The sequence below is a fragment of the Nomascus leucogenys genome, chromosome 19 (assembly GCF_006542625.1).
Source record: "Nomascus leucogenys isolate Asia chromosome 19, Asia_NLE_v1, whole genome shotgun sequence".
In the NCBI taxonomy this organism is placed as follows: domain Eukaryota; kingdom Metazoa; phylum Chordata; class Mammalia; order Primates; family Hylobatidae; genus Nomascus; species Nomascus leucogenys.
This window is the reverse complement of record NC_044399.1, coordinates 71,312,343-71,453,490: the sequence shown is the minus strand read 5'-3', so window position 1 is coordinate 71,453,490 and position 141,148 is coordinate 71,312,343. Positions and strand designations below refer to the sequence as shown.

Here is a 141,148-nt window from a genome sequence, read left to right as displayed (position 1 = left end):
TTTTTTGAGACGGAGTCTTGCTTCCTCACCCAGGCTGTAGTGCAATGGACAATCTCCACTCACTGCAACCTCCGCCTCCCGGGTTCAAGCAATTCTCCTGCCTCAGCCTCCTCAGTAGCTGGAATTACAGGCACGTGCCACCACCGCTGGCTAATTTTTGTGTTTTTAGTAGAGACAGGGATTCACCATATGGTCAGGCTGGTCTCGATTTCCTGACCTCAAGTAATCTGCCCACCTCAGCCTCTACAGTGCTGGGATTACAGGCGTGAGCCACTGCGCCCAGCAGGTTACTTCCTAAGGCAAAGGAATTTTGCAGCTGTGATTCCATGAAGGGCCTTGAGGTGGGAGGGTGAGCCTGGATTACCCGGCAGGTGGAGGCAATGTAAGCACAAGGGTGCTTATAAGAGAGAGACAGGAGGGTCAGGGACCCACAGAAGCCTCATAATGATGGAAGTAGAGGGATGCAGAGTGGAAGATGCTCCATTGCTGCCTTTGAAGGGGTCACAAGGCAAGGAATACAGACAGCCTCTAAAAGTTGAAACAGGCAGGAAAGAAAATGGACTCTCTCCTCCAGCCTCCAGAAAGAACACAGCCCTGCCAACCCGTTTTAGAATCCCTGACCTCTAGAACTATAAGAGAATACGTGTGTGTTGTTTTAAGCCATTAGGTCTGTGGTAATTTGCTGCAGCCACCATGGGAAACTATTACCCCTGCACAATACCCGAGGAAGGGGGTGTCCCTCGGGCCACTCAGCCCCTTACTGCCGACCCAAAGGACTCCCTGGGCTCAGGGTGTCTGTCAACTCGTTGTCTGTCAACTCCAGAGGTCAGTATGGTGGCTCCTACCTGGGAGCAGATGCCTTGGTTTGGTTAACTAGTAATGATTCCTGAGGACGTGCCAGGCCAAAGGGGGCTGCAAAACCCACACAAGCTCATCTCGTGCTGACCCTTCCAACTGCTCCCAAACAAAGGCTATTGGCATGCCCCAGGTTGCTGCCTGATACAAGTTTCACATTCTCTCGTTTTAAAAAAAAAAAAAAAAAATGCATCATACCCACATATGAAGCATCCGGTGAAGGAGGCAGCACAGTGTAGAAAAAAAAGAAAGAAAAGAAATGAAAGCCCAGACCAGACTCCTGAAAACTTGATGCTAATCCTGGAGCTACTGCCCCTCTCCAAGCCTCAGTTTCCTCATCTGTAAAAGGGGTTGGGACTGAGTTGCCTCCAAGACCTAGTTTGCTGGCAGCCTCATTCCCTAGTTCTAAATGCCTCCTTCCCTGTCACCAGCTTGCCTGACCTGGTGACCTGCAGTGGTCAGGGATGGTCAGGGCTGGTGGAGAACCGCCACATCCGGAGCCCAAAGCGGCCATCTCCTGCCCTGGGGACCCATCTGCTTGTTCTCTTCTGCCCCCTGCTGGCAACTTGAAAACAAAGCCTTCCGGCTGGATCTTGGGGAAAGAAGCCCTTGGAAGAGAGGCCCTGCAACCTATTGCAACTGCCCGCCCAGACCTGGCCAGCCACGACCTTCCTTTAGGCTGGTTTTCAGGGAGCAGAAGGAAGCCCATGCAGCAACCAGAGCCCTGGTTGGGAGGCTGCCTGCATCTCTTCCCATGTCTGCCTCCCGCCTCCTCTGCACTAGGAAGATGGGGTGTGGGATGCAGCAGTTTCTGAACAGTGGTTCTACTGGCCCAGCCTCTGCGTTTGGAAGATCGTAACAATAGGACAAGGGTCCCTGTGCACCCTCTCTCCAGGGCATCTCCCACCACATGCTATGGACTTCCTGGTCCCTATCCCCTTTTTCCTGTTTTCAGACATCCAGAGGCATCAGAAGGGGAGCTGTCCACACAGGATGAGCCAGACAGGACCAAGCCTGAGCATAGGCTGCATTTGGGCCTCCGTCCTGCCAGGCAGCCCACAGGCCATGTTCTCACCACAAATGGGGGGGGGGGTGGCCCTCGCTGCTCGTTGTCCCCAAGAGAAAGGGTAACTGATAGGATAGCTACATTCAGACCATGGACAGGGCAAAGGAGACTAGGAAGTCTGTGAGCCACAGTCCCTGGCCCCCAAATAATGCCCCTTGCCAGGTCCCTCATCTGTTTCTGAGCCACACGCGACTCTGGCTGCCCAGACAACATCCAGGCCTTTCCCTGCAGGCAATGCTGCCAGGAGGCAGCAGTGAAGGTCCCCTTGGCTCTCTGGCCCCAGCCTCCTTCCCTGTTCCACTTTCTGCAGCTCGAGGGACTCGCTTTGGCCTTAGGACACTCCTGCCTTGCTCCCTCTGCAGGCCATAACATCCCCTTCCTCTGACCTCTTCTAAAATCTCCTCTCTCACGTGGTTCCTTCATACCATGGCCCACTGGACCACTGAGCCTAATCATCCAAAAATTGAAACCCCTTTTCTTCAAGGGTGGGAAGGCTTACACATCAAACCTTCTAGTACTGCAAGAAAAAAGGAAGAAGAGGCCAGGCACGGTGGCTCACGCCTGTAATCCCAACACTTTGGGAGGCCGAGGTGGGCAGATCATCAGAGGTCAGGAGTTTGAGAGCAGCTGGCCAACATGGTGAAACCCCGTCTCTACTAAAAATACGAAAAATTAGCCAGGCACGGTGGCACACACCTGCAATCCCAGCTACTCAGGAGGCTGAGGCACGAGAATTGCTTGAACCTGGGAGGTGGAGGTTGGAGGTTGCAGTGAGCCGAGATCATGCCACTGCACTCCAGCCTGGGCAACAGAGTGAGACTCCATCTCAAAAAAAAAAAAAAAATGAAAAAGAAAAAAGAAGAGGAGAAGAAGAGAAGAAAAACATAAAACACTGCCATGTTAAAATGTACATTATCACTCCAGATGCCAGAAATACCCTCATTCTGGTGTCCCAGGGGTCCCGAAATTGGAACCACAGAGAAAGCAATGCAGTGGAAGCATTACACAGGGCCCTGCAGGGAAACACACCTACACGGCCACAGTCATGCAAATGCTGTTTATTGATTTTCAGATTGTAGAGTCAACCTATGGACAAAGCACAGAAAATTTAGTTTTGCTTACAGAACAGAAGGTAGATGTTAACAACAGGGATGATGGAAAAGTAAAGTACATCAGAACTTTAGGGATACAGTTAGCGCTGGGGGAACCCCTGCTGGGTGGAGGCAAGCTTTGGGGCAGAAGAGAAGCCCAGGAAGGCCTTGGCAGTTCACTACGTGGCCCAGGGCTGGATACTCCGTCGCCCGCCTGCCCCACCCCACACACCTGGGTGGTGCTAGAGGATGTCGCTGGTGTGATAGTCCCTCCTCGTACCCGTCCTTTAGGGAGGATGAAGAGGAGGGAGAGAGTTGGAAGGGGAAGGTCCCAATGCTGCCATGCTCATCAGACACAGAAGGAGGTCACCAGACTGAGGTAGGTGGTGGGGCTTGGACACCGGACTAACTTGAAGATGAGCTAAAACAGGGGCGAGTGGAAGCAGCTTTCCCTAAGACATGCCCCCCAGGGTGCCATGTCAGTTTACCATTGCCATGGCAACACCCTGGCATACTGCCCTGTTCCGTGGCAAAGACCCCAGGACCCAGAAGTTACTACCCCTTCCCTAGAAATCTTTGTATATGCAGCTTCTTAATCTACATGTAATTAAAAGTGGGTATAAATCTGACTGCAGAACTGCCCTGAGCTGCTGCTCCCTGCCTATGGGGTAGCCCTGCTCTGCAGGGCAGTCACAGAGCTGCAACACTGCAGCTTCAATACAGCCGTTTTGGTTTTGTTTTTGCTTGTTTCTTTTGTTTTTTGTTGTTGTTGTTTTGTTTTGCTTTGTTTTGTTTTTTGAGATGAAGTTTTACTCCTGTTGACCAGGCTGGAGTGCAATGACGCGATCTCGGCTCACTGCAACCTCCGCCTCCCAGGTTCAATCAATTCTCCTGCCTCAGCCTCCCAAGTAGCTGGGATTATAGGCTCCTGCCACCACGCCCAGCTAGTTTTTTTGTATTTTTAGTAGAGATGAGGTTTCACCATGTTGACCAGGCTGGTCTGGAACTCCCGACCTCGGGTGATCCACCCGCCTCGGCCTCCCAAAGTGCTGGGATTATAGGCGTGAGCCACTGTACCTGGCCACAGCTGTTTTCTTCTACCCTACCACTGGCGCTTGCCTTTGAAATCGTTCCTGGGGGAGGCCAAGAACCCTCTCGGGCTAAGCTCCAGTTTCAGGGCTTGCCAACCCTACATCAAGACCCACTAAAGTCAGTGGAATTCTGGAGAGTTCTAAGTGTCCTGCATAAAGTTACAAAAATCACCAAGAGATGACCCCCAAATGTAACTATCCAAAATGGGGAGACAGGGAAGGGTATCAGGGATGAGAAAGGATCAGAGCATCAAATCCTCATTTGTCATTGACATGGGGTAAAATTGAGAAACTGATTTAAACAGATTACTTGGAAATAGAGGAAACTACCAGAAGAATTTAAAACAGGGTCAATTAAAACCACTGCACGAAAGGAATGAGAGGGGTAGGGGAAAAAACTACTTTTATTCATAAGCTCTTCTGTACCCTTGGGATTTTTTTTTTTTTTTTTTTTTTTTACCATGGGTATGTCTGACTTTGATTTCAAAAATTAATTTTAAGTTTTAAAAAGTGACACCACGATCCCGGTCAATCGAACCGGAAGTGACCAAGCCACTTCCTCCCTGCCTGGGTGGTTGTGGGTCTCAGGGGGGTCAGTGCTGCGGTGAGTGCCCTGAGGACGGGGGTGGCTCTGTGGGTGTCTCTGCAGGTGGCCCTGCGGGCAGCTCTGCAGGTGGTGCTGTGGGTGGCTCTGCAGGTGGCTCTGGGGATGACTGTGCAGGTGGCTCTGCGGGTGGCTCTGCGGGAGGCTGCAAAGCACCCTGGCTCAGCATGTTTCGGCAGCGCAGCCGCTCCTCCTCCTGCTTCTCCGCCATGCGGTTCTCCAGCAGCCTCAGCTCCCTGCGCACCGCCTTCTGCATGGACGGCTCCAGTTCCAGCACTTTCTGGAGGTCCGCCTTGGCCTCGGCCTCGTTCCACACCTCCGCATGAGCCCGGGCACGCACGTAGTAGGCCTTCACGATGCCTGTGGGGAGCAAGGAGCATCCAGCTACAGCTCCCTTCCCAGCCTCAGAGGCAGCCCCCGCCCAGCTGGGACTCACCAGCCTCCAAGACCCTTAGCCCCGCCATGATCCTTAACCTCTCTGTATCCCCCATCCCTCGTTTTTTCAACTGTGAGATGGAGATGATGATCATAATAGCAATACCTCCTCCTCTCCTTTTCAAGGCCCTGTGACTAATTTTATATTCATCACTTTGTTTTATTTTTCTCATAGACGCTACCTAAATTAGATAACCTTCAGGCCCTTTCCCTGCACCTCCCCCATGTGGTGATTATGAGGATTATGAGGATTAAATGAGATAATAAACACAGACGACGTGTGCCTGATGCATGAGCCAGGGGCTGGATGTTGTTACTGTGAGCACTATTCGAGCATTAAGTCAATACTAGTACTGACGGTACCATATCTTTGCAACACCAGTACTAGTATCGACATCATAATATTTTTCTCTATATTGATTGCCCCTCTTTTTTTAAAAGCCTGTTTACCGTTCCACTGAAATCACAAGCTTGGTGAGCTTCCTGGGTAAGTGATCAAACACACATTAAAATAAAGGGCCTCCCCCCCGCCAAGCACTGCCCATCCATCACCCACGATTCAGTTACGCCCTCGGGGAAACCCGGCTGGGTGGAGACAAGGTTTGGTGCCCTGGTGGGGTGGAAAGAAAAGTCCAGGAAGGCTATGGCAGGTGTCTCCGTGGCCCTGGGCTGGGCGCCCCCTCACTGCCCGCCCCTGCAGCCCCGCGCACCTGGGTGCTGCCGGAGAATGTCACTGGTGTGCTGCAGCACCTCATAGTACTCCTCCTTCTTCAGTAGGCACTGGCAGTAGTTGAGGATCAGAGTGTTGATCATCTTCTCCAGCTTCAGCCATTGCACTTCCCACGGCTTCTCCTGCCCAGGGAGAAGGTCAGCCATGACCTCAGGCAGCTGCCTGACCCCCGCCCCACCCTGGCTGGCGCTGGCCAGGTCCCCCAGAGTCAGCCCCACTTCCCAGCCCCAGCCAGCAGCCTCTGACCTTGGTCTGCAGGTTCCTTAGGCAGATGATGGCCTCCTGGTACTTGGAAGAGGCCTCCTCGTAGCGGCCTAGCTTAAAGAGCCGATTTCCCTCTCCATGGAGGACGGGCACCGCCTTCATTTTCTCATGATTGCTCAGGTTCCAGGTCTCCCTCTGGTAATCACTCGGGGCATCAACCTGGCCCCAGAGCTGCAGGTCAGTGAGGCAGGGACCCCAGGGGCCTGTACCCCATCAGGGACCCAAAAAACGGGACCCTGTGGCACATCTCCCTGAAGTCACGCTTGCTGGTCAAGTGCATACAGACAAGGGAAAGAAGGAACAACGCCAAAAACCCTGCCCTAAATCAATGTCTTCGTGCAAACTAGGAAAAGGTGCCCATTCATCAAGACGCTTCACTTCTAATATTCAGAAAATTGTCACGAATACTCATTTTGTTAGAACAATACACTATTGCCATCTGCTGGAAACTTGTCATTATGGAAATACCAATATACAATGTCTATAATGAGCACCTTGGAGGAGATGCCGGTGCATGTTGTGCAGTGCACAGACCACACAACTGTGACAGCAAGCCTGTAACGGCCCTTGGTGGACACAGTTCTTATTTTATTTTTATTCACCCACATAGCTCTCAGGCTGAGCCTCAGTCTTGGCCATAAGCTGAGTCCTGACCTGACCTTGACCCTGGCCCTAACCCTCTCTCACCAATCCACAAACACACGCTGTCAATCACTCTGGGGCTCTGGGTGGGAGGATGTGGGGAGTTCCATGCAGCCTCTGCCGCCACTAGAGAACCAAGTCTGAAACCACAAACCACAGGAACCAAGGTGGAGGTTATAATCTCCAACTCTTGAAAATGAAAGTGGAAGTGGATAAAATGCCTCCACAATAAAAATGAATCACATTTTTAAAAATTGGTTCCAAGTGTACTTTAATTCTTTTTTTTTTTTTTGAGATGGAGTCTCACTCTGTCACCAGGTTAAAATGCACTGACATGATCTCGGCTCACTGCAACCTCCACTTCCCAGGTTCAAGCAATTCTCATGCCTCAAATTCCCGAGTAGCTGGGAATACAGGCATGCACCACCACACCCGGTTAATTTTTCTGTTTTTAGTAGAGACAGGGTTTTACCATGTTGGCCAGGCTGGTCTCGAACTCCTGACCTCAGGTGATCCAACCCCCTCGGCCTCCCAAAGTGCTGGGATTATAGGCGTGAGCCACCACACCCAGCACCAAATGGACTTTTCTTGTGGAAAAATCAGAGGACTTTTTTTCAAATTCGTATTCTCCCATGGCTTATGAACCCTTTCTTGTTATCTAAAGAGAAACAGGGCACTGTCCAGTGGCCAGTGGGGTGCGGGTGCCCGTGATGCCCGCTGTCCCTCTCCAGTGCTGGCACAGCCCTCCAGCCCTGCCTACCCTGAGCCCCACCTGCAGCAGCTCGATCACAAAGATCAGAGGCTGAGGCTCCTTCTGCAGCTCGTCCAGGTCCTCGTAGCCCAGCGTGTGGTAGGCGAACATGTTGGCCAGCCCGCATGTGTGCACGTGCCACTCCGTGGGGTCCTTGCCCTGGGCCATCTGCCGCAGGCTCCGGGCCAGGATGGGGTAGACCCCCGTGTGCTGTGGGGAGAAACGGATGGATGGTATCTGGGCTACCTGCTCAGAGCTAGGTGGGCCATAAAACGCCTCCACTTGGAGCCCCTCCTGGCAGGAATCCTGCTCCCTCACTATGCCACTAATACTAACTGTGGTTAACCGTGTGCCAGGCAAAGCACTTCACACTGTTATGAGCCCCTTTGATCCTTACGACAATTCAAGGGAGGCACTATTATCCCCATTTTACGGATGGGGAAACTACAGCCCAGAGAGGCAAAGCAAGTTGCTTAAGGTCACACAGCTAGGAAATGACACAGCCAGGATTCAAACCTGGCTCCAGAGGCCATATGCTCTCAGCCTCCAGCTGCCTCTTCTGGCCCTTGTGGTCCACTGTAACACCTCTCTGCCCCAAGAAAACCCTGAGCTCTGCAAAGCCTATGACTCGCAGGAAGGGCAATGTGGGGCAGTGGGAGGAGCAGGACTCCAGGGTCCTAGAGAGTCCTGGCAGTGCCGCAGGTTAGCAGTGAGCCCAGGTCTCTGCACTTCTCTGAACCTCAGTTCCCTGGGTTGCTCCTGTCCGGTATTAGGGCTGCTGTAGGGATTAAATGAGACGGTGCAGATATAGGTCTGGCTCATCACAGCTTCAGCCAGCACAGGAGCTGAGTTTGCCACCCTTGGGATGAAGGAGGGCTGGGAAAATCAGCCGTGCAGCCTCAGCGAGGCCTGCTGTATGTATGCTGGGCCTCAATTTCCCCAACTAAGCTCCCTGAGAACCCATCTTCTTGGACCTGCTTCTGAGATGACCCAGCACTGGCCCCACATGCAACATGTGAAGTGAAGGGGCTGAAACTCTGTGCAGCAGTTCAGCTCTGCCTCCAGGTCACCAGCACAGAGACAGAGGTCACCCCGCCCGGCCCACCGGCTGGGATTAGCCCGAAATGCCTTCTGCCTCTTTATGGAAGAGATGAGCAGATGGCTGTTGAGCCTGTTAGGATTAGAGCTGGACCAAGGGAGGGAGAGGCCCCAGAACCAGCTTGCTGCAGGGAGGGGCCATCTCTGGCCCTGACTCAGCAGCCCCCAGCTCAGCACCCCGTGGCTCCCAGCAAGCTGAGCATGCTTTTGTGGCCCCAGAGCACACTGCCCTCACTTATTTATGTCTTGGCACTGGCTGCCCTGCATTACAACTGTTTAGCTGTCTGCTCCTCCTGCAGAATTCAAGTTCCCTAAGGGCTAGGGGCTTTGCTTGTTTCATTCTTAACACACAGCACAGGCCAAATCAGGTGCCCAGTGAATGTTTTCTAACTAGATAGGTAGGTAGGTAGGTAGGTAGGTAGGTAGGTAGGTAGATGATAGATAGATTAGATAGATAGATAGATAGATAGATAGATAGATAGATAATAGATACACGAATGATAGGAGATAGAAGATGATGGATGCATGCATAGTGATGGAAGACTGGATTATTAATGAAGATCGGTTGAAGGGAAGAATGGATGAATTGATGCCTGAGCAGGTGGGTGTATGGATAAGAGGTGGATGTGCAGGTGGAGAACTAACTCTAGAAGGGGTGTGTGTGTGTGTGCACGCTCATGCATGCGCACGTGCACACAATCACGGCAGCCATGGGCTGGGGTGAGGAGATCTGGGGGGCATGGAGATTGGGAAAACCCATAGTTACTACGGGAGCAGTGGCTCACGCCTGTAATCCCAGCACTTTGGGAGGTCAAGGCCGGTGGATCACCTGAGGTCAGGAGTTCGAGACCAGCCTGGCCAACATGGTGAAACCCCATCTCTACTAAAAATACAAAAATTGGCCAGGTATGGTGGCGAGCACCTGTAATTCCAGCTACTCAGGAGGCTGAGGCAGGAGAATCGCTTGAACCCAGGAAGCAGAGGTTGCAGCGAGCCAATCCCACACCATTGCACTCCAGCCTGGGCAACAAGAGCAAAAGTCCGTCTCAAAAAAAAAAAACAGTTACCAGCCTGTGATATGGGCAGTGCACTCATGTGACTATCAACATGGAAAAAGGAACACAGACTCCACAGGAAACAAAGAGCCATGCCCACATTATGGGAATGACAACAGCTTGTGGTTTTGCAAGCAACAAATCAATCAACTCATCAAGAATTTATTGACAGCCTTCTATGCACTCAGCTGTCATGTGTTAGCAAACATGTATCCTATGCAGAGGGGGCTCTTAGTGGCAGCCAAGCCTTGCCTCACATATGGCATGAATTAAAGTACAGGAGCCCCTCACTCTAAGCAAAGTCAATAGATATATTTTTAAACTAACCAAAATCACAAAGAAGCCAATTTTTTGAAGGCTTGACTTGATAAAAAATAAAACAGATTTTAAGATAAAAACATCAGAATGAAGAAAAACACAGGGACTGCTACAAAGGAAAGATGTTCAACAAATATTCGCTACATGAATGAATAAATGGATAACATGTTGAGTGGGATCACCTACTGGCAGAGGATGGCGCTGCAGCCCAGCTCTATTAGACATTGCGAGAAATGTGTGCAGGATTAAGAGGGAACCAGGCATCTCACCCAGATCTTTTCCCTTAACTTGTCTGAGCCATTGCAACTTATTTTCCCTTTTGGAGTCTTAAGTTTCCCATCTTAAGTGATTGGTGGGTTAATCTCAAATTTTTTCTAGGCTGGACATGGTGGCTCATGCCTGTAATCCCAACATTTTGGGAGGCCGAGGTGGGCAGATCACTTGAGGTCAAGAGTTCGAGACCAGCTTGGTCCAACATGATGAAACCCCATCTCTACTAAAAATACTGAAAAAAAAAAATAGCCAGGTATGGTGGCGGGCACCTGTAATCCCCATCTACTCAGGAGGCTGGAGCGGGAGAATCATTTGAACCTGGGAGGCAGAGGTTCCAGCGAGCCAAGTTCATGCCACTACACTCCAGCCTGGGTGACAGAGTGAAACTCCGTCTCAGAAAAAAAAAAAAATTCTAGCTCAAAATAATAGCTCTCATTTTTAACTGCCCTGTGTTACGATTCATCCTCATATGTTATATCATGCAATCTCCAAAACAACCCCTTAACTTAGAGTTTTGCTTATTTATAAATGAAGGAATAAAGTAGCAGACAGAAGACGGGACTTCCCCAGGTCACACAACTAATGAAAGACAGAACAGAGTTCAAATTGTCCCCCAAATGCTCATTTAAAAGGTCAGTGGCCTCTGATGAAATAATGAGTCTGGGTATCTGCCACCAATGGTGAAAGTCTAGGGGGAGCTTTGGAATGGATGGATCAGGCTGTCAACACCTAAACCCACCAATCACTCTTAACACCACTGTAAGAGAGACAACCAAATGTGATGGACGTCTCCCAAAGGGAAGTATATGGTACATCCATGGCAGACTTTCGAAAAAGAGAGAGAGAGAAGAATCTGAATCTTATCAGGTCCTCTAGACCCCACTTTCAATTTATCAAAAATGTGGGGAATAGAGGACCATGTTAGACAATTCCATGGCAAAGCAACCAGGAAAATCAGAATATGGGACGTTTACAGGATAAATGACCCAGTTCCTTCAACACTTCCACGTCAAGGAAGAAAAGAAGGAGGCCAGGCGCCGTGGCTCACGCCTGTAATCCCAGCACTTTAGGAGGCAGAGGCAGGCGGATCACAAGGTCAAGAGATCAAGACCATTCTGGTCAACATGGGGAAACCCGGTCTCTACTAAAATACAAAAAATTACCCAGGCGTGGTGGCAGGCACCTGTAGTCTTGGGAGACGGAGGCAGGAGAATCACTTGAACCTGGGAGGCTGAGATTGCAGTGAGCCAAGATCGTGCTGGTGCACTCCAGCTTGGCAACAGAGCAAGACTCCGTCTCAAAAAAAAAAAAAAAGAAGAAAGAAAGAAAAGAAGGAAGTAGACCTATAGATAAAAAGGGACTTGAGAGACACATCAACAAAGCGCTATGCAGGGACTTTGTTCAGTTGTTGATTTAAACAAACCAAACTCATTCATTTATAAAGAATAAAAGGAGTCAATCAAAGAAAATTTAACGGTGACTGGATATTAGATGGCTTTAAGGAATTACTGGAGTTTTTATGAAAGATTTCATAATGATACAATGGTAAAGTCTTTTTAATATCCTCTTTTTTTTTTTTTTTTTTTTTTTAGATAGGGTCTCACTCTGTCGCCAAACTGGAGTTCAGTGGCATGATCTCAGCTCACTGCAACCTCTGCCTCCCGGGTTCAAGTGATTCTTCTGCCTCAGCCTCCTGAGTAGCTGGGATTACAGGCACGTGCCACCACGCCTGGCTAATTTTTGTATTTTTAGTAGAGACAGGGTTTCATCATGTTGGCCAGGCTGGTCTCAAACTCCTGACCTCGTGATCTGCCCGCCTCAGTCTCCCAAAGTGCTGGGATATCCTCATATTTTAGAGATACAAATTTTAGTATTTACAGATGAAATGATATGGTGTCTGGCATTTGGTTTAACCATGCAGGACAAGGAAGGGAAGTGGGTGGGTTGGGAGATGAAGCAAGACCAGCTGCAGGTTGATGGTGGCTGGCACTGGGTAAATTCATTATTCTTTCTGTTGACTTTTGTATATGTTTGAAAGTTCCCATAAGAAATGTTGCCTAAAGGTCAGTGAGTTTTGCCATAAGGCAAGGAAGCTAACTTATACGAGTAATTTACGGAGTGCCATAAATTGGAGGGCAAACTTGCAGTGTGAGGAGGAGCGCAAAAAAGTGACCAATGCTGCTGTAATCATGCTGTATAAAATCTCCAGGTCTAATCATGCTGTATAAAAAGCAAGGACTTAGCCGGGCAAGATGGCTCATGCCTATAATGCCAGCACTCTGGGAGGCCGAGACAGGAGGATTGCTTAACCCCAGGAGTTTAGGACCAGCCTGGCCAACATGGCGAAACTCTGTCTCTACAAAAAATACAAAAATGAGGTGTGGTGGTGCGCCTGTAGTCCCAACTACTTGGAAGGCTGAAGTGGGAGGATCACCTGAGCCCTGGAAGTTGAGGCTGCAGTGAGCCATAATTATGCTACTGCACTCCAGCCTGGGTGACAGAGCGAGACCCTATCTCTCTCTCTCTCTGTCTCTCTCTCACACACACACACACACACACACACACACACAAATGTAAAGACTGTGAAGTGGGCCAGCTCACTCCTGCTGGGCATAGCCCTGCTCCCCACCAGCCAGCCACAGCATGGGTCACCCCTTCCAGCCCTTGTTCCCTCCATCTTCACATGCACAGCGGTGGGGAATAAGGTTGCAGGACTGGCTTTGCAAAGCTTCGCTTGAGTCCCAGCTTTCCCGAAACACAGCAGCCCCGCAAAGCGGATGGGTGAGCCCGGCAGAGACTAGTCCCAGGGGACGGGCGCACAGGGCCTACTTACGATGGTGTCGCACCAGAACTCGGCCACCTCGTGCACCCGCATGGAGGTGAGCAGGATCTCCCAGACCTCGAGCTTGAACATGTTTCCGATGATGATGTGCATGGGCTGGCCCACCTGCCGGCTGTCGTCAATGACCGTCCGCTCCTCATCACATTTCATGGTGCGGAAATGAAAGATCACCTGGTGACCGAGACGGTGCACTCTGCTCTAGACACACCTCTGAAGGCCCGGCAGAAGCCACCCCCTTGTCACCGACTCTCAGGGCTGTCCCCAGGGTCAGCTCACTCAGTTCACCCCATCAGATGCCTCAGACCCCTGGAGCACCTCCACCCTGCCTGCACCCCCCAAGGAGGAGGGACCGACCCCTCCCTACAGACCCCATTCCACTCCCCACAGCCCTGTGTGTCCAGAAATCCTTCCTCAAATAAGCCCGAGTTCTTTTTTTTTTTTTTGAGACAGAGTCTCCCTCTGTTGCCCAGGCTGGAGTGCAGTGGTGTGATCTCAGCTCACTGCAACCTCCACCTCCCGGGCTCAAGTGATTCTCCTGCCTCAGTCTCCCGAGTATCTGAACTAGAATTACAGGCGCCCACCACCACATCTGGCTAATTTTTGTATTTTCGGTAGAGACGGCGTTTCACATGTTGGTCAGGCTGGTCTCAAACTCCTGACCTCCTGATCTGCCCATCTTGGCCTCCCAGAGTGCTGGGATTACAGGCGTGAGCCACCTTGCCTGGCCAAAGCCCGAGTTCTGTAGTCACAGACGCACCCTTCAGTCCAGGGAAGCCCAACAGACATTTGGGGACAAATACCAAGATCCCTGGGACCCCCTTTCTTCTCACTCAACATTTAGGGCTCCAGAAAATTCCCAAAAGCCCTTCCCCTCAGCCCATGCTAAAGCTGAATCTGCAAAGTACCAAAAACGCCCCGTGAATGGGTAGACGCTGGGAGCTCCCCGGAGGCCCAGGGCTGGGGCTGCCTGGCTGTTTTTTGGCAAAGCTGAAAGCTGTTTACAGTGCCTTGGGGCACACCTGGAATATGGAAGGCTGCTGTGGGGGACCCTGTCTGCTCCGGAGGGGCCCCACTCACTCGGGATCCGGTGATGAAGTTTGGGAGCTCGCCCGTGCCCCCGTGCAGAATGGTTTTCTTGACCCCTTCCACGTTCAGGAGCAGAGCGGCATCCATGGCTGCAGGAGAAAGGGCGGTGTCCAGCACAGGCGGAGATAATCCCACCTCCGGGGAAGACACTTAGGAGGCTGAGACTCTGGGATTTGCCCAGCCAGGAGGAGTGGGGGGAAGGGCAGACGGTGGGGGCGGTGCCCCAGGCGCCCCGGCTTCTCATCAGAGCCACTCCGGACGGGCCTGTGGTCCGCAGGCAGCCTCGCCTCCTGTCCCATCCACCGCTCCTTCCAGTGATTCTGGGCCCCTGCCCGACCCATGCCAGGGTTGTGCTAGACTTGGCTTTTGTTCCACTCCAAGAAGGAAAAAGGTCCGCTGAGCTTTCTTAAAGACAGGGGGTCAGGCGCGGGGGCTCACCCTGTAATCCCAGCACTTTGGGAGGCCGAGGCGGGCGGATCACGAGGTCAAGAACTCGAGACCATCCCAGCCAACATGGTAAAACCCCGTCTCTACTAAAAATACAAAAATTAGCCGGGGGTGGTGGCGGGCGCCTGTAGTTCCAGCTACTCGGGAGGCTGAAGCAAGAGAATCACTTGAACCAGGGAGGCGGAGGTTGCAGTGAGCCAAGATAGCGCCACTGCACTCCAGCCTGGCGATGTGGAGAGAGGCCTGGAGGCCACTGAAGGGGAAAAGGAGGGGAGGCATGGGCTGGGCCCAGACTCTAAGCCCCTGAGGACCCCAGGCCAGCCGGGGTGGCAGCTGCCCTTTGCCATCCAGCCACCTTCCTACTTTCCCTGTTCCCCCTCCCCTCCCCAGAATCTGCCTTCAGGAGGCCCTGCGATGGTGGCCCAAGGGAAGAGGGGAAAGTTTTCTGGCTTGGGATGGAAGGAAGACGGAGAACGAAAGGCGGGGTGGGTTTGGGTAAAGTTGAGGCGCCCTCCGCAGCCCCGCTCCTGCCTCCCCTGCAAGGTCTGGCTGGGGGAAGGGTGGGTATCCCCTCCCCTTTGGAGGGCCTTAGCCCTGTGCTCTGGGAACCAGGCAGAGTTTATTCAGGGCATCAGGGACGCCCAGAAGGGCTGGGAAACATGAATGCGAAGACCTGGTGTTTGGCACCACCGTGTGGCCAGTTCAAGCTCCTACACCTCTGCACCCTGAAGGCACTGGACTCAGCTCCCCAAAACCATTATCTTCCTGACACCAGGCTCACTGGTTGCAGGGGGAAGGGGTGCAGTACTCTGCTACAGGGAGAGATAAAAACACTGGACTAAGGAGGCTGAGGTAGGTGGATCACCTGAGGTCAGGAGTTTTGTATTTTTAGTAGAGTCTCTACTAAAAATACAAAAATTACCCAGGCATGGTGGCTGGTGCCTGTAATCCCAGCTACTCAGGAGGTTGAGGCAGGAGCCTTGCTTGAACCCAGGAGGCGGAGGCTGCAGTGAGCCGGGATCGCACCACTGCACTCCAGCCTGGGCAACAGAGCGAGACTCTGTCTCAAAAAAAAAAAAAAAAAAAAAAAAAAAAAAAAAAAAAAAAAAAAGCTAAACTGGGCTGGGTGCGTTGGCTCATGGCTGTAATCCTAGGACTTTGGGAGCCAAGGCAGGTGGATCACCTGAGATCAGGAGTTAGAGACCAGCCTGGCCAACATGATGAATCCCCATCTCTACTAAAATTACAAAACTTAATCGGGTGTGGTGGTGGGTGCCTGTAATCCCAGCTACTCAGGAGGCTGAGGCAGGAGAATCGCTTGTACCCAGGAGATGAAGGTTGCTGTGCACCAAGATCGTGCCGCTGCACTCCAGCCTGGGGTATAGAGTGAGACTGTGTCTCAAAAAAAGAAGAAGGAGGAGGAGGAAGAGGAGGAGGAGGAGGAGGACGAGGAGGAAGAAAGAAGAAGAGGAAGAAGAGAAAGAGGAAGAGGAGAAAAGGGAAGAGGGAAGAAAGAAGAAGAAGAAGACTGGACTGAGCCAGATACAGCTGAGTTCAAAGGGCTGACCCTTTCCTATTTACTGACCTTGTGGCCTTGGATGTCTCTCATTTTCTCTAATTGCATTTTCCCAACTGAAATGGGAAGATTGACCTCTCCTGCCTCCCTCTCAGGGGAAGTTGGGAGGGCTGCAGCAGTGAATGGCATCCTGAAATCCAGCACCCCTGAAAGTCTTCCTTCCCGTGAGGAGCCATTGGCATAGAGGAGACCAAACCTGGGCCAACTGGTCAGGGCCAGGGAATCCTGGCCAGATCTCCAAGGGTCCAGTCTCCATCCCTGGAAGGCAGAAGGCTGCAGAAAACCTTCCCCTCCTCTCTTCCATCCTTTCTCCAGCCACACGGCAACCTAGAGAGGTCTGCATGCATAGGTAAAATGGATACTTAGTAAAACTAATACAGGAGTTATTAAGAAATAATTTTTAGGCAGATAGTAAGGGTAAAAGTTCTTGGTGGAAATTTTCCTGCAATAAAAAACAAGCCCCCAAACCATCTCTTTTCTAACAGAAAAAGCTGCTTAAAGGGCCAGGCTGGCAAACCTTGATATGCAAATGCCGGCCATTAGAAACTGGGTTCACTCATATGGCGATTCCTGCTGTCTTTTCCCTGTCACCAGGTGTACCGAGTGTCATGGCCACCTCCAGATAACACTTTGTGTTCAGAACATCATAGTGACCCGTATTTGCATATTAAAGGACTACGGTGGGAGGGCCAGGTGTTTTATGGGGTTTGTAAATGACACACCTGGTAAAACCAATCCCCTGGGCCCTACGGAAATCAGACACCACCTCCTCAGCCTCCTCATATAAGCAGCCACTTCCCATCACCCCCATCCTGAACGGGGGTTTTCTCTTCGTTCAAATCCCCCCTCCCTCTGTCTCTGTATAGGGGAGCTATTCTCTTCTTCCTTCCTTCTTTCTTGCCTGTTAAACTTTTCGCTCCTTAAAACCACTCCACGTGTGTCCATGTCGTTAATCCTATTGGTGCAAGACCAAGAACCCTGGAGTTCCTCCAGTCATCAGAGCCGTATCAAAACTACAAAGGAAAATAAAAGTGTTTATCATAAAAGTCTAAGGAGAGAGGGAGAACACACTTGTCACTTGCAGGTGGCAAGTGTGTGCTTCTGGGATGCTGGCAATGCTCACCCTTGACCTAGGTGATGGTTACACGGGTGTTGCCTCTATAAGTACTGTAAGTCCTCACTTAATGTCCTTTTAGGTTCTTGGAAACTGCAGTCTGAAATGAAAGGACATACATCAGGTCCTCAAATAACATCCTTTCAATCAATGTCATAATTTCATTATAATGTTGATGAGAAAAAAAGGTGGTTTCCTTATATGTCATTTCATTTAAAGTCAGTTTTCTTTTTTTTTTTTTTTTTGAGATGGAACTTTGCTCTTGTCGCTGGCCCAGGCTGGAGTGCAATGGCGCGATCTTGACTCACTGCAACCTCCGCCTCCTGGGTTCAAGAGATTCTCCTGCCTCAGCCTCCCGAGTAGCTGGGATTACAGGTGCCTGCCATTTTGCCCAGCTATTTTTTTTTTTTTTAGTGGATACGGGGTTTCATCACGTTGGCCAGGCTGGTCTTGAACTCCTGACCTCAGGTGATCCACCCACCTTGGTCTCCCAAAGTGCTGGAATTACAGGTGTGAGCCACCATGCCCGGCCTAAAGTCAGTTTTCAAACACCTATTGACAGCATTAAGTAAGGACTCACTGTATTCATGACACTAGATTTTACGTCTTAGGCAGTTTTCTATCAGTGTTATAATTTACAATGAAAAAGATCCAATCGTGTCTCTTCTCGCACTTCTTAAAACTGTCCCACTGTTTCCGTTGCTTCCCTTTGTAGATGGTCAACACACACATTGCAGAGACGTTTAAACAGTAGAACTGATAAATGTAGCCTGTGGTTGATTGGGGGATGTGGGGACGAGAAGAAAAGGGGATATTGAAGCTGATGCCAGGGGAGTTGGTTTCCCTGCTGAAAAGAATGAGGATTCACTCCTGGTCTGTGCCTGGGGTTGGGCCACAGGCTACAGACTGATGCCCCAGAAACCCTTTGCCCCCTGTCTTAGTTCATTTTCTGTCATTATAACTGAACACCATGGAATGCATAATTAATTTTTTTTAAAAAAGACATTTATTTAGCTCATGGTTCTGAGGGTGGGAAATCCAAGAGCATGGTGCTGGCATCTGGTGAGGGCCTTCTTGCTACATCATAACATGGTGGAAGGCATCACATGGTGAGAGGACAAGAGCATGCACATCAGCTCAGGTCTCAGTTCCTCTTCTTGTAAAGCCTCCAATCCTATCACAGGGTCCTACCCTGATAATGTTATCTAATCCTAATTGCCCTCCAAAGGCCCCACCCATAAATATCATCAACATACGAATTTGAGGATTCGGTTTCCAACAAATGAAATTTGGGGGACACATTAAAACCATAGCTGCTCCCAAACCAGTCTCCTCATGGACTTTATTAAAATGCCACTAATAACCTACTGCCCTCTTCAAATTCAGCAAAGAGTTGCCACCACCTTCAGGAGAAAATTTAAGCTCCTTCTCTGGCCTACAGACCCTGTCTCTTGCCACCCCATCCCCTACCCTCAGCCCCTGATCTCAGCCCGACCCTTTTTTTGCAGGCTTTCCCCAGTCCTAACACTTGGCAATGCTCCAGACTCCCAACCATTGGCCCACTAGCTCCTCACTTCAAACACCACACATTCAGGGAAGACTACCCTGACCTCCAGCTCCTGTCAATCTCCCCATCCCCCTTATACCTTGTCACTTCTCCTTAGCACTGCACATTCATGCTATTTTGCCCAATTGTAATTGTTTACAATGATGTGTTTAATGTCTATGTCTTCCATCAGATTGACAGTTTCAGGACGTCAAGAAAACTAGTGGAATGTTTGCTCTTGGACAAACAGCCCCTGGAGAGCAGGGTTGGAGCTCCTCGTTTGTCCCCCTCTCCAACGGAGGCAAGGGTGATGCTGGATTCCCTCCCCCTTCAAAAGCCTCTGCTTGGAAAAAGTGACTGGTTTTTCCTCCTTACCAAGAAAAGACGCCGATGTACCGACCTCTGGACTAGGAGACTGCTTCCCCTGAGTACAGCCTCCTTCCCTCCCTCCAGCCACCACTCCACGCAAGGCAAAAGGGAAAGGCTTCTCATTCAGAAGAAAATGTTTCTTCCCCCTTTACTTGTTGCCATGGAGACTGTTCTTCATTAACCTGGCCTGCCAGTTACCATTCTGAGTGAGGGAAGAGGGTGGAAAGCTCCAAGCAGGGAGGGCCTCTTTATGCATGCATGCATTCATTGTTTCACCCCTGATCTTAACAAGGTTGTGTAATCAAAGGGTAAGAATTCAGGCTTTGAAGTCAGTCACTGGATTTAAGCTCCAGTTGACATTCCACACAATCTTGGACCAGATATTCCACCTGTCTGCATCTCACTTTTGTCATCTGTAATGGAAATAAAAAACGTACCTACTTCATAGAATTGCTTGAGGATTAAAAAAGAATAAAGAAAGTAAATGCCCTTAGCAGAGCATCTGACACATGGTGAGGGCTCAAAAAATATAAGCTATTATTACGGATGCCTGTGACATGACAGGCACTGGGGCCTATTGTGATAAGACATTCCAGTTTGAGAGACTTTGCTTGTTTCTAAATGTTTCACCTTCATGGAGTCTTTCCCACACTTTCAACTTAGTTTTCATAGAAACAACAACTCTTTCTTTTCCCCGTTGGATTTCATTGGTAAAAGACATCAATTAAATTCCTTAATTACAGTAACAAATGCAACTGTTGTAAACAGGTTTGAAAACAACCATTTCTGACTCTTGATAAACAACTTCACTATGAACAAAGTGGACAGGCAAACTAGAGCAATATTTTGCAAACCACAACCCATACCCAATTAGTGACTCTTGTAAAATGAATATAGTGGGTTGTAACCATCAAGGTTTTTTTTTAATGAAATAAAAAATAAAATCTCAGAGTGCATCACACATAGTCAAGTATTGTTTCATGAAACTTTTGTTTCAGTTCACATGTGTGTGTGTGCTGGGTATCTTACGGTGAATGCTGGTTCCTTAAGCATGGTGTTCCCTGAGCCAAGAAGATCACACACACACACACACACACACACACACACACACACTCATTCGTTGCCTGGTTAACTCATTATCTAGGTCTCAGCTTTAAATAACATAAGTTTTGCATAGTTCTTTGATTAATTGATTATTGGTTATTTGAGCCTTTCCTGTCTATGTCTCCCCACACACTAGATTTGAGCTCCATGACAGTAAGGAATGTATCTGCTTGGTTGACTTTTGTGGCCCATTTTTTAGCACAGTGCTTAATGGATCACAGGCAAGAGGGAATATGGGGGAGGAGAAGGAGGGTTGAGGAGACCAGGGTGACTTCAGCTAGGGTATGTTGATCTAAGATGCCTGCAGCATTCAAGAGGAGATGAGACCCAGGAGGTAGTCGGCTATACATGTCAGATGAGAGGCTCAAGCTGGGGATGGAGGTGTTAGGGGCTGAGGAAGGCAGTGTGGTGTGGTGGTTAGGCACAGGGACCCTAGCCCTAGATTGATGAAGTTTGAACCCTTGGCCCTGGTGTAGACTAACTGAGTGAAATTTGGGCCCAACCAAATTCTCTATTCTCAGCTTCCTCATCAAGTGTAGGTACAATGAAATGTCAGTCCATTTTCTGTTGCTATATCCGAATACCACAGACTGCATAATTTATAAAGAAAAGACACTTACTCAGCTCATGGTCTGGAGGATGGGAAGTTCAAGAGCATAGCACTGGCATCTGGTCAGCAACTGGTAAGGGCCTTCTTGCTGTGTTGTAACATGGCAGAAGACATCGCATGGTGAGAGGGCAAAAGCGTGCTGTCAGCTCAGGTCTCTCTTCCCCTTCTTTTAAAGCCACCAGTACCATCATGGGGGCCCCACCCTGTTTGATCTTATCTAATGCTAATTACCTCCCAAAGGCCTCACCTCACCAACATACTGGACGTTGGGAATGGTAGGTGGAAGGAAGGAATAGGAGAGATTTGTTAAAAGACACAAAGTTACAGCTAAATAGGAGTAATAAGCTTAGTATTCTATAGCACTGTGGGATGACTAGAGTGAACAATAATATATAGTTTCAAGTAACTAGAAGGAAGATATTGATTGTTACCAACACAGAGAAACGATAATGTTTGAGATGATGAATATGCCAATTACCCAGATCTGGTCACTCTACATTTTATGTATCAAAACATCACTCTATGCCCCATAACTGTTTAATTATTACTTGTCAGTTTTTAAAAAATTTTTAAAGAAAATTACAAAGTAGCTCATACTTACAAAATAATATATGTACAGGTATGTGTATACACACACATATACGTATAAAATTACATACATATATGGTTTAAAGAATAATAAAGACTAGGCAAGGTGGCTCACGCTTGTAATCCCAGCACTCTGGGAGGTCACGGCAGGAGGACTGCTTGAGCCCAGGAGGTTGAGACTGCAGTGAGCTATGATTGTACCACTGCACCTCAGCCTGGACAACAGAGCAAGATCCTGTCTAAAAGAAAAAAAATAAAAAAGAAGAAAGTAAACATCATGTGGCCACCACCCAGCCTACAAAATGGAACATTACCTTTGAAGTCCTTTGAGCCCTTTCCTGATTACATCCTCTTCTCCTGCCACCCTTCCAAAAATGAAGACTTATTTTATTTTGGTGTTTACAATTCCTTTGCTTTCCATAATAGCTTTGTCCACAAATGTATGTGCATATTCCTAAACCATATTGTTTAGTTTTTTTGCGTTTGAACTTATATGGTGTCATACTTTATGTTTATCTGCATATTGCTTTTTTTTAATCTAACATTATATTTCTGAGATTGACTTAAGTTACGCCATCTGGTTACAATTCGCTTATTTTTCAGTGCTGTATAATATTGTATAATTTGAATAAATAACAATTTCTATGTCTTAAAAAGTGCCACCGATAGCCAGGAACAGTGGCTCATGCCTGTAATCCCAGCAGTTTGGGAGGCTGAGGCAGGTGGATTGCCTAAGGTCAGGAGTTCGAGACCAGCCTGGCTAACATAGTGAAACCCCATCTCTACTAAAAATACAAAAAATTAGGTGGGCATGGTGGCGGATGCCTGCAATCCCAGCTATGTGGGAGGCTGAGGCAGGAGGATCACTTGAACCCAGGAGGCAGAGGTTGCAGTGAGCCGAGATCACGCCATTGCACTCCAGCCTGGGCAACAAGAGTAAAATTCTGTCTCAAAAACAAAAAAATGCCACCGATATATGAATTTGGGCATTACATTTCCAACATGTGAAATTTGAGGGACACATTCAAACCATAGCAGAGGATCAAATAAGTTAATAAACTGCATCACCAGTACCTGTGAATACTAAGTGCCATATACACGTTAATTATTATCATCATCCTTTCGTTGGAAATCACTGAGGCCAAAGGAGTGGGTGAGACCATCCAGAAACGGAGAGGGCTGAAGACAGAGTCTCAAGAAGCCATCATCTCAGGCTCTTGTGCGGAGAAGTAACAAAGAAACCAACCGGGGGAGTGGGCAGCACTGCTCTGAGGTTACCGAAAGGAGAAGGATGAGCTGGAGAGGGCTTTATAATGGCTGATTTTGTTTGGATGCTAAGGAGAAGAGAGGCAGGCATTCTGCTGGAGAGAGGGAGGGATGCGTGGGGCAAGGCGGGGGCGGGGAGCCCGTGTAGACGGGAGGAGGGCAGACGGGTACTCTGGTCTATCCCCGCTTCCAGGACGCGTTTTCTCGGGGGGGCGGAGCGTGGATGGCGAGTATGGGGAACTCAGAGAGGGACATTGTCTTGTCACAGGGAGGGTCAGAAGGGAAATTTGAAATAAAACGTCTCTGGGAACCCAGGGCTCCGCACTGCCAGTCCCTGGCTCCTTCTGACAAAACCACTGAGCAAGAAGGAAAAGCCAGACCCCTTGGCAGGATGGGCGGTCCCTGCCCGCTGCCGGGGCTGGGGCCTGGGGCCTGAGCCAGGAGGCCTAGGTCCCAGGACCTCCTCCTCCAACCCATGGGTCAGAGCAGCCTGAACCCTGTGCGCGCTCCAGGGAGGGGACCCGGCGTGCGATGCGCGGGGGCTGGGCTAGCAAGGGCGGTGGCGCGAGCGGGACGCAGGATACAAAGCCTGGAGCCACGAGGCTGGCGGCCGGGCGGGGGCCGGAGCGATGAATGGGCACGGCCGTGCCAATCCGAGCGCAGCATTTGCAGCCGCGAGAGAGGGAGCCAATTGGATCCCCGGGGCGGTGGCGGGGGCGGGGGGGGGGGAACGGAACCAATCAGCTGTGAGGACGGGGCCGGGGGCGGAGCCGCGCAGAGTTTCAAATCGGCTGCGGTGGGATAGGAGCAGCTGTGCTCGGGGTGTGATCGGCCTTAGTTGTGTCGGGTGAGTGCGGGCGGAGCACAGCAAGTTTCGCTCTTGTTGCCCAGGCTGGAGTGCAATAGCGCGATCTCGACTCAAAACAATTTTTTTGTTCAGAGGGGAGGGCATCAGGTTCTGCTCAGAGGGGAGGGCATCAGATTCGGACACGCACGGCCTGTGGGGGCGTCTGAGTACCACAAGAAGTCGGATCGAAATCGGGGCGTCTGGTGGGAAGGCCGGCGTCTGGGCGGGGGCGCGTTTGGTCTGGGCGAGCTGGTGAAGGAGATGGTGATCGTGTCCTGGGCCCAGCGCTGAAGCTCGGCTACGGCGTGTCTTGACCCCGCCTCCCCTCCTCGCCTGAGCCAGACAGAGGAAGGAGGTTGGGATGAAAAGACAGCTGTTTTGGAAACTTGAAGGGCGGGACATCAGAAATGCTGCTGACCCGAGGCCCCTCTTCCAGGAAGCATCCTCCTTCCTGCACCCACATTTACCAACTTGCCCGCTCCCTGTCCGCCCCCGCCACCCCGCTGCATCCCGTCTCTTCCCCTGTGTCCAGGGTCTCTGTGGGGCCTGGGAATGGGTATGGGGAATGCCTTGCTGACCTGCCTTTTGCCCTCCTCCCCAGGGTCTAGTGGACAGAGAAGACTCTTGGCCAGGCAGATGGCTTCTCGGTGGCAGAGCATGGGGACCTCCGTGCGCCGGAGATCTCTCCAGCACCAGGAGCAGCTGGAGGACAGCAAGGAGCTGCAGCCTGTGGTCAGCCATCAGGAGACCTCTGCAGGGGCCCTGGGGTCCCTGTGCAGACAGTTCCAAAGGAGGCTGCCCCTGAGAGCCGTCAACCTCAACCTCCGCGCAGGGCCCTCCTGGAAACGCCTGGAAACCCCAGAGCCAGGTCAGCAGGGCCTCCAGGCTGCAGCTCGCTCAGCTAAGAGTGCTTTGGGTGCTGTGTCCCAGGTAATACTGACAATACTAATTATCTTTTTTATGGAGTGTTTCCTTGGTGCCAGACAGTTCCTGCCCTCAAAGAGCCTCAAGAATAGACTCCATGAAGACAGGGACTTTGGTTAGTTCACTGCTGTTTCCCCAGCAGCCCAAATAGTTCCTGGCACGTATAGGTGCTCAATAAATAGTTGAATGAGTGAATGAAAGCATGTCTTGGAGGAAACAGATGCTCACAATACCAGGTGATAAGAGCTGTACGTGACAGGAAATTGCAAAGCAAGTGGCCAATAGTGAGGGCTCACCAAATGCAAGCTTAGTTGGTGAAGGCTTCCTAGAGGAGGTGATTCCAGAGTTCACCCAGGGAAGCAAAGGACAAGGGGTATTTAGGGTGGGGGAAATAGTGCAAGTCCAGGCCTAGAGCTGAGGGAAGGCAAGGTGTACTGCCCACTCAGCCGCGTACCCCTGAGGAGAGCCAGAATTGTAGTCTGGGTCTGAACAGAGGACAGAGAGCAAGGTAGGGCAGGATGAAAGGATATGAAGGAGCTTAGACTCTCCCAGGAATGATCAGGAGTCCGGAGGACTCTAAACAGGGGAAAGTGTGGTCTAATTAGCATATTAGAATTTGCCCTTTAGCTACTTGATGGAGAAGGGAATAGAAGCAGAGATGCTCCTGAAGGATCTGGACTTGCAGGGGCTAAGGGTCTGGACTTACAGGGGCTAAACTTCAGGAGCTGCCGAGAAGGTCAGTTAGAGGGGATTTGCTGTCAAATGAGAGGTGCTGGCAGGAAGACGTCCTTATATTGGATGTAACTGTCCATGGACCCTTCAAGGGATGTATCTTTAAACCCAGAGCTGGAGGTGCAGACGTGTCACTTAGAAAGGACAGAAGCCATTAGGATGAACAGACGTCCAGGGAGAGGATTGGGGGCTGCAGAGGTTTCTCCTCAGTGTCTCATTGGGAATTCTGAAGATGAGAGAATTCTCCAGAAAGAGGGTGGCTCTTTCTGGACCCTCTGCAGAGAGCTCTCTGAGCCAAATGTTAGTCCTTACTTGGAAGCACTTTTTGATTGTTTTCACCACCCTCAGGGATCAGAGAAACGAAATGAATTTCTCCAAGGTCACATAACTCATCAGATTTAACTTGGGCTTCGCTCCAAACTCTGGGCTCTGGCTTGCCAAGGCAAAGACAGTCTAGCTGATGAAGAAGAGCCTTCACAGCCGTCACCCAGCTGGTGTGAAAGGCCCAAGAGTTGGGGCTTGGTCCTATGGGCAACAAGAAGCCATAGAAGAGTTTTGAGCAGTTGAGTGTCACGGTCAGAACTGCCCTTTAGAAGGATCACTATGGACCACTGTGGAGGGTGGATAGAGTGAGTGAGACCCGAGGCAGGAAGAGGTGCTCTCCTGGTATGCAGGGGGTGCTGGGCAGGGTGGCCTGTTCTTCCTGGGCCCTCTCCTTCAGTCCTGGGGTCAACCTCTGTCTGGAAAGACAGTTTGGACTTAGACAAACAGGCTCCAGGCACCAGAGGGGTCCTCCTGCTGCTGACTGCTGCTGTCATATCCAAGAGCTCTGAGCTGGGTCCCTGCCGTGGATTCATTCCATGAGGAGTCATTCCCATCCTTCACCCTGGAGACTAACAATAGCCTGTATTTACAGGACACTTGGTGAGTCTACGGGTTGCTGGTATGCTCTGGAGACCAGGGTAGCCTACCCTTGGGTTTGTTGTTGTTTGTTTTCGAGACAGGGTCTCACTCTGTCACCCAGGCTGGAGTGCAGTGGCACAATCTTGGCTCACTGCAACCTCTGCCTCCTGGGTTCAAGAGATTCTCAGGCCTCAGCCACCTGAGTAGCTGGGACTACAGGCACCCGCCACCGCGCCCAGCTGATTTTTTTTTTGCATTTTTAGTAGAGATTGGGTTACACCATGTTGGCCTGGCTGGTCTCAAACTCCTGATCTCAGGTGATCTGCCTGCCTCAGCCTCCCAAAGTACTGGGATTATAGGCGTGAACCACCGCGCCTGGCCTAACTTTTGGTTTTGTCTGTGCTAACCTTTCCATTTGCCTGTTCCAGAGAATCCAGGAGTCCTGCCAAAGTGGCACCAAGTGGCTGGTGGAGACCCAGGTGAAGGCCAGGAGGCGGAAGAGAGGAGCACAGAAGGGCAGGGGATCCCCAACTCACAGCCTGAGCCAGAAGAGCACCCGGCTGTCTGGAGCCGCCCTTGCCCACTCAGCCGCAGACCCCTGGGAGAAGGAGCATCACTGCCTCTCTACCTGGATGGGCTCATGTGCTCACCCATTACGGCGATCAAGGCGGGAGGCTGCCTTCCGGAGCCCCTACTCCTCAACAGAGCCCCTCTGCTCTCCCAGGCAAGTGGGATAGTGCCTCACTCCGGGGCTGGTGGCCTTTTAGCCTGGGCACAATCCCTGCTCTCTGACCTCCCAGACATCAACTGGGCCCCAGGGGCTTCTTGGCATCTCCTGTGGCTACCTGGAGCCAGGGGCACCCTCAGCAGCGTCATGTTGTGTTATTATTATTCTTACTGTTAAATGTGTGTCCTGCTTTAGCAGATATCCAGTACATGTATTTGTTCATTAGAAAATGAGAAAACAGGCTGGGAGCGGTGGCTCACGCCTGTAATCCCAGCACTTTGGGAGGCCGAGGCGGATGGATCACCTGAGGTCAGGAGTTGGAGACCAGCCTGGCCAACATGGTGAAACCTCATCTCTACTAAAAACACAAAATTGGCTGGGCGTGGTGGTACATGCCTGTAATTCCAGCTCCTTGGGAGGTTGAGGCAGGAGAATCGCTTGAACTCAGGAGGTAGAGGTTGCAGTAAGCCGAGATCACTCCACTGCACTCCAGCCTGGGCCACAGAGCCAGACTGTGTCTCAAAAAAAAAAAAAAAAAAAAAAAGAGAGAGAGAAAACAAAACAACAAGTAGATTCCTAAGGATTGTATTTGAACTTTCCAGCTGAGTTCTGGGGGGAAACGGAGTGTGTTCGTTAAGGCCGTATAGTAGCTTTGGGCTGTTGAATTTTTCCCCAGATTTCTTTGAGGGCTAGCATCTTCTTTGGTCTCATAGGAACTTTGAGCTGTAATTAAGGCAGGCTCTGTTTGTCCCATTTGACAGGGAAGGAAACGGAGGTCCAGAGGGGTTTGGTGGTTAGCCTGAGGGTCATCCTGTAGGAAATAGAGGAGTAAAGGCTGGGGTCCAGATCATCTGGATGTTCTGCCCCATCAATCAAGCTGGCCTGCCCAGCAGAACCTTCTAGTTCTCAGACAGGCCCAGAAAGTGGCCTGGCTCAGGATAGGGGGTTAAGCTCATCCCAATCCACAGTCCCTGGCAGCTTCCTTGTCCCATCTCGGAGCTCTCAGGGAAGGCTGCCTAGCCGCTGCCCCCGTGTCGTGGCAGGTGGTCACCAGGATGCGTGTAAGTGACCAGGTGGCTCTTTGGAAACCTGCAAGCTAAAATAAGGCTTGTGTACACTTCAAAAATACTCTCCACATCTGTGTTCTGACCCGGTTCCGCGCCCGGAGCTAGGAGCGGACCTGAGAAAATCCTTCAGGACCTTCGTTTCTCCGTCTGTAAAGGAAGAGCTGAGCTTAGCTCTGACACAGTCACACTCACCCAAGCCTCCTAGTGAGCCCAGAAGCAAGTTTTGAAGCCACCTGGAGAGCCGAGGCTCAGTTTCCAAGCGGGGAAGCTGCAAAATCACTTGCCCATGGCCTCGGCCTCGTGGATCTAGATCTTCTCTGTTTGTCGCTCTGAGGTTACTTCCTGGAGTGAGGGTCTGGAGTGAAGCCCAGCCCGCCAGGGTCATCTGGGCCCACAGACCAGACCCCGGTACTGGCTTGCAAGGGGCTCCTGTCAGGAGTTTCCAACTAGTCCTTGGTGTGGCTTTTTCTTTCATTCAGCGAGTCTGACAGTGACCTAGAGCCTGTGGGGGCAGGAATTCAGCATCTCCAGAAGCTGTCCCAAGAGCTAGATGAAGCCATTATGGCAGAAGAGAGGTGAGTTGGCATCCCATGCTTCAAAGTGAAGGGGCCAGGAGGGCCCCCCTAGCCATCTTTGTAGGCAGGCGCTGGTTCTGCTCTGACCTGCTGTGTGACTCTGGCCAGTCTCTGCCCCTCTCTGGGCCTCAGTCTCCCTCATCTCAAACATGAGAAAGGACAAAAACCTGGACTGGGGTGATGGTAAAGGATATAGCCTGAATGTGCGTGGTCTTCTGGGCCTTGGGCCCCCACGTTTGTCCGTCACTTGGAACCTCACATGTGGCTGGTTCCTGAAAAGCCTGCCCTTCCTCCAGAGCTCTCCGTGGCTCCTCTATGCCCTGCCTGCCTATGGAATTGGGAAAAGCGACCTGACTGCTATGGAGTTCCTGGTCTGTGTGCTCATGACCCCATCCTGGGGGCAGGGCCTCGGTCGTGGATCTCCCCTAACTTGGGGCTGTTTCCCCATTCCACTTGTATAATGGCTATGACGGGCTCTAAGGCTGGGCCCTGCCAGCTCTGTGTGTTGAGGGCCATATTCCTACCATATTTCCGGGTCTGATCTTGTGTAGCTCAGGCTGGGAGGGCCTTCTCAGAGCCCATCACACCCAGTGGCACCAATCCCTCCCCTTCTCTCTAGTGGTGACATCGTCTCTCTCATTCATGACTGAGGAAGTGCCTGCAGGTAATGCCCACCTCCCAAGCGTCTTTCTCACTGTCCTCCTCCACCACCTCATGCATGAGCAAGTTAAAGAAAAAGCCCACAGAGCTGATGGGCACAGCAGAGTAGGTAGTACCTGCTTGCTGCTTGGAGCCAGAGCTGCTAACCTCACTGACCCCATCATTAACTGCATGCTGGGGGCCCCAAGTAGCTACAGACACCTTCCAGCACCCCCTGCCCCACAGTGAGCAGGGAAAGGCATCCCTACTTCTCCTACCTTGAGCACAGTGACAAAGGCAGCTCTGTCTTGCAGGAAACAAGCCCTGTCTGACCGCCAAGACTTCATACTCAAGGATGTCTATGCTTCCCCGTGAGCTTCCTGGAAAAAAACCCCAGGAGTCGTTAGTACCCCTGGGCCACTGCTAACAAGCACCTAACGAGGGGCCCAGAGCCCCCTGCTCCGGCCACATCTGGACCCATCAGTGACTGCCTACCATAGCCTGAGAGTGTCTTGGGGAGACCTTGCAGAGGTGGAGAATTGTTCCTTCTGCTTTTCCAGGGGACTCTAGTTTAGAAACTCATCCTGCACTTGACCTTGAGCCTTCTACTTGCCTCATCTATAACAGGAAGTGCTAGCATCAGATACTTGAGAGCTCTTAGCTGTGGAACCAGGTGCCTGGTTTTTGGGGAGTCATCCACAGAGTCACTCACCCACTGTGTTTCTGGTGCCAAGGCTTTTGGGGGCCCCACTCTCATCCCTGCTTTCCCTACCAGGGACTCGGAGGAAGGCATAGGAGATATTTCCAGGCTTACGACCCTGGGCTCACGGGTACCTATTTATATGCTCAATGCAGAGCACTGTGGATGTGCCGGGAGGGGTAGCCCTGTTCAAGATCAATTTCTGCCCTTTGTAAATTATTTAAGAAACCTGCTTTGTCATTTTATTAGAAAGAAACAAGCGCGTGACTTTCCTAGGTAACACTGCTTTCTCATAATAAAGACTATTTGCATTTGACATCTGTTCCCTTTCGCCGGCAACCTCCAACCTCCCCCGCCCTCCCACACCACTCTGGGCTACAGATTTGTAATTTGGGGTTTGGGGTCTGGCCCTCATCCACCTCTGCTCCGAGCCGGTCTGCCCCCACCCCACCCCCGGGAGAACATGTATAAAGGGGAAGAAGGTTTCTCAACTTAGTTCAGACCAACACACATTGTAAAGGCAAATCAGGTTTTTATTTAAGTGACAACATTTGAGAGCTAAAAACCAGCTCACATCAAAATCAAGACCCAGTTGTAAAAATCTTTTAACTCCATAATGCTGTTTTTGTCTTGTTAGAAATCTGATATCTTACAATAGCGTTTCTAACGGATTTTGTACAAGGCAGCCATAAGGAATATAATCAACCTTTTTCACCACAGAACCATCTGTCACAGATAATACTGAAAGTTACACACTTAGGAACAGTCAGACCACAGACAAGGTCAGACTGGCTGCCACCACCAAGTAAACAACTAGAAAAGGACAGCGGGGTCCAAGGGTGGGGGTCCCTGTGCAGGAGTCGCCCTCCTCTGGCCTGCCCCTCCTTGGGTCACCTGCTTCTCCTTTGCCCCAAAGAGGGTGGAGTCAAATGCAGATTTTCCTCCCAACTGCCTGTTAGTGTCTCAACAGGGAGAGCAGAGCCCAGGTCAGGCCTCAGTGCTTGGACTTAACCCTAACTATGATTTTTAAGAAGGTTCCCCCAAGCCCGGAAGGAAAGGAAGGAGGGAAGGTTTCTTTTGGCTGAGCCAAAAGACAATAGGTTTCCAGGGCACTTGACACCCAAACCCCCCCGCCAGATGGGATTCGGTGGGAAAGTTGGTTGTTTAAGGCGGGGTCAGGGCACCCCTCCCGGGGCTGCCCCTGGGCTAGGGGGAGAGTGAGGATGCAGAGGACCCACGCGCCTCATGAAAGACTCCAGGGCACAGGTATGGGTCCCAAAGGGGTAAAAATACAGTTTAAAAACCGTGAGATCCAGCCTCGCCTCTTCTAGAGAGCCCACCGCCAGAAATCTCTGAATATACTGTTTGCTGTAGCCCGGCACCCAGACAAGAGGGCCGTTCATCCCAGGGCATGAAAGGAGTCTGCTTTTTTAAAAAAGAAATATTTTATGGAGCCCAAGGGAGCCGTTGAGATCTTTAGGAAAAAACCCATGATGCTGGAAGAGCAGGTCCTGGGCTAAGGATGCACCCTGAACCCCAACAGGGCAAATGATGAAGGAAGGTGGCAGGCAGGCCCTCGGCTACGACAGCCGCCGGATCAGGAAGAACAAACATGCCACGCAAGAAACAAGGAGCTTTGGTCAGGCGGGAAGATCTGTTTCCAGCTGCTGGAGAGCAGGCATACCAGAAGCTAGAAGGATTCTCTAGAAAACAGCTGGATTGGGGGTCACAGAACTACTCAAGGAGAGGCAGCGGCACCCCCTCCAGAGAACAACACAACTTGGTTCTTTCTCCAACTTAACTGGACAGACAAAACTGAACAAACCACTAGTATAGAAAGTGCATATGCATCACACAGTTGCCGTGAAAGCAGTACTGAAACATACATTGTCTCGCCACTAAACAGAACCGCATATACACACATTCACACACACCAACTGCAGCTCCAGTTGTTGCGTTCACAATATCTCACTGTACACCATCAGCATCTCGTGTGTCCATCGTCAGCCAAAGCCCCGATCCTCCTACCTGATTGCTGCTTGGAACCAGAGCCGCTTCCAAAAGGAAGGGGTGGTGGCCCTCCTGCTGGGTCCTGTGTCCCAGTTCTGACCCCAGAGCCACAGAACCCTGGTCACACTGACTTCAAATTCCCCAGGGATCCTGTCTCATGCGCACTCTCTTTCTGTCTTCCTTTCTCCCTCTCTCTCTCTTCCTTTCTTTCTCCCTTTCTCTCTCTCTCTCTCCCTGTCTTCCTCTCTCTGTGTCTTCCTTTCTCTCTGTCTCTCTCTCTTTCTCTCTCCCTCTCCCTCTCTCGCCTAGCCTGGGGTTCTCAGGGAAGAGGGAATCTAATTGGGAGCAAAGTACCTCATACTAATTATTTTATCATTTTAGCGTAACCAGTGCCTTCCACAAAAAGGAGATGGTAGAGTTTTCAAGAATCAGACTAAGTCTGCCCAAGTTTAAATCAGGATATTTGGGGGAAGGATTACGGTTGGAGTGGCTATGCCATATGAGCTGGTGCCTTTGGAAAGCCAAGAACTGTGAAATGTTAAAGGGGGGATGGGCACCTGTGAACCGCCAGGAGACAGGACCATAGAGGAGGCTGAGGCTGAGGCTGAGCCTGATCCGCACTCCTCCCCATAGATTCGCCAGCAGCCCTGGGCTTGAGTGCAGGATGCGGCACTGGAAGTAGAGCAGAAGAGCCGGCAGACTGAAGACACATTTCTAGTGGAGAGAGCAGGGATGGGGGCTAGGAGCCCAGACCCCTCCAGCCCCAGGAGGGCACCCAATTTGCCAGGCAATTCACAACGGTGGTGCTAGCCGCCCCCACCAGCAGCGTCATTGGCTGCATGGGAGACGCGAGAGGTAGACATTGAGCAGAAGCGACACTGAGCTGACACAGGTGCCTGCTGTGTATACAGACGTCTGGGCCCTGGGGCAGCCTGGCTGAAATTGCTGGGACCGGCCTTGATGGCAGCCCATGGGGGCTCAGTGGCCACGTGGACAGCCCTACACAGCAGGTGTGGGCCTGGGCCAGGGAGTCGGGGTTTTCCAGGATGCAGGAAAGCAGTGCCCAGGCCAAGGTTCAGCAGCAGGAGGGCCTGGGCAGGCTTTAGAGGCCCCAGAAGGGCCAAGTCCTGCCAGCCTCAGGGGACCACCCAGGAGGAGGTCATGGGCACAAACTGAGCAGCAGGGGAAAGGGAAGAGAATACAACAGTTGGAGCCAAATTTCCAGGAACCCCTAGAACCCTGGAATCTCAGCTCTATGCCTCCAGGAGCCAAAAAGGATAAAAGGGTCCTGGCAGAGCTGGGGTTATGGGGAGCCAGATCAGTAACCTTTTGGCAGGAGATGGAGGTGGGTTGTCCCTGGGACACCCAGTTTGAGCATCAGTGCAAGGCAAACCAGCTGCGCCTCTCCGTGGAGTAGGGATCCCTTCCCAGCCCACCCAGAGAGGCTCCTTTAAGAGCCCCTCCTTTCCAGCCCACCCAGACCCCCTCTCCCAGGCTGTGTGAAAAGTATGGGTCACAGGACACTCGGAGGGACCCTTAGGCCTGAAAAGCCTCAATAGGCCAAACTGCAGGACATCTTGGGAGTCAAAGACTCACACCAATCTCAGCTAGGGGGACCCCTCCAATAACAGAAGGAAGACGGGGCCCAGAGAGGGCAAGCAACCAGCTCAGGGGCTCACAGCCAGCCCAGCTGAGCCAGAGCCCAAGGCTGCAGCCTCCCAAGGGAGAGCATGAGGCAGGGCTCCGGGAAGAGGAACCCCTTGCCTCCAGGGCCACAGGGAAATGGTGAGGACACTGAGGACAACAGGGGTTGGGGACAATGGACAGCTGCAGGACAGACCGTCAGCACCAGACCCCACCCCCTGAGGGCTGTGGACAGAGACGGCGTAACATGAGCCCGGGGATGTGCTCTCACTCCCAGAAAGAGGCCATCTTGCCATAAGAGCGCCAACCCCAAAATGGTGACCCAGGACCACAGGGAGGGCTGGCACAAATGCCACTCACACCTCCACAAGACAGCCCAGAGGCTGTGCCTGACAGCGGCGCTTGGTCCCGAGGCTGGGGCTGCCCCCTTGAGGGCCTGCCTAGCTCGCTGTGAAGCCTGGGGATGCAGAAGGGTAGTCGACTTTGCCCAAACGCTTCAGCTCCGGGCAAGCCTGCCCCCAGGATGACACAGACATGAACCCTGACTTGGGCTTGCGGTCGCAGGCACGTGGGAGGCAGCAGCGGCTGCACCGAGACCCCCGGATCTCACCCCGTCGCAGCTCAGGGAGCCCCCCGGGGTCGGGCAGGATCCCTCCCCGCTCTGGTCGGACACTGCTGGACAAACACGGGAGGGAAAAAGCAGGAAAACGCCTGTGTCGGGGAGAGGGCAGCCCCCTCCCGTCCCCGCAGGCAGCCTGACTGGGCCCCCCCCACGCTCCCTGCTGTGAGCACAGCCCAGCCCTCATTGCACCGACTCGAACTTGGGGGGCCCACGCGCCCAGCTGAGCGCGGGCAGCGGCCGCTCGTGGTCCTTGTCGGACTCGGGCTGGCTCTGGGCCCGCTCGGGCTTGGGGTTGGCGGCGGGCGGGTCGGGCTGCTGCACGGACATGGTTCTGCGCAGGTGGTTGCGCTTCCGCAGGAACTCTGGCTGCGCGTGCAGCCCGAAGCTGCCCTTGCGCAGGATCATGCGAGAGTTGTTCTTCTTTGGGCGTGAGCGGTGGCTGGTCTCCAGCGCGGCCAGGTGTGCAGCGTAGCCCTCGCTCAAGAACTGCGGAGGGCAAGGCAGGGCAAGGCAGGGCAGGGCAGGGCAGGGCAGGGCAGGGCAGGGCAGGGCGGGGCAGGGCGGGGCAGGGGAAAGAGGGGAGGGGAGGGGGAAGAGAGGAGGTGGAAGAGGGGAGGGGGAAGAGGGGAAGGAAGGGGAGGGGGAAGAGGGGAAGGGAGAGGAGGGGAGGGGAGAGGAGGGAGGGGGGAAGAGGGGATGGGAGGCGGAAGAGGGGAGGAGAGGAGAGGGAGAAGGGAGTGGGGAGAAGGGAAGGGAGAGGAGGGGAGGGGAAGGGACACGCATCAGGCGGAGGGGCGGGGCAGGCCCCTGATCCAGATCCTATCCCCATCATTTCCCGGGACCACTCTACGGAGGCCCCTCCAGCTTCTCCAAGGAACCCTGGGGAAGTCGGGAGCCCTTTACTGTTCCAGGGTCCCCATCCTGCTCTGGACAACCATGCATCTCTACCTGTATCCACGGGGCACACCAGAGTTCTCTGGATTTTCTTTCCTATTTTATTTTATTTTAAATAATTTATTTATTTATTCGAGACAGGTTCTCGCTGTGTCGCCCAGGCTGGAGTGCAGTAGCCCAGTCTCAGCTCGCTGCAGTCTCAACTTCGCCAGCTCAAGCAATACTCCAGCCTCAGCCTCCCGAGTAACTGGGACCACAGGTACATGCTACCACGCCCAGCTCATTTTTTAAATTTTTTTGTAGAAACAGCGTCTTGCTATGTTGCCAGGGCTGGCCTTGAACCCTGGGCTCAAGCAATCCTGCATATCAAAGCACCAGGATTACAGGCATGAGCCAGGGTGCTTGGCCTCTGGATTTTTGAGGGTGGGGAAGCGCCCATCCTTGTCACTTGGCTCGCTAGAATCCTGCAAAGTCCCCCCCGTCAGGCGGCCTCTCCATGCCTCTTGTCATTTTTCTGAGCCCTGCAGCTGCCCTCCTTGCCAGTCCTTCCGGCTGTGTCCAGAGCCTTGCTACTCAATATGTGGTCCATGGAGTCTGGCAGCATCAACACCACCCGGCACCTTGTTAGGCAGAACTTCAGGCCCTCTCCCCGCCCCTAGGCCTGTGGAATCAGAATACACATGTCAACAAGATCTCCAGGTGATGCTTGTGCACTTCAGAGTTTGAGAAGCGGGGCCTCTGAGTTCCCAACTCGGAGACGCCACCATCTCCTGACCCTCTACCCGCGGGTCACTCTCAGGCACTGCACACTTGACATGCCCCAGAGGGAGGTCAACTCCTTCCCTTCCACCTGCTGCACGATTCCAATAGTGGCATCTCCTACATGGTCACCCAAGCCACAGACCAAGCAGCTGTCCTCCACCTTCCCTTTCTCTCATCCTGCACATGTGATCTGGGCATTACCAAACCCAATCCATCCCCTACCAAAAAATGCCTCTCAGACCCTCCACTTTCTCTTCAACGTCCTCTCGGCTTTTCTTTCCTTCGTCTGAACCACCTTCCACCTGCAGCCTGAGGGAGCTTCCTGAATCACACACCTGCTCATCCCACACCCTCACAGAGTCCCCACACAGGCCATCTTGGCTGCACTGACCGTTCTAGCCCCGCCCACCCACCTCCGGCTCACGTCCCACGCAGCCAAGCTGAGTCACTGACAGTTCCCAGAATATACATGTTCTGTGTCACCTCCTGACCTTGGCTTTTGCTGCTGCCTCTGTCACAAATACTGTTCTCAATCTCAGGCCCTTCCTGGACCATTCCTTCAAATTCCAGAAACCTAACCTTGCCCTAGAGTCTGGGTGAGCAGTCCCTCTCTAGGGCCCCACAATTCCCTGTGCTCCCCGTCATACATCATGGCACTTGCTACACTCCACTGTCACCAACTGCAAATGTGTCCATCTCGCCACTACACCGAAGTTCATTGCATCTGACTCCACTTGGGATTCCACCCCTGCACCCAACACAGGCCCTGGCCCAAGGCAGGCACCCCGAAGTGTTTGTTGAATAAATGAATGAGCAAATGGGGGAATGAACAAATGAATGAATGAATGAAGTGCTTACTCCCTCTATCCCTTTCCCTGACCTCCCTCACAACTCCCCGCCTCCAGACCCGCCTCCACCCACCTGGCACTGGGTTTGGTACTTCTTGGTGGGCCGGCCCACAATGAAGATCTGGGAGGCAGGCAGGCCCAGCACGCTGTAGACAGAGATGTCCTTCGTGGAGCCATAGGCCGCACTGATTTTGATGAAGCACTGAAACACAGGGAAGGCATAGGGGGAGAGTGAGGCCAGCCCACCCCCGGAAAGCCTTCCCAGGCCAACCCCAGGGAGCTCCTGTTTGGGGACCCTTTATGTGCACTCTGGTAGACTCCAAGCCATGGGGCCACCCTGTGTCAGGAATGAACCCCCAGAGTGGCTGCCCCTCCCTGCACCTCAGGCCCAACCCAGGGCTCTGCCCGGTAAACAGTCCAGTCGTGACCACACCATTTACCGGCCCCGCCTCCAGCAGCAGTACACTCGGGTTAAGTAATAATGAAGGAAAGCGTTCCTCTGTGGATGAGGACATTGAGTTCCAGGTTTCTGGCTCACAGGGCCAGGACTGGAGGCCAGTTCTGCCTGGCTGCTGATCCTGTGCCGACCACACCGCTCCACGCTGCAGCTTGCCACGTGCCCACTGCCTCTCGCTGGCTGGTGTGATGACCGCCCCGCCCCACCCCCCAGAATCCCCAATTCAATTCAGAGAACTGCACAAGGTCTGCCTTGCTCCAGGGGCACTTCCAGACCATCACCCTTCCCTCCCCTCCCCTCCCCAGGATAAACCCGATCAAACTACCTCCTCTTGTGAGGTGCTTGCCACCCAGCTGCCCCTCACTGTGTGCCTCCTGTCACTGCCATCCTCTTTTTCTCCCACTCACACTCCTCTAAAGCCACTGGAGACCTTGGTTCTGGGTCACAAGTTTTCCTTCCTGCCAAGCCCCACCATTGCTGGGATGACCCACGGTCTGACGTGAAGGATCCACCACCTCCCACCCGGCCTCGCAGCTTCGCACCTTCTTTCACGTCAGTGGCCATCACTTCCAGGACCGAACTCAGAACCTGCCTCTCTAACTGTGAACTTCCACACGTCTGCTCTGCCCAGTGCTTCTGCCCCCTCCCCGCCACTTCTCCGCCAGCCCCCACCTGGCTGCTCTCAGCCTCACCGACACTTGTCTTTTCTGTACCAGCCCTGCTGCCTCGCCCCTTCCTCATCCTGCCTGAGCGACCCACGGCATCCCTGTGTCCTCTGCCTCCACCCCAGATTCTCTCACCCCTTCATCCTCCTCCCACACCCGCCCGGCCAAATCTCAGCCCTGGAAATTTTCCACTATCCACCTTGTGTTTTTGTACATGCTGCCTACCAAGAGCTGCTAAAGAAACAGAGCCAGGCAGCTCTCACCTTCCATCTTCTTCCTGTCCTTCCCTGAGCGCTACCCCATCCTGCAGGTGACTGCCTTCGATGCTGGACCAAGGAGAGGGCTTCCTCAGCCCGCTGCCCCTCACCTCAATGGTTGGTTTATTCCCAACTGGCCTTTGGCTCAGAGGATGGAGCAGCCCCTTTTCGTCTGGCCCTTCCACCTTCTCATTCACCTGAGCTCACTCCTATAACTTGGATCCTCCAGCTCTGGCAACCCTGCCTACCTGCCTCATGACCTCCCAGCTGACACCCACCTTCTCTGCTCCTCTCCCTACTACTTTTGCCCCCTTGTCCTTCCGAATTGTCTTTTCCTCACAAGGTCATCTGGTGGCCAATCTTTGTCTAGTGGACAGTTCTCAGCATCCCACACCCTTGGCAAGAGGGGCGCTATCTCCTTGAACCCCTCTCCTCCCGATCCTGTAGTCTCTCTCCTGGCCCTCCTCCCCCTCACTCTCCTCCTGGTCCCTCAGCCGCTCCTTGTGCTGTTCTCAGGGGCCCAGCACAGCCTCTTCTAATGCCTCGTCTCCCGTCTCATGGCTCCACTGATCCGTCTCGTGTGTCTGTTTCCCAGTCTCCACCTGCAGCCCAGAACTACCCTAAGCCATATCAGGTCCCATGGCTGTATCAGCCTTGACATGTCCACAGCTGAGCTCATCTCCCTCCAGCCTGGTCCTCCTCTCATGTCCCCTCTCATTCACCCACTCATTCATTTATTCATTCTACCAACATTTATTGAGTCCCTACCACATAGCATCATCACCCCCAATCCAGAAGCTATATTGGTGAGTAGAACGGACAGGCTCTGCCTCCATGGAGACTTTGGTCAGGTGTGTAGCACCTGGATCCCTCCTGGTCACCCAGCACGGGCATCTTAGAACTCCTCGCTCCCTGCGTCCAACCATCCCTGAGCCCCGACTATTCCACCTCCTAATCCTGTCCATGTTTTTCTCTCCATCCTATGTTCATCATCCCCTGGATTATGGTCTTCCTGTCTTTTGCTTCGGCAACAGCCCCCTAACTGGCCTCCCTGCCTCCAGTTTCTCCTGCCAATCTGTTCTCCACACAGCCACCAATGGGATCTTTCTACAAGCCAAATTAGACACTGCCACCTCCCTGCTTTAAACTCTTCCATGGCTCCCCATGACCCTCAGCAGAGAATTTATGATCTTGGCCTGGTTTCCAAGGTTTTCAAGATCTGACAAGTTTGGGCCCCTGATGACCTCTGAGGGCTCATCTAACCTGGGTCTAACCCCGCCTGCACTTACCCCAAGCCTGGAACGTTCCAAGCTGTCTCCTGCCTCCATGCCTTTGCACATGCTGTTTCACTGTCTACCTGACAAACTCATGCTTCAAGACTCAGCTCAAAAGTTACCACCTCCTAGCAGCCTTCCCTGCCCTCCCTGGACAAACTGAAGTCCTTTCTCCTCTGTTTGCTAAAAGGGCCTTTCTCAACCACACACCAGTAGTTGTCAATTGACATGTCCTTCCTCCTCTAGATCAGGGATTTGCAGACTTTTTCTTTGAAAGGCCAGATAGTAAATATATCAGGCTTCGCACTGTGTCACCACTACTCAATTCTGCTGTTGTATTGCAAAAGCAATCATAGACAATATGTAGACAGATGAGCTTGGCCGTGTTCCAATCAAACTTTTTTTATTTAGAGACATTGAAATTCATGTAATTTTCATGTCATGAAATATCATTCTTTTGATTATTCTCTCCATCCATTTGAAAGTGTAAAAACCATTCTTAGCTGACCAGTCATGGCAAAACAGGCTGTGGGCTGGGTTTGGTCATCATATGTCAACGCCTGTTCTGCTCTAGGTCAGGGATTCTTGATTAATTTTTCTGTGCATCAGAATCCCCTGGAGGGCTTGTGAAAAGGTTCCTGAGCCCCTCCCCAGAGTTTCTGATTGAGTAGGTCTAAGAGGGTGGCAGGGGGAGGCAGGGCAGATAATTTGCACTTCTCCCGAGTTCCCTGGTGCTGCTAGTGGGAACCACAGCTTTGGTCATGGAAAGCACATCCTCTGCCCCCCTGGTTCTGTTTGTCTCTGTGCAGCCCCAGCAAGCACAGAGTAAGGAACACAATCGGCACTTAAATGTCTATTGGATGAATGGCCAGATGTAGAGACAAGAGTCAGGAGATAAAGGACGAAAGTCTGACTCAGATCTAGGGCAAGTCGCCGGAGCCTCACCTTTCTCCTCTGTCAATGACGAGACTAATAACCTACCTCACAGGGCTGCTAGAGGACCCAGCCAGATCCACGGGAATGGGATTTGCAGACTGCACATCACGAGGCCCCACCCGGGAGGAGGGAGACGGGGATCGGTGGAGAGGAGGGATGCGCTCTCAAGCCATGGAGGCCCCGCCCAGGCTGGCCACTCACCTCCTGCATGAGGTTGCGCAGGAAGATGGCCTTCTGCCGCAGCGGGTCATGCACCAGCCCGTCCGAGAAGAAGATCATGCCCTGTGGGAAGTTGTGCTGGGACAGCCACGACACCACCCGCTGCTTCTGCATGTCCGGCCGTCCCGTGATGTAAAGGATCATGTAGCCCAGGTCCTGCCAGTGCCTGGCGAGACGGCATTAGAAGGGTCCAGCCCTGCCCAGTGCAGGCCACCTGATGCCCAGAAGCCTGCCCTGCCCGCAGCTGCCCTCCTGAGACGTCAGAGGGACGAGTCTGAGGCATGCTAGGAAGAACAAGGGGGACCCCGAATCCCCTCTCCGGGTTGAGCCCTGGACATCTCCCCTGGATCAGGCCTGCAGATGCTGCAGGCCCATATCCAGACTCATCTCCTCACCCCTGCCCCCTCTGCTCACAGCCGCTTCAGAGCCAGAGACAGGCACCTTTCATTCTTTCCTGTTCCCTGTGCCTCCCTCCCTCCTCCTCCTCCTCCTCCAGGAAGAAAGCCTTTCGCTTTCACCAGGCCAGACTCTTTACCCGCTCCCCCAGCCCTCTCACTTCAGCCCTGCTTCTCATCCTTAGCTCAGGCCCCATCTCTCTCCTGGGCCACTACAAAAGCCTCCTGGGCGGCCTCTTTCCCTCTGCCCCCACTCCTACCCACATCTAACCTGAGCCCTGTAACCCTGGACAGATTACTCAACCCTCCCCAACCTCCCAGGGTTTCAGTTTCCCCTTCTGTAAAATGGGCATAATAATAGGAACTACCCCATAAGGTTGTCCTAAAGACAGAAGGAATTAATCCCAAACATGCAGAGCGAGGTGGTGTGCTTGGTGTGGCTGGCTTTATTATTATCCCCTGCAGCGTTTCCATGGTGATTTCTGTATATCGCAAATCTAACCCCAGCACTCCTTTGTCCAACAGCATCTCCGGCTCCCCAGCACCCTGAGGTAGAGCCTCAAGGCCGCTCTCTGCCTCTGTGGCCATGTCCCTGCTCTGCCTTTGCAAATGGGATCTCCCCAGCCCACCCAGAGCTGCTTTGCTGCCCCCTGAACAAGCCCTTGGCTCTCCTGCTGCACAGCGCTCCCCTAGACAGCCCTTATGGCTCCATCTCCTGATCTTCCCATCTTCCATCTTTCAAGACCCCCCTTCCTCCAGGAAGCCTTCCCTGCTTCCCAAGCAGGATCAGCCTCTTTCCTCTGTGCTCTCACAGCGCAGTGGGATAGCTCTGGTTGGCTGGACTTCACACAGAATCCTGGCTGCAAGATGTCAGGTAAGCCCAGACCTGGTTGGACACCTTTATGGCACCTGCCACCAGAACTGGCTAACAGAGCTGGGGAGTTCTAAACCTGGATGATGATCTGAGGGATCTGGGGATGCTCTACACAAACGCAGGGGTGCAGGGATCACCCCTAGGGATCCTGGTTAGTTCTGATGTGGGGCCCAGTGATGTGTTTATGAAAAGGGGAGTTTCTGATGACTGTCGAGGTTTGGAGAGCACCATGTGGCCCCTGGAGCCCATGGAAGGCAGTGGGAGGACCACGGACCCCCAGAGAGGAAGGACCACAACCTCCCTCCCCTGCAGTGGGAGGGGCCGTGACGCAGGAGGGATTTGTGGTAACAGCAACAAACGACCTAGCCCTACAAGGGGGAGGCTGGCCCCCTGAAATGGGCTTCAGCCTGTCTAGGCCTGTTCCTATGGAGCTGCTGGGCATCTTGAGGGCAGCAGTCTCTCGGGAGCCCAGAAGCCAGACCCATCTTCTCTCCCCAAAACCATCACTGTTACTGGGGTGAGGCAGGGCAGTCTCCAGCCCCCAAGAACTTCCAGTGCTTGGCATCTGTCCTACTCTTGAGGTTCTGATCACTTGGAGTCCTGGGTTACAGTTTCTCATGCCTGTGACTTATTTTCCCCACCAGACTCTGAGTTTCCTCCAACTTAAGAGCTCACTCTGCATCAGAGCCCAGCACACAGCCTGGCCACAGTGGGCCTCGGAAAGTGGTGGATGCATGCATGAATGGAGAGAGGGAGGCAGGGAGGGAAGGAAGGAGGGAAGGAGAGAGGGAGGGAAGAAGGAAAAAAGGAAGGAATTGAGGGAGGAAGGAAGAGAGGAAGAAACAGACAAGCTGAGGTCTAGAAAGCAGCAGAAATTTTCCCAAGGACACTCAGTAAATTACTATTGGAGGTAAAGCCAGGGCTTCTCAGATCGCAGCCCCAGAGACCAATAGAATTCCTAGAGCAAATCAGAAAAACAACATATTTCCCACAGGGCTGCTGGCTGCTGCCCCCCAGGGAGATATAGCCCTCGTGGAAGGTGGTACTCACCGGACAACGTCCACTGCACCCGGCCGGACCTTGGGGTCGCTTCCCATGATAGACACGCTGGCCGCAAAGGACCCATCAATGCTGAACACAACGCACTCCATGCCCCGGGGCAACACCGTGAGGTAGCTCATGGCACAGGTCTGGTCGCCCCTGAAAGAAACCTGCCTGTGGTCAGCCGTGAGGTCAGGGTCAGACATTAGCCGGAAGCCAGAGGTCAGCCTGTAGCTGCAGTCAGAGCTCAGTCTGGGTCAAGGTCAGAGAGCACCTGGGTGGCATCTCCTGATGCCACGGCTGGCAACCTCTCCCATCCACCTCTGTCCATGCAGACAGAGATGGGGGCCCACAAAGAACCCCAAGGACCCCATCTTCTAGACAGGCCTGGCTGGAAATGAGAGAAACCACCCTGAGAATGGCCCCTGGGTCTTACCTGACGACCATCTTCACAGGATAGACGCCGACCCCCAGGCGCCGGGGCCGCGGCACATTGTATGTGATGCGACCGCTGCTGTTGGTGATCTCTGTGTCCAGGTGTACCCAGCGGCCTGAGGACGGCTCTGCCATTACTAGGATGTCCACCTGTGGTAGTGAAGGGGGTCAGGGGACTCCCTGAAGGCTGAGGGGCTACAGGCTTGGCAGAGCGGCTGGGCGGGGGGGATCTCTGGGCTGAGGTCCCTGCCTGACATTCCCTGGCTCCTGCCACCCTGGCTCCTCATTTGTCCTTGGATACTCTGAGCCCATCCTTTCCTCCTTGCTCGTCCTTCCCGGCCCGCCCAAGCAGGTGGGTGGATCCTGGCCCTGTGCTTCCACCCCAGGCAGCTCGGCCCTCTTGACACCCTCACCCCACATGCCATGTGGCTCCATGAGGCACCTGGTGCACGTGGACTGGCTGAGGAGGGGAGGCCCAGCCCCGGGTACCTTCTCTCCAGTCAAAGCCACCATGTCGAGGGGCCCGTACATGAACCGCCCCACCAGGACCTGGGGGCCATCTTCAGCAGCAATCACATCGTTGGCCCGGTGATTAGCCGTGACATTCTGGAAGGACAGAAAGAAGCTGGCTCAGCCCTTACAAGGGAGGCTCAACCTTGCTTTATCATTGCAGTGTTCCTCAGACTGGCTGGAGGCATATCAGCCTGCGGAATCCTATCTCTCTACTAACTTCTGCTAGAGTTTCAGAGATGTGTTCCCAGGGAATCGTGTGAGAAAAACAGACCATGAGTCCCCCAAACGCTGTCTTCAAGGCACACAGGGCTTCCTGCCATTGTATGTTCTCTGCTTTTGTTTTTTTGTTTGTTTTGTTTTTTGTTTTTTGTTTTTGAGATGGAGTTTTGCTCTTGTTGCCCAGGCTGGAGTGCAATGGCACAATCTTGGCTCACTGCAACCTCCACCTCCCGGGTTCAAGTGGTTCTCCTGCCTCAGCCTCCCGAGTAGCTGAGATTACAGGCATGTGCCTCCACACCTGGCTAATTTCATATTTTTAGTAGAGACAGGGTTTCTCCATGTTGATCAGGCTGGTCTTGAACTCCTAACCTCAGGTGATCCACCAGCCTCGGACTCCCAAAGTGCTGGGATTATAGGTGTGAGCCACTGCACCCGGCCTGTTCTCTGCTTTTGACTCTGCTCGGCCCTGAGGGGACAACTGGCCTCACAGCCTGTCCTTATCTTCTGGATCCCTGGGCTGGGAACTGCCTGGTCACTTTTGGTTCTTTCTTCTACATCACAGCTCACATCCAACAGATAATTACTATCTGTCTTTTTTTTTTTTTTTTAAGATAAAATTTCAAATGCACAAGCGTAGAGAGAGAGAGAGAAGAGTGTAACAAAGCCTCGTGTTCCCGGCACCTGCTCCCCCACTTAGCAATGAACTCATGGCCATCCCGGTTTCATTCTTCCCTTGCCCAGTTCCCCAGCCTCAGCCCCAGCCCCACCGGGATTATCCTGGAGCAATCCTGGATGCTGCATTATTTTATCTGTGACTGTCTCAACCTCCCTATTCTTCTGGTTTCAGTTCATTCTGCAGCCTGTGTTGGCCCCGACCAGCCCCCACTCCCAGCCTGGCTTCCAAGACCCCAGTCTCTCAATCTAGTGACCACTCCTTTACCGTGCTGGCCACATCTTCATCTTTCTCACAGCCACATTGCCGGGATGCTGCTAACAGCTTCCTAATGGAGCTCCTTACTCAAAGGCAGTCCCTGCAACAGATCCTCTGTCTTTAGAAAGCACAGATCTATTAACACCCTCCCGGGCTCACCAGTGCCCTCTGGGTAGAGTCCAGAACCTGAGCTTAGCTTTCCAAGGCTTGCCTGAATGACCTCTTCAGTCTGTCTCCTGCTGCTCCCCATCCACACCTTCTGGTCCTTTCTGCCAGGCTCTGCAGCAGCCTCCAGGCCTTTGCTCACACCGCTGCCCCGCCCCCCACACTGGCTCTAGGTGCCATCCCTGGCCCTGGCCCTCTTCCCCCACATTCCAGCCCATTCGCTATGACTAGACTCAGCGTCATCATCACCAAGAAACACTCCTCGGACCCCTCAAAGACATGTTCTCAATCTCCTTTCAATTCCCACGTATTTTAATTCAATCCAACAAATATCTGCAGACACCTCATCTGCATGGGGTCCCTGAGATAAACTGGTCATGGGCCCTGCCCTGGAGACACTCAGCCAAGTAGGGGACGCAGGCCCCCTTACAGGTGCACTGTCAGGGGGGAGGGAGCAGCTGGTTCATGAATATGAGCACCTGAAAAGATCTGGCATCCCTAGTCATTAGAGAAATGCAATCAAAACCACAATGAAATACCCCGTCACACCCACCAGGATGACTAGAATCAAACAGACAGATAATAACAGAGGTTGCTGAAGATGCGGAGAAATCAGAATCCTCATACATTGCAGTGGGAATGTGAAATGGTACAGTCACTGTGGAAAACAGTCTGGCAGTTCCCTATATGATTAAACATAGAGTTACCATTTGATCCAGAAATTGCACTTCTAGGCATCTACCTGAGAGAAATGAAAACACAGGAGAAATGAAAAACACAAAAACTTATACACGGACGTTCATAGCAGCATTATTCATAGTAGCCAAAAGGTGAAAACACCAGCCTGGCCAACATGGCGAAACTCCATCTCTACTAAAAATACAAAAAAAAGAAAAAAAAAAAATTAGCCGGACGTGGTAGTGAACACCTGTAATCCCAGCTACTCGGGAGGCTGAGGCAGAAGAATCACTTGAACCAGGGATAGGAGGTTACAGTGAGTTGAGATTGCACCACTGCACTCCAGCCTGGGTGACAGAGCAAGACTCCGTCTCAAAAAAAAAAAAAAAACAAGTGAAAACAACCCAAATGTCCATCAGGTAGTGAATGGATAAGCAAAACGTAGCATCTGCATACAGCGGAATATTATTCAACCTCAGAAAGGAATTTCTGACACAGCGACCACGTGGATGAACCTTGAAGACAGTGTGCTAAGTGAAAGAAGCCAGACACAAATGGTCACATATTACATCATTTCATCGAAATGAAATGTCCAGAATAGGCAAATCTGCAGGCACAGAAAGTCGATTACTGATTGCCTGGGGCAACTGAGGGAGTGTCAGCTAAAGGGTACAGAGCTTCTTTTTGGAGGTTATGAAAAAGCTCTAAAAGTGACCATGGTAATGGTTGCACACATCTGTGAATATACGAAAATCCACTGAATTGTACTATCTAAATGGGTAAATTATAGGATATGTGGATTTTATCTCAATAAATATGTTTATCAAAAAAGAGTTGGTTCATGAAGGATTGATCTCCTTCTACCTTTTAGGATTGTTCTTGGGGTCCATGTCTGGTCTTTTCACCAGACTGGAGGTGCCTACCATAGCAATGGTTGTGCCTGTACAACCCTATGCTCCATTCTCTAGCAGAATAACTGAGACAGAGTAGGCACTGATGATCGTTTGCTGAGTGAATAAATAAATGTATGCACCTCAAACTCCTATTCATCCTTCAATACCCCACAGAGGAGCCTCTTCAGAGAAGCCTTGAATGATTTACCCTGACAATCCTTCTTTCCATCTTTATCTTAATCTGTCCCTTCCTCTACCAAATATCACACCAGGCCATACTCAATGGTAAGTGACTGAGATCCAGGACTCTTTGTGATTCAAGTCCACATCTACCGTAGCCTGGCATATAGCAATTGCTCCATAACTGGTATCTCCTCACCAACCCTAGTGTCTTGGACTCCTGCCCTCAGGGCTCCTGTGGAACCAGGCCATGGGGAAGCAACTCACAGACCCTTGCAGCTGCAGTGCCTGGGCTTCATCTGAGTGTGAGCCCCAGCCTGTTTGGGTGCTGAGCTCTGAGGGCAAATTGAAGCGCTTACCTCCCATGCGGATGCCCCAGCCCCCAGGCCAGCCCCACCTCCTGGAGGACGCAGTCCCAGCCACATGTGAACTGAGCATGCACGCACCCTCAGCTTGACCTGAGTCCGCTTACGAAGCCACTTCTCCCGGGGGTTGGTGGGACTCAGTGCTGCGGGGTCCAGGCGGGCGCTCTCCTTGATGTTCATGCTCTCATAGCGCATCACCTGGCCAAGAATCGAGCAGGGCCCCAGTCAGGTCTTCCGGCTTCTCTGCTTCCCTCCCAGGGTGTCAGCGCCCACCAGCTTGTGGCCAGCTGAGCCCTGCCCCTGCAACCCCCCAACCTCACAGCCTGGAACCGTCAGGAGGCTGCAGACCCTGGAACCCATGTCCCTGCATTCCTGTCCTGATAGCTGGGGCCAGAGCAGTCTCCCAGTTGGCTCCCTTCCTGAGAGAAGTCTCTGCCCCTCTGTGCCCAAACCTGGCAGCCACCTCTGTCTGTCCCCACTCCCTGCCCTCCCCCTGTTACAACAAGGTGGCCCTTCCTTAAGGCTGGCTTGAGTCCTGATCCCAGCCCCTCCTCGCTTCTTGAGGACATTGCTCCAGCCATGCTCCCCTCCTAATCCCGCAGCACTGATTAGACTCCCTCTGCTAGATCACGCTCCTTAGCATTCAAATACTTGTAATATTGCCCATCTTAAAAAATACTCTCTCGGACTCATGCCTCTCCAGTGACCGCCAGGTCCCTGCTGTCCCTCACAGCAGCACTCACAGAGGACTTGGCCCATACACCACCACCCCTTCCTCACCTGCCCCCCGACTCCACCCACTCCAGTCAGGGCCCTTGTCCATCACTCTACGGAAGCCATTCTTGCCACGGCCCCAGTGACTCCCACCCCGCCTATCTCGGGGTCCTCTCCCTACACTGTCTGGGTCCTCCAACCTCAGGGATGTCCTCTTCTCTCCTTCAGCGGCTTCTCCTCCTCTCCCCCGGGGAGCCCCACGACTCACCTCTGAACCTCCCTCTCTGTAGGAGCCCCCTTAGTCTGGCACTCATCACCAGTTTTAAATGCCGTCCAAGCTCTGATGACACCCACATTTTTATCTGGCATCCGGACGTCTTCTCTAAGTTCCAGACTCCCCTACTCCCCTTCCATCCCAGCAGCTGAGAGGCAGTTCATACTTCACATACCCAGACCCGTGGTGGATGTGCCACGTGGGGCACAGGTTTGGGCTGGAGCACCCTGGCCTGGATGCCACCGGGCTGGGGACCCACTTCCAGCCCAGCACACTCTCTCCTACCCCCAAGTACCTACAAACAAAACTCACTTTCCTCTGGCCCCTGCCCAGCCCTGCTCTTCCGCAGGTGCAGGACATGGCACCACCTTAGTCACTCAAGTGGGAAACAGGACCTACTGGGCTCCCCTCTTTCTCCTACAATGCAGACAGCTGCTGCAAGCGCTCTCACCGTAATGCAAATCTTGCCACTCTGTGGCACTGTGGCACCTCCACCCCCTGTCCTAGTCCAAGCCTCTTCTCTAAGTTGGGCCCCTGCACTGGCCTCACAAGAGGCCTCATGGTTCCTCTCCTGCCATGAAAACAGCAGCCTCAGCCTCAGGGTTTCCTTCAAAAAACACAAGTCAGTTGCTATTTCTTCCTTGCTCACAGCCCTGTAATGGCTTCCCATTGAACCCAATATAAAACCATACCCCTGACCTTGGCCATCACGGCTGTTCATAACATCATGACCCAGACCAGCTGCTCAGACTCCCTCCTCACCAGGCTCTCCTTTGGGCACCGGCCTTTCTGCTTTACCTTCTGTTTTGCAGACGAGGACATTGAGACCCAGTGGGGAGTGGGAACTGAATACTCTAGTCTCCAAGTTGAAACACTGGGACACTCTCCTACGTAGTTGATACTTAATTTTCTAGAATGTACCATACTGTCAGCCACCCAGGAGCCAACGTCTTTATGAAGCCCGTTCTCTGGTCATGTCACTCCCCACTCACGTAGGTGCCCCAATGCCTTCCCCATGCTCTTAGGATCAAGACCAAAAGCTGAACAGCATCTGCAAGAACAGCCTCCTCTCCAGCTGGAGAAGGGCGGTACCCCCTCGGGGTGGCTGCGGGCAGGCCCGCGACTGTGGCAGCGGTACCTGTCTCAGGATGAAGGCCACCACGTCCGTGGACTCCCAGTAGCTGGCGTGGAAGAGGTGGGGCAGGGCCACAGTGGGAAAGGCCGTGAGGACATCAGGGCAGTACAGGGCATAGTCGATCCTCTTGGTTCCCCACCACTTGGCTGTGACTGTGGGTTGGAGAGGAAGGTGAGGATGCGTGGCCGGCCCGGGGTGTCACCCGAGGGGCAGCGGGGTCTCCCATTGCACAGACTGATGGTGGATGCCCCACGTGGGGCACAGGTTTGGGCTGGAGCACCCTGGCCTGGAGGAGTCCTGGGGAATGCACTGCTCTTCCTCCTTCCTTCTCAAAACCCACCAGCCCTCCCCTAAGATGTGCGTACCAAGCCCGTGCCCAGGAAGGAGGGCCAGATCCACAGAGACGTCCACAGTCTCACCCAGGGCTGCCGCTCAGTGGCAGTTCCCAGTGGGCTCTGCCTGAAGTTGGGGCTGAGTCTATGTCTGGAATGTTCAGGGCTTCCTTAATGGTCAGAGGTCAGAGCACTGCCTGGGGTCAGAGGTCACGGCTCTGTTTGAGGTCAAAGCTCAGACCCTGTCAGGGATCAGGGGTCACTCCTCTCTTCAAGGTCAGAGCTCTGATTTGAGGCAGGGTCAGAGTTCAGGGCTCTGTCCAGGGTCAGAGGTCAAGGTTCCTCCAAGGTCAGAGCTCAGTTTGGGGCCAGAGTGAGGATTTGGACCGATGCCAGGTCTCCACCAGCAGACGCCCAGCTCTCTAAAGGCAGAAACAGCCCCCAGGACTTCTTTCACCCTCTCCCTACCCCAGGGCCTGCCCTCAGCAGCTCTAGCAGTGACCCAGCAACCACCCAGAGGAAGGTTCCCCTCCCCTGAATCCAGGCAGGGCCCCAAAAGGACCTCACTCACTGCGGGAGGCACCCACGGGTGCCATGCTGTCCGAGGACTCCGAGCTTTCGCTGTGGGAGCTCCCCTCGCTCATCCTCCGTCCTGGGCGCTGGAACCTCGAGGACTGAGGGGGTGAGGCAGGGGCGTCCAGAAGGGGCGGGCTGTCCCGGGAGCTGCCCTCCAGGAAGAGGGGGCTGTGGGTGTGTAGGGCATCGGCTGGAGGGAGAATTTCAAGGTCAGGCTGAGTCATGTGTCTCCAGCAGAGCTGCCCACTCAGTGCCAGCCCCATGCTGGGAGGGAGGCTGGGCACTTGGGGGAGCCAACCCTGGCTCTGCTCACTTGCCAGCCCAGCAGGCACCTGCCCCTCTCACTGTGCCCACCCCACCAGCCCCCTGGGCCTGAACAGACCCCGTTGCCACTGCACATTGCCGCATTTACCTCCTTGCAGCTGTGAGTTATGCAGACACAAGCTAGAGTCCCAGCCATCACCCCTACCCCCAATAAAGCTGCAGAGGGAGTCTCTGGGACACTGCCCCAAAAGCACCAGCTGAGGTCCCAGGAATGAGTCATAGCCATATCCTCTCTTAGCCAACTCCTCCCCTGCACCACAAAGGATTGAGGCTGCCTCTGGAAGGGAATGGGGACTCCAGCCTGAGAGCTAGGATAGCCTCAGGGGAGGGAGGGGAGTCCCCTGACCAAAGAGGGATCCATGGAGGAGGGAGGTTTCCAGCCCAGCCGACCTACTGAAGCCCCAGGCAGGCAGGGATTTGGAAACAAAGGCTCCATTGAATTAGGGGTGAGGAAGGGATGGTTTTTAATCCTGAATCAGCCCCATGCACAGCTCCCCGATCCCTGACGCAAACCTCTGAGCAGGCTTAGGCTAAACTTCCTCAAGTAGGGCGTGGAGCCAAGGCTCCAATTTCCAAGCTGCTGACTGTCCATTACAGGCCTCCCATCGATGACACTCGGTCCATGCCTGGATCACCCCACTTGACCCTGGAGGCCACTGGCTCTTCGCCAAAACACCTGCCCTCGCTCCTGCTGTTCTCCCCACCTAGAAGATCTCATTCCTCATCCTCTAGCTCTTCTCCATCTGTCCAAATGCATCTCCCCTGTCTGGACCCTAATCAAAGGCCACCTCTTCCATGAAGCCCACCAGGGTGGCACACTCTCTGCCCTACCCCTCCAGAGTCCAGGCTGGGCACTCATAACTAGATTGGAGCACAGATCCCTGGACCCGCCATCAGGTCTGAAAGCTCAAGTGTTACACCAGCCCTGGCCATAGGAGTGTGTTCAGGAGCCTGTTGGGGGACACAGCCTGGGTCTCTGAACCCCAAGATGCCTCAGATGGAGCAGGTGCTTAGCACAGGTGGGCGACTCTGAAGACAGAGGAGTCGGCTAACCTTCTGTTCTCACAGCCCCTGCTCAGGTGAGTCACCCTACTCACTGAGAGCTTGGAGGGGCTGAATGGGCTGGGGCCCCACCTCCAGCTCAGCACACTCTCTCCCACCCCCAAGAACCTACCGAGGAGGAGGGACTGCCCATCGCCCAGTGGGAACCTCTGGTAGCGAGGCACACTGACAGGTGGCACCAGGTGGAACTTGGGCTCCAGCAGTGGCTCAAGCCGTGAGGCAGAGGGGTCTGCGCAATGGAAGAAGCTGTAGACCTGGCTGCAGGCAGGACGCACCTGGAAGCCTGGGGTGAGTGGGAAGACAGAGGGAAGCCCCTTTCTAGTACCTGCTCCCTGGGCCCTAGGAGGCTCCCTGGAGTGCAGCCTGGAGTAGCCTACTCCCCTCTCAAGAGCCTCCCCGAGGTCCCTGCTCCCCACGGGAACAAAGCCATTATGTTCAGTTTGTCTCCCCACCCAGGAGCGCAGTGACAGGCACCCGGCACTGCAGCCGTGGTGCACAGCTGCCCTTCCCCAATCAGGCTTGCAGCTTTCCTTTCTCTGCGCCTTTGCGCAAACCATCCCTTCTCATTGTGGGCCCTCCCTCCACCATTTCCACGGGGCAACTCTTTTAGATTCTTCCAGTTTTCACTCAGTTACCACCTGACCTAGGAAGCCAACCCAGCTTCCTTCAGGCAGGTCAGCTGCCCCTTCCGCAGGCCTCAAGGCTATAAACACTCAGTTTCTAGGCCTGCTGCTAGAGAGAGTTCCAGGTTTGCCAGAGCTGGTGGAACACTTCTCTCGCTGACCAGCAGGTGTCTCCACTGAGGCCTCCACCTCATCGGCCGGCCTCCCTGTCCTTCTAGAACAGAGAGACTGGACCGTCCAGCATCCAGGGAGCCCTAGGGTTCATTAGTGACACTGAGGGCAGCCATGGAGTTCTGCCTCCTCGCCTCCATTCTGCCACCCACTTTATCTGTTCCATACTGTAGCTTGTCAGTAAGCTTTGGCCAAAAGCATGGATCTGTGGATACCCAAGGTGCCCTGCAGCCTCAGACGGTCTGTACTTCTGTCCTTAGAGTCACAGCTACCCTCCCCACCCCTCACGCCTGCTGGTGCCAATTGCCTGGTGTGTACATTTTAGAGGAGCAGGAAAAGGCATTCGAGGTTGCAGGTATTAGCCGGGCACAGTGGCTCATGCCTGTAATCCCAGCAATTTGGGAGGCCAAAGCGGGTGGATCACTTGAGGTCAGGAGTTCGAGACCAGCCTGGCCAACATGGTGAAACTCCATCTCTACCAAAAATACAAAAATTAGCCAGGCGTCATGGTGGGTGCCTGTAATTCCAGCTACTTGGGAGACTGAGGCAGGAAAATTGCTTTAACCCGGGAGGCGGAGGTTGCAGTGAGCTGAGATCACGCCACTGCACTCCAGCCTGGGCGACAGAGTGAGACTCCATCTCAAAAAAAAAAAAAAAAAAAAGGTTGCAGGTATTGCATGAGCAAAGGCACTTGAGGTGGGCTTGAGGATATGTGGGGGTGGGTGGTGAGACCAACCTGGCAGCCGTGTCTGCCTCAGTACAGGAGAAGGAGAGGGTGGGAGGCAAGAAGTTGAATATTCTGTCTTCTCTTCCCCATAGGGCATGACCACCGGACAATGGGGCCACAAAGCAGCCAGGGGCACTTGACATGGAGAGTGAAATCCATCTGAAGCTGCCTCACCTTCGCCCTGTGTCGGGAGAGAAGCTGCTCCTCTCTCCCTCCTCTACCCCACCCTCTCTCCTCTCTTTCCACCTGTCCCAACTCTGTGACCCTCCCTGCCCCTGTCCCTGACTCCACTGTCTTCATTCTGAGGCCCTGACACGGTGGCCCCAGCCCACACCAACCCTACCGTCCAGCCCAGGTAGCACCGTCCTCCGCATGGCCAGGACCAGGCCCAGCGGCGAGCCGAAGAGGAAGAAGTCGGACACGTCGAAGTCAAAGCGGCCCAGGCTGACCTCAGGGAGCTGCGGCCCCCCGGCCGCCGAGGTCTCAGACTCATCCTTTAGCACGCTGGAGTGGATGCTGCGGAGGGAGGAGGACGCAGGGCAGGGCAGGTCAGGGAAGGACCGAGAATGCGGGAGTGTTCACTCAGCAGCACAGCCTGAATTCTGAGGTGAAATGCCCAACCCTCCATCCGTGGGACGGGGCTGAGAGTCCACGGCTGCACACCACCTACAGTCAGCACTGGCCACCAAGGCCTGGCTGATATTTGGCTAGAAAAGGAATCAACAAACTTTTTCTGCAAAGGGCCAGAGAGTCAACATTTCAGACTTCATGGACCATGCGGTCTCCATTGCATCTAGTTAACTCTGCCATTGCAGCATAAAAGCACCCATGGACAGTGATTAAATATGCATGGCTGGGATCCAATCAAATGTCACTTACAAAAACAGGCTGAGCACCTGGGGCACCTGAGCATCCTACACACTGGCAGGCCTGCCTCGTCATGCTGGCTTTGTGATGGCCACGCTGAGGATTCCTGCACTGTGTACCAGACGAGCCCAGCCTGCCCAACACCCAGCTGGCTAACGTCAGTTCTGTTCTGCTGGGATCAGGGCTTTCATCGTAACTCCTGTTCCAGGCAACCCGCAGACACAGATGCAAACAGCTTGGTCTCCCCACCCCCAGCCCCAGCCCACAGATGAAGCAGAGCTTAAGGAGAAAAATGTGAGACACGCAGAATTCCAACCATTTCCAACCCAGGTGCCTGTTGTCCCAGGAAGAATCCAAGTTACGCTCAGCCACAGACCCAGAGTAGGACGCTGAGAATCAGAAGGAAACCTGGGCACCTCCCTGACCTTCCAGCCAGCATTAGCTACAGCTTAAAGTGAATCGATTAACTGAATGCAAAGCAACTAAACTACTTGAGTCAGAGGAGAACAAACTTTAGAAAGAGCCATTGAAATCATGTGGACGAGTGCCCCACCCTCGGGAGTGAGCGAGTCTGCAAAGTTGAATCCTCAGTCTCCGCACTCCCTCCTGCCTCTCACAGTGTGAGCATCTCACAGTGAGACGATGACTCTGATGTTTAACAATACATATTTCATGTACAGCGTGGTCCCTAAACACACGCCAACTACTTAATTGCCAAAGAAACCACCATCTGTCCCTACACCAGAGGGGAAAGCTGGCTGTGTCAGACCAGCTCCTGGAAGCCTCCAACTTCTCATCGCTCTCCACATTTGGGGCTCTCCTAAAGGATTTTTCAAGGATGAGCCAGGACTGTTGAGATTTTTCACCTTGCAAGCCTCACAAGAAGGTAGCTGCTTTTCTAAAGGATCATCTGTCAGCAGGGCTTTAAACATTCAGAGATTTAAATGTGCAGAGCCTTTGACCTAGTAATTCTTCCTCCAGGAATCAATCCAAATATAATCACCCTAATATACACGTTCATTTTCATGCACAAAGATGTTCACTGTAGGGCTATTTATACTGCTAAGGAATTGGAAACAGCCAAAACGCCTAATTATAGGGATTAAGTAAACTGATATCCATTCATTCGATATTATATTGCCATTAAGAATATTTATCAAGTATTTTTAATTATATCAGGAAAAGATCACAATATAAAGGGTTTTTTTTAAAGTAAAACGATCTTAAAAGCATGTAGAAGGAAACAGTCTCAATGTTAACAGTGAGACTATTGGCTCCCTCTGGGTGGTGAGATGATTATTTTCCAAATGTTGTAATGACCTCATGATACCTATCACTTGGGTAAGGAGGAAGGAGAAAGAAAGGAAGAAGAGAGCTGAGGAGCACAGGAAAAACAAAGAGACATTCCTTCCAATTTGAGTCCAAGTTCAATTAATGTGTAAGCTGAATTAATGTGCAGATAATGTGTTTCACCCATGTTGATTAACATGTGTCTTCTAGAAAGTTAAAGGGTAGACGGTTCTGTAGAGGAGGCTGCTGGCCCACAAACAAAAGTGTGTTGGATTAGAAAGCATGAACTTGGGATAGGGAGACCAGAATGATGATCCCAGCTCTTCCGTCACTGGCTGCGTGACCTCTAGAAAGTTCCTGACCTACTTGGCCCTCTCCTTCCCTATGAGAAATGATAACAACACACACCTCAGGTGACTCACAAAACACAGTTACAGCAGTTATTCCACCAGGTTCTTAAAACCATGCAGCAAAGTAGGCTGGGCAGCATTATCTTTTTGCAGAAGAAAAGCCGAGGCTCAGAAAAAGACAACTGTTCCCAGTCTCTCTGCAAGTCAGAGCAGGGCAGGGACAGGGACCAGGTTCCAGAGTCTCAGTACAGGGCCGACGACGAGTGGCCGTGGTCCCAGCATTTCAGTGCTTATCTATGAGCCCCCATGGAAGGGCCTGGGACATATGACTGGTCACAGCCCTCCCAGCTGACTCTGAGCCAAGGTCTTCTTGCTTCTGGGTGCTTTGACAGAAAGCAAGCAGGGGACAGGGAGGGGCTACCTTGAGAGGAAGGCGTGATGCTGGGTGATGGCCTCGCAGTCATAGGTGGAGGAGTCGCTCTGTTTCCGCGGCAACGGCCTCTTGGGCTCCTCATCCTCCAACCCGCTGGGGATGTCAACATTGCTTTTGCTGAGACGCTTGCTGCTGGCCAGGCTGCAATCCTCCGCCACCGCAACTGGGGTGTCCTTTGGGACCGAACAGGGGACAGGAGAGAAAAAGACTGCTGTCACGGGAGACTCTGGGGCCTTGTCTCCTCCCCCCAAGCACAAACCAACCCCTTCATCCTAAGATGTGAGGGAGGGGCTACCCTTCCTCCAAAAGACACAGGAAGCCACATCACAATCATGGTAGGATTTTGGGCACAGGCTCTCTCCTGCATCCACCGGGATTGACATTCCCACTGGGATGCTGGACGGCTGTCGAAGGGGCCAAATCCAGCTCTCCAGGCCTCAGTTTCCACACCTGTCATAATAATCCCCTGCTACTCTTGTAGAATTATGATGCACTTCTTCTTTTTCTGTTTTTTTTTTCTTTTCTGAAACAGAGTCTCCCTCTGCCACCCAGGCTAGAGTGCAGTGGTGCGATCTTGGCTCACTGAAAACTCCACCTCCTGGGTTCAAGTGATTCTCGTGCCTCAGCCTCCCAAGTAGCTGGGATTACAGGCACACACCACCATGCCCGGCTAATTTTTGTATTTTTAGTAGAGATGGGATTTCACCATGTTGGCCAGGCTAGTCTCAAACTCCTGACCTCAAGTGATCTGCCCACCTCGGCCTCCCAAAGTCCTGGGATTACAGGCGTGAGCCACCGTGCCCAGCCGGATTATGATACACTTCTTTGTAACCTGGATGTCATGGTGCCAACGTGAAGAACCAGCACTCTCTCCCCGAGGGGCAGGCCCTGCTCCTATGGGCATACCCCTCCCGCAGCCCTGCCCCCAGCCGTACCTGGGTGCTGCTGATGCTCCCCTTCCGGCTGCTGCTGGCAGGGCTGTCCCCCGAGGGCCCCGCACTGTAGCAGATGGCATCGAAGGCCAGGAGGCCCCCCACACAGTCCCCAATGAGACACACCTGGAAGAGATGCAGCTGGAACTGCAGGCCTGCCCACTGCTGACCCCTCACCCCCACACCCGGCCACAGCAGCGCTGCCTCCCCACAGGAGAATGAGAAACTCGTCCTTGGGAGGTGTTGAGAGAGCCCGACTGGGAAGCAGTGTGCAAACTGTGGGGGGTCAGGGTTGGCGTTGGCCCAGGCCAGCCCAAGGAAGGGGAGTAGGCTACTCTCAGGGGTCAGAGTTGGGCTAGAGAGCAGCATGGGCTCAGAATCAGAACTCAGACTGTCGGCCTCTGTTTTTCTATCTGTAAAATGAGGGCAAACTCAGAGATCTCAAAAGCCGCCTCGAGCTCAGAGGCTGATTCGAGAACAGCCTGGCCTTGGCCCTTTCAGTAGATTCCAGCCTCTCTCCCAGGCCGGGGCCGGAACAGGGGAGGAGAGAGGAGGAGAGGGCGGGCTGTCCTACCTGCCCACTGAAGCCAATCCCATCAGAGGATTTCAGGAACTCTCTGTAGACCTGGTTGGCTCGCTCGATGACGGTGGCGACAGCATCCTGGTACTGCGGGGAGGAGATGGCCAACAGGGGAAGGGCGGCCAGAGGGACGTGGTCCTGGCTGCTACTGAGGCAGCCCTCATCGTGGCTGTAGGGGTTCAGGCTGCAGACAGGGGGCCCAAGGTGAGCCCAGCCAGGATCGGGCAGGTTGGCAGGTTTGGGGCTGAGGATCAGGCAGAAGAGAGCACATACTGGCCAGGAATTGGGCTCCAGGGACCCTTCAGGAAGACCCAGGCAGGAGCCTGGTGACACAGAGCACAGGCAGCGTGGGGAGGAGAGGGGAAGAGGATTCAAGCCTACACTGACTCCCTGTGTGTCCTTCCCGTGCTGGCCGTGGGTGTGGGCCCTGGGGTCCCTGTGACTGCAGTCTCTATTGCCCTCTTCTGCATGGCCCCAAAGGACACCCCAATCAGAGGAAGAAGTCAGCTGAGGAGCCAGCTAGTGTGGAACAGGTGGGAACATATCATCACGGCAGACTTCCTGGAGGAGGTGGGGCTTGAACTAGGCCTCAAGAAAGGCTTTGGACAAGCTGAGAAAGGAGGACAGAGGGCATGCCAGGCTTGGGGTTCACATGTTGGCCACAGCTTGGAGCTGGGCACATGGCTGCAGACATGATGTTGTGTTCATTGCATCACTGGGAGAAGATCAGAGCTTTCATCAGCTTTGCAGAAAGTTCTGTGACCCTAGAGGGGGCTAAGAGCCTGCCCAGCAGTGTCCAGCCAGCAGACTGTCCAGACTTTGCATTGGCACCCTCAACTCCCTACCTTCCCACTAGGAAATACCCCCCTCTCTGGGCAGCTCAGACTCACCTGAGACCAGTGCCTCCGAGTCACCTACCCCCACCTCTGCTTCTGTTCCCTGGGGCTTCCGACCCAGATGCACTGTTGGACCTGGCTGATCAGGAAGGACCCTAGAGGGAGGCTGGGAACTCTCCACCCCTGCCCAGAGCCTGCCCTTCCCCCTTAGCCCAAGCTCAGGCTGATGGAACCCAATGCAGATCCCACTAGGACTCGACAGAATCTGGGGCAGGTGACAGGGCTCGAGCACCCTCAGCAGGTGGCAGAGTCCTCGTGGTGTACAAGGCTGGCCCTGTCAGCCATTCCTCATCTCCAAAGAACACAAATTAGAGGAAGCAGGCCTCGATTGCAGCCGGAGAGATTTCAATTAGCTGAGAAAGAGCTCCCTCCCAGCCGTGATTACGGGGTGATGAATGGCCCTGGCAAGGAGCTGCCTGGGGGAGAACTAAGCTCCCTCCCGCTGGCCCCGCGAATGAATGGCCGGGCCATCCGTCTTCCTGGAGATAGGGGTGACCCAGCTCTGGAGGTCAGATGTCCTGGGGACAGGTAGAGGGGTTACTGAGACGGATGATGAACTAGCACAGTGAAGTCCTGGACTATCAGAGTGACAAGGGAACATGCTGCGCCACCAGCTCAGCGGTGAGCAGGTGTCAAAGATGCAGATTCCGGGGAACCTCCCTCCTGAATCAGCCACTGCCGAGGGGAGGCCTGGATATCTCGCAGTTTAACAAGAATCACACCAGGGAGTTGGGCAATTAGCCAGATTGCAGAATTACGGACCTAATCTTCCTTCCTTCCAACTCTGATTGAGATCTGCCTGCAATTCCTGTTGGTGTCCAAGGAACGCAGATAAATCAGAGTCTCTGACTTTCCCCCAATCCCGAGGGGGTAAAGGAAGGCCCAGGGAAGGGAAGGTGCTTGCCCGTGCTCTCTCCTGACTGGCTGGAAGCTCCAGGGCAGGGGACTTTGGCCCTCCCGGCACTGAGCCCTCCTCAGAGCCACATCTGGCTGAGAACATTGGCTCCCATTCTCCTGGGGAATCCGGAGTGCGGTGTGCCCCACACGCCTGGCACCCTGCTGGGGACCTCTTCCCACCCTCCCCAGCTCCAGAGCCCCGGGGTATGAGGGCCCTGCCTGTGGGCTGGGCTCTGCAGCAGCCCCAAGTCTCTGGCGGGGTCCTGTAAGGGGGAGAGGCAGAACAGAGGTGCAGAGGCCTCCCTCCTGCCCCTGACTGAAAGTTCCCAGCTTCCAGCTGCCAGCCCCAGTGATCTGCCAAATGCCTATCGGATTTGGGCCCTGCAGGCGTTTGGGTCATTTTTTGCACATATGACTGCTGAGAATCCAGGTATCCACCCGGCCCCAGGCACCTACCTTTAGCTAGTTCAACAGGAGAGGCAGGAGGGGAGCACTGCAGCCCTCAGTGCCTGGAGCAGTGGGTGGAGCTCCCAGAGGCCCCATACCCTGGAGGTCCCCTCAGTTTGTCCCCCACACCTACCAGGGCCCACAGTGGGCAAGGATGTGCCAGCGTCAGCAGTGAGCAAGCTGCCCAGCGCTCAACCAGCCCTTCTGTGCACACATCCTTCCCTCCTTTCTCCCCACCAGCTGGGTTCCCTGCTGCGAGTTGGAAGTCTCCCTCCCCAGCCCACTCTCCACCTGCAGAGAGAGCCCCTCTTCCAGCCAGGAGGAAGATGATGTGAGTCATGGCTAGCATCCCCGAGGCTGGCATCCCCACAGTTAGCATCCCCAAGGCTGGCATCCGCATGGCTAGTATCCCTGAGACTAGCATCCCCATGGCTAGCATCTCCAAGGCTGGCATCCCCATGGCTGGATCCCCACAGCTAGTATCCCCAAGGCTGGCATCCCCATGGCTGGATCCCTAAGGCTGGCATCCCTATGGCTAGTGTCCCCAAGGTTGGCATCCCCATAGCTAGTATCCCTGAGGCTAGTATCCCCATGGCTAGATCCCCACAGCTGGCATCCCCAAGGCTGGCATCCCCAAGGTTAGCATCCCCAAGGCTGGCATTCCCAAGGCTGGCATCCCTATGTGCTTTCTACATTCTGGACACTGTGTTGAGTGCTTCACACACATTAGCACACAGACTCTTCACAGCCACCCTGAGAGGTTATTTACTATGGCTACCTTCATTGTATAGATTAGGAACAAGGAGAGGTTAAACACCTTCCCCCGACCACACAGCCAGGACTCAAATCCAGGCGTCCTGAGAGCCCACACACCTAGCCGTGGTACACAAACCCAAAAGTCACTCCTCCAGGAAGTCCTCTCTGGCCTTTCTCAGAGAGCCCACAGTGCCCTGTTCCTCCTCCATCAGAGCACTGTGATATTATGAAGTAGATAGATAGATCAGATAGATAGATAGATAGATAGATGATAGATAGATAGATAGATAGATAGATAGATAGATAGATAGATAGATAATGGATGCATAGAGTGATGGGGATGGATGGACGGATGGATGGATGGATGGATGAATAGATAAATAGAATAGAATGATAGAGAGAGAAAGAGAGAGAGAATACATAGATAGGTTTTGTCCACAGTTCCTGGCTCCCATAGCCGTTGTTATAATGTTGGGGCACTTAAGCCTTGGAAAACAGAATCAATCTCTCTCTCTCTCTCTCTCTCTCTCTGACATTCTCCTGCCCTCCTTGAGCTGGCTGTGAGGAAATTCTCTGATCTCCCTTGTCTGATTTAGGTCATGAGACCCTCATTTCAGGAGTCCTGCCCCATACCCAGGAGGAAGGAATGCTGCAGAGGCCAAGAAGAATCTGCGCAGACAGGCCCTGTTGGGTTTCCTGACTCGGTCTGAGCGTCAGCCCCTTTCCGTCCAGCCACATATCTATGTTGTCAATCATGCCTAGCCAACGACACTTCCATTAAAGGGCCAAAAGGACAGGAGAGCTTCCAGAGAGCTGAACGTGTGGAGGTTCCTAGTGGCCGGCACACCTAGGGAAGCTCTGTGCCCCTTCCCCCATACCTCGCCTTATGCATCTCTTCATCTGTATCCTTTACAATAACCAGTAAATGTGATTCAGCATTTTCCTGAGTTCTGTGAGCCGATCTAGCAACTAATTGAACCCAGTGACAGGGTTGTGAGAACCCCAACTTGAAGCTGGGCTGTCAGCAGCACAGATAAAACAAACTGGGGCATGGTATCAGTGTCAGAAGTTTGGGGCAGTCTTGCGGGACCAAGCTCTCACCCCACGGGATCTGATGCTATCTCCAGGTAGACAGAGGCGGAACTGAATTGGAGGGCACCCAGCTGGTGTCCACAGCAGAACTGATTGCTTGGTGTGTACGGAAACAGCCCCTCACATGTGGCCCCGGAAGTCTTCTGTGTTGACTGTTATGGTGTGAGAGCAAAGGAAAAACACCGTTCGTGTTTTTCAGATTCCTACTTGGCTGCAATCGTGTGGCTGAGTTTGACTCCTGCCTCCATGGGCTGGGCGACCCTGGGGGAAACTGCTCAAACTCTCAACACTCAGTGTCTTTTTTTTTTTTGAGACAGAGTCTTGCTTTGTCCCCCAGGCTGGAGGGCAGTGGCGCAATCTCAGCTTACTGCAAGCTCCACCTCCCGGGTTCAGCCATTCTCCTGCCTCACCTTCCCGAGAAGCTGGGACTGCAGGCGCCTGCCACCTCGCCCGGCTAATTTTTTGTATTTTTAGTAGAGAGGGGGTTTCACCATGTTAGCCAGGATGGTCTCAATCTCCTGACCTCGTGATCCACCCACCTCAGCCTCCGAAAGTGCTGGGATTACAGGCGTGAGCAACCGCGCCCGGCCAACACTCAGTGTCTTTATCTGGGCCAAACAGATCAGGCTTGTTGAACACAGGAAGTGGTTCAAGATTTCACGGAGACCCCAGCACACCCAGGCCCAGGCAGAGGACTCTTCCCAACACCTTCCACCAGGGATGCTTGTGTTTCGTCAGGATCTGACATCCCGGAGAGTCCTTGCAGGTACCCACCTGCCCATGGGGTCCATGTTGTGGGAGGAGCCCCTCCACTTAGTCCCCCCACCAACCCCAACCAGTTCAAACAAGCAGAAATGGACTCACTGAGAGACGAGCGAGAAAGCCTCAGAGCAGATGGCAGGACAGGGGACGAACTTGATGAGGATGTGGCCCAGGGCAGCAGGGAAATGGGCGCGTGTGACCTTCTCCAGCACGGAGCTGAAGGTGTGGATGTCAGCTGCCTTGCAGGACGGGTCCCCGGCACCCGTGTCCAGGATGTTTCCCCCGTGCAGGACCAGCAGGAGGACATGCGTCTTGCAGGAGCGCTGCGGGCAGCCTTCCTGAGAGCCAAGGCGGTTGGGATACAGAGAGAGAGAGGCGGCTGGGGTCAGGGGAGGCACATAGGGACACACACACACATGTGCACATGCACACATGCACACACACACACACACACACACACACACACGGGGAGACTGAGGCCAGAGAAGCAGGCACTATGTCCAGCCTGTCTCAGCTGCAATCTGAGGAGCAGTCTCAGCTCTAATACACCCCGCTGTGTGATAGAACCTCTGGTGCATTCCGAGTGAGGGAAGGACATGGGCTGCCAGGAGGGATGTCAGGGCAGGAAGAGTCCCAAGAGACGCTTCCTGTTCATATGGGAACCCAAAGCCCAGAGAAGGACACGGACCCACCCGGGGTCACACAGCAAGTCAGATGAAGAGCTGGAAGAAAACGGGGCCGCCTATTATCCGAGGGCTCTTCCTAAAATCCTGGCCTCCAAGGCGGACCCGGACACCCACCGAAGCCCAGCCCACCTCGCTGTCTTCGTGGATCTCAATGCTTCCCTGGGCTGGGAACCTCTGTCTTCTCAAGGAAACCCGGTACAGTTCTCCTGCAGAGGGAAAGAGGAGACCTCAGCATCTCCAGGCTTCCCCACGGTGACCAGACACTCCCTGGGCCCAGCTGGCCCTAAAGGTGAGGCCTTGGCTTACATCATAGGTGAGCTCAAGTTAGTTAGAGTCTGGAGCTAGGGAGAGTCACCCCATCCAGGCCCTGCCTCTGAAACCGACACAACATGAAACCCTTTCTCCTCACAAGGAAAGGGAGGGTGGCAGAGTGAGGCCATCGCGGATGGTGCTCCTGAAAGGAGGGGCTTCCTCGAAAGGAACTAGCCCGCTTTTCTTCACCAGGACAGCAGCAAGGGTGGGTACCACCTGAGGACTTCCACTTCCAGTTATGGACGGCGATTTGAGCCAAGCCTCCCGCTGAGAACAACTAGAAGAGCTGGTGTGATGGCAAATTGTGCGCACCCACTCTTGACTGGGCTGAGAGGTGCCCAGAGAGCCGGTAAAACATGGTCTCTGGGTCTACCTGTGAGGTGTTTCAGGAAGAGGTTGGCATTTGAAGCAGTGAACGAAGGAGATCTGCCCTCACCAAGGCGGGTGGGCACTGTGCAGTCCGTGGGGGTCTGAGTAGAACAAAGTGGTGCAGGGAGGGAGGATTCACTCTTCTCAAGCTCAGACTTCCATCTCCTGCCTCACACATCAGCACTCCCGCTTCTCCGGCCTTAGGACTTGAACTGGGAATCGTGCCATTTTCTCCCCTGGTTCTCCGGCCTTTGGGCTTGGGCTGGAACTACACCATAGGCTTTCCTGGGCCTCCCGACTTCCAGACAGCAGGTCAGGGAACCTCTCTCTCAGCCTCCATCATCACGAGAGCCAGTCCCTCATAATAAGTCTCTGTTTTTCTTTCTTTTCTTTCTTTTTTTTTTTGATGGAGTTTCACTCTTGTTGCCCAGGTTGGAGTGCAATGGTGCAATCTCGGCTCACTGCAACCTCCACTTCCCAGGTTCAAGTGATTCTCCTGCCTCAGCCTCCCGAGTAGCTGGGATTACAGGCGTGTGCCACCACACCTGGCTAATTTTGTATTTTTAGTAGAGATGGGGTTTCTCCATGTTGGTCAGGCTGGTCTCAAATTCCTGACCTCAAGTGATCCGCCCAGCTCGGCCTCCCAAAGTGCTGGGATCACAGGAGTGAGCCACCGCGCCTCGCCAATACGTCTCTTTTTATACATCTGTGTATATATCCTTTCGGTCGGTTTCTCTGGAGAACCCTAATATGGCTGGATACATACTTTAAGAATATATCTGTTTGAAGTTACCAGAGAGATAATAGAGCCTTGAATTATGGGACCACTTTCCAGGGAAAGTAGACTCCCAGAGAGGTAAGGTCAGCATTTGAAACATGACTGGCATTGCCCATGAGCTTTAGGGTAAAGCTGGCCTTTGCCAGAAATCTCTCCTTGCTCCTCTCAGCAGCCTGGGCTCAACACCTCCTCCTTCAAGGAGTCCTTCTTGGCTCCCAGCCCTCCCTGAGCTCTCATTTCCCTAACACAGAATTCAGTAAACCACAGCCATGGACCAAATCTGCCCCACTGCCTGTTTTTGTAAATAAAGTTTTATTGGAACACATTCAGGATCCTTCATTTACATATTGTCTATGGCAGGCGGCTTTTGTGCCACAGCAGCAGAGCAGTTGCAGCAGACACCTTACAGCTCACAAAGCTGAAAATATTTATTATCTGGCCCTTTCCAGAAATGTCTGTCAACTCCTGATCTAACACCTATGCTCCTGAATGTGATAACATTGGACTCCTGGGTGGAGAGACTTCAAAGGCATCCAACAGCCACCCCCGAGCACCCACCCAAATGATACCTGCCACTCTGAGGACTCCTTCTTGCCACCAGGCTACCTTCAGCTCCTTTCCTTCCTCTCCCGTGAGATGGATGCTACCTCCCGTGTGTCGCTAAAACCTACAGCCAAGCTGAACCACCTGTTTGTCTTCAGGGAGGAGGAACTGGCTCAGCTCTTAAAGTCGTAGGTTCTAGATGAAGATGGTCCTTGCCTTCTTCACACCCCACCCCCACCAGAGCCTGCTGCTCCCCTCTAGGAGTCACATCTGGGGAGGGTCCTTCCAGGGTCTTTGCAGGCAACCCTAGGCACCCTGTCAACATCCCCTCACCACAACCAGCCCCAGGGGAGGGTACCTCTACAAAGAACTGCAAATGAGAAGCTTTTCTCAGCAGGGAAGAGCATTTCTGAAATATTCTGTCCTGACAGACACAATCCCAATCAAAGGGTAACTGCTTTATGAGCTCCGAGCTGCTGCCCACACAGACAGGAAATCATTTCCTAAATGATGGAGGAGGAGGGAAAACTCGTCCTGGGGCCCGGCTGTGCCCAGCACTTCCTAGTTCTTCCCATTGGCTAGGCTCTCCTGCCTAATTTCTAACTTACTAAAGACCTTGCCCTGGGCTTGGCTAGAGGAGACCCTGGCTCTCTCCTGCGGACAGGATGATAACACAAGGCAACAGTAACGGCTCAGCTTTATTAAGCGCTTATTACGTCCTGGGCACTACGTGCTTTACATGATTCATCCTCTCTAGTCCCCACAACTACTCTCTGAGTCTGAATGATCTTGTTATTAGCCCCATTTTACAGATGAGCAAACCGAGGCTCAATCCAGCTATGTTATTTGCCCCGTGTACCTTAAAGGTTAAGGCCCAGGTCTGCCGCTGCCAGGCCCCTTTCCACCACGTGAACTAGCACCAGGAGGGGTAGGGTCTGAGTGTGGCTTCCCTGAGACAAAGCGCTCATGCTTCATGGTGTGTGCGGCTGTGTGTGCGGCTCTGGGGCAGGCTGTGAGTCAAGAAGAACTAGGAGTGATGGCAGGGCTGAGGTTGGCTCTAGGGCTGGGAGGAGCGTGGTTAAAGCCATGGACCCTGGATCCAGAATGCCTGAGTTCACATCTTGGCTCTTAGCAGCTGTGTGACCTGTGTCTCAGTTTCTTCATCTGGAATATGGGGATAATAAAAGCAGCTACCCCATGGGGTGGTGGTGAGGATAGATGAGTTCATATGCATAAGGGGCTTACAGCAGGGTGTGGAACACAGGAAGTGTCACATGGGTTAGCTGCTATTGTTATCATTATCATTATCCAGGGGACATCCAGGGCACAGAGCCAGGACCACAGCTGACAAGATGGGCTGCTGGGGACATTGCCGCCTCCACACTTGCCTGCCCTGGTGCCAAGTCCCTCCCTGAGCCCTGGCATGCTCCTCGGCCTTGCTGGGCTGGGTGCCTGTTTGCAGTGTGATTACAGGATTAAATGCTGTGATTGCCACAAATTACTATGGCAAGGCTATAAATACATTGCAGGGAAGACATGAGGGTCCTGTTGTCTCCTGGGCACGATGCCCTCTGTTAGGTGGGGGCTGGACTCTGCGCCCTCACCCATAACAAAGGCCAAGGAGCATCTACATCTTTGATCTGTCTGGAGCCAGCTCCCTCGGGACCCATGTGATGCTCTGGGCATCAAATCGGTGGATCACTGCTGCATCCTGGCCACCAACGATGTTGAGGCCGTGCCTGGTTCCGTGGGATGGGAGCCTCGGGCCAGAGACTGGGCAGGATTGTCCTCAGTATCCCTCACTCCTCCCTAGCAGGAGGAAAGAGTCTCACCTCCTACACTGTTTGGGGACAGAGCCTTGCTTCCTTTCCATGCACAAAAGCCAGGAATGCTCTGCTCTGGGAGATGGAGGAAGGGAGATCTAGCCTGCCAGATTCAGATTCTGGCCCCTTGAGAGTTGACTAACAGGACCAGAGCTTCCCCACAGAAAGGCACATCTCCCATCTTCTTCTTAGCAGAGGCCCCTGTAGACAAGCAGGGGCAGCCGTAGGCCACGTTCCCTGTACCTTCCCCACAGGTCTCTGCTCTTCTAAAAGCCAGACATTCCTACCATCATAATTGAGGCCATTAGCTCTGACTCACCCACAAGACATAACTCTTTCACTTGTCCTTGCCTTTGCTCATGCTCAGCCCTCTGCCTGCAAGCCCTTCCTCCCTTTGCAGACTGGCAAACTCCTACTTGTCCTGCAAAACCCTGCTCAATTGCTATCACCTCTAGAAAGCCGTCTTTGATCTATCTAGGCAAAGATGGCTATCCCATAGTATGCGGCGCTGGTCCTGGCTTACCTGTCTATTCCCCCATCAGACTGTGGGCCCCTTGAGAATAGAGTTTACCAGTTTTCAGGGCCTAGGATGGCACTTTGGTGAAAACCTTTTGGAAGATCCCAGGATGCACACAGCCTGTGATACATCTCTGTGCCATTAAACCCCCAGGAGAAATCAGGTTAAGGGAAGCATCATCCACCGAGAAGCGAGAAGCACGTTTCTTCAAAGTACTCATGGGAACTGGTACGTGGGAACCTCTGGGGATTCTAGAAGAGTCTGGCCTGGGCTTTATAATTCCACCCCTAGAGGCTTCCTCAGGGACTCTGGTGACAAAAGCAGCTGGCAGGGGGTCCTAAGGGGTGGAGAGCCACATAAAGGGAACCCCAGGACTTCATCATTAGGCTGCCTGTTTCTTCCCACTTCCTGTAAATTTCTGTTTGCATGTCCCTATTTAGGCTGGGTCCCTGCAGTGCCCAGATTTGGGGTGGGGGAGCCCACATCTGTTTTTGTGACAGTGTTTTTTGACAGGCTTTGAGACAGGCCAGCTACTGCAGTGCCAGCTCCCAGTACCCTGCTAGCCCCACATCAGGAGAGGTGGTCCACCCAGCTCACCATGGCTGCTCTTGATGCCTGAAGAATGGAGCCTATTTTTGCTTAATCACAGCCTTGGAGAGGTACACATCGTGATCATCCCCTCTAATTACCAATGCGCCACACTGCTCTCGAGACGAAAGCCAAGGTCATCACCCACACACTCAGCACCCCAAGCAAAGCATCACCCCAGCTCGGCTGGAGAGCGTAGCTGTCTCCCTCTCTCTTGCTACCAACCTCTGGGGTCCACAGGGGTGGATGCTGAGGGCCCCCTGGCTAAAGCCAAACACTCAGTCTCCTCCTCCATCCTTGGCAGTCACTCCCACCCCCCCGTTAGTCACCCCTGGCATCAACCAAGCAGAGCTGGGCCCAGCTTGAGACCATGTGGCACATCCTGAGAAGTAGCTACAAAAGTATCTAATCCTCTGTGAGCTAGTGGAAGCTCATGCATGGGTGGAAACATACATTTTTTTTTTTTTTTTTTTTTTTGCATAAACCGGCCCAGGTCACCAGCCCAGGTCACCAGCCCAGGGCTCTTCATCATCCTGAAGGAGGGGAGTAAGAAAGGGATGGTCTCTTTGTTCTCACTAATGCCTTCACCCCTCAGCCCTGCCTCCTCAGAGACTCTTGGCAGGGAGGAAAAAGTGAGGAGAGGCTACTTTGAGAAGCAGGAACTTCTTAGACTGTTAGGCCCTTTCAGTCGAGCTCATCCCCCGTTTAAAAAGACATTACTTGCCGGGCACCGTGGCTCACGCCTGTAGTCCCAGCACTTTGGGGGACCAAGGTGGGCAGATCACGAGGTCAGGAGTTCGAGACCAGCCTGGCCAACATGGTGAAACCCTGTCTCTACCAAAAGTACAAAAATTAGCTGGGCATGGTGGTGCGCACCTGTAATCCCAGCTACTCGGGAGGCTGAGGCAGAAGAATCGCTTGAACCTGGGAGGCAGAGGTTTCAGTGAGCCGAGATCACACCACTGCACTCCAGTCTGGCGACAGACAGAGCAAGACTCCATCTCAAAAAAAAAAGACATGTTACGCTCTGAGGATCCCCTGTCAAGTCCACCCTGGCCCTGCTTGGAAGTCGAAGGCTTTGCTATTTTGCTGTGATGTGGGATTCATCCATATACCTAGATGACATCTGGGAGGAACTACAGCCTCATTCAGTAGCACCTGGGGGGCTCAATCCACAGCCCCCATTCCCCAGGTGAGCCCGCATGACACACACATGTGGAGAGAAGGAGGCACACAGACTTACAGGGGAGACAGGCCCTGGATAGAGTCTTCGGATGGGAAACTAACCCCCCACTCAGAGGGTGACCTCAGACATTCTCTGCAAACCACCGCAAAAGGAGGGGTTTGCTGACATTCCCTGGTAAGAGTCAGGCAGTCTGAGATTGTATGAGTCCAAGCATGAGTGCCCTCTGTGAGTGCTGGCCTCCAGACCCAGCAGAATTCGGCACTAGGACCTTGAAGGGGACCCACAGTCACAATGATGGAGTCACTCTGAGAGGCTATGGAGAAAGGCAGAGCAACCAAAAAGCTGCAGGCGGCAAATTTCGCTTTGCTTTTCAAAGTGGTTGATTCCAGCTAGGGAGCTTGGTGTTAATTCCTGGCAAATCCTGGGGCAAATTACTAAACAAATGCTTTGAGGACCCTTAGAAAAGGAAGCAGTGGGGCCGGGAGTGGTGACTCATGCCTGTAATCCCAGTACTTTGGGAGGGTGAGGTGGGCGGATCACTTGAACTCAAGAGTTCCAGACCAGCCCAGCCAACCTGGTGAAACCCTGTCTCTACTAAAAATACAAAAATTAGCCAGGCGTGGCGGTGGGCATGTATTTAGCTGTAATCCTAGCTACCTGGGAGGTTGAGGCAGGAGAATCGCTTAATCCTGGGAGGCGGGGGTTGCAGTGAGCTGAGATCGCGCCACTGCACTCCACCCTGGGAGACAGAGCAAGACTCTGTCACCAAAAAAAAAAAAGAAAGAAAGAAAGGGAAGGGGAGGGGGAGGGGAGGAGAGGGGAGAGGCAGGGAGGGGAGGGGCGGGGCGGGGAGGGGAGGGGAGCAGTGGCTCCCAGAACTCTGATTGGTTCTCTTGGAACCAGCTCACTAACCCTGCATCATAGCATGCTGTGGCATAGATAGGGTCACTGGACCAGCAGCTCAAGGGAATGCCAAGGGCTTAGGGGCATCTGGGGAGGGGAACACACTGGCAGAATAACAAACTATCTAAGGAACCCATAGCTCTCACCACAGGAGCTCAAGGAATGTGGGCTCATGAATGGGAACCTGCAGCCACACAGAAGGTGTGGGGACCAACAGCCAGTAGTAGATGTGGATGGAACAGCGTGAAGCTGTTCTGAAGGGTTTAAAACTTTTTTAAAAACGGGGAAATTTTAGCCAATGAAAGTTTCCTTAGGAGCCCAATTTGCAAAGATGAAAGTGGATCGGATCTGGCTAAAGCAGGCTGGGGGGCCCAGAGCCCGCCTTCCTCACCTGCCTGTCCGTAGACAGTTCTTGAGGGCTCCAAGAGACTGAAACTCAAAAGCCACTGAGCTTGTTCAGCAGCCAGACTTCAGACCACCCTCCTCTGCAGGTTCCCAGCTCCTAGCTTTGCAGAAAAGGAAAAATGACAATCTAAATAATGGTGGGGGAGGTGGGGGAAGAAGCTTGGGGCCTCATATTAGAAGGAAACACCAAAATGTTTACAGTGGTTTTCTCTAGATGTTGGGACAATGGATTTTATATATATATATATATTTTTTTTTTACTTTCTACTTTCATCTATTTTCCAATTTTTCTCTAAGGAGTCCATATTTATTTTAGTTTAAAACTATTTATGAATGTTTATTGGATAGATAATACAAGTATGTGTCATGTTTATGCGAGGAACTTTTTTTTTTTTTTGAGACGGAGTCTCACTCTGTCGCCAGGCTGGAGTGCAGTGGCGCAATCTGGGCTCACTGCAACCTCCACCTCCCGGGTTCCAGCAATTCTCCTGCCTCAGCCTCCCAACTAACTGTGACTACAGGCACGTGCCACCATGCCCAGCTAATTTTTGTATTTTTAGTAAAGACGGGGTTTCACCATGTTGGCCAGGATGGTCTCGATCTCTTGACCTCGTGATCTGCCCACCTCGGCCTCCCAAAGTGCTGGGTTTACAGACATGAGCCACTGTGCCCAGCCTATGCGAGGAACATTTTAAAACCAGCCACAACCTCCTATTTTAGTCAATACAAACACTACCAAGAAAAAAGTGTGAAATGTTGTCCTCCCCTCTGGGAGCTGACAGGCTAATGGGGGAGTATAATAGGACAAGAAATACTTGTGGAAGGAAAGAATAAATGTGGAACATGATGAGTGAATTAAGATCCTGTGTTTGGGTTAAAAATGAACTCGAGGCTAGGCGCCATGGCTCACACCTGTAATCCCGGCATTTTGGGAGGCCAAGGCGGGTGGATCAGTTGAGGTCAGGAGTTCAAAATCAGCCTGGCCAACATGGTAAAACCCCATCTCTGCTAAAAATACAACAATTAGTCGGGCATGGTGGCGGGTGCCTGTAATCCCAGCTACTTGGGAGGCCGAGGCAGGAGGATCGCTTGAACCCGGCAGGTGGAGGTTGCAGTGAGCAGAGATCCTGCTGTTGCACTCCAGCCTGGGCAACCAGAGTGAAACCCTATCTCAAAAAATAAAATAATAAAATAAAATAAAAATAAAGTAAGCCTTCCAAGGACTTAAAAAAAAAGAATGAACTCGATACCACTTGCCTATTCCTACCCTATTGGTTATTGCCCAAACTTGTGTCAGGGCTGAAAACACCAAGACCAATCAGACACAGCACCTGCCTTCAAAGATCTCTCGAGCCCCTGAGATCACATGACCAAGAGTAGGTCATGTGACCAAGGTCAGGTCAATGACAAAGACCTAGGTCATGTGCCCAAGATCAGTCACATGACCAAAGGCTACAAACAGCTTGAGTCAGGGTAGTGGGGCTGCCACAGTTACTTCTCAACCTCTAAGGCTGCACAAACCAGAGATCTCAGTTCAAAATGAGAGGGAGACATCCCTGCCCTGCCCCTGCAGCTCAGGCCCTGCTGAGGGTATGTCTGATGCCCAGTAACAGGGCAGGAAAGCTGTAGAAAGGGGCTCAGGAGGTCAAGAGACCCAGCCTGGAGAAGAGCAGCAGCTGCCTGCAAATCTATGCTGAGCCTCGTGTGGGTCAAGGGAGCAGAGGGCAAAGCCAGGACGAATAAGGGTTGGGGTGGTTTCTGGAGAGTCATTCCAAGTTTTAGCACAACCTAGGAAATGTTTACAACAGTTCAAGAGTGACCTGTGCTGACCTGCAAGCAGGCTGTTCTCCTTCACTGAGGTTAGACAAGCAAGTTATGTAAGTGACCACGTAGCAGGGTGCTGGGGACGAAGTTTCATCCAGGGTTTGGGGGGAGCGGGAGGCTGAGGTCCCTCTGTGACTCCTTAACCCTTTCAGGGTCAGAATCTAATCACATCCGCCTGGATTCATCTGACTAACCAGGCTAAGGTGATGTGTTCAAACCTTCAATGGCCCAGCGAGCCTTTCACAGAGACACTACCCCAGACCAGGACCTGGCCCTTCCGAGGGCCTATACCCCAAACCCCGCCCCTTGAGAACATGCTGTTAGATACCCCAAGTGAACACGGGGTTAGTTCAGAGGAACAGTTCTCACGGGGGATCCCAGTTCAGATCAGAGGTGCCATCTTGAACGGGCCCAGTGAAATTTCCAGGTATACAACCATGAGAAAAACTCTGCCATCACAACACGGGGATGCTAGAGGGACATGAAATCCCAAACCTTGGTATCCCCCTACAGACTCCTCTGCAACAAACACAGCCCTCCTAAGATTGGTCCTGAGTTTCTAGTCCTCACTCGGTGTCTCAGGCAATCTTCACATTCATCCTGTGAGGTCAGGAGTACTCTCCCCATCTTAAAGATGAGAAAACCAAGGACTGGAAAGGTGAAGTGATTGCTCTCAAGATGTAAGTGGAGGGCTGGGGACTTGAACCCAGGTCACCAGGTCAGGGCTTTTCAGCGTCCTGAAGGAGGGGAGTAAGAAAGGAATGGTCTCTTTGCTCTTATTAATGCCTTCACGCCACAGCTCTGCCTCCTCAGGGAGCCTCTTGGCAGGGACGAAAGAGTGGGAAGAGGCTACTCATAGCAGGAACTTCTTAGGCTGTTAGCCCAACCCCCTAATGATCCCCTGTCAAGTCCACCGTGGCCCTGCCTGGAACAGCACATACACAAAGGAATGGAGTGGCACACTCCAGCCCACGCGCACCTGCACAGTAACCCCTGCCAAATGTGTGCGGCGTCCAGCACAGGTCCTGGGAATGGCTCTTACACATAGGAAAAAGGTGCTCAACCTTAGAACCCTAAACTAGAGGAAGGCTCATTGAAATTACCCTAAGACAACTTTTTTTTTTTTTTTTTTCCACCTGTCAGACTGGCAGTTGTGACACACTATGGGCCAGGGTGTGGAAAAACGATCTCTTCATTCATTGCTGATGAGAGTAAACATCAATATAGCCTCTGTGAAGGACCATTCGGCAATGTCATTCAAAATGCAAAATGCCTTTGACCCAGCAATTCCAAGCGCATGTGCAAAAGCACACATGTACAGTGCTAACCATTGCCACATTGCTTTTACAACAGCAAAAGACAGGAAGCACCTATACATCCACCAGTAGGGGACAGATTAAATAAATTTGACCACAGTGAAATTGCACATGGCTGTTACAAAAAACAACTCACCTCTAAGTGTACCGAGCTAAGGAGACAATCATGATCTAGTATCAACATCTGAGAAAAGCAAGGTGCACAATGAAAGGAACTGTGTGCTCCCATCTGTGTGAGGGTACAGATATAAAAATATATATAAATGCATACTTATGGATACACTCATGTATGCAGAGATTATCTCTGAAATGGAATCTAAGAAACCAGTTATAATCTTTTCTTCTAGGGAGAATTGTGTGCGCTGGAAGACAGGAGAAGGAGGCATTTTATACCATGTACATGTGCTACCTACTCAAAAGACAGATTAAAAATAAGAATTTTTTTAAAGTGCATGTAGCAGGGTAGTTTTTTTTTAGATACCAATTTATATTTTCTCCCAGCTCTGGCTCCTTTGCCTCTGGGAAGGTTTGTGGCAGAGCTTCCTGGCTTTTGTTTCCAAAAGCTTTTTTGTTCCCAAGAGGAAAGGATTTGGAGACAGAGAATGCTTCAGGTGAAAAGAGATCCTCACGCCCTGGCCCTGGGTGGAGGAGAGAGTCCTCTGTACCGGTCCCTTCGCAACTCCAGGAAGATGGAGAACAACATAAGAAGACCTGGCCGTCCCATGCTCCAGAAAGCCTGAACCCTAGGCCAGGAGCTGCAAGCCCGGGACAAAAGGGACCACCAGGCTGGGTTCTGGGGTCCTCGTGCTCACCGCTGTGGATGGAGGACCCCTTGCACATGTGTGCATGCTGCAGGCACTCTTCCCCCACCAGAGTGCTGGGAAGACCCCTGGAGTTTTGGGGCAATGGTAGGAGGAGGAAAGAGAAGCCCCTGGACGCACAGAGGAGGAGGAGTCCTTCAACAGCACAGCTGCATGGGAATGTACAGTCAAAATCAAAGTGGCTTACAGAAAAACAAAGGAAAGGGCGATTCTTCCACGTAGAAGTAAGCAGACTGTGCAGTGAGGTCTCTCTTTGCCCCTCCAGAGCCACAGTGCCCCACCTCTGCCCAACTCAGCCCAAGGCCGAGGCCCCCTAGCTACAGGTTGGGTGCAGTGATGGAAAGCACCAGTAGGAGAACTGGGGCAAGGGAGCCCCCTCCGTGCCAGGTCATCATAAGGTGGTCTCTGCTGGAGGCTCATGCAAGACCCTCACTGGGCTCTTCTCCTTCAGGGGTGGGAACAGCCCCAGGGTATTGCTGATGCCTTCTTGGTTTCCTTAAAGCCTCACTCACCTGTGCATAATGTCTCTCTGCTAAGCCCTCCTCCCACCTGTGGTTTGTGTGAGCCTTCTGTTTCCTGCTAGAACCCTGACTGCATCCCAGGCTGGATCCTAAGTGCTCTATGCAAATCCCATCACCTCCTCCCACACCACCCCTCTCCAGGCTTCCCGTATCCTGACCAAGCCCCCGCCTTCTGCTCTGCTCTCCCACACTCGCCCCTCCCTCTCTGAACTCAGCCAGTTTTCGCACATCCCCTTTCCCTCTCACCGCAGAGTCCCTGCAAGTGTTCCCCGGGCCTGGGCTCTTCTCTACACTGCCCCGTGCCCAGATACTTCCCACAGGAACTTCAGTGTTCCTTCCTTCTGGGGACCTTCCACTCTTCCTGTCCTCTCCACAAAAGCGCCATGGTCCTGTCTTTCCTGGGGTTAATCCTCACGGTTTTCATTTTATGACTATTTGATTATTATCTTCCCCTCCTCCGTCTCCCAGATGACAAGATCCTTAAGGGCTGGGACTGGATTTGATTTTGCTCTATTTTATCCCCAAAGACTATCACGATGCTGGCATATAAAGGTGCTCATTAAATATTTTTTAAACAAATGGGTGAATGAACTAATCATTTGTTCCCATTTTGTACCCCTGTAAGTGTCGGAAGCTGCACGTGCCCCAGCAAAGCCCAGATGCTACGTAGATAGACTTGCATATGCGCACAGAGACGCACACTCATCCTCATGAAAGTGAATGCACCAATGCATTGGCATAGAGGCTAATGCACATCCTCATGAAAGTGAATGCACCAATGCTTGGCATAGGCTATGCCATCCATGAATGACCAATCATGGCATAGAGGCTAATGCACATCCTCATGAAAGTGAATGCACCAATGCATTGGCATAGAGGCTAATGCACATCCTCATGAAAGTGAATGCACCAATGCATTGGCATAGAGGCTAATGCACATCCTCATGAAAGTGAATGCACCAACGCGTTGGCATAGAGGCTAATGCACATCCTCATGAAAGTGAATGCACCAATGCATTGGCATAGAGGCTAATGCACATCCTCATGAAAGTGAATGCACCAACGCTGCATAGAGGCTAATGCACATCCTCATGAAGTGAACACCATGATAGAGGCTAATGCACATCCTCATGAAAGTGAATGCACCAATGCGTTGGCATAGAGGCTAATGCACATCCTCATGAAAGTGAATGCACCAACGCGTTGGCATACAGGCTAATGCGCACACTCAAGTGCAAGGGCACACACACACAATGAGAAGGAACCATGCCAAGCAGAGACATACACACACATGCAAGAAAAGTGCTCCCAAGGCGGACGTCTGCCACCCTGAGCTCATTAAAGCTGGCTAAATATAGCCTGTCTGCAGCTGTGCTCAGCAAGCTGCCCACACAGGCCAGGAAAAGACACCAGTTACCAGGCAGAGGAGTGGAGAGGCCAGCCGTGGGCAAGGGGCTTCACGCATCCTGTCTGCGGTGGGGGGTCTTCCTGGGGAGGCCAGGGGCTGAGGGTATGTGGGAAGGGAAGCCCTTCGGTGGCAGGTCAGGGCATTCAGAGCTGTTCCTCTGGTCACTGACCCTAGGCAGTGGGGTGCGAAGTCAAACCACATGCCCACAATGGGGAGAGGTGAGCTGAGCCATCTACATCTCCCTGTGTCTGAGCCGAGGACCCAAGCTCAGTCCAGGACCAGGGGCTGGAGTTAGGACCCAGCTGGGGATAAATTGGGGCTCAGTTGGTGGCTAGGAGAGAGGCTCGGTAGAGGATGAAGATAAAGGGCCAGACTGGAACTAGGGTTGGGACTCTGTGGACCATTGCCAGGTCTTTTTCTGGGGATGAGAGGAAGTTCACAGCCCCACAGAGCATCTGCTCTAATGTGTGGATGTGGCTGTGGGAAGACCCTCCCCGCACGTGGGACAGCTGCCTGCTGCCCTCACCCCTGCAGCTGATGGCAGGCGCTGGCCCTGGAAAAGCCATGAGGCGACCAGCATGGCTTTGGGTCACATGTGTCAGGTGGCTGTTGTCATCCACACAGGCCGGGTCCAACTTCGAGGGCGAAAATAGACAGGTCTTCCTGCTGTAGAATCTGCCCCCACAACCCATCCTGCATGGGGGTGGGGCAGAGGGAGCCTCCTCTCAACTCGCACTTTCCCACCCTGTGCACTGCAGAGCCCTGCACCTCGTGGAGCTGCTGAGACTGGAAGGGAGAGGCATGGAGAGGGTGAGACAGCCGCAGGTCTCCTGGGAGAATGTCATGCCTCCTCCCACCAGACATTCCTGGATGGGGGTGTGGGCAGAGGAAGGGGAGTTACTGCCCTTTGAGATAACAGCTCTACCCTTTGCCTCTTCTATGGTGGTGGCATATTGCAGCAGGAGGGGTGGGCCGGGCTTGCTGGATTCAGCACGTGTGAGCCCAGCAGCCATGAATGGAGCCGCAAGGGCAGAGGCCAACAGTGCGGGGTCCAGAGGGACCCCGGTCCTTCCCACCGTTTGCTGCAGAGGAGCTGCCTCTGTCTCCTCCACAGAGATGGATGGGATGCTCAGGCTTCCCAATTAGCCCACAAGAAAACTGTGCTTAGAGAGTCCATGCTCCTCCCAGTGTCAGCATGGGGAAATGGGAGAGCTGACGGGAAGAGGGGAAAGTGGGCGGGTAAGGTCGTATGGAGGCAAGGTTCACACTTCGTTGGAGAGGAGCTATGGGAGGGGAAGCAGGGACTGTGAGAACCAGGCTTTCCTCCTCCAAAGGTCTCTCTGACACTCTGAAGGGAGGACCAGAGTGGGTGAGATGGGAGGCAGGAAGGCAGGGAGGCAGGGAGGCAGGGAGGCAGGAAGGCCAGTGCACAGGAGGATGCAATGGTCCAGGAGAGAGAAGATGGGGCCTCAACTAGAGAAGGGATGGGGACAGAGAGGAGTGAGTGGGTCTCATAGCACTGCTGGAGGTTGAATGACACTAGGAGAGGTTGATTTGACAGTGGATGGTGCTGGAGACAGAGAAGTCTAGAAGGCTTCTGGCTTGGATTCATGGAGGATGGTGCCATTCACACTGCATGGAAGCACAGAAGGAGTGAGGTTCGATGGAAACACACAAGAACCCTGAGTCCCTACAGCCAGCACTATGGCAGGTGTGGTGGGAGCACTCTGGAAATGGTCACTGGGCTAACTAATGGAGCAGCATGAACAAGGCAGAAACAGAAAGAGGCACAGACAGAGGAAGCCAGGGGACAGAGAGGCGGCAACAGAAGACCCTGAGAATGTCAGAACCAGGAGGGACTCCATGAACAGAAAGATGGGACCCCAGGCAGGAGCTGAGACTGCACAGCAACTCAGCAGGAGGTCACCCAGGTCTCCTCCCCCAAGTCCAAGGCCCTCTCTCTTCTCTGCGCCCCCACCAAGCCCCCACACACAATGGTTCCCTTGGCTTCCTCTAGTTTGGTTTCAAATATCAGGCTCACGCCAGTGACAGCAGGCTGCCAGGCCGCCTGCCCAACTGCACAGTGAAGGCTGGGGCTGCCTGACAGCCACGGAGGAGAAAGTGTCCAAGACACCCCTCCCCGCATAGCCACTGCAGACAAGCCCCTGCAACCTCATACCTGCGCATGCCCTGAGAGGCCCATGGAAGGCTCCCTCCCCACGCTCACAACCCAAGAGGCCCCGTGCTCTCTGGCCGGCTCATGTCCTCCTCTCTGGGGACTCCAACGCTTGGGGAAACACTGCTGTGACAATGGCAACTGAGGCAGCTGCAGGACCAGCAGAGCGCCAGAAAGACTGAGCCCCACTTGATAAGATTCATCATCACATGGGCACCAGGTGTTCCAGCTTCCAAGACACATCCATCCAGTAACAAGTGAGAACAATCAGAACTTTCTATCTACCCTGGGCGGATCCTAGTATCTCAGAGATATCATCTCTGGTGCCCTCAGCAACTGTAAGAAGTAGATGGTATGGCCATCTCTTCTTTTATTTATTTATTTATTTTTATTTTATTTTATTTCTGAGACAAAGTCTCGCTCTGTTGCCAGGCTGGCGTGCAGTGGCACAATCTCGGCTCACTGCAACTTCCACCTCCTGGGTTCAAGCGATTCTCCTGCCTCAGCCTCCCAAGTAGCTGGGATTACAGGCACATGCCACCATGCCCAGCTAATTTTTTGTATTTTAGTAGAGATGGGGCTTCACCGTGTTGCCCAGGCTGGTCTCGAACTCCTGAGCTCAGGCAATCCACCTGCCTCAGTCTCCCAAAGTGCTGGGATTACAGGCATGAGCCACCGCGCCCGGCAAGACAGTATGGTCGTCTTTCCACAACTGAGTAAACTGTGGCTCAGAGACATCAAGTAACTTGTCCAAAATGTCACAGCTACTAGACGAGAGAAACTGAGTGTCAAATCCAGGCCTTTCCACTCTGCAACCCCATACACCATCACACCACTCATAGGATGTTCTGACTCCTGGTTCCAGGGCAACTTTTACCACCTCGCAACTTGCTTTTAGTGAGTCTTCAAAAACCCAGTGGAACTAATAAATAAGATAATTTGCATGCAAGTATACTTTGTGTGGAAAAGCGCCATTATAAATGCAAGCCATTGCGATTCTTCTTTTTTTAATTCAGGTCACAGATTTTTCTTCTGCCAATTTTGCATTAAAAATAAACAAACACATTACCATCAATCACCACCATCATTTCATAAAAGAAAAAGCATTTTAATGCCAAAACTGGGCAAGACGTAATTGTAGAATTATGTGAAAAGGAGTCCTCTCAATTGAATACAGTCAACATGATGGAAAAACACATTACAGTATTATGGTTTTTCTCACTGCTGAAAATCTTGGGTTCATTTGGGCATCCCCAACCTAGACGACCTCCAAGGTACCATTTCAGCTCCAAAATTCATCTGCACATATGCTATCATTCTTTGCTAAATAAGAGTACTCTTTTTTTTTTTTGAGATGGAGTCTCGCTCTGTCGCCCAGGCTGGAGTGCAATGGTATGATCTTGGCTCACTGCAACCTCCGCCTCCTAGGTTCAAGTGATTCTCCTGCCTCAGCCTCCCCAGTAGCTGGGATTTCAAGCATGCACCATCACATCTGGCTAATTTTTGTATTTTTTTAGTGGAGACGGGTTTTCACTATATTGGCCAGGCTGGTCTCAATCTCCTGACCTCAGGTGATCCACCCACCTCAGCCTTCCAAAGTGCTGGGATTACAGGTGTGAGCCACTGCACCCAGCCCAATAAGAACATTCTTAAGGAGCAGAATTTGATGACAGCCTTCAGCAATAGAATTCTAACTATTTAAACACACATTTTTCTTCAGCCAGGTCCAGAGATCACTAAACATCTCATCAATTCAATTGTGTCTGTGGAAAACAGAGCTGTGGTTTGGCATCCTGGAGACAAGCTCCGCATTGAGCGGCTGTTTTTGCTTCGCGGCTGCCGCTGTCTCCTCTGGCCAGGTGCTCAGAAGGGGAGATGATGGTTCTTTTTTTTTTTTTTGAGATGGAGTCTCACTCTGTCGCCCAGGCTGGAGTGCAGTGGTGCCATCTTGGCTCACTGCAGGCTCCACCTCCTGGGTTCACGCCATTCTCCTGCCTCAGCCTCCCAAGTAGCTGGGACTACAGGCGCCTGCCACCACGCCTGGCTAATTTTTTGTATTTTTAGTAGAGATGGGGTTTCACCGTGTTAACCAGGATGGTCTCGATCTCCTGACCTCGTGATCCACCCGCCTCGGCCTCCCAAAGTGCTGGGATTCCAGGCGTGAGCCACCACGCCAGGCCAGATGATGGGTTCTTTTCCTCTCCTGCATTCCTGGGGAATGTGGTGACACCCCTATATTCATCATGCTTGTTATTTTATAATGTTTTGACATCTCAGGGGCCTCGCTGGCCAGGAAGAGACTGCCCTTCCCACAGCTGGCTAATTCCTAGAGGTAATAACCACTCCCTTTGAGGGCACCTTTCATAGGCAAATGAACCAGTCCCAAACCCATATCCCCAACCACCTTCTCTAACTCTCACCCACCAAGCCAATACTTCCCTGGCCCTAAATCAACCCAGGGCCAGCTACCAGACAACGGGACACCAGCCCTAGAGCCTAGAGCCCAGAGCCCTCGACATGCACATCAGCCAGCCCTACATGGTTCTCCTGCTCTGCCCTGCCTTTCCAGCAAAAAAAACAACAAGGGCTCTGGGCCTTGCAGCTTTCGGGAGCCCAGTCCACTCTGCCCACCACCTCCCTGGGCTCAGGCCTGCAGCCACTCTGCAAGCTCTTCCATACCTCAGTTGCTATTTTCTGAGGTGGAGGCGCCTGTGACACCAGCCTTCCTATGGCCTGGAATCCAGCCTTGAGTTGGATTCCTGGCCCTTCTGTCTCCTGACCAAACCAAGTGCTTCCCCTGTGGCCCTGCATGGTGTGGAATGGCCCCATCTCTCAAAACCTGAGCTGAAAATCTTCTGTTGATGACATGAGCCTCTCCACATGCTCAGTCACCTCTACATTAAAGACCCGCAGGTACATTTTAACACAGTCCCCTTGCGCTGAGCTCAGTTCCTTACACCCCTACAAGGGCTCAGGAAAGAGAACTGCCCTCTCTCTGCCCTGCCCTTTCCATGGTCTGATGCCCTTATGGCCTGGGCCTTGGGGTGCCCCTGACAAAGACATTCACACCTAGCAGCCCCTGAAGGGCTTTGTCTATGAAATTGCCATTGAATGTTAGAAGCAGAAAAAGGTTCTCCGTGTAGGGTGTGGTGGCTCATGCCTAAAATCCCAGAATTTGGGGAGACCAAGGCGGGCAGATCACCTGAGGTCAGGAGTTCAAAAGTAGCCTGGTCAACATGGCGAAGCCCCATCTTTACTAAAAACACAAAAATTCCCCGGGCATGGTGGCCGGCACCTGTAATCCCAGCCACTCGGGAGGCTGAGGTGGGTGAATCACTTGAGCCCAGGGAAGCTCAAGAGGTTGTGGTGAGCTGAGATCGTGCCATTGCACTCCAGCCTGGGTGACAGAGCAAGACTCTGTCTCAAGAAAAAAAAAAAGAAAAAGATTCTCCGGCAGGGGATGCCTGTGCACCCACTCAAGGCTGGGTTCCAGGCCATAGGAAGGCTGGTGTCATAGGTGCTTCCACTTCAGCACAGCAACTAAAGGATGGAAGAGCTTGCAGAGCAGCCACAGGCCTGAGCTCAGGGAGGTGGTGGGCAGAGTGGACTGGGCCCCCCAAAGCTGCAACCACAGATCAAAGGAGCAGGAGAGAGAAGTCAGGAAAGTTCTGAGCACAACCCCACCCCAAACACACATGGAATCCTCTCCGGCCCCAGCCACATATGGAAGTCAATACTGCCAACAGCAAAGACATTTGGCCCAGACATTGGCCACTGAGTCCTCCCAGAACGTCCAAGGAAGACGTTCTGAGGTCACTATGGCAGCAAATGGCCACATCTCGACCAAGTCTTTCCCAGGTCCAATGCTGTGCTCATCTCTCTGAGAAAACACAGGGGGAAGGAAACCTGGAGATGCCTGTGTAACACTGAGGACAGGGACTCAGCCACAGGGCCATGGGATCTGCAGAGAGGTAGCCTCTTCATGGAGCAATAATGAGGATCATCACCCCGGGCACATCCAGGAATGAGGTGTCTCTGAACCTCATTCAGTCATGTCAGTCACCATGGCACCACCAGTGGTTCCTGGAAGTTGTGTCACACAAAAGTGATGGGCACAGGGGCCATGTTCCCCATCCCCATCCTCCTGTTTCTGTCCTCATGCCATGATCTCATCTGCTCTGCTGAGCTCACACTCCCAACCCACCAGCCTCCCACCCCTCACTCTGGCCCTGTGGAGTCCCCAGAGAGGGGGACATGAGCTGGCCTGAGCTGCCCAGTGATAGGAACTCAGGAACCCGAGGGGGGCTCAGTTCATGGGTTAGAGATGGCCCAAACTCAGGCTGAGTGACCTCAGGCCCTCCGGTCCTGCCTGCAGGCAAGATGGCAGGGATCCTGCCCCCCTTCCAGGCTCTGAGTGGATGAGAGGGGACCCAGGCTCAATGAGCTTGGACCCATCCAAGGGGAAGAAATGACCCCACGGGGTCAGGCTTGACTCACGCTGCTTCTCCTGGAGGATGCTGGATGTGCACGGCACGGTCCCTTCTCCTGCAGAAAAAGAAAAGAAACATAAGCAGATCCTTGTCACTGTTGCCAGGCACTGTGTTTCCCAGGGAGGCTGCTTGGAGCTGCCTCTGGCCCTCACTCTAGAGCTTGGGATGGGCAGAGGTATCTCCTACCTCTCTGCCCTGCCCTGACCTAGCTCTTGGCCCTTCATGCCACACCCGATGCCATTTCTGGGGAGAATATGGCCTGGCTCCTCTGCGTCCTCAGGCCTTTCCACTTCGTCTTGTCCTCCAGCTCCTCCTCTCCTCCCTCCTCTATAAAGCAGCGGCTTCTCAGGAGCTGCCTGCCTCTCTATACTCACTCTCTCCTCCGAGGGTCCGCACTGAACTCCAAGCCCACAAACCACTGCCAGGGCTCTGCCTCTGGCCCAGGCCGCTCTCCTTAGCTCTGGATCTGCATATCCCACTGCCCCCCAGATGTCTCCTGTGGCCACTCCCAAACACTGCACACTCCCCATGACCAAAGCTTCCCTAGAAGTCTACAGCCCCTCCCAAAATGTGTCTGTGGCTTCCTCTAGGGCCCCAGTTCTCTGAGGAAGGGTTCCAAGGCACAAAGTGAAGTCACCTCCTGGTCTCCCCAAGGGACTCGAGAATCCTTCCCCATGCAAATCTACCTCATTTCTTCCCCTACAGAACTGAAGGGCAGCTCCAGTCTAAGAACCTCTTCCATCTCTGTAGCCAACACTCCAGGGCCTGGTGGATGACTCCTCTCCTGACCCCATGCCTTCCTCTCACATGAAACTTCTCCAGATGCATCCATTGGAATCCATCACTCTGTTTCTGCCACCCTCTGCCTGCCAGGGCCGCCTTCATGGCCCACATCCCCTGAATCCTGGGATCATGGCCCCCGGGCTCTCTCAAAAGCAGGCAGGGGTAAACAGTGGGAAGAGCATCCAGCTGGAATCTGGAGGCTGACTCCATTTCAGGCTCCCTCTGGCCTGCTGTGTGACAGGCACAGCACTCTCCCTCTCTGGGTTCATTCCTACAAGATAGCAGGGATCCAGTGCTCACTAAGAACCTCCAAGTCCTGAAAGCCCTTGAGTGACACTGCATTATGATTGGATACCTGGATTCAAATGCCAGCTTCTTCACTTACGAACCATGCACCCTTGGGCAAGTTACACAACCTGTATATGCCTCAGTCTTCCAATCTACAAAATGGGGATAGTACTGGTACTTGCCTCGGAGGGTTGCTGTGGATAGTAAATGATTAATATATGTAAAGCTGGCTGGGCATGGTGGCTCAGGCCTGTAATCCCAGCACTTTGGGAGATGGAGGTGGGCGGATCACCTGAGGTCAGGGGTTTGAGACCAGCCTGGCCAACATGGTGGAACCCTGTCTCTACTAAAATACAAAAACTAGCCAGGCGTGGTGGCGCATATCTATAATCCCGAAGCTACTCGGGAGGCTGAGGCAGGAGAATCGCTTGAACCCAGGAGGTGGAGGTTGCAGTAAGCCGAGATCACGCCACTGCACTCCAGCCTGGATGATAGAAAGAGACTCCATCTCCAAAAAAAAAGATGAATAAAAAAAATATATATGTAAAGCCTTCAGAACACAGTCAGGCACAAAACAGGTGTTCAACAAGTGAGGATGGCTCTGAGTCTTGTTTTATTTACTTGTTTACTTCTAACAATTGATTCAAGACCTTGGCCCTTTTGTCTTCAGCATGATCCCAGGTGGAGCCAGATAGAGAGAATCAACGGTTAATGCTAGATGCCAGCTCACAGCACTCCCCAGACCCAGGAGCCGTGACAAAGCCTAGGCCCAAGAGGGGCCCAAACAGAGAACAGAGACCTGGCCACGGTCATAGAGCAGTCCCCACACAGCACAACAGGATGGATGCAGACTGTTTCCCAGGTGTAACAGCAGCACAGATGTGGACAGAAACAAGGAATGACCCAGTGTCCAATGCACAGGTCAGGGAGCGAAGACCAGCACCATGTCTGGGCACCAGCTACGGCCCATGAAACTCTGGTGCCCCTAAAGAAAGTCAACTTTGACCACCCAGCAGAACCTGGGCCTAGCAGAGAAATTAAGACATAAGACACGCATTCAAAAAACACCTTCTATGGGCCAAGCCCCATGCTAGGGGCTGTGGGGGATACAGAGTGAGTGAGGAGCAAGAACACCTCTGTGCAGAGAAGCACATGGCTAACTGCAATGAGAGGTGAGACTGGCAGAGAGAGAGGGGGAGGGAAAGATTCATTCTGACTGAGGACTCCAAGGAAGCTCGTGCCAGAGCAGAGATTTCAGTTTTGACAGTAGAGGAAAGGGCATGGCATTCCAAGCAGCCAGCAAGATCATGTTTATGGAATGCCAAGTTCAAGGCAAAGCGGGGGTGTGAGAGAGCATGGTCCTGGGAAGGAAGGCCATTTACAGATAAGAAAACCAAGGTCTGAAGAGGTGAAGGAGCTTGCAGACTCCTCCAAATCCAAACCTCCTGCTTTTTCTGTCATACTCCACCTAAAACCAGCTGCATAATGAGAAAGGCCTCACGCAAAAAGGAAATGCCGGGTCCCTTGTTCAAACAGAAAAAAAAAATGTTGCTAAAGGTACTAAAATATAACATTTTTCCTTTTCCCTGAGGATGCTCTAAAACCTGTTATGGTGTTTTCTTTCTTTCTCTCCCTTCCTTCCTTCCTTTTCTTTTCTTCCCTCTCTTTTTTTTTTTTTTTTTTTTGATGGAGTCTCATTCTGTCACCAGGCTGGAGTGCAATGGTGCGATCTCGGCTCACTGCAAGCTCCACCTCCCAGGTTCAAGCGATTCTCCTGCCTCAGCCTCCCGAGTAGCTGGGACTACAGGCACCTGCCACCACGCCCAGCTAATTTTTGTATTTTTACTAGAGACGGGGTTTTACCACGTTGGCCAAGATGGTCTCAGTCTATTGACCTGGTGATCTGCCCACCTCGGCCTCCCAAAGGGCTGGGATTACAGGTGTGAGCCACCGTGCCCGGCCGGTGTTTTCTATTTGCTACTGTATTTCCTCATGCCCAGGGAGACTTGAGGGATGAGTGCAGGCCCTCCCAGGCCCCAGGGTCCCTGCTCCTTAGCTTGGCACACACACACAGGCCCCACCAGCACCCAGGATCCCCCTCCTGCCAGCCACTGGGCCAACAAACCATGCTGTGAGTGACAGTTGGAAAGTTGAGCCAAGCATGCGCCCCTCCCACAGGACTGCTGGCCCCATCCAGGGTAGACAAGAGTATTGCAACCTCCACGCTGAAATGCACTAGTTGAGCGGGAGGTTTTTCCCTCTGAATCACCCTTGGAATGCTCTATGGCACTGCCAGCCCAGGGTGGGGATAAGCTGCCTCGCTCCAAGACGTGGTGGAGTATGAGCACCTAACCTCAGCCCTGCCTGCACCCAGGCTCTGGCTTGAAGTGGGGCCAGAGGCTGTCCATGGGCAGGGGGAGGGAGAAGAAAGCTGGGTGGGTGTGGAGCTGAGAAGCCAGAGGGCAGGAGAGCAGGAGGCCAAGATCCCAGGAGGCTTCAAGGCGGCAGGAGGCAGGACCATGTGAGAGCCGCCCAGCAAGTACCCCCGCACATATGCACTGTCCCATCAGACTTCACTTACAAAACACAAACTTGGCCGGGCATGGTGGTTCACGCCTGTAAACCTAGCAGTTTGGAAGGCCAAGGTGGGTGGACCACCTGAGGTCAGGAGTTTGAGACCAGCCTGGCCAACACGGTGAAACCCCGTCTCTACTAAAAATACAAAAATCAGCCGGGTGTGGTGGTGCACGCCTGTAATCCCAGCTACTAGGGAGGCTGAGGCAGGAGAATCACTTGAACCCAGGAGGCAGGGGTAGGAGTGAGCCGAGATAGTGCCACTGCACTCCAGCCTGGGCAACAGAGTGAGACTCCATTTAAAAAAAAACAAAAACAAACACACAGACTTGAAGATAACACCATTCGGACTTCAGAACAGCAAACCCAATACTTGCGGCCGTCTGGAGCACTGGCCCTGAGCCCTGACTATAACACAGATGCTTCGGGCATTTCCCGGGCATCTACTGTGTGTCAGGCCCTGGAGGAGGGGAGGACTCCAGCGCAGGGAGGGGCCAGGTCTGAGTCATTACCTCCACCTTCTCATGCCAAGCCCGTAGTTGGTCCTCACGGAGACAGTTTATGAGTTCTCCAGACCATCCAACACTTTCATCACCAGGGTGTAAATATGACTTAGCCTCGGCAGGATGTCCAGAGGTGGGGAGGTGGGGAGGTGGGGAGGTGGGGAGGTGGGGAGGTGGGGAGGTGGGGAGGTGGGGAGGTGGGGAGGTGGGGGAGGTGGGCGAGGTGGGGAGGTGGGGAGGTGGGGAGGTGGGGAGGTGGGCGAGGTGGGGAGGTGGGGAGGGGGGGGGAGGTGGGGAGGTGGGGAGGTGGGGAGGTGGGGGAGGTGGGGAGGTGGGGAGGTGGGGAGGTGGGGAGGTGGGGAGGTGGGCGAGGTGGGGAGGTGGGCGAGGTGGGGAGGTGGGCGAGGTGGGGAGGTGGGGAAGTGGGGAGGTGGGGGAGGTGGGGAGGTGGGGAGGTGGGGAGGTGGGGAGGTGGGCGAGGTGGGGAGGTGGGGAGGTGGGCGAGGTGGGGAGGTGGGGAGGTGGGGAGGTGGGGAGGTGGGCGAGGTGGGGAGGTGGGCGAGGTGGGCGAGGTGGGGAGGTGGGGAGGTGGGAGGTGGGGAGGTGGGGAGGTGGGGAGGTGGGCGAGGTGGGGAGGTGGGCGAGGTGGGGAGGTGGGCGAGGTGGGGAGGTGGGCGAGGTGGGGAGGTGGGCGAGGTGGGGAGGTGGGCGAGGTGGGCGAGGTGGGGAGGTGGGGAGGTGGGCAAGGATGAGAGCTGGGGTTGCTGGGAATGCAGAGTTGAGAGGCCGGAAGAAGCTCAGGGACCCAGGTGGGAAGAGGCCAGGAGGTGAGTGTCCTCAAAACACCAGTGCACAGGCTTCACGTGGGTTAGAAGAGGGAAAATGTCAGAAAGGAGGTCGGGGCCAAGCTCTGGGACTCCTCGAAGCCAGCCGTGAGTACGGCCTCAGCTGCGTAAGCCTTGAAGGCTGCACCTGGGCACGCAGGTGCTTTCTGGCTTGCCTAGTGCTTTCCCGCACATGAAATCGTTCGCTTCCATGCCTGTGTAATAAGGCTGCTGAGCCTCAGTGAGATAGTCACTTCCCCAGCATTGAGATCTGGTCCCTTGGACACCCCAATACTGGCAAGGGCTCTTCCCACAATTTCACCCCGCCTCCTATTGGTGGGGGCTTCCTGGAGCAGGGGCTTCCCAGGATGGCTCAGGCAGCCTGGGTAGTGCTTCCTGGAGAAGGAAGGCATGGGACAGGGGAAGGCTGCCACAGTCAAGGGCTGAGGGGTGGGGAGGACGGGAGTGGAGAAGGGGACATTTGCAAGGGGTGCAGAGAGGATGCATCCAGAGCCTTGGGGACTGGCTGGTGTTTGCCTCGGGCTTCGTCTCTCCTGCAGTGCAGCCTGAGCCAGGCATCCCAGGGTTCCCAGGGCTGGTGAGGCCACCGACGGGGTCAGGAATAAGCCTGCTGTTTGACAAGGTAAGTGTGGGGCCCGGACAGCAGGAAGCCGGGGTTGCCTGCCCAGTCCAAGCCAGCTCCATCTTCCCTGGAAACTGCCAGCGAGGGAGGAGCCAGCTTGAACCTGGCTTCCTGATTTAGCAGGCTCCCAGGACGAGGGTGATTAACCAACTGTGCAGCTGGCTCAGCTGCCGCCTAAATGAGACCCCACTTAGCCTAGAGCTTTGCAGGGCTCATGGGCCTGACAGCTTTGCCTCTGCTGGAGCTTGTTTCAAGCAGAGGAGCTGCCAGAAACTCCTGCAGACAGGATGGGCTACACGGAGAGGGCTAGGAACTGGGAAGGCAGAGTTTTGTCACACACCCCAGGCTCTGGGCCCCACGAATCTTGCCTGTCCTGAACTCACACAGCCCTGGAAGGCTGAGCCACATATCTTTTCTGAGAAGATACTTCCAAGTCCCACTAATGATTTCCTGAGTGATTTTATAACTCTTCTTCCAAGCCCCTTCCAACAAATTGTGAGTTCCCCAAGAGCAAGAGAAGCAAAGTGTGTGGCCAAGAACAGAAACACTTTCGGCAAACTTCTGAAACAGGAGAGCCTTCCTGCGTCCAACTGGAGAGTTGGTGGCTGCAGGGAGAGTGATTCAGACAGACGGGGCCTTGGAGAACAAAGAATTGGGAATTCTCCTCCTGATAAACCAGAAAGTGTCAGGGACAGCCCCTCTGGAGCAGAGACGGGAGCCGCTGAAGCCGGAATTTGCCCTGGGCTCTCCCCTTACTGGGCATTGGGAGCCCTGGCCAGGCTCCAGGCCAGACTGGTGACTTTGCTCATGAAGCCTGGCTGAGGAGGGAAGACCTACACGCTCCCTCCCTGCTCAGGCCACTCCCAACATGGAGCCTCCCCTGCATGCTCCTCCCTGCTCAGGCCACTCCCAGCATGGAGCCTCCCCTGAGCTGCAGGTTGAGACTCACGCTCATTACCCTTCACCTGGCCCAGCATAAGCCCCTACACTCATTCCCCAGCCCCTCCTGTTCTCCTCCACATTGGCTTCTAGAATAATCTTTCTAAAAAGTGGCTCTTCACTCCCCTGCTTAAACCATTCAGTGGATCCACAGAGGCACTCCCGAGAAGGCCCCTAACTCCTCAGCCTGGCATTCAAGGCCTTCATCTCCAGCTTTTCCACCCCTGCCTCTTCTCCAAGACCTCCCATCCCTTTTTACCACCCCCTAACTCCACACCTCACCCCCAGCCCAACACTTCATACCCCAACCTCAGTCAGGACAAACTCCCCAAATCTCCCTGCTTCCCGTACCTTTTATTCTGCGTCTTTCCCATGTCTTTTACTTCATCCTATGGTATGTTACATGGATTGATTTTCACATGCTGAATAACTTTGCCTTCCTGGGCTAAATTCCACTTGGTCCTTGACAAATCTTGTCATCTCACTATTCTTTTATGCTTGGGGTTTTTATATCTCTTCCAGGACAATTTATACTAACAACCTATGAGCTGTCATTTAAGGAATGACAACCTCATAGATTGTCCAACCTCAGGACAAACTCCCCAAATGTCCCTGCTTCCCTCACCTCCCTCCATACCTTTGTCCCTGCAGCTCCCTCTGCCCTTATTGGTCTGTCCCAACCCCAGCAAAGCCTCCTTAGCTCCTCATGTGGCAGCTCCAGCGCTAACTCCTCTTTGAGCCCTCTGTGCCTTGTTCCCCATCTTGTTAGAGCAATTAGCTCACTGGACTGTCACTGCCCCACCCCCGTCTGGGAGCCGGTCAATTCTGAGTCCACTTCTGAGTCATCTGTGTGTCCCCTGCGGTGACCAGCACAGGGTCTGACACAGAATAAGTGTCCATTCCTGTGCATTGCATGCATAAGTGAGGGAAGGAATGCATGAGTGCACAGTGAGCCCCTCATCACTTTGGGCTCAGACAAGGAGGAAAAGCACAGCTGTCAGCAGAGTGGTCCGTGCTACAGACAAGAGACCAACTCAGCTGTGCTGGGCGTGAGGACAGTGGTCTGGGGGAGGCTGGAGTATCAACGAGGCTTCCCAGAGGCAGTGCATGGGATTGTGGGAGCTAGAGATGAAGCCAGGGGAAGAGCCGGGGCAAAGGCAGGAAGCTGATGAGCTCTGCGTGAGCCCAGGGATCTCTCTGCAAGCAGTCCCCTGGCCATTTGACTAGGATACAGTGGGGGTGGAAGAGGAGGGGAGGGATGGCCAGGAAGCCATGAATATCAGAATCAGAGATAACCTTGGGATTACTGGGTTTAGCAACAATTTGACAGCCCCTTTATGTCCCTCATGGTAGCTCTTCCAGGGCTGTTTGATTCCTGTAGTGATAGGAAACTTACTAACTCTGGAAATTTATGATTGCTAGAAGGAAGGCTGGAACCACATTGTGGATGGCCTTTGGTGCCAGGCTGGGGGATCTATACTTCATACTGCAGTCAACAAAGACCTACTTGCCAATTTCGTGGCAGAATGATAGGACTGGATTTCTATTTTAGAAGCATCGTGGTAGGATTGGATAAAGATGGTAAACTGACTACACGATCTAGTCTTTTTCTCCTCCTCCAGATCCCTAGAAAATGACATCAAGCATTTTCATGTGAATTAATCTTTAGTAGCACTGTAAAATAAGAAGTGTCCTTAGCAGACCAGAAACTGTGTGGCATCCCCAAAAGTTAGAAGGCAGAGAGATCTAAGGAGGGAGGCAGGACTGGTTACATAATTTTCAGGGCCCAGTGTAAAATGAAAATGTGGGTCCCTTTGTTCAAACTAATTAAAAATTTCAAGATGGCGACAGTACAGTAGAAAATCAAGTGTGTGGAGCCTTGTGTGACTGCAAAGGACAAATGCCCATAAGGCTAGCCCGGGAGAAAGAAAACCATAACCTCAAGCCTGCAAAGAAAGGTCTGTGGCTTGGCCAAGCGCGGTGGCTCATGCCTGTAGTCCCAGCACTTAGGGAGGCCGAGGTGGGTGGATCTTAAGGTCAGGAGTTTGAGACCAACCTGGCCAACATAGTGAAATCCCGTCTCTACTTAAAATATGAAAAAATTAGCCGTGGGAGGCAGGAGAATCACCTGAACCCAGGAGGCAGAGGTTGCAAGGAACTGAGATCACACCACTGCACTCCAGCCTGGGCAACAGAGCGAGACTCCATCTCAAAAAAGAAAGGTCTGTGGCCAGTGATGGAGGCAGCACAGAAGGAACAGCAGGCTCATGGGTGAAAAATACAGAAGCAAAGAAAGCTCTTGTGATTGATTGTCTGGGCTTCCATAGTAGAGGAGCCAGGTGTCTTGGTCCTCCCCCAACCTCTGCTTATGCCAAGCAAAGCATCTGTCCCCAAGTGTGAGAAAGGATGAGTGTTTGAAGGACAGGACACCATAGAAAGCTGAAAATACCCAAGAGGAATAAAGCAGAAGCAACTGGCTCAACTCACATCAGCAACATTTTCTACCTTCCCCAATAATTCGATGACAGTAGGTTTCAGTAAACAGACATATTCCTATCACTCAGAGATAGACTGACAGGGAACTGCAAACACAAACTGGCATACACACAAATATTAGTAAATATTAGATAAAAGCCAACAATGTGGAAGGAAGACATCCAACTCAGTGACTGAAGGGAAGAGGGAACTGGACCTGTGGAGTCCTTAAACCAACTTAGTGTCATCGTCATTAGTGGCTCTCAAATTTTAGTGCATCAGAATCACAGGACCAGTTAAAATGTGGATTCTGAGCCCTGCTCCCAGAGTTTGGCTGATTTAGCAGGTCTAGGGTCTAGAAATGTGACCCCCAAAGTCACATTTCTAACCAGTTCCCAAGAGATATTAATGCTGTTAGTCCAGGGACCACTCTTTGAGACGCATGTATCAAGATACAAGGTCATAAACCAGAGTCAGGGGGTGAATCGTAGGAAAAAATAGCTCTCTGGAAAGCTAGAGGCAGAGAAGAGAAATTGATCAGGGATACCCAGGCAGTGACTGCTTCCTTCCTGTCAACAACAACGTGGCCTTGCTGACACAAAAGTTTGTTTTAAGAACAAGAAGAACCTAGATTGTAAATCATTCCTTAAATGACAGCTCATAGATTGTTAGTATACGTTATCCTGGAAGAGACATATAAACCCCAAGCATAAAAGAACAGTGAGATAACAAGATTTGTCAAGGACTGAGTGGAATTTATCCCAGGAATGCAAAGTTATTCAGCATGTGAAAATCAATCCATGTAACATACCATATTGATAGAATAAAAGACAAAAACCACATGAGCATCTCAATACATGTCTGCAAAAAAAAAAAATCCTGCAAAATCCAACACCCTTTTATGGTAAAAAATATATTCAACAAACTAGAAATAGGAGGGAACTTCATCAACTAGATTCATAGTTAACATCATATTTAATGGTAAAAGACTGAAAACCTTCCCCGTAAGATCAGGAATAAAACAAGATGTCTGCTCTCATCACTTCTATTCAATGTTATGTTGGAGACTCTAGTTAGGGAAATTAGATAAGAAAAGGAAATAGAAGCTATCCAGATTGGAAAGGGAAAAGTAAAACTACCTATTCAAAGACGATGTAATCCTACGCATAGAAAGTACTAAAGAATCCCCCCAAAAATAAAACTAATAAATGAGTTCAGCAAGGTTGCAAGACAGAGGATCAATATGCAAAACTCAATTATATTTCAACACACTTGCAATAAACAGTCTGAAAATGAAATTAAGAAAACAATTCCAGTTACATTAGCATCAAAAAGACTAAAATACTTAGGAATAAATTTAACAAAACAAGTGCAAGACTTGCACACTGAAAACTTTAAAACATCATTGAAAGAAATTAAAGAAGACTTACATAAATGTAAAGACATCTCACGTTCATGGATCGGAACTAATATTGTTAAGATGACAATACTCCTCAAATTGATCTACAGAGTCAACACAATCCCTATCAAAATCCCCATTGGCATTTTTGCAGAAATCAACCTAAAATTCATATGGAAGTGCAAGAAACACAGAATAGCTAAACAATCTTGCAAAAGAAGAACAAAGCTAGTGGACCCCCACTTCCTGATTTCAAACATACTGCAGGTGTACAGTAATCAAGACTGTGTGGCATATTAACATATACACCTGAGTGGAATAGAACTCAAAGTCCAGAAATAAACCCATATGTCTATGATCAATTGATCTTTGACAAACCTGCCTAAACAATTCAATGGATGAGAGATAGTCTTTTCAATAAATCGTGCTGGGAAAACTAGTTAATCACACTCAAAAGAACTCCTACCTCACACCATACACAAAAATTAATTCAAAGTGAATCAAAGACCTAAATATAAGAGTTAAAACTATAAAACTTTACAAAGAAAACATGGGGGTAAATCTTCATGACCTTGGATTGGGCAATGGTTTCTTAGATATGGCACCAAAAGCACAGACAATAAAAGAAAAAATAGATAAACCAAACTTCATCAAAATTTTAAGATTTTGTACTCCAAAAGACATTATCAAAAAAATAAAGTATAAAGACAACCCACAAAATGGGAGAAAGCATATCTGATAAGGGTCTGGTGTCCAGAATTCATTAAAGAACTCTTACAACTCAACAATAAAAAGACAAATAACCCAAATTTTAAATGGGCAAAGGATTTGAGTAGACATTTCCCCAAAGGAGATAAACAAACAATGAATAAGCACATGAAAAGATGCTCAACATCATTAGTCATTAGAGAAATGAAGATCAAAACCACAATGAGACATCACTTCACACCTGCTAGGATGGCTATATCCAAAAAGGCAGCCAGTAACAAGTGTTGGCAAGGATGCAGAGAAATTGGAACCTTTTTATATTACTGGTGGAAATGTAAAGTGGGGCAGCTACTTTGGAAATGAATTTGGCAGTTCTTCAAAAAGTTAAACAGAATTACCATATGATACAGCAATTCCACTCCTATGTATATCAGCAAGATAATCGAAAACATATCCACACAAAAACTTGCATATGAATACTTATAGCAGCATTATTCATAATAGCCAAAAAGTAGAAACAACTCACATGTCCATCAACTGGGATAAATGAGACATGGCATATCCATACAATGGAGTAATATTCAGCGATAAAACAAAATGAAGCACTGACTTATGCTATAACATGGATGAATCTCAAAAACATTATGCTAAGGGAAAGTAGTCACACACAAAAGGCTACATATTGTTTGATTCCATTTATATGAAATACCAGGGGCTGGGGGAAGGGGAATGGGGAGTGACTGCTAATGGGTATGGGGTTTCTTTTTTCAGAAATGAAAATGTTCTTGGGCCAGGCACGGTGGCTCACACCTGTAATCCCAGCACTTTGGGAGACCGAGGTGTGCGGATCACATGAGGTAAGGAGTTCGAGACCAGCCTGGCCAACATAGTGAAACCCCGTCTCTACTAAAAAAAATACAAAAATTAGCCAGACCTAGTGGTGGGCACCTGTAATCCCAGCCAGCTACTTGGGAGGCTGAGGTCCAAGAATTGCTTGAACCTGGGTGGCAGAGGTTGCAGTGAGCTGAGGTCGCACCATTGCACTCCAGCCTTGGCAACAGAGTGAGACTCCATCTCAAAAAAAAAAAAAGAAAAAGAAAAGAAAAAATATTATTGAGCTAGATAATGGTGATGGTTGCATCCCTTCATGAATATACTAAAACCACTGAATTCTACATTTTACAAAAAGGTGGGTTTTATGGTATGGGAATTATATCTCAATTTTTAAAAAAGAATTTGGCAAGACCTGCTTCACTTGAATAGTGTTAATGGCAGCTGTGTGCCTCCTTAGATCATTCGAATCAAGATGTCTCCTGCTCTGTGTTGTAATCTCACCTATGATCTTTGGCTGAATAATCCAATCTTAAGTGTGTAGTTTTTCCCACCCATATCTAACCTACCAGAAAACTCTGAAATGTTCTAAAACAAGCAGAAGGAGACTTTAAAAAATGTAGCATGAGCTCTTGCTTCCATGAATTAAGATCAGATTGCTAATCAAAAGAATCAATCAGAGCACATGAAAATGAAAAGATGATTTTAAAAAACAAACAAACCTCAGGGCTGGCACAGTGACATATGCCTGTAATCCTAGCACTTTGAGAGGCTGAGGCGAGAGGATTGCTTGAGCCCAGGAGTCCAAGACCAACCAAGATAACACAGCGAGACCCTGTCTCTACAAAAAATTAGGCAGGTGTGGTAGTGCAGGCCTATGGTCCCAACTACTCAGAAGGCTGAGACAGGAGAATGAGACCCAATCTCTAAAAACAAAACAAAACAAAATACAGAAGAGCTGACCTGCAGAATGGAGACTGATGAAGAGAAAATGGGTGAGCTGTTGGTTAGAGCCAAGGCATATTCTCAGAACCCACCAAGGACCAACAAATAAGAATAAGAAGAACAAGGTGACATGTGGTTAGAAAAGTCTCTGGAAGAGAAAGAAATACTTGGCCGGGCGCTGTGGCTCACACCTATAATCCCAGCACTTTGGGAGGCTGAGGCAGGCGGATCATGAGGTCAGGAGATTGAGACCATCCTGGCTAACAGGGTGAAACCCCGTCTCTACTAAAAATACAAAAAAATTAGCCAGGCATGGTGGCGGGCACCTGTAGTCCCAGCTACTCGGGAGGCTGAGGCAGAAGAATGGCGTGAACCTGGGAGGCGGAGCTTGCAGTGAGCCAAGATCGCGCCACTGCACTCCAGCCTGGGCGACAGAGAGAGACTCTGTCTCAAAAAAAAAAAAAAAAAAGAAATACTTGAAGAAACAACGAAAAGAAGGCTTCACAGTAGTGAAAGGGCACAGCCAGGTGTGGCACGACCAACAAACACCTCCACAACAAAAACCTACTCAGAAACGTCGCTTGAAATTTCAGAATACAAGGACTAAAGATTTAAAAGCCTAAAGGCTGGGCATGGTGGCAAATGCCTGTAATCCCAGCACTTTGGGAGGCCAAGGTGGGCTGATCACTTGAGGCCAGGAGTTCAAGACCAGCCTGGGCAACATGTTGAAACCTTGTCTCTATTAAAAAAGGAAGAAAGAAAAAAAATTTTTTCAACGTAAATCTTCAGGAAGAGTAAAAACCATATTACTCACAAAGGAATGAGAATCTAATTTATCTCAGACTTCTCACCAACATCACTAAATTCAAGAAGGCCATGGAGGAATAGCTGCAGAGATAGTTGGGAACGTGATGGTGGAGGCAGATAAGCTTGCATTCAAATGAGCAAGCAAAATAAAGACATGTTTAGCAATGCAAGGACCTAGAAAATTGCTATCCACAGTTCCTACCTGAAAGAATTACTAGCAGAGACATTCTAGTGAAAAGAGAAAGTAAATCCAAGAGGAAGTCAGGGAATTGAGGAAGTAGCAGTGAGAGCTGTATGCTATAAAGGGCAAATTTTACTGAATATAAATCATAGCTCAAAATACTTAACCCAAAAAGAATGAGAAGGAGGAGGAGGCGGCAGAGGAGTTGTCACTGCCAAAGCTGCCATGATGAGAAAACAAAACCCTCCCCAAAAGTAAAACAGCAAAACTAATCATTAAGTTGAAATGAGAATTGGCAACATGAAACCAAATGGACAGGGGCCATAGGAGCTGGGGAGTTAGGAAGACAAGGAAGAAAAAAGGTACAAACGTCCTTCCCTGTTCAGGGATAGGATAGATAGAGCTACTGACTTAATCCAAACCCTGGTAGAAAATGCCAGTTTTTATTTTTAATTTTTTTTTTTTTGAGACAGAGGCTCATTCTATCACCCAGGCTGGGTTGCAGTGGAGCAAGTATGGCTCACTGCAGCCTTAACCTCCTGGGTTCAAGCAACCCTCTCACCTCAGCCTCCAGAATAGCTGGGAACACAGGCGCGTGCCATCACACTCAGCTCGTTGTTTAATTTTTTTGTAGAGGTGGGAGTCACTATCTTACCCAGGCTGGTCCCAAACTCCTGGGCTCAAGCAATCCTCCCACCTCGGCCTCCCAAAGTATTGGGATTACAGGCATGAGCCACTGCACCTGGCCAAAAATACCAGTTTTCAAACGTGTGTTAAAACTGTACATTTCTAGAACTACAGAAAAAGGAGGTATATAAGAAATTTGATGGTGTCAATAAAAAAACAGGAAAAGGGGAAAGAGAAAACTGTATTGATAATATCTTTAATTTTATAGAGAATCTGTAACCCAACATATACAGTATAGATAATGTATATATTTTTTAACTCATAAGGAACATTCATACGCACACACGAGACCATGGTTTAGACAAGAAAGAATTTCAAAAAGATATCACTTTAGGGTCACATTGTCCGATCACAGTGGAATCAAATTGCTAATTAACAAGAAAAAAAATCTATTTGACAGGATTCTTGTACATGGCTGTCAACAGCTCTTTGGGTGAAGAGGAGAAACATGGAAGTTCTGAACTATGTAGACATGATGGACAGTGAGGGGGCTACTTATCCAAACCCTGTGGAATGTGTCCAACATGGCTGGGTGCAGGTTTTCTGGGGACTGAGGTTATACAATTTTGGGGTCCCCTTTGAAGGAAAAGATTATCCCCCCAAAAAGCTTACTTTTATAAATTTAACCAAAAAAAGGTAATGGGTAAAAAAGCAAAAAAAAAAAGGTAACCTTGCTAGGACCCTCCCTTGGAAGGGAACTGTGCATGTGTCATTTAAAAAATAAGATTAAAAAGCACTTATCTCTATAATTAGAAAAGCACAAATCACATAAATCCCAAGGAAGTAGAAGGAAATAATGAATGAAATAAAAGTAACATTAATTTACAAAAATTAAATAGAGAAAATGGTAGACAATAGAACTGATTAATAAAAGTAAGAGCTATTTCTTTGAAAAGACCATCGAAATAGGTAAGCCTTTGGCAAAACTTACTAAGAATGAGAGAGAGAGAGAGAGAGATGGAGGGAAGGGGAAAAATACAAATGAACAATGAGGAGAATGAGAAAGAAGTCATAACTTTCAGAAGTTAATTGTTTTCAACTTGATGAAGGGCATTTCTGGAATCCTAGGGTGAGGGTCATGCTTATTGGTAAAACTGGAACGTTTCCATCACAGCACTACAGTCAGGATCCAACCAGAAAGCCTGCTACCACTTCTGTCACTCTACATTGACCTGGAGATCCCATGCAATGCAGTTTAAAAGGAAAAATAAGAAAGGAGAGTAAATGATGGCAAAAATATAACTGCTAAGATTTGTAAACAAGACTGGGTGCAGTGGCTCACACACGTAATCCTAGCACTTTGGGAGGCCAAGGCGGGCAGATCACTCGAGGTCAGGAGTTCAAGACCAGCCTGGCCAACATGGTGAAACCCCATCTCTACTAAAAATACAAAAAGTAGCCAGGCATGGTGGCGGGTGCCTGTAATCCCAGCTACTCAGGAGGCTGAGGCAGGAGAATCGCTTGAACCCAGGAGGCAGAGGTTGCAGTGAGCCAAGATCACACCACTGCACTCCAGCCTGGGCAACAGAGCAAGACTCTGTCTCCAAAAAGAAAGAAAGAAAGAAAGAAAAGATTTGTAAATGATGTGATGCTCTAACTAGAAAAAACCCAAGAGAATCAACTGACAAACTATTAGAACCAACAAGAAATGTCACCAAACTAGCAATATTTCAAATATATAGCAGACTAATAATTTACTTCCAGAATATATATGAAGATCTTCTAAAATCCAATAAAAAGGATAAACAATCCAATAGCATATGGGCAAAAATTATGTTTAAGAAATTCAGAGAAAAGAAAATAGGATCAGTCAACACATTTATGAAAAGATGTTCAATCTCACTAGAAACCAGGTAAAGACAAAGCAAAACAAGAAAACATTTTCACCCGGCCATTACATAAAATGTTCAAGTTTGATCATATCAAATCTGGTAACACATTGTGGGGAAATGGCTAACTTAATCCATGGTTGGTGTGCAAATATGAATTTGCACCGTTTTTTGGAAAACCATTTGACAGTATCTATTGCAATTTTCAATGCTTATACTTTAAACCCATAAAGCATTCTTATAATAATGAAAGATTCCAATGGCTATCACTGCCGAATGGTTAAATAAATTACGGTACAACTATGGTAGAGAATACTATAGTACAGGTAAAGAGAATGGAGTGCATCTATATATACCCATATGAAAAGTTCTCCAAGATCTTCTGTTAAATGTGCGGGAAGAGGTAAGTTGCAGCACTAATGTCTAACACCATCGACCTCTAGAGAGATACGTTGATCAACTCTGCAAAGAGGTCTGTAATTGAAGGAATAACTAAAGGAGACTTTGGTTTTATTTGTTGTGTTGGTTTTTTCCAATGAGAATACATTTAAGAAATCAGGTGGATATTTACAATGTTTGTAGCAGCATTATTCATGGTAGCTAAAATGTGGAAGCAACCCAAACGTCCATCATCAGATGAATGGATAAACAAAATGTGGTATATCCATACAAGGGAAAGTTACTCATCCCCCAAAATGGAATAAAGTACTGCTTCATGTTGCAACATGAATGAACCTCAAAAGCATTATGCTAAGTGAAATAGGCCAGACAGAAAAGGAAAAATACTGAATGATCCCACATATGTAGGGTACCCAGAGAAGTCAAATTCATGGAGACAGAAAGTAGAATGGTGTTTACCAAGGGCTGGGGAAAGGAGAATGGGGAGTTGGTCTTTGACAGGCACAGAGTTTCGGTTGCAGAGGATGACCACGTTCTGGAGATGGTTGGTGGTGATGGTTGCAGAGCAATGTGAATGGACTTGATGCCACTAACCTGTATACTTAAGAACTGTTAAAATGGGCTGGGCACAATGGCTTACACCTGTAATCCCAGCACTTTGGGAGGCCGAGGCAGGCGGATCACTTGAGGTCACGAGTTCAAGACCAGCCTGGCCAACATGGCAAAACCCTGTCTCTACTAAAAATACAAAAATTAGCTGGGGGTGGTGGCAGATGCCTGTAATCCCAGCTACTTGGGAGGTGGAGGCAGGAGAATCACTTGAACCCAGGAGGCAGAGGTTACAGTGAGCCAAGATCACGCCACTGCACTCCAGCCTGGGCAACAAAGTGAGACTCCATTTCAAAAAAAAAAAAAAATTATCGAAAGGTAAATTTCATGTTATGCATATTTTACCACAATAAGAAATGTTACACAAAAATAACAAGACAAACAATTGCAAAAATAATAATAGTATAATAAATAATAATATTTGAACAATTGTAAAATAATAGTAATAACAACACGCTTCTGGTGTTCAGCTGGTGCTGAAGGATCCCTTTCCATTACAAAAAATATATATATATACTGGGCAATATATTGCCAAAAAAGATAAATATATAACCAAGCTTAAAATAAAAAATGTATAATACACAGTGCCAGAAACAAAAAAGGAATCCAGAGACGAAAGCAGAAGCTGAGATAGAGGAGATCCGTGAATCCCATGAGTCAGACGAATAAAGAAAGAGGCTCCAGGGCCAGAGCCTAAAAACTGCACTGTGAACTCCACCAACCTGATCTCAGGCTGTGGATGGCAAGGAGCTGATATGGCACCCACTTTATAGCAGGGACACTTGAAGGGCCATTCCATCCTTACAGGAACTTAAAAAAAGAACTTTCTTTGCAGAAGCGGCAAAGAAACCATTCACAGACAGTGAGAGAGAAAATTCACACATGAGTAATTAAAACCCCAAGCCCGCGCCACTTCTGGGTGTAGGGTCTAAATTTACACCACCCATGTAGAATGGAAACTCTAAACTATAAATTTAGCCTATAAAATATTCAAGATTAGTGAAACACTCAGGCCTAGCAGGAAATAAAACAAGGCCGGTCTTTATGAGGACATTTTGCCAACCTAGGGCACACAAGACTTCCCCCAAAAAGAAAAGAGAGGTACGTGTGACCAAGATGAGTTCACAATCACAAATGAGAAACAAAACCCATGAGGTGCATTTAGCGTGCACGCGCGCACACACACACACACACACACAGAGCAGAATTAACACCCTTGAGAACTGGAGGAATGAGAGCAGTCTGAAAGTGCTGATGAAATATATGACTTAAATGGTTAGGGAGAGAAAAGGTAATATACAAAACAGAATTCAGGCTTAAAAGGAAGAAGGTTGGCTCCATTTGGAATTGGTGGAGCATAAGGAGTCTTTAGGACATCCGGGTAGAGGTTAGCAGGAGGTTACCAAAAATGCGAATGTGGAGCCCAGAAGAAAGGTCCTGGCTGGAGACAGAGCAAGGAGTTGTCATCGAGGTGGCTGGAGCACCCATGGAGGCAGTGTGACTGGCCAGAGCGTCCAGCATGAGGCGGGGAGGGGGGCCTGGAATGAGCCCTGTGTCTAAGGGCAGGAAACTTGGAGAAGACAAGAGGATACATTCTGTCTATGCCACCAATTTAGATTGCATTCCTTTCCAGGAAGAGTTCACGGATCTTCCTTTCCCCAAGATACTTCCCAGAGCCTCTCAGAGCCTTGTCCCAGCCTGCCTTACTGCATAGTAACCCCTGGCTCTGATCTGTCGCTTCCACTCTGCTGCAAGCTTCTAAGGAGTGACAAGGCCATCCTGCTTGTCTTTGTTCCCCCTACATTGAGCACAGGGCCAAGCCCCTGTGATGGCTCCATAAATGATTATTGAAATGAATGTGTGTGTTCTGTCATGTTGTGGAAATTCACATTATGAATCCACACGAGAATGGGACTCGGAAGGAGCTGGAAATCCAGCTGGTTTCCTCTTCCTCTTACCCTCTCTCCTCTCTTCTTCCTGCTCCCCATTCTGTACTGGGAGGAAACACTACCAGCCCTCGGACTCAGGCAAGCACTGCCCTTCATTCAATTGTGCATGCTCACCAGGAAGCATTTGCGAGGGCTGCCACTTGCGCAAGACTGGTCATGCTTCTCCCCCTTCCATCATTAGAAGAATGACTGCTATCGAACGCACTTTGCAAATATCATCTCATTTAATCATCACAGCTGTTTTACTAGTCCTCCACTCTGCAGATGAAGAAACGGAAGCCCAGGGAGGTGATGTGACTTTTCCTGACCACAGAGCCATGGAGTGGCATGGCTGATGTTCAAACCCAGGCTTCTCTGACTCCAGCACTGCAGCTTCTGCCTCTGTCCTGGACCTCCCACTGTGCTTCCTAGTCCCCTGCCCTCCCGCGCCCTCCCAGCTCACTCTGCCTCTTGCTCACCTGACTGACTGCCTTTAGCTCTCACTGGGTCTGAGTCATACATTCTTTAGCAGACAAGTGGGGATGGGGGATGGGAAGGGGATGGCCAAATGGATGGTACAAATCCATATTTGTCTTTTCAAGGCTACAAGCATTATCGTGGGGCAGGACCTAGAATCCATGACCCCTTCTAGGCCCCCTCTGGGGTTCTCGCGTTGAAGGAAAGAGCAGCAAAGGACCCACTGGCAGATACATGGCTATGAAGACTGGTAAGTTGTCTCTGGATTGCCCTTGGGGGCCAGACTCAGAGCCCCCCCTTCTCGTGGATGGGACAGTGGCACAAGGTGCCTTTCCTTTCAGACTCATGGTTCCTTGAGCCTGACTTTGTTAGGGCCCAGAACTGTGCCAAGCCTTAGTCCAGTCAGAGAGGTGAAGCCCTGGACTGGGAATCAGAAGACCAGGAATCTGAGCCTGATGTTGCCACCAGCTTGGGGGACCTTGGGCAAGACATGGCTCCTCTGAGCCTGGGTTCTTTGTTGGTTAGATGGGATGACCACACCAGGCCTGCCCATTTCTCAGGATGGGTGCTTTGGCATGAGGACAGCTCTGAACCAAGGAGGCAAGGATGGGGATGAGAAAAGGAACAGAAACAGGGCAAGATGATCACCACCAAGACAGCTGCCACCAAGGCAGCCGTTCTTGTGGGCTGGGCCAGGACCATCTCACTGAACGCCTGCTGAGAGCACGGCCTTGCCCAATCGGCAACTCTGGGCCACAGCACGACTGCGAATGACAGGAGCAAGACAGGAAGGAGAAGAGGAGATGAAAAAGAAATAAAGTAGGAGGAGTGGTATGTGGGGTGGGGAAGGAAGGATGGAAGAAACCAACCTGAGGGTAACAGGTACAGAGGTTAGCACCCTGCATCCCGGCTGTGGTTCTAGCCCTGGCTCTGCTTCTCACTCCATTGTAACATTAATCAAATGCAGCCCTCAGCTGAAGATCTCTGAGGCTCAGTTTCCCATATGTGAGCTCAGATTTTATGACCTCTTTAGCCACGTTGTCCATTTGCATTTTAAAGCCTTGCCCCACTGCTTCACTGTCAGGAGCCCTTCCTGGATCCCCTCTCCTGCCTCCTGAAAGTCATGCCTCTCCCTTCTGAGCTAACAGCCCTCAGCTTAAGCCTGATCCATATATCTTGACTTATACTGTGTCACACATCACAAGACAGAGGCCTCAGATGAATCACCTTTGGTTGCTCCTGCCAAGCACTTATACACAGTAGGTGCTCAACGAGCCTGTTAGTGATGAATAGTAGCCAAACAGATGGATAGATGGATGCCACAAAGAATCAGCCTGCTTTGTAGGCTGATCAAACTCCTGGTCAGAACTCTTCTCCATAGAAAGCCTCCTGGATTAATCCCCAGCCATATATTCCTTCTTCAACAACTCCGCCAAAGGAAATCCTGATTCTCACTGCTGTCCTTCTCTCTCCCCTTAGACCTCAGCTCCTGTCCTGCTCAAAGGCTTCTCCAGCTGTCACCCTCCTTATTCAGCAGATTCCAATACCAAACACCTGGCAGTCCAAGGAGCTTGGACCCAGGCACCTACCATTAACCACCCGTGCCACTGGGGTAGTCATTCTATGGACAAAGGAAGCTCTGTTGAAGTACCCTGGAGTTTTTATGCCACAGAAAACCCCACAGAAGTCCCCATGAGAGTTCCTGTAGGTGGCAAAATTCAGAGATGCTATGAAGGAGGAACCAAGGCAGATGGACCCTTCACAGAAGACCCAAGCCCCAGCCCCAGTTGCCAGCCCCACAGCCCACCCTGCAACACACTTATGTGCACCTCCTGGTCATGAGAGAAGCAGAATCTCACCTTGATGCTCGTCCAGTTTCCCCATGGTCTCGATCTGCTCCACGAGGTCATTGGAGTTCCACTGGCTCATCCCAATGAGGATGGCATTCTTCCCTTCAGCCATCTCCTCTGTGGGAAGAAGCAGCGGTGAGCATGAGCAGGTGCAGCTAGGGATAGGTAGCCCTATCAGCAGCTTATGTCTGAGGGACATTTTCTCTTGTCCTATTTCTTCCTTGAGTTGAGGTACACCTCAACTCTTGAAGGTGTCTGTAGCTAGACAGTTACAAGATTTTCAGAGATTTGTCATTGCAAGAAGGTACTGTTGTACCCTACTGGGCCTCCAGGTGCTACAGCAAAAGAAAGTAACCAAAAGCCTGAAACCCCATAGAAAGTACCATCCCTAGCACTGCTGGCAGTATCTCTTGAAAGTCAGTGTGTTTGGGAAGAAAGAGCAAAACCTTGTCATTTGCAAGCAGTTTTTCCTTAAATTACTGACTTCTCTGACCTTCGATTTTCCCATCAGTAAAATGGATCTGGCCACAGAGGTGTTGTGAGGATTAAATGAGATAATGGATGTAAAGGTCTTGGTGCAGAGGAGGTGCTCATAGATGAGAACCATCATGGTGATGTCGTCACATGAGAAGTAACTCACCACCAGGAGTTGAGTGGATGAGGATTTGTGTGCTGCAGAAGCAGCTCTGGAGTAACTGGCGGAGAAGAAACCTTCTGGTTCTAAGGAAGCTTTGAGCTGTATGGAACCTTTGGTCCCCATCTGAACTTTATGATACTCTTAATGCCTCCATTCTCTCCCACTCCTCCCCTCAACCCTGTCTCTATCCTTGTTCTTTCCTTGTCTGAGCATAGTGATTCCTCTGGGAGAAATCAGTGGGGCTATATTCCATAACCACACTGAATACAAGGCCCTGGGTCCCACACATCGGATACACACATCTGGTACCGTTCCTCATCCTACAAAGGGACATTTCTTCAAAGACAAACCCTTAGGCATGTGTGCTCTCCACCCCACACTTTGCCCAAAAACAGATGTGCCTTTCTGGTGAAGAGCTTTGTGCCCTCCCTCACAGAACAGACATCAAAGGGTGTTGAGGACAATCTCCAAGCTCATGATAATTAAGAATAAAGGGTTGAGATCCATTTCACTGCCAAAGAACTTTACCTAGCAGAAGGAATCAATATGGTGGATCTGAAGCTTTGGGAGCTGTCCAGAGTTCTGATTCATTCAAGAGCTCAGTGGACCAGACCCCCAATGCTGGTTAGGACATCTCCTCCTGTCTTATTTTATGTATCTATTTGATTGACTTAACAACACTTATCTAACCGTTACCACACACTGGGATTATTATAAGTGCTTTACAAATATTAACTTGATTCTCATAACAATACAAAAAAGGTACAATTGTTATTATCTCCATTTTATAGACAAGGAAACCGAGGCACAGAGTAGCTGAGTAATTCTTGCCCAAGGTCACTGGCTAGAGCCAGGATTCAAAACCACGTATACTATTTCAAGAGTCCTGAAATCCTGCCATCCTGATAGCCTGCCCTGGACATCCTGTATTGGCTGCCCACACTCCAGCCAGGCACCACACATATTCAGACAATTTCCTGAGCCTGGTGTGTTCCATCTGGGAACTGGTTTATTCTGTACTGGGCAGGGCCCTGACCAGGTTCCAGTGCAGATCCTGCTGCATGAGAGCTTTGTGCTTTTCCACACCCTCCACCACCGTGTCTGCTTTCCTATCTTTTAAACAACAATAACGACTCTCGCTCTACAGCTCTGTCTAGCAAGCTGCTGTGGGGACAAATAATATAGCAAATTTGAAAATACAACACAAGTCAAGGTGCTGTAAACAAATATAAGGCGATATTATTCTTCGGGAAGCAGAATTATGAAGAGGTGAAGAGCTCAACTCTGGTGTTAGATTGATTTCTTTCAATCCTGGACCCACCATCTGCTAGCAATACAACTGCAGTTTCCTCACCTAAAAGTGATATCATAGGGCCTCTGTCACTGGATTGTTGTGAGTATTAAGTGAGATGATGCAGGTCAAGGTGTTTATAAGAGTGCCCCACACACAGTAAAAGCACAGGCTGAGATGCTGTTGCATGATGGTATCATCATCGCCAGCACCACTGCCACCAGTAGGAGCATGGCTGTTATGCCCTACACCCACTCTTGCTTCCACTCCTGCTGTTGTCAGCCCCCATGACTTTCTACCCCAGCTCTAGAGTAAGGGAATCAGGATCAGCCTGATTACCACCTTGAGTTCTTTGTCTCCTGGTTCAGTTACTCAAGCATGGAGCTATCCATTTGTTCAATCTAGCATTCAATCTACGGTGAATAGATTCCTGAGCACCTACTGTATGCAGGGTGAGACACAACCTCCCTCCTGCTGGAATCCAGTTTTGTGAAAAACATGATAGAAATACCTCTGACATAAGCTGAGAGAGCCAGGTATGCAGGAGGCACTCAGCACATCCTAGCTTTCTTCTACAGTGCCGTAAGTCCTGTCCCAGTGGTGTAGCAAGGCTACTGGAACCCTGTGGGGTGTCCCAGGGCTCTGGAGGTCTGAGCATGCCTACACCTGCATGGCCAAGGCCACTTTCCTCTCTTTTCCTAATCACTGGTCTAACCCTGCTCCATCTTTGGCTCCTGGGCTTTTGTCTGTTTCCGATCAAATATGTCTTTCTCTCCTAGAGTCTCACCGTGCTTCTCTCAGGCTTTACATCTGGCCCTGACTCACTCAGATCTGAGCTCTCTGGACCCCTTTTATGGGTCTGTGTCTCTCTTGGTCCTTGTAGTTCTCTTGGCCTCTCCCAAGCTCTCCCATGCTGCCTGCCACATCCATATCTCTCTCTCTGGGTGGAACACGGATGCATTGCCTTGCTCTCTTCTCACCCCAGCTTCTTTCTCTCTTTCCTTTCTCTGGGTCTCACCTTATCGGACTGGGTATGTCTCTTTCTCGATCTCTCTCATTCTCTATGGATTTCTCTTTTGTCTCTCTGGGTCCCTGTCCTCAGGATCTCTCCAGTCCCCGCTCCCTAAGGGTGTTCTCCCTCCCCTCCCCGTTCTCTCTTGCTATGTGTGTGTGCACGTGTGCACGTGCATGTGTGAGTGTGTACATGCATGTGTGAGTGCATACGTGCATTATGTGCATGTGTGTGCATATGTGTGTGGCCCTCTCTCCCTCCTGCTCCCTCTCACTCTGCTTTATCGTACCTTCTCTGGCATTCTCACACTCCCTGCCCCTCCGCCCATCCCTGTCTCTCTGCTGCTCTGTGCACCCTCCCAACTCCCCAACATGCTTTCTCTCCCACACTCAGCCTTTACGTCTTCACTCTGGCAACAATGGGCTTGTCCCCTGAGAAGCAACAAGAAACACACACACACACACACACACACACACACACACACACACACGGAAGCAGCAGCAGCAATATCTCTCCTTTTGGAGCCATGCAGGCAAAGAGGGGAGCTGCGGGGCTCAGCTTGAAGTCTTTGCCCTGCTTCCCGCATTGTAGGGCATGCCTCCAACAGGACCAGTGGAGGCCACAGCGTGCTCATTTGTATAAACACCCTGGTTGATTTTGCTTTTCACCTTCTGGTGACTGTCTCCTGCATGCTAATTCTCATCCTGGTGACCTCTGCCTTGGACATGGTTTTAGCATGTACTTCACCCTACTGAGACCTGAACCAGCTCTGACAAACCTCCAAGCTGACCCTCACCCACTGTCACCATAGCCCTGACCTTGACCACAGATTGACTCTGACCCTGGCCAAAACCTGGTTATACTCCTGTAAGCACAACCTCCAATGCCATAAGGAAAGCCTTTCTTCCCACCCTGGAAGTTTCTACTGTTGACAGGACTCCAGAGTAAAGAATCTCTTTGTCTTGGCCAGGTGTAGTGACTCGCACCTGTAATCCCAGCACTTTGTGAGGCTGAGGCGGGCAAATCATGAGGGCAGGAGTTCGAGACCAACCTGACCAACATGGTGAAACCCCATCTCTACTAAAAATACAAAAAATTAGATGGGCGTGGTGGTGGGTGTCTGTAATCCCAGCAACTCAGGAGGCTGAGGTGGAAGAATCGCTTGAACCCAGATGGCAGAGGTTGCAGTGAGCTGAGATTGCGCCACTGCATTCCAGCCTGGTGACAGAGTGAGACTCCATCTCAAAAAAAAAAAAAAAAAAAAAAATCTCCTTGTCTCATGCCAGGAAGGCTTCACCGCCAGCTCATGGAGCCAAGGGGCTTGGTCACATTCTGCAGATGGCCCATCCAGTACCACCCATCATCAGACCCACAACATGGATTTTTCCAAGGACATAGATATGCATTGCTTGGGGTTCTGGGCCACAAGATTGCTCACATTCACCTTGCACTGCCTACCACATTCCCCCATGGCCCCCTTACAGCCAATACCATGACTCCCTCTTCCTTGTGAGGTGCAGTCCCCACACAGCCCATCCCCAGAAGTGTTGGGCCTGGTTCCATGGCGTTCTCTTTTCCACTTCCCCTCCCCCAATGGGGGAAAAGGTAGAGGGAAAGTGGGGGCCCGTGGCACACCTGTGGTTTGCTTCTGTGATGGCTCCTTGGCCCAGGAATAATCACACAGCTTCCCACAGTGACATCCTTCCACTCCCTCCAGGAGACAAACAATTCTACCCTTGCCATTCTACAGATGAGGAACCTGAGGCTCAGAGACCTGAGATCAGACGGCAGCCAGTCAGTGACAATCATCATGGAAATCTGGTCCTCTAGGCCCAGAGGACACGTATCATTTTCTTCTATTCCCCCTTCTCTAACCCTTGGGTTTAGAAACCCCCAGGAGGCTGAGTGATCACAGGGAAAGCTCAGAGCAAAATGAGAAGGCTTGGCATGTGCCCCCCATTCTCTGTGAGACCTGACCTTGACTTTGAGACTTTGTCTGTAAAATGGGATGATTTAGCCATGTACCACCTTCCTCTCCCAGTTGCTATGGGAAACCAGGAGTTAAGAGGCACAAGCAGATTCCGCAACACAGAGCCCAGCTCCTCAGACCCCAGCCTCCCACCTTGGGGAGTCGGGGAGGGGAGGACCAGCCAGGCTGGGCACTGAGAGAGCAAGAAACCAAGGACACAAAAGACAGGGGAGTAAATGCAGAAAGGAGGACTCCTCCAGCTTCTAGCTCAGCAAGTTCCCTTAGCCCTGCCGAGGGAGACAGTCTCATGCTTTGCTCTTGATCCAGCTAGCCAGTGCCAGATGTGCCCTGAGAGTAAATTCTAGATCCACCACCACCACCACCACCACCACCATACCCACCCCATTCCTGGCCCTGATGGCATTTTTGTCTCTGCAACTGTCAGGGCCTGGCCTGCTTATGCATATTCATGGAGGGAGGGCTATTTAGATGCTGGAGGGGGTGGGGAAACCGAAAGAAAAGTATTTCCCATTCAAGTGAGGGAATGGACCTGGACACCATAGTCAACAGAGCCTCGCAAGGCCATGGGGAGCCTCACTGACAGATCCTTCGAGGTAAAGCCCAGCATCCTCATTTCACAGGTGCAGAGCTGTGCCACTGGCCCACGGCCATGCAGAACCTCAGGGGAAGGGCTGGGCCAAGAATCCAGATCCTGCCAATTAAAGGCACTCCCCGTAACACTATCTCCTGGCAGTTAATTTCATGAAAACACCTTTGTTCGTACCTAGATGTTTGCTGGCTCTAATTGGAGTATTCTTTTCATCTAAGCAGAAGGTTAAAGTGAAGGATGCAGCTGATATTATCTAAATGAAGACATACATTTTGCTACGAAAACAGAACATAAAGTGAGCTAGGCTTGGCATATCCAGCCAAATCCCAAAAATCTCACCCAATGACACAGTGACTGCACTAGCCCCAGCCTTGCATCCTTTCAGGGATGAAGACTTCAAAAGACAGTTTCATTTTCTCTCTAGAACTTAGCGTTTCATAGCCAGGAACCCTGGGAAACCTGGGCTGCTCTAACAGGTCAACCCATCCTCCTTGGCCCACTAAGCTTTTCTTACCCATGGCTTCCGGCCAGACTACCTGTCACCCAGCAATCTTCATCCCTCACAATGAGGAGCTTACTCAAGGTCCAGGCATGGTTCCATTTTGAGGATCCATCCTGCACTATGGACTCTGAGTTCTGCATCTCTGGCCTTCTCTGGGACAGGGACGGGGTACCCAAGGCCAACCCTGAGCCTGGCCAGGAAAGCATGTCCAGAGGACACCCACTGCCTTCCACAATATGGGCTACTGGGTCTAGTCTGCCCCCTCTCTCCTTGCTGGGGCTGCGAACCCACAGCCCTGAGCCAGTGCCTCCCTGGCTCACTCTGGCCACATCAGCCTGTCTGCTGTTGCTCAAAGATGCCAAGCTTGGGTGCAGTGGCTCACGCCTGTCATCCTAGTACTCTGGGAGGCTGAGGCGGGTGGATCACCTGGGGTCAGGAGTCCAAGACCAGCCTGGACAGCATGGTGAAACCCCATCTCTACTAAAAATACAAAAAAAAATTAGCTGGGCCTGGTGGTACATGCCTGTAATCCCACCTACTTGGGAGGCTGAGGCAGGAGAATCGCTTGAACCTGGGAGGCAGAGGTTGCAGTGAGCTGAGACTGTGCCACTGCAGTCCAGCCTGGGTAACAAGTGACAAGAGTGAAACTCCATCTAAAAAAAAAAAAAAAAAAAAAAAAGACGCCAAGCTCATTCCTCCCATCAACACTTTGCGCTGGCTGTTCCCACTGTCTAGAACACTCTTCCCCCCAGACTTGCAGGTGACTCATTTCTCATTACTCAGCTCTCAGCTCAGGGCCACACCCCAGGGACCCTCCAGCAGCCATCCACTCTATCACGTCCTTTTATGTTATATGGTGGGGACAGTCTCCATTTTTTAAACAGCATTACTGAGGCATAATTGACATTCCATCAACTACACACCTTTAAAGCGCACAGCTGGGTAAGTTTTGACCTATGTACATACCTGTAAAACCATCACCCCAACCAACCTAGTGAACAAGGCTCCATCCCCTCTAGAAGTTCTCTCCTGCCCCTATTTATCCCTCCTCCCCCAAATCCCCATCCCCAGGCGACCGCTGATCTGCTCCTGGCACCACAGATTGGCTTTCATGTCCTAGACTTGTGTATAAATAGAATCATACAGGATGTACTCTGCTTCAGTCTGACTTCTTTCACTTGGCATGATTATTCTGAGATTTATCCATATTGTTGCATATATCTGTGGTCCGTTCCTTCTTAACTGTACCACAATTTGTTCACTCACTGATACTCATTTGGGCGTTTTCAGTGTGGGGCTATAATCTACCAAGCTGCTGGGAACATTCACGAGCAAGTCCTCAGGTGGACAAATGCTTTCTTTTTCTTGGGGAAATGCCAACGAGCAGAAGGGTTGGGTCATATGGTAGTGAAGTATGATTTGCTTCTTAAGCAGCTGCAATCGACTTTCCAGAATGATTGTATCAGTGTACATTCCCGCCAGCCGAGTTTGAAAGTCCCAGTGCCTCCACATCTTGGTAAGTTATTATTATTATTATTATTTTGAGATGGAGTTTCCCTCTTGTTGTGCAGGCTAGAGTACAATGGTGCGATCTCAGCTCATCGCAACCTCTGCCTCCCGGGTTCAAATGATTCTCCTGCTTTTTTTTTTTTTTTTTTTTTTTTTTTTTTTTTTTTTTTTTTTTTTTTTTTTTTTTTTTTTTTTTTTTTTTTTTTTTTTTTTTTTTTTTTTTTTTTTTTTTTTTTTTTTTTTTTTTTTTTTTTTTTTTTTTTTTTTTTTTTTTTTTTTTTTTTTTTATTCTCCTGCCTCAGTCTCCCGAGTAGCTGGGATTACAGGTGTGTGCCACCATGCCCAGCTAATTTTTTTGTATCTTTAGTAGAGACAGGTTTTCACTATGTTGGCCAGGCTGGTCTCAAACTCCTGAACTCGTGATCCACCTGCCTCCGCCTCCCAAAGTGCTGAGATTACAGCCACTGTGCCCAGCCTATGGTAATTCTTAACAGAATGTATTTGCTTGTGTATTGTCTTCCTATTTGTCACCTACCACCACCACTAGGCTATAAGCTCCATTGGCTGGGTAAGGACTCGCTTGCTCCTGTATCCCCCATACCCAGAAGAGCACCTGGCACTTGATGGATGGACGCACCACTGATACTGTTGAAAGAGTAAATGAATGAGGCTGAATTCTAGCTCCTGCTCTGCCTCTTCGTGTGGCCCTGAACAAGGTTCCCTGGCCTCCGTTTCCCAGCTTGGAAAGTGAGTCAGAGGTGTTAGATTCAAAAACCTTGAGGAGCCTCCCAGCTCTGGCTTGTTCTGGGTTGGAGGTCACATCCCCTTCTGGCAGCTCTGGGTATTCCCTTACTCTGCATCTTCCAACCTCAGCACTGCTGGGCTGTGGCCCCCCAGATATCCTGTCTTGACAGGGGAGGGAGTGACACTTCTTTTGAATCTGGGGGCCTGGACCCCATAGCCCACCCTGCAGCATCCAATCACTCCTGAGCCCAGATCTGCCACCTTAGCCAGAGGAGCTGGCACCCTGCTGAGGAGTTGTTATGGATCCAGAGAGCTCAATACTCCTGCCTGACTGTTCCCTAATCCCTCCCACGCCTTCCATACACAACCAGCGACCCCCAGAACCCAGAACTCCCCTCTGCTCCCAGACCATGAGCTCCAAGGGCCTCTCCAGGTGAACCCCAATGCTGGGCCAATGGGTTGGGGCTGATGGCCGCAAGGGAGGGAGGACGGTCCTAATATCAGTAACATGTCAAAGGGAAAGGGCTGACCTGAACACTGAACTCCCGGGTTCCAGCCCCTGCACTTCCACCTTGATGTGTGATCTGGACGGCGGGGGGGGGGGGGGTCCCTCCTGTGCTGTGGCCTCAGTTTCCCCATTAGTGCACTGAGGAGGAAGGAGATACAATGTTCCCAGGCCCGGTCAGAGCTGGTACCTAGCAACGCAGTTTCTTTCAGTGTAGACACCGCTTGGTTTCTCATTCCTTTGGTCATTTTTGTATCAGGTGGGTGGGCAGGGGGTGGGGGATCATGACAGGGGTTATGGGCACAGGAGGGAGTACAGATGCAGGAGCTCTCAGGGACAGAAGGCTGCCCAGGCAGCAATGAGACTGCCACACCCAGGGCAGCACGATGCCCAGGAGTTGGCTGCAAGTACCCAGCTGGTCTCTGCAGGGAGACACAGAGAAGGTCACCTGTGAAGACCTCCACACGTGCAGGAACTGTTGAAATGGACATTCATGGCAGCCAAGGAGTCATCTGAGGGGCTCACAGGGGAAACCCAGGGAGCTTTTTGAAGGCTCTGGTGCAGGATGTCTGAGTGGGGCTGGATTTAACGGTGTTGGCCCCACCACAACTAGAGTTGGAACTGTTGAGGCCACAGGATGCCAGGCCCTGCTCAAGTGGAAGACAGAGACCACACCCAGGGTCAGGGTCAGGGTTCAGCCTGGGCTGGAGAGCAGAGGGCAGGGAAGCAGACCCTCAAGGGATACTCAGAAGCCCATGGCCTGGTCCCAGACACAGAGCACTGGCTGGGCTGGGCTGGGCTGGACCAGAGCCCTGGGAGAGAGAGAAAGGATGGCTTCTCCTCTCACTGCCTTGAGCCAAGGAAACACACAAAGGCCTTGGTCAGGGAGGAATGGAAAGGAGGTTAGGAGTTGGCAAATCAGAACTAAACAGGGTCCCAGCAGCCTGTGGGGTGGATCCTGTGGCTTAGGAATGCAGATGCTCTGGAAGAGGGCAGATGGGAGGGAGGCTACAGAGATATACGAGGTCCTGTAGGGTGTGTGGAGAGGCAGAAGATGGGGAAAGACAGGGGAGAGTCTGGGATCCTGAAAGAAAGGGAGAAGAAAAAAAGGAAGTGGCCAGGCATGGTGGCTCACACCTGTAATCCCAGCACTTTGGGAGGCCAAGGAAGGCAGATCACTTGAGGTCAGGAGTTCGAGACCAGCCTAGCCAACATGGTGAAACCTGTCTCTACTAAAAATAAAAAAAAAAAATTAGCCGGGTATGGTGGTGCATGCCTGTACTCCCAGCACTTTGGGAGGCCGAGGCAGGCGGATCACTTGAGGTCAGGAGTTTGAGACCAGCCTGGCCAGCATAGTGAAACCCTGTCTCTACTAAAACTACAAAAAAAAAAAAAATTGGCCAGATGTGGTGGCGCATGCCTGTAATCCCAGCTACTTGGGAGGCTGAGGCAGGAGAATTGCTTGAACCCGGGAGGCAGAGGTCGTAGTGAGCCAAGATCGTTCCGTTGCACTGCCACCTGGGCTACAAAGCGAGACTCCATCTCAAACAAAAAGAAAAAAGGAAAAAAAAGAAAAAAAAAAGGAGATGATGAGAAAGAAAACACAGGGCCACCAACACGGGAGGAGTGAGAAGTGGGGCCGATTTCACCGCAGAACAAGCCGTGAGATGGGAGGGAGAGGACGGAGACAACGGAGGGGCCAGGGAGACAGCCATCAGCGTGAGAAGCACTGCAGCTGCACTCAGGGACGGCAGGTGAGCAGGGCCCGAAGGGATAGAGCTGACCCTCGTGCCACCCACAGATGCCTCTGTCGTCAGCTGGGAACGCAGAGCCTTGATGAACTGCAGAAATGTTTTAAATGAAAGTCTTCCAAGCATCAAAATATTGAAGCCGTTGTTGTCTCACTGTGGGTTAGTTGCTATAGAGAAATTCAGCCCCAGCAGCCACTCTAATCAGACGCCCATGGGAGACAGGCCCCAAATGGGCTGGTTTAGGGCTGGCCTCGGGGAAGGGGTTCCCCACCCAGAGCCAAGAATGGGGGACAGCTCCCCACCTCCCAGCCATGTTTCCTAAAAATCACCCAAACTGAGTCTTCTCCATTGTTGGAGGCATAGAGCTGATAGGGAAACTGAGGCCCAGAGAAGGTGAAAGACCCGCCAAGGTCACAGAACTAGTCGACGGCATGGCTGAGACCACATCCCAAGTGTCCTGCTCTGGGTGTAGACGTCGTCCCAGCACGTAGTCTGTTTCTCTTCCAAGACCCCGTTTGCCAAGCATTTCAAAGCCGGCTGGCTCCATCTCAGGAGTAAATCAACACCCTAAATATGGTGACTTCCCAGAGTGGGGCCACGCAGGCCAAGCAAGAGCCGGGGACTGTCCTGGGCTGTGGAGCAGGACTCTGGTGCTTCTCCCCAACTCCTCTGCAGCCCAGCCGAGCATGGCTAGGGTCTTCTCTGCTCAATTCCAGACCGATTCCACCTTCCCATGCCCGTACACCTGCCTGGGTGCTCATGCCTCTGAGCCTTCAGGCTGATCTCCACCTGAAACGCCCACCCCTTTGGATGCCCCTTTTTTTCAATCCCAATGTCAACAAAGCCCCTTGCTGTGTCTTGTGGGCTGGCCGTGATGAGATGCAGAGGTCATTTCCCCACCCTCCTTGTCTCTCACCTAAACACTGGCAACAGTGTTTCTAACACTCTGGCCCTCCCTGCATCTATGAGGCTTTTTTTTTTTTTTTTTTTCTGAGACAGAGTCTCGCTCTGTCACCCAGGCTAGAGTGCGGTGGCGCGATCTTGGCTCACTGCAACTTCTGCCTCCCAAGTTCAAGCGATTCTCCCGCCTCAGCCTCCCCAGTAGCTGGGATTACAGGCACCTGCCACCACATCCGGCTAATGTTTTGTATTTTTAGCAGAGATGGGGTTTCACCATGTTGGCCAGGCTGGTTTTGAACTCCTGACTTCAAGTAATCTGCCTGCCTCGGCCTCCCAAAGTGTTAGGATTACAGGTGTGAGCTATCGCCCCCAGCCAAGGCTGATCTTAAGTCGCACCGACTCACAGGTGCATGCAGCATCTCCTCTCAGCCCCCTCCCTGCTGCCCACCACCTCCTGGCCACTTGGCCTTCCTCCAGTTCCTGGAATGTTCCTGTCTCTCCTACTTCAGGGCCATCACACCTGGTGTGCCCTTTGTCCAGAAGATTCTTTCTTCCCTCTCTTCACCTCGCCAGTGTCTTACTCCTTAGCTCTGCAGAGAGGGTGCTAACAACCTCCTCACCATGTTAAATTAGGCGCCCCTCTGTTTTTTGTTTTTTTTTTTTCTTTTAGACAGAGTCGCACTCTGTTGCCCAGGCTGGAGTTCAGTGGCACCGTATCGGCTCACTGCAACCTCCGTCTCCTGGATTCAAGCAATTCTCCTGCCTCAGCCTCCCAAGTAGCTGGGACTACAGGCACCCACCACTACACCCGGCTAAAGGAATTTTAGTAGAGACAGGGTTTCACAGGGCCACCTGTTAAAGGGAACACATCTGTTAAGGGAACACACATGTTGGCCAGGCTGGTCTCAAACTCCTGACCTCAGGTGATCCACCCACCTTGGCCTCCCAAAGTGCTGGGATTACAGGTGTGAACCACTGCACCTGGCCTGACTGTTCTCTCTTACAACAGCTGGCACTTCTACTTAGCAGCAGCACTTTTACTTAGCGGCGATGCTCCCCATTCGTCATTGTATTTTCTTGGATGTCTGCCTCTCCTGCAAGGCTATAAGTTTGATGAGAGCAGCAACATGACGACTGATTGCTGCAGGATCCCTGGCACCTAGCAGAGTTCCTGGCACATGTGAGGGGTTCAGCAAGTATTTCAAACAGCGAACAGACGAAGGCTGAGCCCCTGCTCTTGGCACAAGCACAGGATGGGTAAGTATGGAGTGTGGAGCTGCAGATACCACGTCTGAGTGGGGAGAGATGAGGACCCCCAAATGAGATCTTCTTCTTGAGGCTTCTAGGAAGGTCACCCAGCCAGTGATGTGAGACTGGGGTTCACTCACCTCTGGCATCAAAGAATTCATCATCTGAGCTCTCCACGGAGTCACTGAGGACATTTCGAAGGTGCCAGGGGGCACCGCCGCCCGGGGGAGGGACACCTGTTAAAGGGAACACATCTGTTAACCACGCCTGAGATGGTGTCCCAGTACGAGGGAGGTGACCCAAGACCCCCCTGGACTAAAGGCCAGTTAGCATCCTGCACATTTGTGCCCTCTCCCTCCGAGGCCTCAGACCTCACAGAGCCCTCCCTCTCCTGTGCTGTCAGTGAAGCTCAAAAACCTCTCTGAGTAAGCACGGCAGAGCAGGAATGAGTGTGCCCATTTCGCATGTCCTAATACTGAGGCTGGTGGTCCTAACACTGAGCCTTTGCCAAGGTGACTTTGCCCAGCAGTGTCTCAGTCAGCACAGGGGACGCTCTGCTGTATTAACAAATGAGCTCAGACGTTTAAACAGCAATGGTTCATTTCTCTCTCACACACAGGTTGGAAGGGAGCTCTGCTCATCGCGGTCACTCATAAGTGCCACCACCTTATGATGTCACCAGCCCAAAAGGAGACATCAAATTCTGGCCAAGCACGGGAGAAGGGCTCAGAAAATCTCACCCAGTCTTAAATGCTTCTGACCAGAAATCGCACACTTCTGTTCACATTTCACTGGCCCTGGCTACCAGGCACACACGTCCTGTCCTGTCCCTCAGAGACCTGTGTTCTTGTATCAGCAATGCCTCTGCCTCAGTTTTTCCATCTGTACAATGAGAATCCTGGCAGAGACTGTCCTTTGAAACTCTTCTACTCTGATTGATATTGGAGGAGCCCACCTGGCCTGCAGTAACTGTCAATAAACAAGGAGGGGGTGGACATCCTCCCCAGCCACTGCCAGGTGAGCCTGATGGTGCAGTCCTTCCAGATACCTGCTACAGTCCCAGTTCACCACACCGCCTACCCTGCAGGATGCTGGCACTGTTCCCTGCCCTGAGTCCAGATCCCAGAGCATAAACTGTTCCTGAAGGGACAGGGCCAGCCCAGGCCATCCAGGGACACAGCCCTCCTGCCTGTCATTCCTGCCTGGCCCACCACAAACTCCCAAACACACACCCAGTTTGTGCTTCATGGCTTGGAGCCCAGTGAGAAGCATTCTGAGACATCAAAAGGACAGACGGTACAGCGAGCACCAACTCGGTAGTCACCTCTAGGTACAAGGCTGATTCCCTAAGCTTCTGATCCCGTCTCCACCAGTGTGAGCTGACGTTCCACCCTCGGGCCCTGGATTTACTGCAAGTGGGGTCTGAGAGTTCAGATGAACCATAACTATGTATTCCTAACACGGATATGGGACTATTTTCTAAATGTATGTGGAGGACATTCTAGCTATTGCAATAAGACAAGAAAAAAGAAATGATTGGAAAGGAAGAAATAAAATTGTCTTTATTCCCAGATGACATGATTGTCTATGCAGAAAACAAAAAGTCTACAAAATCTATATTAAAAAAACTACCAGAACTAACAACTGAGTATAGCAGGATTGTAGGATACAAGATCGACATGCAAAAGTCAATTGCATTCCTAGATACAAGAAATGAACTGAAATTTGAAAATGATAACGCCCTTTAAAATAGCACACACAAAATACTTACGTATAAAGCAAATGCATGTAAAAATTTCTGTGATTCAAAAACTACAATCACATAAAATTGTTCCTGAATTATATTAACTGTATGTTTTCTCAATCAACAGATACTAAAGGTATAAAATCTATCATATCTACTATATTCGCATACTGTGTGAATATGTTACATTAATATACAAACATCCCTTGCTATCCAAATCTTTTCCATTCCTAAGAAGTAAGAATTTGGATAGTCAGGAAAGTCCTATTATCCCCATCTGTTCAGCTCCCGAGTTTTAGATAGTAAGAAGCAAGAGTTTAAGTAGCAACAGAGTCAGCTGAGGATTTATCTGGATCCATTTGGCTCCTGAGTTTGAACAGCAAGAGCCCAGTGAGAGGCTCCTCTATGTGGTGGCCTTATACATGCACAGTTTAGATCCATCTGAGAACAAAGGCAGAGGCATTCTCTCTGATGACCTGTGCAGGGGTCCCGGGGGAGGTCTGGGGCAGAGGGAAAGGCTGCAGGGAGGCCAGTCAGCTCCATTTGAGGGAGCAAGTTCTCCCAGCTACAGGTGAGCAGAAAAGGAAGGGGCTGGTGGGCATCAAAGGGGGCCTCTCATTCCACAGACACTGTGTTGGGTACTGGGAACACTGTGGGGAATGAAAGGACAGGATTGGGGGCTTACAAAGCTTACATTCTGCAGGTGGGGAAGGAAAAGTCAGCCTCAGTCAAATAAACAACTCAGATAATTTCAGCCTAAAACCTTTCCCTTCCTACACTATGTCCTCCTTCCTCAAGTGTCTCTTATGTGATAATTACAGCCTAAAGAATAGACAGACTTGAACGTGTAGATCTGTACATCTGCGGGGAGAAAATGGTGGGGAAACTCAGCCTCAGACATGAAAAGAACTTTGTCACCCATTGCAGTTATAAATGCTGAACTAACACGATGTCTCCCTTTTATTATTGTGACTCTCTTTTGTGGTTAAGATATATATTTAAATTTCTTTTCAAATGCATATTTTATCTTGTTTACTATTATTCTACTTGCTTTCAAAATGCATACCTGCCTTGGTGTTTTGTTTTGTTTTTGAAACAGAGTTTTGCTCTTGTCGCCCAGGCTGGAGTACAATGGTGCGATCTTGGCTCACTGCAACCTCCACCTCCTGGGTTCAAGAGATTCTCCTGCCTCGGCCTCCCAAGTAGCTGGGATTACAGGTGCCTGCCACCATGCCCGGCTAAATTTTGTATTTTTAGTAGAGACGGGGTTTCACCATGTTGGCCAGGCTGGTCTCGAACTCCTGAACTCAGGTGATCCGCCCGCCTCAGCTTCCCAAAGTGCTGGGATTACAGGCGTGAGCCACTGCATCCAGCCCCGCCTTGGTTTTTAAATGTATATTGGATACCAGGTCTTCCCTCCCCTCCAGCAGGGGCTGCCCAACAAACTTCTGGAAAGGTGTTGGGGTACGGGGAACCTCAGTTATATACCTGCAAAAACAGATATGTTAAGATGGAACATGGGAACTGTTCCCCGCATCTCTTCCTCCAGCATGCAGATTTTTTGGCAAACAACAAAGGTCATATTTCCAACAAGGAGAAATGCAATGGGCAGTGTCTCAGGAGGGGTTAGAGGGAAAGACCTTTGTGGAAAGGTGTCAGGCAAGCAGAGGCCTGAATAATGAGAAAACCCAGACATGCTAAGCGTGTGTGTGTGTGTGTGTGTGTGTGTGTATGCACATCTGCTTGTGCACATACATGTGTGGGATGGACCGGGCAAAATCCATGGATAAGAGCCTTCCTGGATGAAAGAACTGCAAGGGTAAATTCCCATATGAGCTTGGTGTGTCCAAGAGGCAGAAAGAAATCCATGTGGCTGTGGCCAATGATTGAAGGGGGACAGGAATAGGGGAAATGGAGCCTGACCAGGTAGGGTAGGACCTGTCATGGATGGAAGCTTGGAACAGGTGAGTTTTAAGGCTCCTCCCACTGCCAAGCCTCTATCACCTGCAAACTTCAAGAGGAGGGGAATACAGATGCCGAAGAGGGTCAGAAAGTCTCGTCGGGGAGGGGACCACAAGTCAGATGTGCAAGAGGCCACGTAGGTTCCTGAGAGTCACAGCAGGTGGGCATGACGACCCCAGAACAGCAAGGGAAAGGCTCAGAAGCAGTGTCCTTGAGGCGGGTCCTTGCCCTACACTTCCCTGCGTTTTCTGGGTCCAGCACAAAGTCCCACACAGAAGAGGGCCAGGAAGTGTTTGACAAACAAGTAAACGAATAAAAATGATTTGCTTGGTGAGTACGGCATGCCAGGCAGTCTGCTAGCTGCTTTTCAGACATTAGCTAAAGTCATGCTAACCAAGCCTAGCAAAGTAGACATAATGAATCCCCACCTTACAGCTAAGGAAACAGAGCCTCAGGGATGTTTCAGGAAGGCATTTGCTCTGCGGAAGAGCTCAGGGCGGGGGACCTCAGTCTTCTCCTCTCTCCATTGCCTGCTCTCTCGGAAATGGCAACCCTCCTACCTGCTGCTGGCCAGCTGGGCAAGGGGCCAGAGGCCTGCCCCTGGCTCCTCATGGGGGCCCCAGCCCTGGGGGGCTCAGCTGTTCCAGTTCTAGAACCATCTGCCCATCAGGTCTACAAATCAGTGTCTGGGTATCCTTGTGTCTGTGGGAAAAATCTAAATGGATGTCTACATTCCTACGTAGAGGTGTCTAGTGTTACCCGAGCATCTGTCCCTGTGTCTGCATGGCTGTTGTGTGTGTGTCTACATTCCTTAGGGAGTGTGAGCTTACCCACCTGCCAGCCCCCTTCCTAATACTGTTTCTAAGAATCATGCAAGCATGCACACTCCCATAATTCTCTCCCTCTCTCTCTCACACACAAAGTAAATCAGCTCCAGCCATGGGTGAAAATTTAGCAGAGGTTAGAACACGGCTTTGGAACAACACAAATCTGGGTGCAGGGTTACCACTTGCTAATCTAGGACCTGAAGCAAGCTAACTTCACTGAGCCTCACTTTTCTCATCTGGAAAATGAGCATCATAATCCTTACCCCACTGTTAGGAGATTTAAATGACATCAGCCCCCAGAGCGTCCAGCCCACTGCCTGGCACTTGGAAATGGTGGCCTTGTCAGCGACAGGACCAAGGAATGAGGCAAGGTAAGCCCACCTGAGGGGCTTCCAGGCAGCGCCAGGGGCCTTCCCCAAGGTCTCAGAGCTCTGTGTCCTCCAAGGCCCAGCCCACCTCCTCCTGAAGACCCTCCTTCCATCCACCTTCACTACCACATTTATTTATTTTTATGTTTTGTTTTTTAATTGAGACAGGGTCTTGCCATGTTGCCCAGGCTGGTCTCGGACTCCTGAGCTCAACCTATCTGCTCACCTCGGTCTCCCAAAGTGCTGGGATTACAGGCGTGAGCCACCGCACCCAGCCCCACATTTATTGAAAATGTTAAGTCAGGATGAAAGAGAAGGGGAATATCCCAACTCTTCTTCTAGCAATTTAGAGAGAAACAAATGACCCTTCACCCCAGCAATGCCAGCACAGCTCCGAGCTGGGCCCCTCAGTGGGAGGGGCTGCTGGAAGCCATCCCCACTCCCTCTCCTGGCCCGATACCCACCACCTCAGGTCCAGGGTGGTCTCCTGGACCTTGTCATGGGCCTGGGTCTCCCTAGCACGGGTGTAGCCAAAGACTCCGCTCAGGTCGTCAGCTCCTCCTGGCCATCTTCCCCACCCAGAGATACAGGACTAGGCGGACAGAGAGACAGACAGGCAGACAGATGGACAGGCATCTCCTATGTGTGTTCTGCTCTGTGTCAGGGACCCCAAGGCAGCCCCAGCCCAGGGGCGAGTCCTCAGGTGAAGGGAGATGCCAGCCCCATGCTCAGGAGCCCTGTCTGAGGGGAAGACATTTCATAGTGAGGAACGCCCTGGCCGTAAGATGCAGAGCAAAGGTATTGGCCGATGCTTCCTGGGCCAGACCTTGGGCCAGATGGTGCCCGGGAGGAAGGAGTAGGGGAGGAGCTGAACTGGAACAGTCCCTGCCCTCAGAAGTGCCAGCCCCAGTGGCACAGCCCTGCACTGCTCCCTGCACAGAGCACGGGAGGAACAGAGGAGCAGGCGGCCTGGCCCATGCGAAATTCCACACCCACCGTGTCTGTCCCGCGGCAAGCGGGAACTGTCCTCCCAGAAGCAGGGACTGGCTAGGGTGCCCAGAGGGTTTCTGGGGGAGGGGAAGCCAAGATGAGCCTCCAAGGAAGGGGTGGGCAGGGTGGGCCAGGCTGGGGCAGGTGGGAGGAAGGGAGAGACATAGGCCAAAACAATCGAGCCCTTTCCAAGGAAAGCCGGATCTAGAACTTTCTCCTCAAGGGTAAGCAGCATCAGGGCAAAGGAGGGCACATGGGTGTCTGCTGGCAGCTGTGACTCCAGGGACATTCAGATAACACGTGCAATTTCCAGACCTCCAGGGAGGAACAGGTGCCCCTGAGCGAGGCCTTGGTGGGTGCACAGGGTTGGGCCAGCACCTGCACCTACTGGCCTGTGGCCACAGCTTCTAGGCCCAGCCCTGCCTACAGCTGTATCAGAAACTGCAGCCTGCCAATGCTGGATGGACTTAAGCAATCTGTGCCTCAGAAGAGGACAAGGAGGCCAGGCATGGTGCTGCACACTTGTAATCCCAGCACTTTGGGAGGCCAAGGCAGGAGGATTGCTTGAGCCCAGGAGTTTAAGACCAGCCAGGTCAACAAAGTGAGACCCTATCTGTACAAAAAAATCAAAATAAAAAAACAAGCCTGGCAGGGTAGCATGTGCCTATAGTCCCAGGTACTCAGGTGGCTGAGGTGGGAGGATCACTTGAGCCCAGGAGGTTGAGGCTGCATTGAGCCATGATCATGCCACTGCCCTCCAGCCTGGGGGACAGAGTGAGCCTCTGTCTCAAAAAATAAAAATAAAATAAAAAACAGAAAAGGAGAGGAGCCAAGAGTGAGAGCAGTGCCTGGCTGCAGGGCTGAGGCTCATTTGAATGGTCTCTCTCTCTCTCTCTCTCTCACACACACACACACACACACACACACATATACACACGAGAACAGCAGGTTCTACAAGCACAAGCATCAGGGTCTAACGCCTGGCAGCTGATGCAGCTGAAAATAATCAGGCCTTGGGATGTCCCATGGGCAGTGGGAGCCCAGTAGACACATAGAGCCCAGAGCACACATGTGGCTCATGCAGCCACACACACACACATGCACACACGCACTTAGAATCACACTTCAGTGCTCTCAGCTCTGCCTTGGGGTCCCTGGGGTCCAAACGCAGAATGTGGAGTGCAATGCTTCCTACAGCCTGGCCGAGGCTCCTGCGGACAGGCAGGTGACGGTCAAGCCCCACCTCCTCTCTGCCTCCTCCTCCCTCCAGGGAACCACCATCCCCCTCCCACCTGACTGCTTCCAGCCCCAGTTCTGCCACTTACCAATTCGTGATCTTACTAAATGACAGGAAACCCTTCTGTGCCTCAGTTTCCTGCTCTGTAAAACGGGGAGGATAATCATGCGTACATAGTGTCGCAGTGAGGATTACATGAACAAACATTTCAAAACGGTTTAGCAGAGTGCCTGAGACTCCATCAGTGCTGTAAAAGGATGTGTTAAATAAAATAATAAATCATGATTCTCTAAGAGCTTTGCTTTGGTTCTTTCATCCATGGCAGCTTCCAAGGGCAGACCCCTCTCCTTCTCAGGCCCCTGGAATGGAAGCCTCTCCACTCCCCAAAGGCTGGAAATGCTTGCCCCTGCCCACGCTCATGGGGCCAATCCCTCTCTCCTCCCTCCCATCGCAGCTCCCTGGGGCTTGCCTTGTCTGCCCCCTAAACTTGAACTACTGCAGGCCAGGACCTGCTCTCCCCTCCCAGCCTCTCCTTCCAGCAGCCTGGGCTTCAGCAGCACATTGCCACCAGGACAGCCTTCACACCACACTCCTCTTCCTCTCCAGGCCTTTCCTCCTGCAGGTCCTGATGCCTGAAATGTCTTCTATCTCCCCATTCCACCCCCAATTCCTAGTGATGCTTGAAGCATCAGCTGGAAGTCTTTCTTGGCCCCTGAGGCCAGCCCGGGCGCCTGTCTCCTTGTATGTCCTTCATGTCCAGCACCTGTGTCCCTCAGAGTCCCTATTTACAGACTGGGTCCAGGCCTGCCTGCCCCACTGGGCTGTGGGTTCCCCCTGGGCATACACCCGGGAGGAATCCTCTCCAGGCTTCTATCCTCCGCCAGGTCAGGGCTGGGCACAGAGAAGGCTCTTGTCATGCTCAGTGTGGCCCAGCACAGGGGAGATGTTAGCAAGGCCCCCTCTCAGGGGAGCATCCCCGAGGGAATGTCCTCAGGCTTCCTCTCTGGATCAGGGTGAATTTGGAGACCAGACCAGTCCAGGGCCAGCCAGCCTATCCTCGGCCTTAAAGGGGGGCTGTCCAGGGAGAGATGGGAGGCCAGGAGAAGCTGCTTCCAGAAAAAGGCATTATTGAAGGAAACCAGTACTGGTTGGGGGTTGGTTGCTATAGAAACATGTCCTAACTATCTCCCAAACTGCTATATGTGCCACCGATGAGCTCATGTGCTCGTCTGTTTCAGGGGACACGCCAGGAGCCCTGGAAGGGCCTATCTGCCCGAGTAGGCAGCATCTGAAGCCAACATCCTGGAGAACCCAGGAAGAAATCCAGCTTCCAGGGCAACCAGGGGGTTCATCCATCCATCGGTAATGCACTTAAAGACTGACGCTGACTTCAGGTTGCAGAACTGTCCTGAGAGCAGCTCAGGTCTGAGACTAGCCGTGGCCCAAACCTCAACCTCAACCACAGCCTCAACTTTCAGCTCGGCCATAGACTGAATTACTAACCATGGCCACAGGCCAGGCCACAACTCCTGTCTCAAACCACACCACAAACCTGACCACAGACCCAGCTAGACTCTGTCACAGACCAACAACACTACTAGCCAAAGACTAAGCCCTGACCCTGGCCACACAACGGCACCCAGCACAATCAAGGGCTTGTATCAAATAACTTGAAGGATATGTTCACTCTAAAGTCTGTAACAGGGCAGCCGCGGTGGCTCACGCCTGTAATCGCAGCACTTTGGGAGGCGGAGGCAGGTGGATCACCTGAAGTCAGGAGTTGCAGACCAAGCTGGCCAACAGGGCGAAACCCCGTCTCTACTAAAAAATACAAAAATTAGCCAGGCATGGTGGCACATGCCTGTAATCCCAGCTACTCGGGAGGCTGAGGCAGGGAGAATTGCTTGAACCCGGGAGTTGGAGGTTGCAGTGAGCTGAGATCATGCCATTGCACTCCAGCTTGGGTGACAGAGCAAGACTCTGTCTCAAAAAAAAAAAAAAAAAAAAAAAAGAAAGAAAAAAGAAAAAAATCTGTACAGCATTGCATCCGGTTGCCTGGGATTTCCACAGCCTCTGCTGCCTGTCACCTTCATGATAGCCCAGGGAGGTCAGTAAGGAAGGACTCACGATTCTTCTTGACAGATGAGAAAACTGAAGCCCAGAGAAGAAAACTGATGTGCCTCCTGTCATGCCGCCTGTTTCTAGGGGTAAGGGGGGTCTCCAAGCAGGGCACAGTTGGCCAAACCAGTTGCTTTGGGGAAAATGTGCTTTTTGAAGACCTGCTGGTATGTCATAAATATGCCATTTAAATACCCATTAATTACCTTATTTAGGAGATAATTAGTGATTAATAGCTTTGGCTATCTATTGTACTTTCATTTGCTCTGCCAATTAGGCTCCCAACAGTTCTGAATTATTTGGAACAATTCTCCCAAGGCCCAGCTGTCCCCCCTATGTCCCGCCAGACTCTTGTTCCATAAGGAGGAGGCTCTCTCCTCCCTCTAAAACGAGTTCCCCGTAGCACCTGCCACTGTGCCATGACAGGCTCTGCCACCTGCAGGCTCCCCAGGAAGGCAGCCCGAAAGACAGGACAGCAGGAGGCATTCCTTCTGCTCATCGCAGGACCCCCTTGCAGAGAGCTGAGAACATGGGCTCAAGGTCCAGGCACCTACCCAGGCAACGGGAGGCCAGGTTGGAATCAGACTCCTCAAAGGACGCTGGGGTTTCTTTCTTTTTTTTTTTTTTTTTTTTTTGACAGAGTTTCACTCTTGTTGCCCAGGCTGGAGTGCAATGGCACGATCTCGGCTCACCACAACCTCCGCCTCCCGGATTCTCTCCTGCCTCAGCCTCCCGAGTACCTGGGATTACAGGCGTGCACCACCACGCCCGGCTAATTTTGTATTTTTAGTAGAGACAGGGTTTCTCCATGTTGGTCAGGCTGGTCTCAAACTCCCAACCTCAGGTGATCCGCCTGCCTCGGCCTCCCAAAGTGCTGGGATTACAGGCGTGAGCCACCACGCCCGGCTGGGGTCTCTTTCGAAGACCACCACCTCAATGAAATGACCAGCTTTTTGGGAAGCACATCAAAGGCTGCCATTAGCCTGGAGCCAACAGCAGGAGCGCAGCAGCTCCCCACCCCATGCCAGCAAGAGCCAATGTGACCCCCTGCAGGTGATTCGACTCATACCACCTGCCACTCCTGGACTGCAACTGAGCAAAGATGGGGCCCAAGGTTGCCTCTGCCCCCAGGCCCCTCCATTTGGTGCCAAAGCACAGTGCCAGGAATTGCCAGCCAAAGCCCCAGAGGCGGAGCTCTCATCACTGCTCCAGATTATACTATACAAGAAGGAAACACAGAGGCTGCGAGGGATAAACACACACACACACACCCGAACTGGGCAGTAATGGGAAAGCTGAAAATAGCTCTTTTTACCACAAGGGATGACTCTAGAGTTGCTCGGCTGGGACTAGCCTCATGGGGGGCAGGAAGTAGGAGCAAGGGGAAGAGAAGGAACCCACAAGGGCGACATCAGGGCCAAAAGGAGTTCTGTTGAGGGTAGTAATCTGGATCAACCCAGAACAATCAGAAAAGGTCAATGGTGCATGAGTGATGGGCGGCCACAGACACTCAGAATCTCTGAAAGACAGACTCTAGAACAAGTGAAAGCCTTCCAGCTGTCAGCCCTGAGAGCTCACAGTCCCACATCCTGCACACCTAGGTCTCTCCCCGAGGAGGGCTGGAGTGCAGGACGTGACGTGCTCTGCAAATACCCAGAGCCAAGCAAACACGGTGTCAGCAGCAGACAGCTCAGAAGAGGCCTCTCAGATCCACCAGAACTCAATGCCCCTCCCAGACAGAGCCCAACGCGTTTCTATTTTTGCTTTCAACCCTTGTTTGGCATCCCTGCTACCAGCTAACAGACGGCTACTTCCCCTCCTTCCAGAAGAATGGGTCATCTGGGAAGAGGAACACCTCCTCTCTGGCCTCCCATGTCCCAGGTCTTCTAATAAAGAGGCTGACCTTCCCAAAGAGAGACGAGGCTCCCAACACCCCCAGGAACCGTCCCCCTGGTAGGTGGTTCACTCCAAGCTGTCTTGCTCACCAGCCCTGGAGAAGAGCTTCTCCAAGACACCTAGAGAGAGCAGCTTCACAAAACCCGAGACGCCTGCTTTCCAGAGGCAGATGCAACCCCCGCAGCCCCTTGCCAGCCCTGGCCACACGGACTGCACCCCATGGAGCCCCAAATTCACTCACACTGTGCCAACTCCAGCCACAGACTGAACCCCAGCATGCCATACCCTGCACCCCATCTCTACCCTCAAATCAAGCGCTGACAGTGACCACACGGGCTTCCAGCCCGGCCCAATCTGAGCTGTGGCCTCATGAACGTGTGAGCCTCACAAATCCAGCCCTAGGAGAGCCTGGTGGAAGCAGGTTGGCTGGGTGGAGCCCCAGTGCTGGGACCCAGCTCCCACCCCAGAGTCACAGACAGAGGAGGCTTCTGCCCCCTGTCTACCCTTGCCACACATGTACCCTGTGGGGGCTGGTGACCACACAGCTGTGCAGGCCTCCACAGGCTCACGTGGGACCCTGGAGGTGGCATTTACCTCCGGAGTGACTCACTAAGCCTCCTATTCCGTTTGCAAAAGGGGGTGCAATTTAGCATTTTCTTTCTCTTTAGAAAACAGGAATTTTAAAAGAGAGAGAGTGGAGAGAGATTTGAGAGAGTGGGTGGGGAGCTCAGATCTCATTTGATTTCCAAACTCATTTGTTATGCATTCTCTCCTCCCCCCTCCCACACCAAGCCCTTCCCCTGGGGACCCTGGCCACCCCCTTCCGGGCTCCTGGCTACAGACCTGGTGATGGCCTGCCAGGAGGCACGTGTTCTCCACGTCCACATCCTCAGCTCCCCATGGATTGACTGACCCTCAAGTCTGGGAGGATCAATGCAAGGTCAGAGTTGAGAGGGGGCAAGGCCTCTTCAGGGCACAGTAAAACCCACAGCCAGGGAGGCTCTCTCCAAAAGGAGAGAGCAGTGTTGGAGGTGGAAAGAGTCTGAAGCTCATCTGACCCCCAAACTCTTCCCTTTCACTTTTACAGATAAGGAAACTGAGGACCAAAGAGGGCAGTTCAAGGTCAACCAGTGCCAAAGCCAGGGCTCTCCTTCGTTAGACAAGTTAGCTCCCAGGAATATTGACTCCAACAGTAGAAGAGACATAAGCTCTAATCCCAGCTTTGCCTCTAACTTTACCTGTGATTCTAGCCCTAGACATTTAACCCTTCTGGGCCTCAGCGTCTCATTCATAAAATGGGAATAACGTTGGCTCTACCTCAGAGATGCTGTTGAGCCACTGGACAGAAAAGCATGCTGAGAGCTGCTATAGGATCTGAGCCAAATCGGTCCCAGCATGCGAACTCCCGATCCTAAGATCTCAGAATCCTGGAAGGCAGCTGGATCCTACCAGGAAGTCCCCAATCCCTAAAGCCTCCATGGTCTCTGAAAGTTCACACTCCGTCCTTGAAAGGGGAAAGGATGCCGATCTCAGAGAAGGACCCTTGACCAAAAGGGTCTGGTCTCTGTCTCCCAACCTGCTTAACAGGTAGAACTGAGAGATCACCAGGCCACCTCCAGCCATGAAGTCTCATAACATATGAAGATGTATGTGAGAAAACATCACAGCTTCTGGTCAATCTGACCCAGACATGGCCCAGGCAAGTGGCTGGGACAGGGACACTGTCCAGCCATGTCCTTGTATTCTGTGTCCTGCCACACTGGACTTCCAAACACAGGTCAAGTCACAGAGGCCTCAAATGGGGGATAAGGGGTTCCAGGCCCAAGGTCACAGGCTTGAGGTGGAACCTCTCTGTTTGAGCTGCACCATCCCTGGCTCAAACAAGGATACCACAGCCAGAACTGAGAGGCAACAAACGTCTCAGGCTGGGACCTGCCAGGTCTGCTGCTGTGATAGGTGATTTCACAGAGGTCGGCGTATTTGCATAGGAACATGAGGCACATCCGAGTTCCAGCACACCCCAGACTGCAGGAAAGCTTTTGAAAAGCCTGGAGTCTGGCCAGGCACAGTGGCTCACACCTGTAATCCCAGCACTTTGGGAGGCCAAGGCAGGCGGATCACGAGGTCAGGAGATCGAGACCATCCTGGCTAACACGGTGAAACCCCGTGTCTACCAAAAATACAAAAAATTAGCCAGGCATGGTGGCGGGCGCTTGTAGTCCCAGCTACTCAGGAGGCTGAGGCGAGAGAATGGCGTGAACCCGGGAGGTGGAGCTTGCAGTGAGCTGAGCTGAGATCGCGCCACTGCACTCCAGCTTGGGCGACAGGCGAGACTCCACCTCAAATAAAAAAGGCCTGGAGTCTGGACACTGGTGTCTGATTTGACCATATTTGACCATAACCTTCCCACTGGGGACCAAAGAAAGTGAGTTTACCATCTCCTTGCAGAATGCAATGCCCGTCCCAAGATACAGAGTAAAGTAATCGGTGCCCTAGGCCTGGGAGTTTCTCGGAGTCATGCCTCAAATCCCCTGGCACCTCCCCAAAGATTTAAGAATCCCAGCATTGTCCAGGTGTGATGGCTCATGCCTGTAATCCCAGCACTTTGGGAAGCCAAAGCAGGAAGGATTACCTGAGGCCCAGAGTTTGAGACCAGCCTAGGCAATGATGAGATCCCTGCCTCTACGAAAAAAAAAAGCATTAAAAAAACATTTTTTTTTTTTAAATCTGCACTAGTCCCCTTTCCAAGCTTCCAGATGTTTCCTCCTCTGAGTGATCCAGCCACTAGTCCCTGCCCCTGGGAGGCACAGAGTGAGGGGCCCAGGAGAAGCTCTGGCTTTGGGAGGATGTGAGAGCACACGCCCCACTCCAGGAGGACCCCAAAGGAGGCTGACTCAGCAGAGCAAGGTCCAAACTCTGGAAACCCAGGCTCTGCCGTCACCTTGTTGTGTGACGTTGGCCAAATGCCTACCCCTCACGGGCCCTCAGCGACCCATTGTTAATGAGGACTTGGAACACGAGTATTGAAATGTTCCCTCCCATCCTAACACTGTAGGATCAGTATTTTACTGACTCAAATTACCAGGTTTGCCACATGGAAGCCCGCCAGCTACGCCCCTCAGGGCAGAGGCTAACACCTGAGAGGAGAATAAACTGGTTCCTCCAGCCCGTGAGGCCCAGCCCCGTGGCCTCGGCTCTGTCTCTGCAGACATTCCTGCCCCAGCCTGAGAGGTGCCAAGACCCTCTAGGCTATTCACTCTGCTCCTGCCTAGCCTGGGGACCTGGCCCCCACCCCCTACCCTCGTTCTCCCAGTGGGAGAGAGGGGCAGCCTATTGGGGTGCAGAGGGAGGGGCACAGGGAGGTGGACAGGAAGGGAGGGGCAGTGTGGCTGGCAGGAATCAGAACCAACCCTTCCCAACAAAGGCAGCTCCACCAGGCTGGCCTCTCTCCAGCTTCCCAGGAGCCCTGGCGTCTCAGCCAGAGGGATCTGTCGAAACACCCAAGTCTTACCCCGGCACTCCTGTCTTCACGCTCTTTGGAGTTCCTTTTAGCCCTCTGCATTCTTCCGCTCTAGCCAGGTTTCTTTACTTTTGGGCACTTCCTACCCACCTTCCGCCCCTACCCATAGCAGTCCTTCCACACTTCCACACATGCCTCTTCCTTTCCATCCTCCTAGCCTTTGTTCAAGCCACTACCCCCACCTGGAAGCCAGCCCCTGGCCACCTTTCTTTCTTTTTTTTTTTTTTTTTGAGATGGAGTCTCGCTCTGTCACCCAGGCTTGAGTGCAGCGGCACGATCTCAGCTCACTGCAAGCTCTGACTCCTGGGTTCACGCCATTCTCTCGCCTCAGCCTCTCAAGTAGCTGGGAATATAGGCGCCCGCCACCATGCCCGGCTAATTTTGTTTTTGTATTTTTAGTAGAGACGGGGTTTCACCGTGTTAGCCAGGATGGTCTCCATCTCCTGACCTTGTGATCCGCCCGCCTCGGCCTCCCAAAGTGCTGGGATTACAGGCGTGAGCCACCACGCCCGACCCCTGGCCACCTTTCTATCAAAACTGTGCTAGCCTTTAGGGCCTATCTCCCAGAGAAACCCAGCCTTCACTGTCTCAAGCCACTCACTGGCCTCTCTGCTCCATGGGGAGCTCTGTACTGTAAATCATCCCTTCCTACACAGAGCTTCTGAATCCTCCCCACCCCTGCCCCCACACCTCCCTGTCACTGGCTAGACTGGGGCCACCATAAATGATGCCCGTCTGTGTAACTGAAATCTCCCCTAGAGATTGAGAACTGGTAATAACTCATCTGGATTCACCTTCTGAAGATTTATCTCATCTTCTCTGGGCCCCGGTAACAATTTCTCTTGTACCTGGATTCTCCTGGCAGCGTGAAAGTCCTTTCACTGCCTCCTTTTAGCTCTTGTCCGACACAAGCTGTGCCACAAATCTGGCACAGCCACGCCCTGCTTGCTCAGGCTGTGCACTGTACAACTCCTGGGGTATTATTCACTAGACCACATGTGATGACCTAAAGTCAGGTACCATGGCAGCCCTAGGGCCCAAAACTCTGTCTTTTCTCTCCGTGGGTGATCTACTGGCCAGATTTTAGAGGGAACACCTCACAGGCCATGGCGCAGACCCCTCACTCACAGGCCAGGTGCCATAGCCTCCACTCCTGGCCTTCAGCCACCCTTTGTTCCCATGTCACCCCCCAGAGTGAAGGCCTGATCATTCCTGCCCATCAGTCTGCCCATCCGAGGCAGGTGGTACTGAACAGCCACCCTGCTGTCTGTTATATGTTCTCCTTGGGCCTCAGTTTCCCCAGCTGTGAAGAAAGAGAGGGGTTCCTGATCTCCAAGGGCTCCCTCTATTCTGAAGCTCACCAATCTATTCTTCACAGATGTTGCCAATGGGGAATATGTGATTCTCATACACACATTACTGTGTGTTGTTTTCTATTCAATAGGCTTAGGAGCCTCAAGAAGAGAAGGGAGGCCGGGCGCAGTGGTTCACACCTGTAATCCCATCACTTTGGGAGGCTGAGGCGGGCAGATCATTTGAGGTCAGGAGTTCAAAACCAGCCTGGCCAACATGGTGAAACCCCGTCTCTACTAAAAATACAAAAATTAGCCGGGCGTGGTGGTAGGTATCTGTAGTCCCAGTTACTCGGGAGGCTGAGGCAGGAGAATCACTTCAGCCCGGGAGGCAGAGGTTGCAGTGAGCCGAGATCAAGCCACTGCCGTCCAGCCTGGGAGACAAACTGAGACTCTGTCTCAAAAAAAAAAAAAAAGAAGAGAAGGGACATTTACAAAATGCAGAGGAGCCTGGGAGAGCTGAGCTGAGAAGGGGAGAGGTAACCAGACTCCTTGGGGTGACTGCTGAATGTGGGGGACAGGAGTTCAGGCACTGGATCCACAGACGCAGGGAATCTGTGTTGCCTCGAGGGAAAGGGCCAAGCGTGAAATTACAGCAGAAAAAAAACCAAAATGTTAGAACAGCACGAGGCATTGATGCTCAGAGCAGGGCAGTTTTTCCACCTGTCACTGGAACAAATTCCTACAGACTCTCAGCCCAGGGACCAAAGGACCCACAGGCTAAGGCAGAGGGACTGAGACTGGCACCCCCATTTGGTAAGGGGGTGACCTATCAGGGCAGTGACAGAGAGAGTCCTTCGAGTCCAACAGACCTGGCTGTGAGTCCAGGCTCTGCCCAGACCCTCTGAGCCACCTTGAGGCTGCTATTTCTCTGAGTATCTGTTTCTAGATGTTTTAAAAGGGGGAGAGTCGCATTTCCTCGCTCCCAGGATCACGGTGCAGTAAAGAGCTTAGCACCCTGCCTAGTACATAGAACAAGCAGCGACTGTTCACTGCTGTTGTGATGACAGTGCCCTGGCAGGTGACCTGTGCTCACGGCGTCCCGGTGCACACACACACTCACACACACACAGGGTTGGGCAGCAGACGGGACACACGCCCTGCCACGGGCCGTTTTAAGGAGTCGGGGTGGGTGAGGACCCAGACATGGTGGAGGGAAGAGGGAGGCAAGAAGCCTTTTTCAGCCTCCTTGGTGTCATCTCACAGTGCCTCCCTCAGGAGGGGAAAAGGGAGGGGAGTGAGAAGGCTGTTTAGCTGTGTTCCATACTGGCTGTGCCTCACATAACCGGCCCCACCCCAACAGGACTCCTTGGGGACAGAAAGGTAGTGCATTCTCAGGCACCTAAATCTTACAGGCTCAGTGCCTGCACAGGGAGACGGGTCCGCAGCTCAGGGTCCCAGGCAGCCCAGGGTCCCGTGGGGGTGGATTGACACACAGCCCGATGGTATTCACACCCAGTGTGCATACGGGTGAATTCACACCCATTCCTTCACTGTCGCGCCCGGTCCTGGGGGACGGCATGGCACCAGCCAACGTCACGGGTTGGGTGTGAGTTCATGGTAGATTCTCACACGCCAGCCTCACAAGAGGCACTGCCGAGACCAGGCTTGCTGCCGCCTACTGTATGGCCGGCCCTGTGGGCACAGCTGTCCTCCACCCGCCTCCCAAGGCACCATCGGGCCCAGAATGTGCCCGATGAGTCACGGGCCTGGGTCTCCCCAGCATGGGCGCAGCAGGGAGGCTGAGTCCGCCTGAGCCCCGGTGCCCAGCTCAGGGTCTGGCACAGAGCAGATGCTAGTGAATGAACGTCGGGCTGGATGAATGAACGAATGACTAATGCCCGCTCCCTCAAACCACGGGCTCCACCGTCTTAGCCTGGGGGAGGGCAGAGCCCACGGGACCCCAGAAGAGGCCTCCGCAGCTGAGGCTTTGCGTCCCAGGGTCGATGGGGGAGGGGGCGGGGCAGCCAGCAGCCGGCACGGCACGGGGCTCCCCTCCTTCCCGAGAAGGAATCTGGGTCTCTGGACTGAGCTGGTGACGGGGGCTGGGGCGGGGGGTTGTGGCGTCCTGGATGGAGAGAGCTGCAGGACCAGGGGGCGCGTCCCGGTTTGCGTTGGGATGTGGGACGAAGCGGCGGCCGCGGGACATCCCCTTCGCTGGCGAAGCCCGGGGCCTCCGCGGGGTGCAGAGGGCTCCCAACGGCGGGACTGGCCCGAGGCGCCGCAGACCTGGCCCTTTCCGGCGGGGCCGTGGAGAAGGGGACGCGGTGTCCCGCGAGGTGACCGGGAGCGCAGGAAGGACTGGGGGCGCGCGGAGCCCCCTCTCCACGCGCGGGAGGTCCAGCCCCGCTACCGCCCCCTACGCCCTCCCGGGACCTCCGCCCACCTGCGCGAGGGGTTCACCTGGGCCGGCGGCCCCTCCTCGAGACGCGCGAGTCCCTCCCCCGGGCCCCGGCCCTGCCCTCCCCGCGCCCGCCCTCACCTGCACGGCCCGCCTTGGCCATGTCCCGGGCGGCGGGCTCCGGCGGCGCTACCCGCGCTCCTCGCGCCTCCCGGCCCGGCCCCGGCCGCCTCCGGCCCCGAACGGACTCCGAGCGCCGCGCCCGCTCCCCCGCCCCGCTCGCCTCGGCTGCCGCCACCGCAGCCGCCGCCGCCTCGCCGCTCCCTCCCGCTCCCTTAAAGGCGCCGAGCGGCGGCCGCGCCCCCCCACCCCCACCCCCCGCGCCGCCGGGGAGGGACTGACGAAGGAAGGCGCCCAACACCGCCTCCGCGGGCCCGCACCCCCGCCCCGGGCCGCTGCAGCCGCGCTCCAGCCCGCTCCGCTCCGGCCCGCGCGGCCACCGCAGCGCGCGAGGGGCGGCAGCCCAGGGGCGCAGAGACGCGGAGACAGCCCGAGACACTGCGGGCCAGAGACGGGGCCATGGACTGGGAGAGGGGCGCAGAGACTATTAGACAGCGCTGGAGAGAGACGCTCCTAGGGCCGGAACGCCGAGGGGGAAGGAGAGAGAGAGAAATTCAGAGACCAGAGACCCAGAGCCCGGCTCCGGGAGAGAGGGATAGAGGGAACCGGGAGAGGAAGGAGGACAGGGACCCAGGGAGGCTCCCACGAAGTCAAGAGGAAAGTCGCTCTGGGGTCAGAGACAAGAGACGGACCCCCTCCATCAGCCCCCGCTCCAGGGGTTCTGGATCATTTATAGCGTCTGACCTAACCTCAAAAGAGAAAGGATTCCCGTGATTTTAACCCTCAAGGGATAAGTAAAACACTTGCACATCCACCTGGGGTTCTAGGCTGGAGCAGGCTTTGTGGTACCTGCCTTCCACTTCCTAAATCGGGATGCAGAGATTCTAGTGGACAGGCCTCGTGGGCCGGGGAGATATGGGTTATGACTTCTGTTTAGGGGCAGCAGAGATCCACAGTCCAGCCCCAACAGAGAGCAGGAGATGGCTAATTGTATTTGGCAGTGCCTGAAGGTAGCAACCCTCCACTGAGAGGGTGCCCTGCCTCCCCCAGGAATTGGTAAGGCTGAAGCCCAGTTACCATCTGTATAGCCAGGCACCCAACCCACCCTGGCCCACTCCACTTAACAGGGAAAAGGTCAACTGGAGAATTCCATCCATGGTCCAGGCTCCAGGGTCCTGCAAGCTGCTCTATGGAAACAGGGCACACATGGGGTTAGATGGGGGCTCTCAGTCCAGCGCCTCCTCTGGGGCTTTGACTCCATTCACAAGATTCCTGCTAAGCAGTCCTTCAGCTCCTGGTTGGTTACCTCCAAGGACAGGAAGCTCAGTATCTTAAGTGAGAGTTCTTCCTTTAATTAATTTTTTTTTTTTTTTTTTTTTTGGCCAGTGCTGGCCTTAAGAATGTTCTTACTCCCTTGAGCTGAAATCTACATCCCGCATATCCCATCCATGAGTTCTGCTCTGCCTTCTGACACTTCACCCGACAAAACCAGGGCTTCCCAGGGCCCTCTACCCAAACTCCCTAGTATGGCTTCACCCAGGGAGAACAACCATCCATGTTTGCCAGAGCTCACCTCCCAGGAAAGCCATCAGTCCCAAGAACTCTGGATCCCAGAGCTGGATGACAGCACCAACTCCAGCAGATGGAGAATTTCAGAAGCTCTGGGCACCTGAATCCAACGCTGTTCACCAGCACCTGCCATTGGTCACCAGCTGGGAGAGCAGGAATGGACCCTGCAGCCTTTCCCCACTACGAGGATGGGAGTGGGGATGAGAATAGCAAGGACTATTGATTGAACAGGCGGTATTTACCCTCACGTACTCTCTCAGCTACATTGCATTATCCTCAGTGTACACATAAGGAAGTGGGGGCTGAGAAAGTTCGGTTCTTGTGGTCATGGAGGATTCAATTTCAGGCCCCTGTGCTTTGTCTACTGGGTCTCACTGGCCTCACCCTTCCCTGAGGCGTTTCAGAGGCCTGATAGCCTGGACAATGTCCAGGCTTGGCCACCTGGTCTGTAGGCGTGAGTGGTCACGCAGGAGACAGAACACTGGCTGCAGAAGAAGCAATGCGCCTGCCACAGAGGGGACACGCCTGAGCCTGAGCTTGAGCTCCTCCCTAGCCCTGGCTCACAGCAGCAGCAGTGACCAGAGGGCATCAAGGGCCCTCCTGCTTCTGGGCACAGCTTCACGTTGTGTTTCTGTGTGTGCCTGGGTATGTGTGCATGGGGTGTATGTGTGTGTGCTTGTGTGTGCTTAGGGATGCATGCATGGGTGTGTGTAGGCACACTCGTACACACAGACACAGGCAAACACCTGCTGACAGATGCTCCCTGGGTGGACACCCAGACCCCTTCCCCTCCCACCACTTAGTCCTCACAAACCCTAAACTAGTCACCCAGGAGGGCCTGGGTGGAGCGATTAAGGGGAGGTGCCAAGTTGATGGGAGTTTCAGAACTCATCTCTCCAGACCACTCCACACCCCATTTCTCAGATGGGAAGACAGCCAGATCCGTCCCCTGAAAACCACGACTCACAGGCCCAGATCCATGGTTCCCCTCTTTAAACCTTCACCCTAGCCTCTGTCTGCCCCCAGGGCAGCCCCTGAAGGTACTGACTGTTACCAGCTGCCAAGGAAGTTCCAGCCCAGCCTTCTGACAGAGCAAACACATCAGAACTCAAGGCCATTAGATTAACTGGTGGGAGTTAACTTCCTGCGTCAGAAGAATTGTCCTTAATTGAAGAAAGGGATAACTAGCAATTTAGTGATGCTGACCTCTGCTGCCCGGAGGAAAGAGAGGCAGGAGCCAGCCAGGGCCTCCCGGGCCTCCCAGCTCCCAGTTACCAGTTACTGTGCCAGGGGTCCAGATCAAATCCCTTCTCTGAGACCTGGCACCTAGGCCCTTTCCTCTGACCACAGCTTATTCTGCTCCTGCCTTCACAGTGGCCAGCTGCTCCCAGGCCCAGGCAAGCATTCTAGCCCAGAGAACCAGTAAAAATGAGCAGGGGCCCATCCTGTCAATGGCCGTGGAGGACGTGTGCAGAGATGTGGACAGGTTGGAGAGCTCCAGGCGGGTAGGGAGTGGGAGCTGGCTGCAAGACAACTCTTCGACATGACAGACCCCAGGCCTGGCTATCCAGCCTGGACAGCTGGTGTCAGCACTTGGAAAGCTAAGTGGCAGTTCCTAGGAGCCAACATGGCCCCCCTGAAAGTTAGTCATGCCAGGCAAAGCTCATTTCCTATTTGGACATGGTTATAACAACTAGTGGAGTTGGGCATCGCCGTGCCTTCTGGGCCTGGGTTGGGGCACGGCTGCTGCCCAGCTCTCTGACGGTAACTTTGTAAACAACAAAGGGAGTCAGGAGCAAGAAGATAGCCTGGTCAAGTGGCTTACCCCAATCCACTCCCTGATGGGCTCCAGGGGAGGCAGCCTCCACCTCCCTCCAGGACTTGAGCCATGTCAAGCATCTCGGCAAAAGTACTCACAAGAGAGAATAAGCTGCATAAGGACGCTGCTCATGCAGACTGGACAGATGCATGGCCATTCACCACGGCCTTGACGAGCTGGGACCATGGGCCAAAGCCAAGAGGATGAGATGAACATGGACAAGCAAGTGGGGCCATCCTCCCAGGCCAAACACAAACACCCAGCTAGGAGTGTGCACTCTAAATTTCCACTTCTAAATTTCCACAGCCCCTTTTGTCCTTGAGTCTCACTCCCTGGCCAATATCACATCACTATGTCTCACCTGGACCACTGGAAGCACCTCTTCCTGAGGTGTCTCCCAGCCTGACTCTGTACCCTTCTTCACCCCCTCCTTTCTGGTTCCTATGCTTTAAAGTCTCATGGTTGCTGTCCACTGCCATGGGAACCATCTCTAATCACAAAAGTAGTCCCAGACACAGTTGCCCTTCCTTGGAGCCTCACAGAATTGTTCTCAGAGTAGCTGGTTTCTTCTCACCATCTCCTTCTTGCCCCAGGATGCCCCCAATTCCACCCAGCATCCAGAACACTGAGTGGAACATGCTCTTCCATCCAGAACTACTCCTCTCCTCGTCCTCCTCCTCCTCTTCCTCTTCCTCATCCTCCTTCTCATTCTCCTCCTTCCTCTCCTCCTCCTCCTCCTCCTCCCCTCCTCCTTCCCCTCCTCCTTCTCATTCTCCTCCTTCTCATTCTTCTCCTTCTCCTCCTTTTCCTCCTCCTCTCTTCTTCTTCCTCCTCTTCCCCTCCTTTTCCTCCTCCTCCTCTTCCTTCTCCTCTTCCTCCTCCTCCCCTCCTCTTCCTCCTTCTCCTCATCCTCCTTCCCTCCTCCTCCTCCTCCCCTCTTCCTCCTCTTCCTCTTCCTCCTTCTCCCTTCCTCTTCCTCCTCTGCTCCTCCTCCTTCTCCCTTCCTCTTCCTCCTCCTCTTCCTTCTCCCCTCCTCCTCCTCTTCCTCCTTTTCCTCCTCCTCTTCCTCCTCCTCCCCTCCTCCTCCCCTTTTTCTCCTCCCCTCCTCCTCTTCCTCCTCCTCCTCCCCTCCTCTTCCTCCTTCTACTCATCCTCCTTCCTCTTCCTCCTTCTCCTCCTCCTCCTCTCCTCCTCCTCTTCCTTCTCCCCTCCTCCTCCTCTTCCTCCTCCTTCTCCTCCCCTCCTCTTCCTCCTCCTCCTCCCCTCCTCTTCCTCCTCCTCCTCCTTTTCCTTCTGCCTGCTGGTGGCTGTGGCTTATCTTGTGTGTGCTTCTGTTTTGTTTGAGATGGAGTCCCACTCTGTCACCCAGGCTGGAGTGCAGGGGCACAATCGCGGCTCACTGCAACCTCTGCCTCTGGGGTTCAAGCGATTCTTCTGCCCCAGCCTCTCGAGTAGCTGGGACTAGACACCCAGCTAATGTTTGTATTTTTAGTAGAGACAGGGTTTCACTATGTTGGACCAGGTTGGCCTTGAACTCCTGACCTCAAGTGATCTGCCCGCCTCGGCCTCCCAAAGTGCTGGGATTACAGGTGTGAGCCACCGTGCCCAGCCAATCTAGTGTGTGCTTCTACCTTCGACCCCAAGAAGGGCTAGGACCTGCCTGTCTTAATCCCCTCTGGTGAGTCCCATTCTCAGCAGTTACGCTGACAGCTGTGGCTTCACCCTCAAGGCAGATGCTATAAAGAAGGCACTGGTCACCACGGTCTTATGTGTGGTTTCCTGCAGGGGCAGGAAGATTCCCTTAAGGTTA

General features: G+C 52.1%; 3 protein-coding genes across 12 annotated transcripts; 1 reads left to right on the top strand and 2 right to left on the bottom strand.

Annotated features, from left to right (window-relative positions):
* Positions 1-2,964: 2,964 nt before the first annotated feature.
* Positions 2,965-14,440, bottom strand: AIPL1 (aryl hydrocarbon receptor interacting protein like 1). 8 transcript variants are annotated; one of them, XM_003274576.3, is made up of 6 exons: positions 14,135-14,440; positions 13,107-13,286; positions 7,551-7,739; positions 6,119-6,295; positions 5,853-5,994; positions 2,965-5,067 (listed from the first exon to the last, which is right to left on the bottom strand). In XM_003274576.3, the coding sequence occupies exons 2-6, from the start codon at positions 13,263-13,265 to the stop codon at positions 4,697-4,699; spliced, it is 1,038 nt and encodes a 345-aa protein (XP_003274624.1). In that variant the 5' UTR covers positions 13,266-13,286; positions 14,135-14,440; the 3' UTR covers positions 2,965-4,696. The 8 variants fall into 8 exon arrangements, with proteins under 8 accessions (XP_003274624.1, XP_004091574.1, XP_004091576.1 ...); XM_004091526.3 differs by having other exon boundaries at positions 5,853-5,922; positions 14,193-14,440; XM_004091528.3 differs by having other exon boundaries at positions 13,107-13,220; positions 14,193-14,440.
* A 9,183-nt stretch (positions 14,441-23,623) lies between these two features.
* On the top strand, positions 23,624-30,251 carry PIMREG (PICALM interacting mitotic regulator). Its single transcript, XM_030800422.1, has 5 exons — positions 23,624-23,668; positions 24,270-24,598; positions 26,656-26,951; positions 28,501-28,596; positions 29,550-30,251. Exons 2-5 carry the CDS (start codon positions 24,305-24,307, stop codon positions 29,608-29,610), a joined length of 747 nt encoding a protein of 248 aa, XP_030656282.1. The 5' UTR covers positions 23,624-23,668; positions 24,270-24,304; the 3' UTR covers positions 29,611-30,251.
* Positions 30,252-30,450: 199 nt separating this feature from the next.
* PITPNM3 (PITPNM family member 3) lies at positions 30,451-136,137 on the bottom strand. Of its 3 annotated transcripts, none has more exons than XM_030800411.1 (20): positions 135,972-136,137; positions 117,616-117,711; positions 104,807-104,914; positions 83,126-83,173; positions 63,268-63,344; positions 62,555-62,790; positions 57,597-57,786; positions 57,026-57,148; positions 56,079-56,263; positions 53,494-53,666; positions 51,742-51,912; positions 50,239-50,433; positions 49,339-49,487; positions 47,294-47,410; positions 43,758-43,874; positions 43,270-43,418; positions 42,843-42,992; positions 40,506-40,689; positions 36,789-36,917; positions 30,451-34,697 (listed from the first exon to the last, which is right to left on the bottom strand). In XM_030800411.1, exons 1-20 carry the CDS (start codon positions 135,991-135,993, stop codon positions 34,392-34,394), a joined length of 2,925 nt encoding a protein of 974 aa, XP_030656271.1. In that variant the 5' UTR covers positions 135,994-136,137; the 3' UTR covers positions 30,451-34,391. The 3 variants fall into 3 exon arrangements, with proteins under 3 accessions (XP_030656271.1, XP_030656270.1, XP_030656272.1); XM_030800410.1 differs by having other exon boundaries at positions 63,253-63,344; positions 135,972-136,085; XM_030800412.1 differs by lacking the exon at positions 51,742-51,912 and having other exon boundaries at positions 63,253-63,344; positions 135,972-136,085.
* Positions 136,138-141,148: the final 5,011 nt, after the last annotated feature.

Excerpts from the sequence above, each read along its gene's own strand:
- AIPL1 (XM_003274575.3), bottom strand. The coding sequence starts at position 14,288 with ATGGATGCCGCTCTGCTCCTGAACGTGGAAGGGGTCAAGAAAACCATT. Across the intron at positions 5,995-6,118 it reads TAAGGAACCTGCAGACCAAG|GAGAAGCCGTGGGAAGTGCA; the intron begins GTCAGAGGCTGC and ends CTCCCTGGGCAG. Across the intron at positions 5,068-5,852 it reads CATTCTCCGGCAGCACCCAG|GCATCGTGAAGGCCTACTAC; the intron begins GTGCGCGGGGCT and ends TGCTCCCCACAG.
- PITPNM3 (XM_030800410.1), bottom strand. The coding sequence starts at position 135,993 with ATGGCCAAGGCGGGCCGTGCAG. Across the intron at positions 63,345-83,125 it reads CATCCTCCAGGAGAAGCAGC|GAGAACTGTACCGGGTTTCC; the intron begins GTGAGTCAAGCC and ends TTCCCTCTGCAG. Across the intron at positions 42,993-43,269 it reads CCTGTGAAGATGGTCGTCAG|GGGCGACCAGACCTGTGCCA; the intron begins GTAAGACCCAGG and ends GGTTTCTTTCAG.
- PIMREG (XM_030800422.1), top strand. The coding sequence starts at position 24,305 with ATGGCTTCTCGGTGGCAGAGCATGGGGACCTCCGTGCGCCGGAGATCT. Across the intron at positions 26,952-28,500 it reads GAGCCCCTCTGCTCTCCCAG|CGAGTCTGACAGTGACCTAG; the intron begins GCAAGTGGGATA and ends TCTTTCATTCAG. Across the intron at positions 28,597-29,549 it reads GCCATTATGGCAGAAGAGAG|GAAACAAGCCCTGTCTGACC; the intron begins GTGAGTTGGCAT and ends TCTGTCTTGCAG.